Genomic DNA, 132,130 nt, shown 5'->3' on the forward strand with positions numbered 1-132,130 from the left:
GAAACTACAGGGGAAAGACAGATGACACAAGGGGGGAACAGACAGTAAGCTCATTCATTCATTTTCTACCGCTTATCTGAACTACCTTGGGTCACGGGGAGCCTGTGCCTATCTCAGGCGTCATCGGGCATCAAGGCAGGATACACCCTGGACGGAGTGCCAACCCATCGCAGGGCACACACACACACACACTCTCATTCACTCACACAATCACACACTACGGACAATTTTCCAGAGATGCCAATCAACCTACCATGCATGTCTTTGGACCGGGGGAGGAAACCGGAGTACCCGGAGGAAACCCCCGAGGCACGGGGAGAACATGCAAACTCCACACGCACAAGGCGGAGGCGGGAATCGAACCCCCAACCCTGGAGGTGTGAGGCAAACATGCTAACCACTAAGCCACCGTGCCCCCCACAGTAAGCTGTTTAATAATAATAATAATAATAATAATAATAATTGAGCAGAAATGATCTGGCAAATGCAGAGTATGTGGAAACGTTTTAAATATACATTTGATAGTAACTCAGTTTCCCAGGATCCATAATGCAAAATGGCCATCTTGGACTCCATTTCCCAGCAGCCACCACTATTCCCTGGTTAATCCAATTACGCACACCTGTTTTCAGTTTCCCCTTGATTAGTGCTGATGATCATGTGGCTTGTGGTTATTCTGTTCTTTTGGAACTAAAATACTAATTGAATGCTGAGATTTACTGCAGAATTGCTATTTGTAGTTTAAAACCTGCACATTAAACCCTCACATTCCTGTTTTTAGCTTACAGGAGTGGATCCCACTGTTGTCTTTGGTTGTTAAAGCCTTTACTCTAAAAGGTACTGTGCACTGACATACATTTCTGCTCTGCATGGTTGTATAGAGTGGTTGTTGAGTTACAGTTGCCTTCCTACCAGATTGAGCCAGTTTGGACATCCTCTTCTGTCCTTTGTTTGCATTTCTACTGCAAAGCTAGTGCTCACTGGATCATTTTGTTCATTTCTGGGTAATCTATTTAACTTTTGGAAAAAAATTCATTTCCAATATGCTCCTTCTAGCCTTTTTTGGCACCAGCAACCATGCCCCATTTTTCTGTTTGATGTAAACCTTCCCTTCAGTTTGTATCCTGTATCTGCCTACACGATTAGCTGACTTTTTAATCACTACTTTTTCTAAGCTAAAACCTTTTTAAAATCCACAAACTATACTTTTTCAGGATTGTGGATATCAAGATTTCTTGTTGGAAATCTTGCTTATTCTTTTTCTTGGATCAAATTGGTCTGGACATTTGACATCATAATGTGCATAGCATTTTTTTCTGACCTCTAATTGTCAATATTTGGCACTTTATTTGGAGATGAATGCCACCTAGTGGTGTTTTTTGTGGCAAATAAACCCATCAAATTATTCTCTCATGGTTCAATGTTCAAGCTAGGATGTGCCCCATTTAAAAATGAGGCCAGAGAACCTTTACTTCAAATCTGTTCACGCTTTCTGTCGTTATATAAATTAAATGATCTTGTGTCTTTCATTTTTTATTTTAAAGATGAAAAACGTTCCAGCTCCAACTGCTTGGTTCATCGTAATGAGATGACTTCAGGAGCGTCCTGTTTGCTCACTGTAAGGCCTTGTTCGTTTACTTACAGGGTGTGTTGTTGGTGTAGTACTGTAGTTCACTAGATAGTGAACAATAACACCGTTATCAGGTGGCAAAGGAGGACTTTATTCATTCATTCATTCATTCATTCATTTATTTTGAGTTGCACAAGGTGAAGAGTATAAGAAATCAAAGTGACTGGACTTTTACTCATTCATTCACAACATGGTAGAAAAAGCCTGATCTCCTTTTACAGCTTTTTTTTTTATTAAATAATATAAAAAAAGATAAAAGCTTTGCTCTTACATGTACACTTAACAAACTGATTTATTTTTTTTCTTCCAATACCAAATATTGCATCACTTGGGACCACTTGTACTTGGGTGATATGCAGTAAATAGGCCTTGTATAGTGCAATTCATATTTACTGATGTTACATATTATGCGTTAACTGATTTTTAAATATTAAATATGCATAATGTTTCAAAGCTTGACCAATTCTTTAGTGCCCCCCAACTCCCCAGTTTCCCCGGATTTCAATATGTGAATTTATTCTTAGACTTTTTTTTTCTTCAGACATATTTTGTCTTTTTTAAGCTACAACAGAAATGCTTTTCTTTTTATTTCAGAGACACTTCAACAGCAGAATTCACCAGAGGATATTTCACTGAAGTGAGGCAAGCATCTTTTAAAAACATCCAAGTTCATCTTCTTTTCTGTTTTCTCCAGCACACTATTAAAAGAATGAAATCCTTTATAAATGCTTAGAAAATATCAAAGAGATGGATGTACTGTACAGTGGTATGAAAGTGTTTGCTCCCTCCTGATTTTTTTTAAAAATTTTGCATGTTTGTCACATTTTTAATGTTTCAGATCCTCAAACAAATTACAATATTAGTCAAAGATAAAACAAATAAACCCAACATGCAGTTTTTAAATGAAGATTTTTATTATTAAGGGAAAATAAAATCCAAACTGGGGGGCACGGTGGCTTAGTGGTTAGCACGTTCGCCTCACACCTCCAGGGTTGGGGGTTCGATTCCCCCCTCCGCCTTGTGTGGAGTTTGCATGTTCTCCCCGTGCCTCGGGGGTTTCCTCCGGCTACTCCGGTTTCCTCCCCCGGTCCAAAGTCATGTATGGTAGGTTGATTGGCATCTCTGGAAAATTGTCCAAAGTGTGTGATTGCGTGAGTGAATGAGAGTGTGTGTGTGTGCCCTGTGATGGGTAGGCACTCTGTCCAGGGTGTATCCTGCCTTGATGCCCAATGACCCCTGAGATGGGCACAGGCTCCCCGTGACCAGAGATAGTTCAGATAAGCAGTAGAAAATGAATGAATGAAAATCCAAACCAACATGGCCCTGTGTGAAAAAGTTAAAACATAACTGTTGTTTATTACACCTGAGTTCAATTTCTCTATCCACTCCCAGGCCTGATTATTGTTACACCTGTTTGCAATCAAGAAATCACTTAAATAAGACCTGACTGACAAAGTAAAGTAGACCACAAGATCCTCAAAAGCTACACATCATGCCGAGATCCAAAGAAATTCAGGAACAAATGAGAAATAAAGTAATAGAGATCTATCAGTCTTGAAATGGTTATAAAGCTATTTCTAAAGCTTTGGGACTCCAGTGAACCACAGTGAGAACCATTATTCACAAATGGTGAAAACATGGAACAGTGGTGAACCTTCCCGGGAGTGACAAGCCGACCAAAATTACCCCAACAGCGCAGCGATGACTTTTCCAAGATGTCACAAAAGACCCAACAATAACATCCAAAGAATTGCAGGCCTTACTTACCTCAGTTATGGTCAGTGTTCATGACGCCACCATAAGACAGAGACTGGGCAAAAATGGCCTGCATGGCAGAGTTACGAGACAAAAACTGCTGCTGAACAAAAAAAAGAACATAAAGGCTCGTCTCAGATTTGTCTGAAACATCATCTTCCGAACATATTGATGATCCCTAAGACCTTTGGGAAAATACTCTATGGATTGACGAGACAAAAGTTGAAATTTTTTGGAAGGTGTGTTCCCCATTACATCTGGTATAAAAGTAACACTGAATTTTAGAAAGAAAAACATCATACCAACATTAAAATATGGTGGTGGTAGTGTGATGGTCTGGGGCTGTTTTGCTGCTTCAGGACCTGGAAGACTTGCTGTGATAAATGGAATCATGAATTCTGCTGTCTACCAAAAAATCCTGAAGGACGATGTGAGGCCATCTTTTTGTGACCAAGCTGAAGTGAACTTGGGTTCTGCAGCAGGACGATGATCCAAAACACACCAAAAAAGTCAACCTCTGAAGTCCTGACCTGAATCCTATTGAGACAATGTGGCATGACCTTAAAAAGGTGGTTCATGCTCAAAAACCCTCTACTGTGGCTGAGTTACAACAATTCTGCAAAGATGTATGTGAAAAATCCTCCACAGCGCGGTAACAGACTCATTGCAAGTTATCACAAACGTTTAATTCCAGTTCTTGCTGCTAAGGGTGGTGCAACCAGTTATTAGGTTTAGGGGGAGAACAATTTCACACAGGGCCATGTGGGTTTGGGTTTTGTTTTCCCTTAATAATAACCTTTATTTAAAAACTGCATGTTGTGTTTACTTGTTTATCTTTGACAAATATTTAAATTTGTTTGACCTGAAACATTAAAGTGTGACAAATGTGCAAAAAAAAATCAGAAAGGAGGCAAACACTTTTTCACACCACTGTATGTTTATGTAAATAAACAGGTTAAATACATGTACATTTATGCGGATACAGTCCTCTTCATGTATCTTACATATCCAGCAGATTCAAGGCAGGGTTGCCAGGTATCTCAAAATCTGCCCATAAAGACCTGGAACTATCCCTAAAACCTGAGACATTTTTCTTTGTCAGTAGGAAATAAGTTCGAGTGTGTGCAGACTATCAAACCATCCCTAATTTTCTGCCCCATTGTAGAAACGTTAAAGAAAAAGTTTCTATAGTTACACTTTGCTTTTGTTAGTCATAGTGAAAAAAGAAACTGTAGTGTGTTTCTTACATAGGAAAAGGAAGGAATAAGATGTTTGAGGATGTCAGATAATGTACATGTAAATTGTGGAGTCTGTGAGATCCTTTGTCCTGAAACTCAAGGTTCCAGAGCAATAAGTGGTCTAAAAACCAAGTCGTCCTTTTTTTTTTTAATACTTAAAATACTCCAAATGCACTGAGGTGAGTTTTACTTTCTCCCACAGGTGCAGTTTACTTTCTAAACCACTGATATGTCAGAGAAGCTACATGGGTGTTAATGTGTGACTGGAGACTTGACAGAGGAGTGGCGAGTGTGCATGAACACACACACACACCAAACACTCTGAGAACCACTAGACTCTAAGAGGAACAGAAGTACACATCTATCTGCAGTTCTTCTGAAAAAGATCTGTTCCAGGATGAAAGCGTCTAGAGACGCCACCATATTTATTGACCTGAGCTTTCTTTCTTCTGAGGAGGAAGCGGTTATTCACAAAGTGCTTCTCAGAGACGAGGATTTGAAAAAGCACGAGATTGGACGTGTAAGGTGAGCGGCTGTACTCAGCTCTGGTTTCAGTAGCAGGTTTAAAACAAAGGAATAAGGATTCGAGTTGTTTGTTTTGTTTTCTTTTTGCATACCTTTTTATGCTCGATCTGTCAGTATGGGAATTTTCCGCTTAAATGGCAACGTTCGTGTCATGACAGGAACCACAGGAACTTTGCCTGAATGCAGTTGAAATTGATTGAAGTCCAAAAATCAAGTGTGGAACAGAATATAGAACAAAACATGCCTAGATACGTTTTTGTTGTACTAATGTATACTAGCACATACCATTAATCTTATTCTATCTTTAATTTCTTTGTTTATCCAGTCTGTTATCTTCATTACGGCACTGTGCAATGTAAAAAATAACCATCAATCTTTGAATTGTATTTCATGGCTTTTATTGCTTGATACACTGAGTTAAATTAGGAACATATAAGGAAATAGATACTTACATAAATTTACTGTTTATCTTATTAGGAGTACCTGCACGTTCATGCAGTTATCTAATCAGCCAATCAGTTGGCAGTAGCTCAATGTATACAATTCTAAAGAAACAGGTCAAGAACTTCAGTTAATGTTCATACAGTATAGGAATAAAGAAAATGTCTGATCTCTGTGACTGTAACTGTGGCATCAGTGTTGGTGCAACATTTTACATTTGGGATTTTACACAGAATGGTGCAAAAAAACATAGTGTTAGTGGTAAGTCTGTAGGCTGAAACACTATTTGGTGATAGGGGTCAGATGAAAATGACCAGACTGGTCTGGGAGCTGACAGGAAGTCTATAGCAACTAAAATATACTCCATAGTGAGTAGATTGGCACAGATGAGATGGTACAGGCTGTTCCTAATAAAGTGGACAATAAGTGTATAAAATGTAGCACTGCTCCAATGTCGTAGTCACCTTCATCTTTCACGACCGCAATGAAATAAAGTTAATGTTTTTCCCTCTTAAACTTTAAGTAGGCTTTGTGACGCTGAATGCCGTTAATCCAGCTGAAGTTCTGTTTACACCAGGAAGCTGAGGGAGTTGGTCCCAGACCCCAAGCAGCTGAAGGTTTTATCAGGTGAATGGTTCGAAGAACTCAAGTCAAAGCGCTACGGACGCCAGCCGCACGTCTCGGCCGTAGTCCGCTCATCTATGAGATGGAAGAAATCAGCAGGTATTTGAGATTGTCTTCAAAAGATTTATGTTTGAAATGTCACACAGGCATTGATGCTTATGCTTAGAACAAGATACAGTAAAGCTCAGGGTTCTGAGCTTCAGCTTTTAAATGTCTCCTGGGATTTTACCCAGAATGGTGCAACAAGCATTGTGCTTTTAATTGTGTTCACGCTTAATATCAACAGATAAGTTGCCTTCAGTACTCTTTTTGTTAAGCCAAATGAACGCACACAAAAAAGTCACGCTATGTCTCCTGCTTGTCGTTCCAGACCATAAACCGAATCCCTTCCTGAAGGCTGTGCTCGAGGATAAAGATGATGAAAAGAACAAGACTCACCCAGAGTAAGGCGATATATATATATATATGTATATATATATATACGTATATATATATATATATGTATATGTGTAGTTATTTGACCTTGCACGCTGCAAAGCGAGACAGAGAAACATCGAAACACACCACCCACTGTAAACACACAGGGTGTGTGCTGTATTAATCATTAACACTGAAACTCAACACACAGACTACTAAGAGTTCTATACTATACAGATATCATTTAATAGTGATTAACTGATTGAATTCTAATGATAGAATTCCTGCTCTAATTTCTAATATAGTTGTATATACAACACACCACACACAGTGTATGTTATTATCTAGGCTAATATCTACACCCAGAGAAATTCCCTGGATGTCTCTGAATTTTTTTACTCATGGTTCCCGGGCCTGATTTGTTTACGTGGTATGTCAGGTAACTCAAGTGAATCTTAATGTGTTGGCTTAGTGTTGGTAAATTATTATTACAGCTCAACCTGGACCCTTAATCTCCGCCCACCTTTTCTTTTTCTTGACGCTAATTTGCATATTCCTTTTTCAGTAACACTGATTTTGTTCATATTCGTATTTATGCACATGCTGATAAATTCCAGAACAAATCGGACAGGTAGTTTACTCTTAGTTAGCTGACACTCACAAAGCTTCAAAAAAGCAAAACTCAGAGTTGAAACTGACAAAAGCGATTAAACGCAATGTACCTCGACGTGGTATGCAAAAAATTCCAGTAATGCAGCTCAGCCATTGCAGTGAGTCGTCCACAATAGACGCACAATAACACAGGTTCCGTTAAAAAATCTGTGTATGTAATTAAAATAAATTAGCAGTTTAAATGACCTTACATATAATATACATAATTATGTAACACATTTATAATTCAACATTAATAAACCATCTCCTTCATAATTATTACACGTTCAGCAATGAGGAGAACGTTAAAATTTGTATTGATTGCTAAACCCCATGCCAGAATGAATCAATGTTCAACGCATTTTAATTCATGTCTACAAAGAAGAATATTTAAGAACAACTTAATAAACATGTTCATGTAGTCATGGTTTGAGTAAACATTAGTCAGCGCAGGTGTATTTAGTTAACATTTAATCCAAGGCCAATTGTCTACTATTGCTCCTTTGTTAACATGGTACAGTTTATCGATGCTGAATTTCATAGTTTTTATCATTTCAAGCTGTTAGTGATACTCAGCATTATTATTTCCTGACTTCTCATAACCTACATCATCGCCTAAGTGTTTGACAGTCTTGGCTTCATCCACTATACTTACATTACAGGAAAAGAAGAGCATCAGTTATTAAAAATATATTTTAAAAAATGCATAAATGTAATTTTTTTCTTCCTTTCTTTCCTTCTTCCTTTATTTTTTCTTATTTTTTTCTTTCTCTTCCTTCCTTCTTTCCTCTCTCTCTCTCTCTCTCTCTCTCTCTCTCTTTCTTTCTTTCTTTCTTTCTCTTTCTCTCTCTCTCTGTCTCTCTCTCTCTCTCTCTCTCTCTCTCTCTCTCTCTCTCTTCCTTCCTTCTTTCTCTCTCTTCTGTCTGTTCTTTCTTTCTTTCTTTCTTTCTTTCTTTCTTTCTTTCTTTCTTTCTTTCTTTCTTTCTTTCTTTCTTTCTTTCTTTCTCTCTCTCTCTTCTGTCTGTTCTTTCTTTCTTTCTTTCTCTCTCTCTTCTGTCTGTTCTTTCTTTCGTTCTTTCTTTCTTTCGTTCTTTCGTTCTTTCTTTCGTTCTTTCTTTCTTTCGTTCTTTCTTTCTTTCGTTCTTTCTTTCTTTCTTTCTTTCTTTCTTTCTTTCGTTCTTTCTTTCGTTCTTTCTTTCTTTCTTTCTTTCTTTCTTTCGTTCTTTCTTTCTTTCTTTCTTTCTTTTTAGTGTATCTACTGACCCCCGATTGATCCACCCAGCTCTCAGTGTGCAGGTTTGTCACACTTCCTTTTATTTTCTTGCACAATATTTCTCAACATTCTCTCAGCAATTTTCCTTTCCCAACACCTTGACCGACGGCTACAGGTGCAGCAGGAAAACATAGATGAAGCCATCATTTTAGGTGAGTTTCTGCATTTATTCATTGATACAGAATAAAAGATATTTCTTGGGGTATTTGGATGTGCTCTTTACAAATTTCCTGACAATAAAATACCCATTAAGATTAAGCCTCTTTTTCTAGAATTGCAACCTACAAGCAAATTTCAAACATATTTAGCTATGAATATGTAAAATTTGTGAAATGTTTGTTTATTTTTAAGTAGACTTCTTTCTAATGACCAACTTTACATTTTATCGTTCTCATCTCTCGTATTGTTTCTTGAAGTTCGGAATGGAAAATAATCACGTTACTGAGAACACTTATGCATGATTGTTACAAAATGTTGACAATGGGGACTGCTTCCATAAATGTTCCATAAAAGTCATTATATGAATCATTATGGATGTCTGCTTCATTTATGTGGAACGTCTGCCATAGACATGACAGACATGACATACTATAGACATGACATTAGAATTAATTTTTGAGAATGAATCTCAAATCAGAACTGAGAATTCAGAGAATTGTTATAGTATAAAATGCAACATAATTTTGACTTTTATTTGTGTCTTCAACCGTTACTCTAATATTTTTCAGAGCCCCCTGGAGTTAAACTAAATAGTCCTGTCTTTAAAGTAATTGAAGCAGGATGTCAATCAGGACCACAAATTCAAGAACAAGCACCTCTTGTTGAACCTCCGAAACTAGAGTCTATGCAGGAGTTGAAGATAAAACCTGACATTACAAATAAAATCAATACAAATATCTCGGATACCGGAAAAACAACGCTGAACGAGGATTTGAGTGTGGAGACCAGTTTGGAGACCAGACCCAAACAGACAGATGAAAATACGGCTAGAAATTTCAATATACGGTCTTTTAGCAAAGCACAGGAAACCTCAAATTGGGAAATATGTCAATTTGGCAGTGATGCTGATGAGTTCAAAGAGCCTGAATCAAAAGTTGAGGTTGTCATAATCAACTCTATCAACAGTACAGAAACAAAAGCGAGCAACAAGCAGAACAATCCCAGACCCGAAATGGTGTTGAACTCTGGATTTGGATTCAAAGAAGAATTTCCATCTCCGATACCAAAGAGAAGATCTGGTAACAAAATCAGTGTCACGAACATCACCACAAAGCAAACAACTCCAGCAAGGAAAGAAGAGTTAAATATAGATTCAAACAGAAAGGACAATCCAGGTATACTAGAGAATTCAAAAATAGATCCAGTTTATAATGTAAACACGCTAGATTTTGTTAATTTGGAGCAGAGTGATCCAATGCAAGAAAAGAGACAGCCTGTCCAGGAAATCATAGTCACCGACTTTAGACGAAGATCTCCAACCAAGATGGAAAAGATAAGTATTGATTTAGATGTAGAAAAGAATCCAGATTTTCTTAAAGGCCCGGTTAATAATGCAAACACACCAAAATGTTCCATTTTGAATCAGAGTTTAGATCCAGTGCAGAAAGGAAATGAAAGAGTTGCTGAGGAAATCATTGTCACTGACTTTAAACAAAGCTCTCCAACAAAGATGATGGAATTAAATATCGATTTAGATGTGGAAAAGAATCCAGATTTTCTCGAAGGCCCGGTTAATAATGTGAACACACCACGTGTTAACTGGGACCAAAAGAGTTTATATCCAGTACAGAAAGGAAAGGAAAGGGCTGCTGAAGAAATTGTGACCGTTGGCTCCAAACAAAGATCTCCAACAAAGATGGAGGAATTAAGTATCGATTTAGATGTGGAAAAGAATCCAGATTTTCTCGAAGGCCCGGTTAATAATGTGAACACACCACGTGTTAACTGGGACCAAAAGAGTTTATATCCAGTACAGAAAGGAAAGGAAAGGGCTGCTGAAGAAATTGTGACTGTTGGCTCCAAACAAAGATCTCCAACAAAGATGGAGGAATTAAGTATTGATTTAAATATGGAAAAGAATGCAGATTTTCGTGAAGGCCCGGTTAATAATGTAAACACACCAAAATGTGTTAACTGGGACCAAAAGAGTTTAGAACCAGTACAGAAAGGAAAGGAAAGGTCTGTTGAAGAAATTGTGGCCATTGACTCCAAACAAAGATCTCCAACAAAGATGGAGGAATTAAGTATTGATTTAAATATGGAAAAGAATCCAGATTTTATTGAAGGCCCAATTAATGTAAACACACCAAATTTTGCCAATTTGGACCAGAGTTTATATCCAGTGCAGAAAGGAAATGAAAGAGTTGTTGAGGAAATCCTAGTCACCGACTTTAAAAAAAGATCTCCAACAAAGGAGGAATTAATTGTTGATTTAAACGTGGAAGCAAATACAGACTTTGTGGAGGATTTAAACACCGGGCCAGTTCACGAGGACGTCCGTAAAAATGTGAATAGGTTAAAGGACCCTGACAGAGATGAGCTCCAAGAATCAGTTGCTGGAGGAAAAAGAGTCTTTGATGTGGAATTGAGGAAGTCTGCAAACACTAATCAAAAGGATTCAGTGGAGATTAAAGAAATCGGTGAAACAGAACAAGAAGGTTGTTTTCTAGACAGGGAGGATGAATGTGGGATCTCTGAAAGCGATATTTTAGCCAGTGTTTATGCGCGCGCCATTAGGCCCAAATCAGGTGTGTCGAAAACAACTTTGGTACAAGAGCCAGTGCAAAAGTCTGCAGACGTGATTCCGACTATAGTGGTCATGCCGTCTGAATCTGAAGAGATGAAAGAAATGAGGCGTAAGTACATTATTTTAGAAGAAAATCCAGCAAATTCTCCATCTCTCTCTCTTCTTTTCTTGTATTGTTGTTAGCATACCGTTTCCCTCCCTCGCTCTATAAGAGCGCTCTTTCTTTTTATAGAATCACTATATCATGTTCCCCCCATTCACAAGCTAAAGCATTGAATTACTCTACACTATCTGACAATCCAGTAGAAGCCTCTCAGCTCTGACACACCTGCTATGACATTAGCCCCATTTTTCTCCTACTTTACCTCTTTTAAATGAACACCGTTAACGATATCATCTGTTTTCCTTTCAAAGCTGTAAAGAATGAGACGCCTGGCCCTGAAGCACTTGTTGAGGTTGGAAAACCTGGCACAGATACTTGGGAGGTTGGTTTTTATTTCCACATGACGTAGCATGGAAGTAATTAATGTCTTGCAACTTCTTATACTGTATGCATGAAATGTACTTAAATGGCTTAAGTATATTTACTTTTACAATATATAAATATTTAAAATATTTAAGAATATTTAGCTAAGTGTTCTTGATATTTTGGAAAACTTTGCCAATGACATTTCCCATTGTAACCCATCTTCAGGATGAAGGAGTGGATTCGGACGAAGACAGCAGCTCAGCGTCCAGCCACGACTCGGATTTGTCAGGAAAAAGGGGCCCGTTTTCTGCCAGTACACTTTCTGTTACAGAGGTGAGGCGCATACAGTACAGTCAAGTCCTGTAACAAGATTACACGACTTTTTAAAAATTCTTTTACTTCATTCTTTAAGAACATCTCATTTCGATGTACATATGTGAAGGTTATTAGATGTAGTGTAATTTAAGCCATTTTAAACAAACATGTTTAAGGGTTGGGTATTGTAAGTTGAGCATGTCGTACTGCCTTTGCTAGCGCACTGCCAGTTTGCTGAGCGTCTACAGCGATGCCGGAGACTTCGGGAGCGTAGCTGTGCAGGGATCGGTGGAGTTTGCTATAATGTACAGTCCTCTTGGAGAGCTTGTCATTATGGTGGAGCAGTGTCAGGATCTGGCCATCGCAAACCCACGCAAACAACGCACAGACCCGTGAGTCTAGCAAAGCAACTCTAACACGTTACCTTGGCAGTCAAACAACATTTAAATATTTATTTGTTTATTTTTTTCTCAAAGACTGAACCTTTTCAGCAACTCAATCACTACAACATAACAGCAGATGATCAGTCATTAGTAATTGATAGACAGTCTATAGAAATAATTAATGACAAATATTATGTCAATACTTGGGTGTACAGAATGTTCTGCGTATTCAGAGACGGGTTATGTGGCTGCTTAAGTTGATTTCTCAGTATTAAATATAGAAATATGACTATTTATTAATATTTTATGCTCTTACCTGTACCTGAAACTTAACTGAAGCTTATCCTTCAAATCATGGGCATGTTTACAGGAGAGCAACTTAACAAATCAGATTTATTTTATTCATTTGACTCAAAATAACAAAACTGTAGTCCCTAAAGCCTATGCTTGAATACAATTGACTTATTATTTTAATAAGACTTTTATTAAGCTTTTTATTTTAACTGATGATATTTCAATTAAAATATAATTAGCTAAGCAAAGTGACCAAAATATTAAAATATATCAAAATAATAGCATGTGCTGGATAGTGTGCTATTTTATAGGTTGCTGAATACTGAAGGAGGAAGCCGTATTGTCTTCCGTATTGTATTGTTACACACAGATAATGTTAATAATCCGAACCAGGAGCTTAGAAAATAAACTTAAGCTCATGAAAATGACAAAATATTTAAGTCTACAAATTTTGTAGGTTTCTTCAGCGTGATTCCATTTATAGCTTTCTAAAGCTACGTAAATTTAGTACTGATAGAAAAAGCTAACATTTTGTGTCTTTGCTGTAAATCTGCCAGATACGTAAAGACGTACCTCTATCCAGACAAGAGAAGCAAGAGGAAAACTTCCATCAAGAAGCATACACTGAATCCGGTCTATGTTGAATCGTTGAGAGTGCGTTCCTTTATTCCTCCGTTCAATTATGTGCCAGAATTTTCAGTTAATGTGTCGCTCTGCAGTTTAAGACTTATCCTATTCCTCTCTGTCTGATTTAATACATTACTTTCTTATACAAAGTTGCATTAATGCACCATTATTTATTTTTCTTCCTCTATACAGTATAAAGTAAAACGTGAAGAATTACACGGAAAAACTCTGAATTTATCTGTATGGCACAATGACTCCCGGGGCAGAAATGCCTTTTTGGGTCAGGTTGAGATCAATCTGAAGCACTGGGACTGGAAACATGAGGCGCTCACATGGTACAACCTCCAACCAAAGGTATGTGTATCAGAATCAGGGGTTTTACACCTTTATTTAACTTTTATTTAATTTTATTTTATTTAAACCCTCACACATCACACTGAAACGTCAATACAAATAAATATTCAACACGAATTCAACAAATCATTTCTATACTGCTATGCTTTGTTGTCCTACTCCTTTATTTTCTTCTTTTTTTTTTTAAAAGCTTTGCTTTTAACGGTTTTCTTTTATTAATGTTTTATTCATTTTGTTATTTATTACAGAATGTAGATAATCAGGAGTCGCAGGAATATCGAGGTGTTTTATGTGTCTCGCTGAAATACATGCCATCGGAAGCCACAGGTAATTTAAAATAAAAAACTATTGATCTTATATGAAATGTATTTTTTAAAACACACAAGAAATAGAATTTTTAACACCTTATATTCAGCAAAGTAGATTTATTCTGTTTCCCAATTTAATAAAAAATAAAATAAAAATAAATTCACTTTTATTTTCTATTCATTATAAATTTATAAATGTGTAATTATTATAATGTACTGATTTATTATAATATTTTCCTAACATTTCTATGCAAATTCTAAATATTTAGAATGTATCACACACGTGTATAATAAATAAATTCATTAATAGTTATTAATTCATTAATAGTATTATGAAGTATTGATTTAATATAAATATAAATATAATATATAATAATATATATAAATATTTAATATAAAATATAAATATAAAATATACTAAATAAATTTAAACTCTTGTTTTTTCCCTATTTATTATAAATTTATAAAAATAAAATTCTAAATAATATATCAGAAAATATTTAGTTAATAAGATAATTGTAAAACCAATGTTTGTTAACATTGGTATGTTCACAAACATTGGTTTTACAATTATCTTATTAACTAAATATTTTCTGATATATTAGTGAGGTATGTTTTAAATATTTTTATCTTATTAACTGAATATTTTATATTAGTGAGAGATTTATCCTCTTTCCTAATTTTAATAATATTAATGACTATAAAATATACGAAATAAATTTAAACTCTTTTTTCCCTATTTATTATAAATTTATAAAAATAAAATTCAAAATAATTGTATAAAATATTTATAAAATAAACTGATTTATTTAATATTTTTGACATTGTTTATGCAAAACTTTATCTTTAATATTTATATAACAATCTATGATAAATAATTAAGTTAATTCATAATTAAGTATTATAAAGTACTGATTTATTTTAATAATATATTAACATTTTAATGCAATTTTTTTAATTATCTTTTCTAATATATTAGTAAGGTAAGTTAATATTATTTTATTTTTTTTTTCTATCCATAACAAAATTAGGAATGTATATTTAAAAATGATAAAGCACTGATTTATTTTGGTATTAAATTAATCATTTGAACGTCTCACAGTAAAGAGCCAGTAATTGTAGTTTTGCAATGGCGTCTCTGTAGGTGGGTCTAAACACAGCCAGGCTATGGGAGAGATTCACATCTGGCTTCGTGAGGCGAGGCATCTGCGTCGCCTGAAGGCCCAAGGAGTCGACTCCTTCGTCAAGTGGTAAAGTTAAAGATTTCCATCTCCATTAAACAGCCGTGATTTAGGATCCAGCTTCAACGCATCATGTGTCACACGGGTGGCAGCCGGAAACTGAATATGGTGTTTGTTTAAAGGGCAAATGCAAACACTGACTTTAGCACTGAATGGAGTGGCCTGGTAGCCTGTTTGCACAGTGCTCTTATACTGTAATCCTTCACATTCCTGACAGCAAGAATCCAAGTAGAGCGTATTATGTGATAAATTACGCTGTGACAATATGATGTGAGAGACGTCTTTTCCGCATACATGAGCTCACAGGACCCAGCGATTGATTAGTGTCACTGGGATTGATAGAGAGAGTAAACCTACCATATCATTCTGAGAGCACGATCAGCTAGGCTCTTTGAAACAAAGCATCGTCAAGGAGAACGATCTCCAGATATGATACGGCAAACACATTTAAGTTTTGAGTTTTAACTTGAATGCTATTTTTCTATTTATATACATATATATATATATATATATATATATATATATATATATATAATACAGTATGTTTTACACAATATTATGTGTGTTTAATTTTTATAAAATAAATGGAGCTGAATCTTATTTTAGTAAAATTGTTTTTTTTTTATTTAAAATTTATTTATTTATTTATTTTAAATTTATTTATTTTAAACCCTGCATTTTCTCTCAATGGTGTTTATATAAATAATAATAATAATAATAATGATAATAATAATAATAATAATAATAATAATAATAAAAAGGATTTTGATATCACACACACACAGGTTAAGAATATTAGTTTGGTAACATTTTGCTAATCGATTTACAGATTTTTTTTCCTGGCTCCGATTTATAAAGCTATTTTGTTTTATTTAGCTACATGTTACCTGACACAAGTAAGAAGAGTCGCCAGAAGACCCGCGTGGTGAAGAAGACGCAAGACCCTGTGTATAACCACACCATGGTGTACGACGGCTTCAGAGCGGGCGAGGTGTGTGAGGCCTGCTGTGAGCTCACCGTGTGGGACAACAACAAACTCTCCAATCAGTTCCTCGGAGGAGTGCGGCTCAGCCTCGGCACAGGTTAACACACTCGCTTGCACTCTATTCCGCCTTTCTGTTTGATTAATATTACAGATTATACCCCAGCGTGCTGGACTTCTCAAATCTGATTGGAGGATTGATCAGCAGTAGCTTTGATCAAGTTTACATTTAGTTACCTGTTCTAATGCTTTAGTGTAAAGATTTTGTATAGAGATTTTATTTATTTATTTATTTATTTTATCTATTTAACCTTTATGGAATGATTTTTCGGTCTGAATGTAACTTTGTCATTCAGTAGGTTTTCCTCTATGATAGAAAGTCTACAAAAGTCTGGGAATGACTAAAATTCTGCTTTTCACGTGTTGATAATATGTCCAGCGATCAACGAATGTCTTTTCAAAACAAAAAGCCTTGCTTGCAATTTTGCTAATTCAAGTAGTTTTCCTGGAACAAAAAAATCCTAGAAAAAAATTCCAAGTTGCATCAAATCAAAATTTTTGCTGCAACAATCATAAAGTCCCTGAAATTTTTAAGGAACTGAAAAGATGTCAAACTTTATTTATTTTGTAACAGAAGCTAGATTTTTTTTTGTCTTAACGAGAGAAAAAACTTTCCCACAGCATAACATGCAACAATAAATGGATAAAAAAAGTGTCATTCTTTAATAAATTATTTTTGTAATTGTTGGCAAATTGCAGTGTTGTAAGTAGAATACAACATTTCAGGATATGCTTTGTGTAAAAAAACGTGCGTTCATTTTATTTGCGAAAGTGTTCTGTAACTCAACTGAGATGGGGGGGTGGGGTGGGTGAGAAAGCACTCCCCCTAGTGGAGACATGAAATATTTGTACATGAATGGCATCGCCGTTGAAAATTGGCTGTTACAGATGTTCTTGCATTTCTCTTTTCATCTTCAGGTCAAAGTTATGGGAAGAAAGTTGACTGGATGGATTCAGAGAATGACGAAGTGGAGATCTGGAAAAAAATGATGGCTAGTCCAAACAGCTGGGTTGAGGCAGAGCTTCCGCTCAGGTCTTCCATGACTCCCAGGAAGTGAGACTGACACTTAAGAACAGCAGCAACTGTGTGTGTGGATGTGAATATATACATATATATATATATATATATATATATATATATATATATATATATATAATATATATATGGATATTTTTTTTATATGTGGATATTTTTTTCCAGAAAGTTGATGATTAGATGCTAATTATCTTTGTACATTGTCTAATTCTTTAAAGAATAGAATTATCTGAGCAGATTTGAGTTGAAATCCAACACAAAGACATCACTGGGCAGATTCCATAAGCATCAGCAGCTGATATATACAGGAAGTGGATGTGGACAGATTTGTGTGTAAAATGATTAAATGTGGATGTGAAATACAAATTGCTGTAATGTTTTTCAATGAAGTTAGAATCCGATTCTATTCAAATAAAAGAATTGTTTAGGGATTTTTTTGTTTCCCCTCTGTAAAATTTTCTTGAATACAGTCATGAATAAATTGGTGTAAGGTGCACCTCTGTCCAGCTGAATGATTTAAGTGTTGTGTTGATCATTAACCAGGTGTGAGAAAGTCTCTCAGGCTGCTTCGCAAACGAAATCCAGATTTAATGTGTAGTGCTTTGGTCTTAATTGTTGTTTTTTTGTTGTTTTTTTTTTTAAATCAGAGTAATTTATCAGTGTTTGAAGCTACATTAAACTAATCAAGAGATGAATATTATTAGTGACAAACAACCACACAGTTCCTCACATTTCCTGACATTTATTTTGCTTTTATTTCTGAACATTTTTTTTATAAACACTTTTTTCTTTTTTTTTTCATTTTAAAGCCTTTATTTAAATTTAAATGATTTAAAAATACTTTTTTTTTTTTTACAAGAAAAAGAAACTTTTAATTCTCTTAATATACATTTTTATACTTTTTATTAGAAAGCTTCCAATGTCTTTTTTTCTTTAAGTTGCATTATTGTTTTCTTTAATGTTTCATTTTTTCTTTTTTGTTAAATTAGAAACTTGTTTCTTTCTCCTACCCTTTAAAAAAAATTAAATACTATTGTATTTTCTTTCTTTTTTTCTTTTCTTTGGTTTGTATTTTCATTTCCTTATGCTTCATTTTTTTGTCCTTTTTACATTTCCCCTTTTACATTTTGTTTTCAAATTCTATTATTACATTTCCTCTTCATTTCTCTCTTTGTTAAATTCTTCCTTTTCCTCTCTTCTGCTTTGTTGTGTCTCTTCTTGATCCTCCAGATGGTGCTCCTTTCTTATTTCTCAGACTTTTCTCAGAAGAAAAACCCTAAAAGCTCTGGCAGTCTGAACACACGTACAACTACCCGTTCGGTTAACGGAGCGTGTGTGTGTGTGTGTGTGTGTCAGATGACCACAAACTTTTTCCATTGCGCCTCAAATCTTCCGTATGGCTGGAAAGTGCCACATTTAGGCCTGCAGTGCATCAAAAAGCTTCGTCTAACACACTTTCCTTCACTCTCATCCCTCGGGCTCTGTTTTTAATCATGATTTGAAGACTTTTTTCTTTCACAGTCGTGGAAAGGAAGCTCAGGTAAGACTTCAAACCTTTCAGAGCTTTGTCTTTAAAGCCAGATGCATCAAAGATGTTGCAGTGTTTTATAAAGAATGTGGAAAAGTTCAGTTGAGGCAGAAAATATCTGATACTCTTTAATCTATTGGACTGAAGGAACTTTAGTTTGCTTTTGTCATTTAGATTTATTTTTCTATGAAATAGTTTGAAATGGATGTTCTGTTTTATTTTTAAAAAGAGGACTTTATTATTTAACAGGACAAAAAGGAAAAAGGGAAAATAATAAATCTTTTATTTTTTGTTTTTAACAAAACAAATACGTTGTTAGAACGGACAAGTTGATGACGTTGGGCTGATTTTAAAGGTTTAAATCATGGGTGACTGGAGCACCTTGGCGAAGTTGCTGGATAAGGTGCAGGTGTACTCTACGGCTGGAGGCAAGCTCTGGCTCTCTGTCCTCTTCATCTTCCGCATCCTGGTTTTGGGAACAGCCGTGGAGTCGGCGTGGGGTGACGAGCAATCTGCGTTTGAGTGTAACACACAGCAGCCTGGCTGTGAAAACGTCTGCTACGACAAATCCTTCCCCATCTCACACGTGCGCTTCTGGGTCCTGCAGATCATCTTCGTCTCCGTGCCGACACTCCTCTACCTCGGCCACGTGCTCTTCCTCATGCACAAGGATGAGAAGCTGAAAAAGAAGGAGGAGAGGCTGAGGAAAGCCGAAAGGGAAGGGAGCAACGTCCACGCTCGCCTTCACAAAATCCAAGTCAAGAAGTTCAAGTACGGCTTGGAGGAACCGGGAAAGATTAAAATGCGAGGAGCTTTGTTTTATACCTATATCGTAAGCGTGGTGTTGAAATCTGTATTCGAGGTGGCATTCTTGCTCATACAGTGGTACCTTTACGGATTCCATTTATCAGCCGTTTACACGTGCGAGAGGTTCCCTTGCCCACATAAAGTCGACTGCTTCCTGTCTCGTCCGACGGAGAAAACCGTCTTCATCATGTTCATGCTGGTTGTGTCCCTGATCTCACTGGCTCTTAATGTCTTTGAGTTTTTCTATGCCATCTTTAAGAGGATGAAGGATCACTTCAGAGAGGCGGAGAAGCTGCTGGACTTGGACAGCGCGATCAGGCCGTGTCCTGGAGAAGACCTGTCCAGCTATGGGTACCACTGTTCGGCTCCTGCGTCTAATTTGGGCTACAATTTGGACACGGTCGATAAATCTAACTCTTCGGACAATTTTGACAAACAAGCCAACGAGCAAAACTGGACTAACTACAGCACAGAGCAAAATCAGCTTGGCCAGAGAGATTATTGCCCGTCTCAGACGTTTGTGTATCCACAAAAAATGCCTCTGGGTAAAGACCTCATGCTTCTTAAACAGCTCGACCCTCGACCTCAGAGTCGCTCTAGCAGTCGTGCCCGACCAGATGATCTGGACATCTAGGAGCTTAGACTATTTTTTTCTTTTCTCTCTCGAAAAATGTTCTCATTGATGTGCTCTAAATACTGTGAGCTACAAAAGAAATACATTTGGGCAATTCCATGCAAACGTACTGTATTATTTTGACCACGTAAGCAATTTAACCTAAATGCTACATTTCATTTTTATTATGCGCATTATTACTCTATTCTTAATCCTTGATATTTTCAGTTGTTTTATACAACAGCTCTCTAATATTTACAGTCTGTAAAGAAGCTATAATGCCTTGTTTTCCTATTTAATTATGGGCCATAAACTAAGGAAATCAATCAAAGGCTTTTCTATTTTTGGGTATAATTGGGTTAGCAGTGATTAGTAGAACAACAGAATATGGATCCACATTATAATTTACTCTGAACGACAAAAAAAATAAAAAGCAGAATATTCTGGATTTTTGTGGAACCGAGCGCAACAGCACCACATCTGGTGCTGAGAAATATATACACAATAGTAAAAAGTAAAGTTCGAGGTGAAACTGTGGCTGATTTCTTTCTAGCCCAGACTGTAGTCATGCAGCAGTGATGGGTAATCTCTCAAAGCCCTAGATATTTTACATTTGAGTTGATATTTTCACATCAGAAACACTGCCAATGGTGTAATGGGCTCGGAGGTATCTTTTTGCCCTTTTTCATCAAGAATTTAGAAGACTAAGGACATAAAAATAAAATTACACAAAAGAACAGATGACTCCGGTGGTTTTGGGGTTCGAACGAAAGGGTTACAGCTGATTTCTAACGTATTTGGTATATAAAGGCAAATGGGAATGAACCTAGAGGAGCATCACTGATTCAAAGCGCTTACTTTGTGTATTTGTTTAATAGGAATAGCTTTCCCACATGATTCCTCTCATCCTATTGAGGAAATCTTGTGATCAGTATGCCTTACTCAACCCCAATCCTTTCACCGATGCAGGTTAGATTTCATCCATCGCTGTAGGATCATCACAGCTCTTCAAAATCTCATTTTTCTATGCGACGCTTTGCAAGGACACATGATGCTGCAATGCTGCTTAGAAAGTCTATAGTATGAGAGCTTTAATCTTCGCATCGATCTAATAACACTGGAATTGCCTAAAATTATGTTTATTATGAATTACAGTAGCAGGAGTTTTAAGACGTACTGTTAAAAGAAAATACTTTGCTTTAAAATACTTTATAATATACTATATAATACTTTAATTTTATTTAAAAAAATTTTGAAAACCCTCTACGCTGACATTTAGTTGACAAGAACAAACCATGACTTTCAATGTAAAGTCAAAGTATTTCCTTTATTTCTGATATTAAAAATAGAAAACAAATCCTGTTTTTAACTATTATACAGTAATGAACTATTACAGGTTCCTGTGTTTTCTATTAAATTTGAACTGCCCAAATTGCACTAGGAGTTATTGAGCTTGCTTGTTAAAATCTTCACAGTGGAAGTGATGATATTGCATAATCGCCGTTTGATTGTATTGTTGTGATTTTAACACAATTTATTTCTCCTATCAGAGATTTTTCAGTCCTTCAGGTTACTTTTTTTTTGTCTATTCTGAAATGAGTTTCACTTTGTTTGTGTTTGTCTTTTTTTTAAATGCAGTGTAAATATAATATTCCATTGAATAAGAAACAAGAAAATAAAAATGTTTTTAATTTAATGACAAATACTCCAAGAGCATGTTTGAAATCCTCTTTCGAAGCTTTCGGTTTTTAGTTTTAAAAGTAGTATTTAGTTGAAAAGTTATGTTTATCGTTTTGCTGATAAAGATAAGGATAAAACATTATAAAAATGGAAGATGTTTTATAAAATACAGAAAAACTATTTGCTTGTTTTAATCATTTTGAGCAATGTTTTAAAGATGGCCGTCTCGTTTATATGAAACATACGTAAACTGGGTGTATAATGTGTACTTTGTGTTAGCTTTGAAATTTGCCTTATTCTATTCTAAACGCTATAAGCTTTTTTTAAAATGTTTTTCCACTGAGGGAAAGCAGCCAGATTTTCCTCCCCAAAGCTAGTAAGTAAAAATGTCCACCCGTCTCTGTTCGCTCCTTTTCATTCGCAGTTCAGCGCCAGTGGCGTGTAATGCGAGTATCATAAGACCATTTCTGTGGTTCACTAATGTCTCTTCTCTGGTGTGAACATTTCTTAACCGACAAAAGGATCTCTTGTGAATCCAAAATAGAAATCTGAAATGAAAAGGTCAAAAAAGTTTTCCCAATACTCAGAGTTTCCTATTTATCCGTGCAGCTAAACAGAAACATGTGTGGAAACAAAGCTCTGTCAACCACATGGGGCAAAACAGGGGAAAAACAGGCATTTGAACTATGTGTTTAGAATTCATTGAGCAGTACATAAAATGTTCTAGAAAAATCTGTCAACAAATTGCATTAAGTACTTATGTGACATAAAGGAACCTGGTTCAAAAGTTAACTAAACTGCCAAACACTTCAGCTAGGACTAAGATACTTTAAAACAATCCTTCTTTGTAAAATATGTGAACCAAGTCATATCTGGAAAAGTGTTAACTGGTACAAAGTTAGCTGGCACAATTATATAGCCTTAATGATTAAAGCTAAGTCATTAGCTGACTGCTACTGTTAGTTACATAATAAGCTTTGTCTTAATTAAGGATGTGCTGCTATATGGAAAAATAATCAACAACAATTAGTGTGCAGTGCTAAAGCAGAATTGCAGAATTACTTAGCAACACTGACAATTGTATTATGTGGAACGTCTGCGTAAAGAACTTACTATAGCACTAATAGAGTTCACTGACTCACCAGTATTTCTTTTATCTTTGGGTACATCTTAACCAGCTCCCTAGTCCTCTACTCGGTGCGCCGATCCAGCGGATCGGCCATTTTAAGTTCTGTCTCAATTGCAAGAACGCTCCCTACAAAAGTCCCACATCAATGCGAACTCTGTTCCCTTACTGAAGCCGGTCAGCTTGAAAAAAGTGTCAGCTGAACTCATATGACAACGTCTACAATTGTGAGGAACTTTTGTGTTATCGTTGTCGCTCTCAAACGATTGCAAACTTTAACTCTGACATCATATAATCAGTTTGTTTGAACTTTTAAGCTAGAATACAATCCTGCTTGAAATAACACGATAAGTCATTTTTTATAAATGTCGATTGAATAACAGAAATATAGTAAATAATAATAAGAAAAATAAGTAGCTTGTTATTGTGATTGTATATATCAAATGATTACATACGTTAGAGATGTTTGTTTGGTTTTTTTTAGTCTTATGACTGTTTAATGTCACTGGGGATGATTGAGTAAATTGAGTTTTGAGTGTAAGCGTAGTGATGCCGTGTCGTGTATATGACATACTGATTCACTACCTTGGAAGCTACAGTATGGTGCTGATTGAGACACACCGTTTTTCTTGCCGTTAATAAGACAAAATAAAATGGTTGCAATCACAAAGCCATCTTTCCTGAAGCCTTTCCTTTGACAAAACAGTTAAAGTTACATCTTTTACTTGTAAGTTACGATATAAAATCTAAGAATGTCTGTAAAATGTGGTTTGTCTTAAGCTCAGTTGATAACATCTGATTAATCAGATTGGAGAATTCAATAATACTACACATATGTTGAAAATGTCTTTTTTTGTGATGACTTTCTTTCTTTCTTTCTTTTTAAGAAAGACAATCTCTCATGACTGATGTATAATTATTTCCTTTTGGCTTTTTTATTAAATAAGTGTGGGACCTTTGCTCTTTTTAAATCTCCTTTGAGATGAATTACATTGAAGAAGAAATCGGAGCTGCACTAAAACTGGCTTGAGGGAAAAAAAAAACAAACCAAAATTTCTTAGGAGAGATTTGTGTTGTGATGGAATGCTGCATTTGGACTCGGAGTTCAGAGAGATTTCTTGACTTCTTCATGAATGCAGCATTCAGGAATTTGAGTTCAAATGAGACGTGTGCAGATCACCAAAACTGATAGATGGACATTTCTTTGATAATCTGCTCAGAAATATTTAAGTTTTATAGAATTAATAACCGGGGGGCACGGTGGCTTAGTGGTTAGCACGTTCGCCTCACACCTCCAGGGTTGGGGGGTTCGATTCCCGCCTCCGCCTTGTGTGTGTGGAGTTTGCATGTTCTCCCCGTGCCTCGGGGGTTTCCTCCGGGTACTCCGGTTTCCTCCCCCGGTCCAAAGACATGCATGGTAGGTTGATTGGCATCTCTGGAAAATTGTCCGTAGTGTGTGATTGCATGAGTGAATGAGAGTGTGTGTGTGTGTGTGTGTGCCCTGCGATGGGTTGGCACTCCGTCCAGGGTGTATCCTGCCTTGATGCCCGATGACGCCTGAGATAGGCACAGGCTCCCCGTGACCCGAGGTAGTTCGGATAAGCGGTAGAAAATGAGAGAGAGAGAGAGAGAGAGAGAGAGAATTAATAACCATTTTAACAACAGCTAACAGCAGTATATCCATATTTTCTGATCTCTTAAAGAAATCTTCAGCCTAAAAAAAACAGTATATCCATTCAGTTTAACTCCTATTTTGGATTAATCACTAACTAAAGTCTGGAAGTTGTTTTTTCCCTCATTTCAGAAATTCAGATTAACACACAGATACTGCATTTAATAATCAACATTATAAATGGGGCATGTGTGTGTTTGTAGAATTGAAACAAAACTGTATCTAATGGCACTCAGAGAGAACTGATGGTGTAAAATACATTAGCCTCTTAACCAGACTGTGTATATGAGCAAATGTATGAGCTACTGCCTTTAGTGCAAGAGAAAAACTGAATGAAAAGAAAACAAATTGCCCTTTAAAAGCCCGCGCAAGGATTCACGAAATTCAAAAAAAGGCCTTTTTAAACAGATTAGTGGTGGCTGGAATAAATGGACTAGCAAGGCTAATAAGGCATTTATTGGCATCTCAATAGGCATCTCAATAAGGCATTTATTGAGAATTTAAGTAGAGTATGCTTACAAAGCAGCTGTTAAATGCTTGTCCTTGCATCCAAGCTGTGAAGGAGAAAGCACATTGAACCTTTATGGTTGAAGGGTCCAGACAAGTCATGTTATAGGCTGAAGTGGATTGTGGTGCAGACTGGGGTTTGACCATCAGATGTGAGCAGCTGCATTAAGCCAGTAGAGAAAATGCAGCAATGGTGTATTGTGGGAGAACTTTGAAAGGGTAGGATAACCTTAATATACTCTCACCTAGTTCTGGATTGGGAAATTAGTTTGAGCAAAGTAGACAGCTACAGTATGCGATAAGTGCCGCTAAATGCACTGCAAGTGAGAGGGATCCCAGAGTATTTGATAAGTGAGTCGGGGAGATTTCAGCATACAAGGTCAGACCTTCAATGTATAAGTTACAGCAGCCTAATCTTGAGTGTGGATGAAAATGGAACAGAACTTCCTGATATTGAGAAACCGAGCATTACTGAATCAGGTTTTTAACGCTAGGGTAAAAAGAATAGATGGCTGTCCAAGACCCCCAAAAATTGCTTGCAGTGACTGAATTGCTTGCAGTGCCATTTATGATGAGATGTCTACCAGACAGTTAGATATCGGGGGAAAAAACGAGATGATGAACTGAGTGTTATCAGCATAGCAGTGGTATGGAAATCTATTTGTTATGATCTCACTGATAGAGTGGGTATAGCCTTGTAGGGGAACAGTAGAGTATCTGCATGGAGCAGATCCCTTCTATGCCAACTGGTATGGTCAATCTTTCAGGTTCAATAAGAACAAACACAACACCACCTTACCACTAATCCAAGTACTCCTGAGAATGGCCAAAAGATTTTTGTGAGGAGTGATGGTTGATCTAGTAACCTTCTCAGTAACATACAACAGGGCTAGTTTCTGGTTAAGACAGGTTAGAATTTTGGAGGCCATTCTGAGTAAGATACTGCAGATACAGCTAAATGAATAGTTCATGTTTAATCATTTTTAAAAAGAAATGTGAGATGTCCTACTGGTTGGTCTGTAGTTGCTGATGCCTGGGGTATCCAGTTGTGTCTGTTTCGGGATGAGAATAACACTTGCTCTCTTTATGACCAGATATTATGGAGTCCTTAAAATGGCAATAATGAAGGGGAGAAGGTCTTAACAGATGGATCTGGGATCAATGTAGGAGGAAAGGAATCCAGCGAGCAGGTGGTAGGATTGTTGGGCAAGAGAATCTGCTGTAGAAACGTGTTGAGGAGATCAAAGGGGTGGAGTGGATCTGTGATGTAGGAAAAATTGGCAGGTTTTTGTTCTTAACAAGCTTTATGTTCTTAACAAGCAAGATGGCAAAGTCATCAACTATCAGGGAGGAGTTTGAAGGAAGATGGCAAGGGTTGAGATGGTTTGGATCAGATGCAGATGCTTTCAGCAATCACACAAAAGAACTGAAAAGAGAGAGCGTGGTATAAGACGTGATTAGCATCAAGCTTTAATTTCCTCCACTTTCTCTCTCAAAGCTGCTCTTAATTCTCGTTGATTCCTGGGTAGCATATGCAGAAAGGGCTAAACGTTTCTGTTTACCATGTTTGGTGTTCAAAAGAAGCACGGCACTAACCCAGAAAGACATAACAGGCTTGAAACATTTGAAACAAATTAGAAATCATGAATGCAGATGGCTGTTTGCCTTTACATGTGTGTGTTACAGTGTTACAGTACGCCCTGCATCGTTTTATTATGCCTGGGATGTCAGGAAGTTTTTTCTTATTTACATGAGCAGAGATTCAAGTCACAAAAGCCATATTTTTTAATGGTAAACGTTATTTCCAACCTGTAACATCGGCGCTTTAATCGTAGCCAGTGTCTTTGTCTTTTTCTTTTTGGCAGCGTGTAAATCACAGCCAGCCGGACATGCCATTCTGACTAGAAGCCTAATTGGAAACAGCACAGTCTGCTTCTGCGTGTGCATGCTTACACTTGCAGTGAACAAGCGCTTAAATAAGGGCGATTGGACTGTGTCAAACATAGCTAAATGGCTCATATGTAATCTTGGTCACATTAATCACCACATTGTTGTGTCTATAAATAACTACAGAATTGTAGTGTGAGTCTTGAATGAATTCTTACTGTACGTATATATGCGAAAGAAAATAAATGGGCTAAAATGTCATTCTAAAACATTAAATGCTTGCAGCTTGTATTGTAACCTGATTCGCAGATGTTTTTTTTTTTTTTTTGTCAACACTAATAAAAGCGCACTTACTCCGCAGCCTTGTGGCTTTTGGTTCTGAGGTTCAGCTCGGGACAACTCATTCCAGCATTTAGCAAAATCACATGACTCGGTTCAAAGCATGGAAGATGTTAGAGATGTGGATTATAGCATGGTTTATGTGAACTTAGCCTTACCCTTGATTTTTTATTTCACTTGTTCACTTTTTAAAGCTGCAATAGCCTTTTTTCTTGCTAGCACAAATAACGAAACAATATGAAAAAACAAAAACAAACGGAACTTAAGCAGTAGGATCAGCGTTTCAGTGTTTCATGTGGCTCAGAAAATATGTTTGTAACTTGTAACAGGACCAAGTTGAACTGCTTGTCTGTGTTTACATGAGGCAGTCTGGTAAATCTGGTAAGAGCCCAACACGGCTAGATACTTTCATTATGCACCAAAAACCTGTTGTGTGTGCAAAAGAACTTGTTGACAATAAAATGTAGTGAAATGAGAATAAACACTGGTTGCTCCTGGACATGTAGTGTTTGTAACACTCAAAAAGCCTCCTGTGGTAATGCTTGGTAGGTAGGTACAGTACTGTATGTAGGTCATGCTAGCTAAAGAAGCTGCTTAACTAACACTAGAAGTGATAGTCATTAATAAATAAATAAATAAAAAATCACAGTAAAGGAATTCCTTGATTAGTACCAACATGAGCCGAATTCCACGTTTTTATAGTATTATAGCATTAATTGAATTAAACACAGGTTGAGCTAAAATGCTAATGCTAACACGAGTTCTAATTGATTCTGAGTAGATTCTGGGATGGTGTTTTGTGTAAATGGGCAGAAATAGGGATAAGTCTTGAGTTCAAGGTGCAAAAAATGTTTTAGTTTACCTGCTTCACCTTCCGGACTTGATCAATCGTAACTTAAGCACCTTTAAAGAAAATGTACAGTTTTGCCTGATGTATTTCTTAACTTAAATACAGCTTATCCAGAGCGACATACATCTCATTTATCTAGTTTAGCAACTGAGGGTTAAGGGCCTTGCTCAGGGACCCAGGAGTGGCAGGTTGGTGGACATGGTGGAAATCCAGGTCGAATTTAAAGGCTTTACAGTATTACATTTAGGTGGAAGAGTGAGGCAGAATGAGAAGAGCGATGGACGATAGGGGGGATAGCTATTGAACCTACCCTGAAGTTGTTAAATGTCACATCCCAATTCTTTTATTTCCCCTCCCTCCATTTTTCCCTGCGTCAGAGAGAAATTGTGCTTCACTTAGACGTACCGCACTGTGTGTGCATAAGTTATGTGTCTTATCCTCTGTGACTCAGTGTAAGTTCAGCATGTTCTTCTTTATCAGTCTAAATACTGTTTTTTTTCTAACTGCATCTTCCACACCAAATTCCTCACCATATATGAGAAAAAACCTAAATCTACCCCAGATCTCGAAGTAAATCAAAGATCCACATCTGAGCTGTGAGTTTGCCAGCTCTGAGTGATCTTTTAGTCCACACATTTTTTTAATTCTTGAGATGATATCAAGCAAAATGTCCTGCATAATCTTTCTGAGATTAGACTGACATCTAGTGGCTGTTAGAGGCTATGCAATTTGGAAGAAAATTAAAAAGATTTTTATATTGTAAAATGAATAATAAATAAATAAATAAATAAATAAAAATCTTTTTCAATTTGTCTCTTATTTGGTTATCTTTCTTCTTTTTAAATCATCTTGATTATTGTAAATTGCACAATTGAGGACCATTTTACTTTTTTTATTTGTTTTTTATTTTTTTTGCATTTCAAATGTGCTGTACATATAACAAACATTGTGTAAAATTAGACTTATTAGGTAAAATTAGACTTAATAAATTTATTTATTTAATCTACTATACGTCCAGTGCACAGATCCAGTAAAAAAATACACACATTATGTCTTTTTACTGGGGGGCACGGTGGCTTAGTGGTTAGCACGTTCGCCTCACACCTCCAGGGTTGGGGGTTCGATTCCCGCCTCCGCCTTGTGTGTGTGGAGTTTGCATGTTCTCCCCGTGCCTCGGGGGTTTCCTCCGGGTACTCCGGTTTCCTCCCCCGGTCCAAAGACATGCATGGTAGGTTGATTGGTATCTCTGGAAAATTGTCCGTAGTGTGTGATTGTGTGAGTGAATGAGAGTGTGTGTGTGTGCCCTGCGATGGGTTGGCACTCCATCCAGGGTGTATCCTGCCTTGATGCTCGATGACGCCTGAGATAGTGACCCGTGACCCGAGGTAGTTCGGATAAGCGGTAGAAGATGAATGAATGAATGAATGAATGAATGAATGTCTTTTTACTTTGTACATATAAATAAAAAATTGACTGCTTTAATAAGTAAAACAAAAATGATGTTTAAAACGCCAAATGAAAAGGAAAAGTCGTCATTCTTTCCACACACATTACTCTAATATTATATAAATAATGATAATAAATAACACAAATTTATCATACAGTTACTAGGAGACTCAGCAATTAAACAAAGTGCAAATCAACAAAAAAGTGCAATAAACTCAATAAAGTGCAAGAAAATAAATATATTTTCTGAATTACAGAACAGTTTCAAAACTGAAGCCCTGGATTTCTTTGCAGCAAAATAATCAAATGATCATTTCTGAGAAACATCATCATCTAAATCAGTTTGAGCTTTGAATATTAATGTATAGGTGTAGGAGCGCATGATGGTCAACAGAGGGCGCACTTCCGGAAAATATGACAGTCTACAAATATGCCACTTCAGATCAGATCAATAATTCAGTTCAATTCATATTCATTTCTATTGCACTTTTAACAATGGATTTTGTCTCAAAGCAGCTTTGCAGTACATAATAAACACAGTACAGAAAGTTTAATAATAAAAAACCAAGATTAATATTATACAACAGCTCAAGATTAATATTAGATATATTAAATGCACGACATTGACCAATTATATCACGTTTATTAGACTGACATAATAATTGCTTGTTATTTTAAACTTAACTGTTAACTGATATTTCAGTGCTGCACATTTTGCCCTCTGCATGCACAAACTCTTTGTACCGCCAGGGGGCGACATTCACCTCTGTAATATACAGGACGTATATTCATTTAGATTAGAATTCAGAGACATTAATTTGGGTTGATTTGAAGCAGACGTGAAATAATTTAGTAGGTTAAAGCTTAACTTTACGTATAAATAAACATTTAATCTCATTCAAATAAAACACATTTTTGTGCTATATAATATAATATAATATAATATAATATAATATAATATAATATAATATAATATAATATAATATAATATATAATATGGGTGATGTGTGTTCAGTATTATGTATTATGTGTTACTGGGGATGTGGTAACCTAGTGGTTAAGGTGTTGGGCTACAAATCGGAAGGTTGTGAGTTCAATTCCCATGTCCACAAGTCTGCCACTACTGGGCCCCTGAGCAAGGCCCTTAACCCTCAATTGCTCAGTTGTATAAAATGAGATTTTAAAAAAAAGTAAGTCGCTCTGGACAAGGACGTCCACTGTAAATGTGTTAAATTTAATTCTAGTGCATTACATAAGGTGTAGGCTTCATCATTATTCACTTTATAGAATAGGGAGTTATTTAGGTGCGAAACCGTTTTAATTTTTTTATGGAACTAAATCAACATCTAATTCAAACAATTATTTTTTCCTTTTATATTTTTTTAAAATCCTGCAACAATTTAATTAATATGCAGTTAACCTTAAATGGGTTAACATACTGTGTGTGTTACACTTATTGGATTACTATCAATGCTGGTTCTCGCCATTTATCTGATCCAATCACTACTCAGGGAATTCCTAAATCCATCCAATCAGAAGCAGAGGGCTGTGGCTCCGCCTTCTTTGTAGTATTAATTACACTGGAGTTTTACAGTTTGTAGTCAGTCTCCTGTCTCTGAGCCTTTTTTTGTGTGCTGTTGGACTCACACTTGAACTTTCAACATGGTTGATGCTTTCTGTGCGACCTGGAAACTCATAGACAGCCAGAACTTTGATGAGTACATGAAAGCACTGGGTAAGTTTTTTGTTTCCTTTTAGAAGAAAATAACCCTAATCCAAATAACAGAAACTTTTTGACATTTTTTTAACACTAGTTTTGAACAAATGATAACCAAGATTGAGTAATAGCACGTAAAAGTGTACGTTTATGCGTACATTTATTAATAATACCCACAGTGCAACCTTAGGTTCTGCTCAAACCGCTGTGATGGATCACTGCTGTGTTCATTTCTAAATTTTTCCAGGTGTCGGCTTTGCAACAAGGCAAGTAGGAAATGTCACCAAACCCACAGTCGTCATCGGCCAAGAAGGAGACAAGGTCACCGTTAAAACTCTGAGCACTTTCAAGAACACTGAGATCTCCTTCAAACTGGAAGAGGAGTTTGACGAAACCACTGCAGATGACAGGAATGTAAAGGTTTGTGCATAGAAAGGCTCAGATTTTCAACTTATCCATTTATTTTAATCTTAAATATAATGTTATTGGTATTAAATTGTGATAAGTCCATGGATCATAGTGTTTTTACACGCCTATACTCTCAATGCAAGAATCCGATATTGCATGAAACACAAAATCCGAAATAAAATCATAACATTATCTTACATATTTGTTCATTTACTGTCAAATAAAGTAACCAGTAAATCACACCGTATACATTCATCTGCCCTAACAGTCCACAGTAAGCTTGGATGGAGACAAACTTGTGCATGTGCAGAAGTGGGATGGAAAAGAAACCAAGTTCGTCCGAGAAATCAAGGACGACAAGATGATCATGGTAAAGACAAAACTTCATTTCTCGTATTTCGGAAAAGTGGAAAAAAACATTTAAATTTTATATTTTATACAAATATCCCTGCCTTGATATCCCTCCATACTCTCCTGCTTATAAGATTATAATAAACATGCACAATATTAAATAATTTGCAGTGTTAGAGAGTTATATTTTGGCTGTTGGGATGGCAACTTGGTAATAAGTACAGAGTATTTACAGTGTGTAAGCATTATAAAGTAAAAAGTAAGTGAAATAAGTGACGTGACATACGGCTAAGTACGGTGACCCATACTCAGAATTTGTTCTCTGCATTTAACCCATCCAAAGTGCAAACACAGCAGTGAACACACACACACACCGTGAACACACACCCGGAGCAGTGAGCAGCCATTTATGCTGCGGCGCCCGGGGAGCAGTTGGGGGGGTGCGGTGCCTTGCTCAAGGGCACCTCAGTCGTGGTATTGCCAGCCCGAGACTCGAACCCACAACCTTAGGGTTAGGAGTCAAACCCTCTAACCATTAGGCCACGACTTCCCCAAACAAAAAGCTTAGTCACAAAAAAGTGACTACAAGTGTGTATGCTGTATAATGTATACAAAAAAAAAGTGACTACAAGTGTGTATACTGTATAATGTATGTTCAAATTGTAGATTATGTTCCATATGGGATTTAGTCTGTATTTGTATTTAGATTTAAACCCAAAGTGGGTGTGGCTTAATGATCCCTACACCTACACCCATGGAAGCACTTGAAAATAGTTGGAAGGAATTCCAGCAGGTAGAAATGTTAACACTGTGAGAACGGTGTGTGAAGTCGGACCCCAAAATGTAAAAAATACTCTCGGCCTTATCGGCAGTTACTAAGGCTGAATAAACCCAAGTATGTACATTACACGTACAAGGTCCTTTCTTCGTCTGCGTACTATTCAATTTCATGTCATTGTTCTTATTTGTTGTGTGTTATGAAGTGTTATTTATTACAACCACTTAATAACATCACTTGCTTTTCTTTTACCCTTCGCAGACTTTGACCTTTGAAGGTATCCAAGCTGTTCGCACCTATGAAAAGGCGTAAATGATCCGACTCAAGGATGCTTCAGTCTACTCCTGGCAACTTGACAATGTCCGAGCAGCATTAATTTTTTTTTTTTTTTTACAACCTAGACTGTTCCATTTTAAGTCATGGGACCTGTTCTTTTTTTAACTGCTTTTTATATGAAACATGTGAGTAATGGAGTTCTGATCACTGAACATTTGTGTAAAACTGACGCAAATACAAACTCAATAACATTCTGCGTTTCTGTGTCTTTCTTGTATTCACTAAACCTTTAACCTCGATCGTTAAAGTCTCCAGCACACGCTGACACGAGTCACACTGACAGTATAATAAACCATTGAATAGATAATTATTTCCATTTCTTTAATGTAGTTACTTATTAACACTGAGAGTGTGAAAGATACTAGATAGATAGATACGTAGATAGACAGATAGTCTAAAGTAGTCAGGTTTAATTACGTCTATAAAATGCATGCAATTTCAATATGATGTACAGGTTGGATCATATTTGAATATGATCCAACCTGTACATCATATTTAATGATGTACGATCTTCACGATTTAAATGGTAGCAAATAAATATTGTGTCATCTCACATACACACATAACAAACACATGTTATTAGAGATGCACTGATCAAGTAATGCTTGATACTGGATTAAGTCTATCAGAGGTGAATACATCTAATATCTCATACTCTAAATGTTATTTTCCATGAGTTGTGTATTGCAGTTTATAGAAATTTTACTTGTTTTTATATTTTCTGATGATCCTGGGAACAAGAAAAATAACCTATCTGGATGTTATTTTTCCCCCCAGAAGTTGCAAAGCACTACCTTATGGTGGGTCTTATACTTTTTAATGTTTCTAAGCATGAAAAGAAAGCTGAGTGAATGAAAGTGCAAACATTGTTAAAAAAAAGGAAATTTTTATGGCGCATCTGAGAGCTGGTGGGGATTTGAACGTTAAAATCAGACGCTCATGTGTAACTGAGCTTTTGGTATGAAATGGCCTTCATTGTTCTTATTTGTTACAGGTAAAGTAGTTTGTACACTAAGTAAAGTTTGTAAAGTAGAGATAAACAACACTATAAATAATGGCATGCAATAAGGTCTAATTATGTAAGTAAACTGGATAGAAAGAAACTTTGGTCTACTTTTAAAAGAAGGGTCTTATGATGGTGCATTCTTAACGTTATGCACAATCTCATTGTGTTATTATTATTATTATTATTATTATTATTATTATTATTATTATTATTATTATTATTATGTTCTTTATCAACCCAAAGACCCCATTCAAATCCCAACAGAAATTTGTGGGAATCGTAAAAGAAAAACATCAGATAATTATCAAAATGGTAAAAAGCAAACAAACAAACAAACAAAGAAAAAACACACAAACCGAAGACAATTACTAAGTCATTTTTATATGACTAGTTTAAGTGAGCCTTCTTTTTTCTTTTACAATCTCAGAACCACAGGTAGTCTTCTCCTGTTGTATCCCGTCCCTCTCAAATAATGACATTTTTTGCATGCTGAGATACTTTTCTGCTCACCACGGCTGTAAAGAGTGGGGCTCTGAGTTACTGTAGCCTTCCTGTCTACCAGACTGACATAAACTCCCTCATCAACAAGCAATTTCCTTCTGTAGAGCCATCTTTGTTGAGATGGTTTTTTTTGTTTGTTTGTTTGCTATTTTTCTGCACCATTTTGTATAAAACTCTACGGACTATTATGTCTGAAATGAGACCCCAGGAGATCAGCAACTTCTGATATTTTTTGTCCCGCCCATCTGGATCATCACATTTCCACCATTTGTATGTTTGATGTAAATATTGATGTGTATTTGTATGAATTTATCCACTTCTGCCGGCACATGATTGACTAAATTCGCAGGGGTACAACGTTAATTATATCATTATTTTTACAAGCTGTGTGCCGAACACAACTTTTAGTCTGTCTCTATATGCACTTTGGTATGCATGACTCTCTTTGGGTGATTTTTTCACTTTGTTTTTCTTTTTTTTGGCAGCTAAATTTGCATTTCTTTTCCAGGGCTTCAATCATGCTTTGAAAACAGCCTAAATTCTGGACCTAAGCTTTTGTTTTGCACATTGGCAACTAATTGAAAAGAAAAAATAAACCCTCCATGACCATTTGGTGTTAGCCAAATTTATCAACTATTGAGTGTGCTGAAAAAGGGCAGTCTGTGGGAAGACAATCTGGGCTCTGTTTAATGCGTCTTCACTTGACATCTGTGAATATAAACTGGGTTTGTGCTTATGGTGTGCACTCGGTTCAAGGGGAATGACCTGAAGTAACCTTTGCTTGGCATCAGGAGACTCATCTTGGCTTGGAGGTAATCACATAATCTCACTGGTCTCATTACTTATGAGTGTCGTTCGATTGATCTGACCAACACGGGTCAGACCCTGCCTACAAAATTCAAAATATGGAAGTGGATATTTAAGACAAGGTTAACGTAACGTTATTTGAAAAAAATCCTCAGTAAATATCATTTTAATCAGCTATAAGAATGAACATTTTCATGCATGCAGGCCATCTAAGTCTAGAGATTTTAGCTTTTCATTCTGAATATAGAACAAAAGAATAAAAAAATTCAGAAAAAAAATACAACGTATTTCCATCCTAGTGTTGTTCATAATGTTCTACAAAGTGACACCATAATAACAAATAACCTACAGTATGTACAGATAGAGGATATATAGCATATGTGACCTATAGCATAATTGTTCCAAGTGGGTGGAGCTTAGAGCTTTACTGTTTTAGATATTGCAGTACAATAAACATTATCTTCTTGAGGTTTTAACAGACATTTTCTATGTAAACTTGGCATTTCTACATGTAGCATTTTCCCTAGATAAAAAAAAAAGATACTGTGCTTACAAATATCTATATTTGTATGATCACGATCACGTGTGATACTGTTTTAACTCTTTCCCAAACCCTGTTACTCAATGCACTATGGAATGTTAATCATGTGTTGTTATCTCACAGCAGGCTGTTAATTTAGTCACAAAAGCACAGCAATTGGACTGGAAGCTAATCGGCTGTGGTTTTCAGTATTCAGACCGAATGTAGGCCGTCGATCGCAGTGGCTTACTACCCATAATAACACATTTTAAATGGTCCATCTGTTAACCTTAATATAAACTTGTCAGTAGGATTAGCGAAGAGATGATTGGTTTTAACACGGTGGCATGCTTTTGAAGTGCCGCCAAATGAGCGCTCATGTCATCGTTATTATTTGGATTGACTGCTAGTGGACTGATGTGGGATGAATGAACGTCAGCTTGACTCCAAAAACTGTGATTTTTGTCTCTCAGCATGCTAACGCTCAGTAGGAAGTGCTTTATCCTGTCTTTTGTGAAAATTCATTCACCAAAGTATGTGTAGAGAAAGAAAGCTTCAAGAACCAAAAATGCACAAGCAAATAAGAAAGTGGAGCAACCACACAACCAAGTAAAACAGAAAAAATGTCTTTTTCCGTCTGTTTTGTTTGACTTCCGTTATTATCATGAAGAGTGTTTTTTACTTTAGAATAATCTTAATGTAAGATTGCAACTTTCTCCTGCTTATATTAATAGAATTTGGATGAAATCTTCCTTTCCTTTTTATTTCTCAGAGATAACCAGATGTTAAAATTGAACATAGACATACTTTATATTGGAACTGAGATATTTTCCAAAGATGTGCCACTATAACCAATCCGTTATTATCAAACATCTACTGAACTCTCTCCATGGTTTTTGTGGCACCATTAGAATTGCTGGCCTTGATCTTTTTTCACTCTCTTTGCATCCCGCTGCTCTAACTTTAAGCCGATTTTGCGTCCTCTCTATGGACTGAGAGTAGCCCGTTCTCTTTTAGCCAATAAGCTTTAAGAATGGACGTGACATCACTGTCAGATGATGCTCTCGCCAAGTGGCATGAAAGGAACGAGCCCCTTTTATTCTATCTGAAAAGAAAAGAGTCAGTGGAGGTCTGGGAAAAGCCTAGAGCTGCTCGGAGTTTGCCATGGGAACTACTAACATGGAAGGAAAGCTATTTTTCAACTGACAATGGATAGATTGTAGTCGGTCTGTCGTTCCAGCACCAGAATGTGTGTGTCTGCAATGGGAAAGTCTTTAGTGTAGTGGCACTTATTATCACCCCCAAGCCTACAGTGATTGATGAGACTGATAATGAGGTTAGAGACAAGATATTACAGCACATAGCTACTGATATGAGCAATCTTTAATAAAATCACTGATGTTTACAAGCAATAACAACAACAAAAAAGCTAAAGAAAGCAAGATTTGAAGACATTTTACTTCAGGCATTTTTTTTTGATAGAAACATGCAGGCCTGGAAGCTGTCTGGTGTTAACTGTAGAAAATCTCTTCAGGCAAAATGGGCCTACAGTATTCATTCATTCATCTTCTACCGCTTATCCGAACTACCTCGGGTCACGGGGAGCCTGTGCCTATCTCAGGCGTCATCGGGCATCAAGGCAGGATACACCCTGGACGGAGTGCCAACCCATCGCAGGGCACACACACACTCATTCACTCACGCAATCACACACTACGGACAATTTTCCAGAGATGCCAATCAACCTACCATGCATGACTTTGGACCAGGGGAGGAAACCGGAGTACCCGGAGGAAACCCCCGAGGCACGGGGAGAACATGCAAACTCCACACACACAAGGCGGAGGCGGGAATCGAACCCCCAACCCTGGAGGTGTGAGGCAAACGTGCTAACCACTAAGCCACCGTGCCCCCGGCCTACAGTATACCTTGTGTAATTTTCAAGACTGGCTACTTTATTAGGAATACCTCCAGGAACATAACAGGTACAGACTCACACACAGCTAAAGATCACTCTTTAACCAATCACCAAATGTTTAGTTTTGGTGAGCCTGTGTCCCAGATACTTGTTCATAGCTGACAGAGATGTTAGCACATCTTTCCACTCACTTTAAACCACTTCTCTGTTTATATCTTTCATCGCTGATGTATTTTTTTTACACCATATTGTATGAGATTGTTGTGTACGACAATCCAAAGATATTAGAAATTTCTGAAATAGTCAATCTAGCACACCTGGCATCAGCAACGATGTCATTGTCAAAGTTCAAATTAAAATTTATTTCTATAGCTCTTTTAACAATGGACATTTCTCCTCATTCTGATGTTTTATGTGAACATTAAGTGAAGCATTGCTAATAAAGTGGCCAACAGGTATATCTCCTGTAGGCTGAGCATCTAAGCAGCTGTTTGGTATATGTTATGATGCACCATCCGGCACACATGAGAACATTTCATTTAGACTACGATACATTTGATAAAACAAAATGGCGGCCAACAACGCAAAAGAGAAGTCAGTGTTTTTAAATACAGAAACATAATTAAAATTTTTTTTTAAACGTGTATAAAACTATAAAAAGCTACACACCAAATCAAGGGACAGTTTCAGTCAGGTATTGCTACTGCCAGAGCTTTTATTTAAGATGTGTGGAAGTGCTTAGCATGCTAATCCTTCTTCTCATGAAGCATCCTGTAATGCATACCAAGTAACTGGATCAAATACTTCAGTGTGCAGTAGTTTTTTTTTTCACCTACTATAACAGTATCCTTTTTATTGCTTTTATTTTATTTTAAGAAATAAATACATTTTTTATTGCTGTAATTCTTCTTCTTCTTCTTTTTTTTTTTTTTTTACAGTTTTATGCAACGTTTTGTGCATATATTTAAATGTTGTGTAATGTCGCCACCTGGTGGTGAAACGAGTTTATTACAAGTTGGTCTGTAAATAGAACAGAAACTACAGCAACGTTTACAAATGTGTAATTTAAAAATACATGCAAAATATCAGTAAAAATGACGTCATTAAAAATACTTCAATATAAATGAGTTATGAGTAAAAGTGTTTATTACATTGTATTTTACATTGCTTTTACACAAATCACCTGCATGTACTTCACACCTCCAAAGTTGCCGGAATTTCAGAAATAAATGCATAATTATGGGGCTTTTTAGAAAAAAAAAAAACAAAAAAAAAAGAGTAAGTAGTCTGAATTTAAACACAAACTTTCCTTTAAACCTGAAAGTAAAGGAAAAATCATATGGATAGAAAATGTGGCCATTTGTCTTTGCTGTCAAACGTTACACAATTTAACATGAATGTTGAAGAGTAAAAAGAAAGAAGAAGGCAGACATTGGTATAAACATATACACCCATAGACCATTTGATTAGGGACACCTGGAAACCTGCACATTCAACTAAGCATCCAATCAGCCAATCTTTGGCATGGTTGATGCTGGATTTGAGTGGATTGGAGTTTTATACACACCTCTATGGTTCACAAAGAACCTGTGGAAAAAACAACAGCAAAAACATCAGTTGAACCCAAATTCACCAAATGACATGTGATGGGAGAGGTGAAGGGAGAAAGACCAGACTGATTAATAACTGAAAATCATCTCAGAATGCTCAACACATAAAACCTCAGATCTGGGCTACAGCAGAAGACCACAGATTTCACTTATTTCTCTTAAGAACAGGATTTTACAGCTGCAGTGGACTTTCATCTTTATTCTGTGTGTGTAATGTGGGACTTTCTGTATCTTAACTTCCTTAAAGAATACCAGATAAGAAAGCAGTTGTACAAGTTGTGCTTCTTTAGTGAAAGGTGAAAGAGAAAGAATTAACATAGAACACAGTTCTGGCAGTGAAAGATAAGGTATGTACTGCAAATTAAATGTCTAATTTGTTATTTTAGATGTTGTTATGGTGTGAACTGATGAAAAAGTGAGTTGGAAAGTGATTCTAATATAATATTAAATTAAGCATCAAACTATGTCAAATATTTCCTTGTTATTTTGATGCATTGGCAGATATTTAGTAAGAGTCATGCTTATTGAAAAAGCTCACTGCCTTAAATTGAACTGAATATTTCAAATAGTGAGCAAAATCTCAAACTAGGAATATTATTACATAGTAAATATTAGTATTTGTATTACGAGTAAATATTACAATTCATATTAGATTATATTTTATGATTTTATATCATTTTTAGGACATTAATAATTAACGAATACTATTATCCCTTTAATGAAAAGTACAAAAACAGGAGAACTGCATCAAGTGCTATTTTACAAGCTGCTGAATACACTGCATTCTTAATTTCATTGAACCAAATTTGTAGTTATAATTTTGATGATAACAATTACAATTGATGGTTTACTTCGCAATTTCCAATCTATATTATATAATACACCCACTTGCTTTAACTGTCAATTTTATCATTTTGTTTATTGATTATTTTATGGAATTTTGTGATTTCTTTCTGTACAAGTTGAAAAGAGGTAGCAGGAGGAAAGCCCCAACCAAGAAAAGGCAGAAGAAACAGAATGGCATATTCAGTTTACTGTAAGTTTCAGAGTGTTTACAGAAACAGATTTCTCTGGAGTTCCACACTGTAGTTTCTAAACTAGCGTAATTAATGTTCGGTCAATACACGGAAAGGCTGATTTCACCACCGTATGCTGTATATTTACCAGTGTAGTGTATTAAAACTGTTTATTCTCATTACTGGTTGGAGTTGTAAAGTTTATTTACTATTTTTTAAACCAAAACTAATTTTTAACTAATGGGACTATTTTGTTGTTTATCCAGTTAAACCAGTTAACTGCTGTGTAATGCAATTGTCATGATAGACATGCAGGTGAATCAGCTTTAATGACACATTAACAAACAATCCAAACCAAAAAGGCACAGTTAAAGCGATCAACAAACATAACAAACTGGGCTAGGATAGGAAACAGAAAACGAAGTACAAATACAGGGTCAAACTCATAAGAGACATGTGGCATGCTTGTGAACATCTCTTCATAAAGGTTAGACTTTAAGTGCATGGTGATTAGGACTGTAAATGAGTGTACTGTACATTTACCCTCCTGTTTTCCTTTGTTTTGTCTGAGCTAACACAAAGCTAATATAAAGCTAGAACACAAATTCATGTAGCATGAATTTTCTGGCTTTTTTTCATCTTCCCAGTCTCCAAGAGTACTGAAAGAGAATTCAGGTTGCATTGGCGTTCATAAAACTGCTTTATTATCAGACTAATAGCGAGACAGCAGCTTAGCTTAGTTCACATACTACATTCACCATTTCACCAATTAAACACTTCCATGGAGAAAACCTTTCATCATTTCAAAATGGTAAGCAGCAAATAAACATTCTTCTTACTAAAAAACATAAAATACATAACATAATTTAATGCAATCAACACAGAGATAGAAATTCAAAGCTTTTGAAGAAACCTAGTTATTTAATACATCATTAAAAAAAAGTAGGGTTGCATTAGCACAAAGTTACTGTTACACAGATACTGTAGATTCAAAACTTGACATGTACAAGGTGAGAAAAATGAAAAGGAAATGTTATATCAGTGTAGTCACCACTATTTAGCGTTAAAAAACATAGCATTCAACTAAGAATGTTCAAAGGGTTTCAAGGGGTGAATTAAAACCATTGATTTCAAGTGCATAATAATGACTGAAATAATGTTTCTTTCATTATTTTATTCTGAAATATCAAACAGATACACATGACTCCAAGAAACTCCTGTATCAAGCGTCGTTGTTGTGTTCAACCTGTCTGGAGGTCTTCACTGATCCAGTCACGACTCCATGTGGACACAATTTCTGCAAGAGCTGCCTTACACAATTCTGGAACAAATGTCAAGTCTGCTGTTGTCCATCATGCAAAGAGGAATTCACCAAAAGACCGGAAGTCAAGATTAACACATCTCTAAGTGAAATTATCGAGCACTTTAAGAAGAAAAATACCCTTAGTGAAACTGATGTTCTGTGTGACATTTGCAATGTAAATAAGCAGAAGGCTCTAAAATCCTGCCTGGATTGTGGTATGACTTTTTGTACATCTCATCTAGAGCCTCATAGTCATGTTGGAAAACTTCTAAAACACAAATTAATAAACCCTTTGAAGAACTTGGCAGACTACATTTGCCAAAAGCATCAGAGACCGCTGGAGATGTTCTGTAAAGACGATCAGATGTTCTTGTGCGAGTTCTGCGTTGAAGTGGATCACAGGAATCACACAGTCAGTAATATAGAGGACGAGACGGGACAGAGGAAGGTGAGAGATGCTAAAAATAAATGGTTTGTTATTTAATGATTTTTAAAGATTTGTTTTAGAAGAGGTTAAAGATTTGTTTTAGAAGAGGTTTAATTAAACGTAATAGAAGGAGTCTTCAGTTTCAGCTGGGGAACAGTCAGTAAGTTTGGTTCAACACTTAGGACTTTGCAATTTCTCATTAATCTTCTATTTGGTCTCATAGATTTTCCAAAACATTTTAAATAAATGTATGTTTGCACAAAGATTAAAGATGAATATAGCCATTAGGATTTCCAGATAGAACTAAATGATTCATCAACCTCAAAGAATATGAAAGCAAGTGTGAAATTTGCAAAATAACCTGAACAGAAAGACAGCAGCTTCTGGAGATCTGGTGTATTCTTAAATAAATCTTTATCAAACTTGGATGGAGCGGATGGTAGGTTGTTTTTGTGGACAAAGACAGGAGAATTCCAACCAAAGGCTAAAATACTATAAAGTTCACTGATATTGGTGCCACTGTATTTATTTATTTATTTATTTTTAAATCTAAAATCAGATTTTTTTTTTTTGGATTTCAGACTCAGCTGGAAAACTCAAGAAAAGAAGTGCAGCACATGATCCGGGACCGACTGGAGAAGATTCAAGAAATCAAGAACAGAGTAGAACGTTGCAGAGTGGGTGAATCATACAGCGAATGATTGAGTGATATAAAACTTTGAATCCATGTTGGTGAAACTTTTCTCTCATATAATAAGTTTAATATGATGGCTTGTGATAAAAGTGATGCATTCTTTTAGATAAACACAGTGACCGAGAACAAAGACAACATCGAAGTCTTTTCTGCACTGGTTGGTTACATACATACAAGTCAATCTGTGCTGTTCGGACTATCAGAGAAGAAGCAAAAATTAGTGGAAAATCAGGCTGAAGAACTCATTAAAGACCTGCAGCAGGAAATCACAGTGCTAAAGAGGAGAGCTAGTGAACTGGAGCAGATCTTAAACAATGAGGATCATCTCCATCTCCTAAAGGTCACTGATTCACTCTCTCTCCAATCTCAGTGCAAAACTCCACAGACCTACAGTTCCATGCTGAAACGTTCCTCTTCTGTCTTCTTCCTCTATATAGATTTACTCATCTGTGCACAGACCTCCATCAACCAAAGACTGGACACACATCAGTCTAAACACTGGTCTAAGTGTGAGTAGTATGTGGAATGCTCTGACTAACCTCTGGGAAACTCTGTCTAAGTCACTTGGAGACATAGGTAAGAATCGGAGAGTGTTAATGACCATTTACAGCTACTATCACCACCTATCACACCTACTATCACCATAACAAGAAGAGCTTGTCTTTTGGACGTTTCATGACAATTCTATTGCTGAGGAATAAATAACTTCAGATTCAGAAATAAACAGATTTTCTGTACCATTGTTGTATGAACATTTAAATACAAGTTATTCTGGCATTATTCATGGAATTTATTTTGTAATCCATGTCCACAGATCTGAGGAGGATTCAGCTGTATGCAGGTATTGTGCAGATTTTTTCCCCCACTCGTATTAAAATTTAAAGGGTGGTAGATACTTAGATAGATAGATAGATAGATAGATAGATAGATAGATAGATAGATAGATAGATAGATAGATAGATACTGTAGATAGATAGATAGATAGATAGATAGAAATAAACCTTGCCCTTCTCATAATGATGAGAAGTTATATTACAGCATTTTTCCAATGATTTAGAAAGTTTTCAAATATACACCCATCTAAATAAAAGATTATATATCGTTTCTACATAATGTTAAGTTCTACATAATTTTAATGTCATTGAAATAATGTGCCAATGGATGGATGTAGCCAAAGAAAACTCGGATCTGGTCTATCAGTCATAATTATCTTTGCTCTATTAGCTTTATTTGTTTATTTAGCCAGATCTTTGCAAGCTCTACATTTCCTTCTGGAAATACACAATGCATCTAAAATAAATATAAAAGTCTACACACCCCTGGTAAAATTGCAGGTTTCTGCGATGAAGTCAGTGAAGATAAATTATGTCAGTTTTCCTTTATCAACAAATGGAGATCACTGTGACGTTTCAAACAACAAGATTTCTTTTAAAGATTACTAGCAAGAACTGGTCATTCCTGACAATGTTGGGCTGGCAATTTGTTGGGCTGGCTCGATAGAAATATACAACATTCAAGCTCACCTACATTTTTCAAGATAGAACATTTTTGTATTTAATTATAAAATATGTTTGGTGCAACAAGAAGAGAGTTTGAACACAAAGAACACAATACAAATAGTGAAGCATGGTGGTGGGAAGCATTGTGAAAAGGGGCTGCATCTGGGACTCTAGCCAAGATAGAGGGAATCATAGACAGCTCAAAATACCAGTTAAAATCTGCAGGATTTAAACAGCTGAATATGGAGAACAAATCTTTACAAATAAGCAATACAATACTTTTTAAACAAAGTATTAGATAAGAGGTGGTCACACGTATGCAGCCCACTTATTGCACATTTCATTTTCTTTATTTAGTAACCTGCAGTATTTACAGGATTGTGTAGACCTTTTATATCTATTGTAATTTACTTCAGTGTACTAACTAATGATTCAGCAGATCCCTGCATTCTTCTTTCACTCACTATGTGTTTCTTTTAGTGGATATAACTCTGGATCCTGATACAGCTCATCCCAATCTCATCCTGTCTTGTGATCAAAAGCAAGTGAGATATGGAGACACAAAACAAAATCTCCCTGACAATCCCCAAAGGTTTACTTATTTCTACATGGTCCTGGGAAAGCAGGGATTCTCTTCAGGAAGATTTTACTTTGAGGTGCAGGTCAGTAGGAAGACTAGGTGGACTTTAGGAGTGGTCAGTGAGTCCGCTAATAGGAAGGTGGACCTAATGATGGCACCTGAAAATGGGTTCTGGACTATGGCTGTGAGGAATGGGAATGAGTGCTATGTTTTTGAAGGTACTAAGATCCTGATCTCACAAGGAAAGACACCACAGAAGGTGGGAGTGTTTGTTGATTATGAGGAGGGTCTGGTTTCATTTCATGATGTAGAGGCCAGGTGTCATATATTCTCTTTCACTGGTCAGTTGTTTACTGGCAAACTCTATCCCTTCATCAATCCTGGGTTAGATGACAATGGAAACAATTCAGCACCACTGGTCATCTCTAGTGTACTATAAATTAAATCATTTTTTACATGTAATTATGTAGCTTTGTAGAAGCCAACATTCTGTTTTCCTATTTAAGCTTAGACAAAAATTTATCAAGAGTAACTCCTCTAGGGCTTTTGAGCCACATGCACCAAATTCGGATATGTCGTAGACACTGGTCTGAAATTTGTTGCTATTACTTTTATAAGCGATCCGAGTACCGGTACTTCCGATACCGGGTCTCAAAGTGGCCTTTTTTCCCATAGACTCCCATTATAAACTTTGGAGGTTTATAACTCGGCAAGCTTTTGAAGTATCTACACCAAACTCAGCCAGCTCCTTTAGGGTGATACTCTTTAGGGAGAACAAAGTTTTAAATTGGTGTACCGACTGGCCTTCCGGTTGTGCCGCAGCCCCGCCCCAAAATATGCAAAATCAAAAAACTTTTTACAACATGAACATGTGACATATCAAAACACTCAGAACAATGAGGGGAACTTCCTCATGTGTATTCTGATGATGTCACGTGACAAAAAGAAACACTGACCCTTATGTCCACTCGCCTCCAAAACGCACCGCCCTTTGCGAATACTTGCATCGTCAAAGCCATCATCAAAGTTTGTCGCGACGAACTTTACAAATCTAGTTACTGTATGCTTTTTCATTCTCAATAATTTTTAGTTGTTAGGTGTTGGTTAATTTTCTATAACAGCAGTGGTTCTGGTTGTGATTTATATCAAATAGAAAAAAAATCAGGTGAAACTGTTTTCAAGAAAGGAAACATTCTCTGTAATATGAAAAAATGCAATTTGTGGCTTATTAACTGGGGAGGGAGTGACTGATAAAGAGCTAACTAGATTAACAGCTTTGTAAGAGGAATAAATGCTTCAGGATGTGATGTTATTGGAAAATAATCAACTTTGAAGTGGTGACAGTAAATCTGCTTCACATCAGGTGGCATTACACCAACCCATTGTTGATTATTTTCCGTATACGATTGGTATAAAAATTACTTTGTTCTATAATTATCTTTTCAATACCCAGAAATAAGTATGTAAGTATTATTACATTATGCTACATCATGACTGTATATTAAAAATTATCTATTAATATAATCAGATGCTGGTTGGATCTTGGTTTTAATCACATCTTCCTTGTATGAGTTTTATGATTCACTGTTAATTGTAGAATGTGCTTCAAGTTCCTTTGACACTTTTTAACCTAACATAAAAGCTAGTTCATCCAGAGTCCATTTTAGTTCCGGATTTTAACAATCCAAGGTGGAAAATCAAATTATTTGCTTTACTACTACTTCATAAAGCATACATTGAAGCACTGTGTATCATGTTGCATTTACAGTAAATGACTCAATACATATCAGAGTATTCATAAACATTTATTCAAAGTAGATTTGTGAATTGCAGAATTGTGAATTTTCTACGCCCCCTCGAGGTCCCCGGATGTCACTTTGACAACCGCTGGGGTAAAACCAAACAACCAACCAACAAACAAACAAACAAACAAACAACAAAAAAAAAACCTCACTCACATACTTGTTCATTTTATCAGCCAGGATTTTAGATGAGTTTTTACTCTAACTGCAGTTTTACACAAAGCAGAAAACACACCTCATGCATTTTGGCTGAGAATCTGAACAAAAAAGAAATAGAAATACAGATGCCAATTGTTATGCAGTATACAGCATTTGTAGACAATTTGAACAATTTAAACCAAGCTGGTGTGAGGAGCACCGTGCCTTAAAACATGCGCTGTATTTCTTCTATATACAACACCATTGTCGCCTTCCTTAGAGTTCTCATCAACATCTCAGAAAACATCTAACAGCTTTCAAAACAAGCATTTTATATAATGAGCTTGTTTTATTGAACACAAAATTTGTGTATGAAGCTGTTTAAAAAAAACTATGCAGCAAAAATTATCTTTTAAGTCATGATATGTGACAGATTTTCTCAAGTAAATAATAAACGAATGAAAAAGTCTCAGTAAACATGAGGTTTGATTCAGTTTAAAAATTCATCTGAATCAAGCACAGTTTACCTTAAAGTAGATAAGACTGACATGTTTATTAAAATGTGCTGGCAAGATCTTTTTTTTTTTAAACTAAATATGTATCTTTACGAGATTTTCGGATTTGCCATTTATAAAACATTTAATAATGATCTAATCAGTCATTATTCATATTCTGCAAAATTCTCGGCTCTTCTTAGACTTAACTCTCAACCGTTTTTTTTTACTCTAGAGTAAAATCTGTGAGTTGTAATGATAGAAGAGTCCGATTTGTTATAATCAGCCTGTGATCGTGCTAGAATATTAAATATTACATAAATAAATAATGTACGCAGTTAAAGGAACATTTCTCAAAAGATTATTATTAGACTATGTTTAAAATACATGGACTCATTCCAAGCTGAATATCATCTTTATGTTCAATTTGGACCAAAGTATTATCAAAAATATTGGTTTTAAAGCACCAATATTCATCAAAACAAGATACCTGGAACTGTTGGCCCAAAATTCTCAAAACTGTCAATGCAATTGCATCAATAATAATCATCTTTGGTCAGTTAAACTGATGTAAGTTGTTCTTTTGAGTAATATCATGCAAATACAAAAGGCTTATTCTTGTAAGCATCAAACTCAGTTCATATCTACGATGTAAACTACAGATATGTCTGTAGATATTCTTGGAAATAGTGAATTAGCAAAGATTTACAAGACGTACTCAATGCACCAGCCAGGACAAGCCAGGACTGTGTTTCAAAACACAAAATTGAGTCATGGTTGGAGTTGAGATTGTACGTTCCACCACAGCGCTGTTGAATTCTCAGTTCCGATTGGTCAGAAGGTGTTGATTTATTTTTTATAACAGCAGTCAGTCCTGACTATATTTCTGGCTTTTAGTCACGTTTATATCGACACGTTCGTTTTAATACGTTAATATTTCTGTAGTAACAAATTGCAACTTTAAGTTTTCCATCACAAGAAAGTCCTTAGGTCCTCAAGACCTTTTTAGTTTATCAGTAAAATGTCAATCCTTGTTACAGAAAATTTAACCAGATGTTTACAGCTGATTTAATGTAACAAACTAACTGACTAACTAGCTGGCATTAAATGTAAATATAAACAATTAAAAAGTACTACATCCTGTTATGAGATCATTTTAAAAATGTATTCGTTGACAATTTGTTTTTCGTATAAAACAAATAAAACTTTCAGGATCGTGTCGTGACTGTGCTTCATGTTGGGCTGCTTCACACCAACACATCATCCATTAAATTGCAATAACAGCATGTTGTGTCAGGTTTTATTCCTTAATCTATTTCTTAATGTTTACACATTTCTAACTTGACATATTTCTAACGTATCATATTTTAATAATCATGTAAACACTAGTTTCTATGCCCTTCCTCTAATCACAGTTTAGTGATTAAATAAATAATGATGGCATTGGATGACCTCATAAATGCATTATCTTTCCTTAAAGGATGAAGGAATAATTTAACATCAAGGTCCCATAATCGCATGCCTTTGGGAGTTTCCACAGGATGATGGAATTAGTGCTTGTAGCTTTGGTTACTTAAATATTATGAAATCCAGCTACAAATATTAGTTTGGAAAAGTCATTCAGCATTTGCAGATATAAAAGACTGAAAAGCATAGAATGAGAAATATATACAGCAAACTTCACAGTCCACAAATCCATCCTTTAAGATACTGCATACCTTCACAGTGTTCCTTTAGTGGCTGCATAAACTTCGATTTCTGTGAAGTTTTTTGTTACATCGTGATAGGAAATCTATTTCATCCATCATTTTGATTAACCGTAAGTAGAATGCGTTGAATCAGCACTCTATCAAAATGAGGCACAAGTACCATTGCATATTCAGGTGTAGGTTTAAAACCTCGTCTCTTAACACGCTTAAAACGTTTACAAACATTTTCTGTGATCGGACGAGTGCTTCTTTCCTTCGTCGCCTGTCAGAGCTTTCACAGACACACATTTCTGCCATTCCTTATTAGATTTACATTCAGTGTACAAAACACGAAAAAGAAAGTACAAACCTGAACTGCTTCTATACTATCTGAAATACTAAATACTAATACTAGACTAAACAAATCTACAGTAGCATAAACATATCTAGAACGAGACACACGTAGACAGTAAATGGAATTGCTTGTATTGTCCCGGTTTTGAAAGCTCATTAACAGTAATTGTCCCCGACTTCCTTGATTTCGACGTTGAGGACCAATAGTGTATCAGTAACCTTTGAAGGTTAATGTATGTATCGTAGATGTCAACATTTCACACAACCAGATGCTGGTGACCTTCATAAGAAAGGTGGTGAAAATGGGAAGAAGGGATACTGGATGTCATATTCGTCCACGTAGAAACACTGAAAGTATGGGACTTCTTCTGCAGAAAAAGTGATAAGTATGTTGAGAAAATATTGAGCATTTTCCTAATGAAAGTGTATTAAAAATGTTCAGCCAGGACCAGAAAAATCAGTAGTAGCCCTGGAAAAAACTATATGTTAAATAAAAAAAGGGACTATGGCTACATTTTCCTTCCCTCCATGTACTCATTCATTTCCCTTAGTCTGTATTAATCAGTCACTCAGGACTTCACTTTTTTGTGTGATCGTTGCTTACGAAAAATTCATTCCATTAATTATTTTTTTTTCTTTATTTTGGAAAACTATTTTTCAATGGCAAAAATGATGTCACTCAACACATCTTGGCCCAAAACTGTGGAAAATATGTGCCAATTTTGAAAATAATCCCAAATATTTTGGAATTTGCTTTAATTTCTGCAATTGCAAATAATGTGATTTCCTGGAGGAACTGGTCAGTGTACTTAGTTAGCACTTACAGTAGTTAGCTTAACTAGCGCACCACATTATAATCAGTTTAAAGGCAATGAAAATACAGAACTGAGAAGGACACTACAGCTCTTATCTACAGTACCTAGAGGACTAGATAAATTCATGATTTGCCCACCAGGTGTAGGTTTCAGATCCCAAAAACAAATAAAAAAGATATTACCCTCTTCTGCTGGTTCAGGAGCTTTGGTCACCACAGGCTCATCTAATTAAAAAATGGTGAATGCAACAATTTAGTGACTAATATTAACCTTAAAAATATCAGTAATAAAAGAATTGCTCAATAAATGGAGCATGAATCCTTGAGGTGATTTACCTTTTGTTTCTTTCTCTTCAGGAAATGTGATCTCAGGGGCTTTTTCTACAATAAAAAAGACAAACTGTACTGATGATATGTGAAACATTTTTTGAGCTAATGTATAATAGCACCAAAATTATAAGAAATATTTCATGAGGAATATTTACGGATTTACGTTAATATAAATGCACATATATTCCAAATCAAAAACCGTTAGAATTTGCGAGAATAAGGATGAAAGAAATGTACCTTTCTTTTTATGTTGAAGCCCGTCCTTTTGGACAATTTCTTTTGGAGCTTGTTCTTGTAGAGCAAAAACAGTTAATGACAGGTGTGTTGATATAAACAAACATAAAGAATGTTTTAAATCTAGTAGTTTAATTTGGTACAAAAAACTCAGACAAGGTCTATAATATATGACATTTTTGCTAGATTAAATAGTTATCAGTGCTTAGTGGTTATCATGTTGGCTTCCCAACTCCAATGTTGGGGGTTTGACTCCTGCCCCTGCCTTTCATGCACAGAGATTGTATGTTCTCCCTGTTCTTTGAGGGTTTCCTCTGGGTACTCTGGTACTCTACACAAGTCCAAAGATGTGTGAATGGGTGAGTTATGATTGTGTGATTGTGCCATGAGATGGGTTGGCATGCGGTCCAGGGTGTCCCTCGCCTTGTGCCACAAGTCCCCGGGATAGACTCCAGAGGATGAATTTGTGGATGTACAGTAAAATATTAATACCTACCCTTTTGATCTACACACAGTCAGCATTCCTCAAGTGACGTTTCTATCCTGCTAATCAGCTGCATATGTAATCGAATTCAAAGATGAGAGCCTAATAGTAAGAAAACTCAAAATGTAGAGTAAACAAAAGTGCAGCCTAATCTAAATAAAGAAAGTGAACACGCCAAAGATTAGTGCATTAAATCTATCTATTACTTATTGTACATCTCTAAAATTCCCTTAGTGTATAAGAAACACAGCTATAGTACCTTTCTTTCCAAACACCGCTCTAGTGATGTTCTTCAGCACACGCTCTGTAAGGAAAGAAAGGTCTGATCATTTCATTTTTTTGTTACAGTTCACCAGGATCTCATTAATCTCACTTTATTATCCATACCTTTCTTCACACTGGCTGCTTTAGTGATGTTTTTTAGAGTTTCCCTTCCTGAAAGAACCAAATCAAAAATCATGATCAATTTATAAAGTACAATGGAAAAATAAACTCAGTGTTTTATTCTGAATATCCTCTTGAGTTTAGAGAGTACCTTTAATCACAGTTGATATTTTAGGCTTCGCTCTCAAGGTACCTGTAAAATGTAGATTAAATAGATATGAAAGAATGCAAGGATCTTAGCAGCAGGCTAATATTAATATTAAAGAAAACAAACCTTTTCTTTTTAATACACATATAGTCATGAAAAACAAGCCAATCCGCAGAAAATATATTTTGGACACATTTCAAAGGGATAATTATGCTATGTATTGGCAGGATAGTATGTTACACATCAGTATTCATTTTCCTGCTCTTATCTTTTAACGCAGTTATAGGAAACTAATGAACAAAACAGCACAGCACGGCTGATATATACTTTTTGCACAATAACAATTTGGCAGTTTATTCGTTAATAGATCAGGAATGACATATGATACTTTTATCCGTTTATAGTAACATTGAACACAATCTTCTCTATTCTAAAGACAGACAACATTAAGGAACAGCGTTACTTTTGTTCCAGAGATGTTCCACAACATTCTTTAACATACAGTACATATATCTGTAAATGTAGAAAAAATCATTTGTTATTCTTTCCCTAATGATGAAATCTAATTGGTTAATTTCTGACATATAAAAAGAGCAAAACTCTGCTTTATATAACGTATTTAGAAAATATTATTTCTGTTGTTCATTAGTTTTAAATAACACCATTCTATTTTTTTCTTGTCCATCTCTGGTGTGTCAGTGTTGTAATACAAACCTTTCTTCATCACTGCGGGTTTTACTTTTTCCTTGAATTCCTTGGGTGCTGTAACAATTAAATAATTTATATTTTAGCAAAAAAAAAAAAAAAAAAAATATATATATATATATATATATATATATATATATATATATATATATATATATATATATATATATATTTCTGTACTTATAAAGCTACTCTTCTTAGCCATTTTATTACATGCACCTACATTGAAATACAAGTTACATGTGTAGAGTAGACTTATTTTATAGACAATTTGTCTAATCCAGGGTTGTATCTTATCCACAAAGGGCCACAACTGATTCCACTTGTTTAATGAGCTGATCTTGACATTCAGTAGATTCAAGTACCTTCTGCTTCGATGGAATTAAAACCTGCACCCAAAGCAGCCCTTTTCGGATAAGACTGGATATCTGTTTTCTAATCCATATATAAAGGACATAAAGGCCACCACTGCTCAGATAGTAATCGTAATAGATAAAAACCTTATTGTCACTGCAAGTTTGAGAAAACAATATTGAGAATATTATAAAATAAAACCTTTGAGTGTTCGATTGTCCATCCTCAATTGATCGATATGGCTTTGCGTGACCTCCAGATCAGTTCTTATTTCACCAATGTCTTTTCTCAGTATATCTAGAATGGACAGCTTTTGGTTGATGGCTTTAAGAAGCTCTACTTCCACAGCAATATCTGTGTGCATAGACAAGATATTTGAACAAATTCAATAAATCTCTTCAGTGAATGTTTCTTTCATGCTCATATGTGTCCGAAATCTTATCTGAATATTTGAACTCCACAGCTGGTGTGGTGCTTAAGCTACAATAGCTACAGGATCTGAATTCTCAGCATCTTAGAGGGCTAAAAAGTAATGTAATAAACTAATAAATGATGCTGAGAAAATTCAAACTACACAAGGGTACCTTTGGCACTGGGATACACCACAGGGATCTGTGTTTCTTTAGCGGCTTCCGGCTCTGTCAGAGAGGAAATGTTCAGTCTTAACTTCTTATTATAGTAATTATATGTTAAATATATGGTCTTATTTAATAATACTTACTAAAACATGAACTATTGATTATCTAAGGCAAACTGATGAAGAGCTATGATCCAAGTCTTATGAATTCATGTGAGAATAACAAACACCTAAAGTATATGATGTAAAGGCTTCTTAATATATTGTCACTGTCAGGCGGAATCCTCGTATCTCCAAAACCGTTATTTTTCAGGAAATTAAAAAAACGCCGTACCTTATCTGCAGTGCACAGGGTTTAGTCCGCGTTGCAGTGGATTGTCTTGCGCTAAATTCCTGTCCTCAGACGAGCACCAGAACTAGCGGGGGTCAAGATTTTTTTTTCTTTGAGCCCAGTGTTTTGAAGACATTTACCTCAGAAGACGTGTTGATTCGTTGCGACTCTTATTAAGGAGAAATATGCCACGAAGCTCTCCCGCGGAGTGAGGAAGAGGTGGACAGTTGAAGTGTCCAATGGAGTTATGAGATTTGCGCTCAAACTATTTTCGAGACTTTAGATTGGTTAATAACTTGTAAAAATAACAGACCCACGTGGGGACTGACCAATAGCATCGATATGTGAAAAAATATGAAATTGACCAAATTTGGACATACGAGGTTTCTGCCCGACAGCGACGATATGGTCATACCTTTCTTCACTGTGATTGGTATAGCCTTTTTGGCAACTTCAGGCTCTGAAAAAACAAATAAATCATGTCTTTCTTTGGTGCAAGTTTTGCTCTTTCTTTGGCATTATAAAATAATTGAGTTTTAACAAATCAAGAATATACATAAATAACATATTCATTGACACAGAACTTAAAAGTGATATATCAATGATACCTTTCTTTATTGGGACCTCCTCTTTGGCCAATTCAGCCCCTGAAACATTAAAAGAACATTTCAGAATGGACCATTTTGTAACGCTAAGCACAAGGACTATGAGCAGGTGTCTTAATCCCACACCAGTCAAGGATAGAAGATTATTCAGGCATAAAGCTAAGCACAAGGTCCAACCACTGATCACCTTGCCAGTTCTAACAAGATGCCATAGCTGGGCTCTTCAGCAAAACTATTAACTCTTAACTGATCAGCTCTATCCTATATCGGGAACCACATTAAAGCCTCATTGAAATGGTTTTGGGTTGTGCACGATATATTTGCTGAGTACTGCTGAGACACATATTAAGGAACAAAACAAGGATCAATAGATAAAATACAATTATAAAGTATACGTCTGAAAAGAAAATCTATGGAAATTAATAAATATTTAAAGTTAGAGTTCATTTGGTTGCTAATATGTTTTTAATGAATTTATCAAAACACATTTAAACTCAGTAAGAAAAATCAGAAATTCCTTCCTTATGGGATCGTCCAGATTTTATTTGTGATGTCTATTGCTAACTAGCGGTTCTAATAGGTAAACTTGGTGGTTAACAAAAAAGACTAGCATAGAAAACCAAAAATACCTTTCCTATGAAAAGGTATGGGTTTGGCCTTCTCTTCTGAAACAGGTTCTGCTTTTGCCTTTTCTTTTGGAGCAGGTACATGTTTTGCAATCTCCTTCTGAGCAGGAATAGGTTTTGTTTTCTCTTTTGGAACAGGTTCGGGTTTAGCCTTCTCCTTTGGAGCAGGTACAGGTTTTGTTTTCTCTTTTGGAACAGGTTCGGGTTTAGCCTTCTCCTTTGGAGCAGGTACAGGTTTTGTTTTCTCTTTTGGAACAGGTTCGGGTTTAGCCTTCTCCTTTGGAACAGTTTCGGATTTTGCCTTCAATTTTGGAACATGTTCAGGTGTTGCCTTCTCTTTTAGTAAATGATCAGGTTTTGTCTTCTCTTTAGGAAGATGTTCGTGTTTTGTCTTCTCTTTTGTAGTAGATACATGTTTTACCTTTTCTTTTGAAACAGGCTCTGGTTTAACCTTTTCTTTTACAACAGTTGGAACATGTTCTGGTGTTGCCTTCTCTTTTTGAACATGTTCTGGTTTTGCCTTCTCTTTTGGAGGAGGTTCAGGTTTTGCCTTCTCTTTTGGAGGAGGTTCAGGTTTTGCCTTCTCTTTTGGAGCTGGTTCAGTTTTTACCTTCTCCTTTGCAGCAGATAAAGGTTTTGCCATCTCTTTTGGAACAAGTTCTGGTTTTGCCTTTTCTTTTGGTGGAGCTTCAGGTTTTGCCTTCTCTTTTGGAACATGTTCTGGTTTTGCCTTTTCTTTTGGCACACGATCAGGTTTTGCCTTTTCTTTTGAAACAGGTCTAGGTGTTACCTTCTCTTTTGGAACAACTTCAGGTTTTGACTTTTCTTTTGGAACATGTTCTGGTGTTGCCTTCTCTTTTTGAACATGTTCTGGTTTTGCCTTCTCTTTTGGAGGAGGTTCTGGTTTTGCCTTCACTTTTGCAACAGGTTCAGGTTTAGATTTCTCCTTTGGAGCAATTACAGGCTTTGCCTTCGGTTTTGGAGCAATTACAGGCTTTACCTTTTCTTTTGGAGCAGATTCTGGTTTTGCCTTTTCTTTAGGGACAGGTTCAGGTTTTGCCTTCTCTTTTGAAACAGATTCTGGTTTTGCCTTTTCTTTTGAAACAGATTCTGGTTTTACCTTCTCCTTTGGAACAGGTTCTGGTTTTTCCTTATGTTTTGGAACAGGTTCTGGTTTTGCCTTCTCTTTTTGAGGAGGTTCAGGTTTTACCCTCTCTTTTGGAGCAGGTTCTGATTTTGCCTTCTCTTTTGGAATATGTTCCGGTTTTGCCTTGTCTTTTTGAGCAGGCTCTGGTTTTGCCTTTTCTATTGGAGCAGGCTCTGGTTTTGCCTTTTCTATTGGAGCAGGTTCAAGTTTAGTCTTCTCTTTTAAAACAGGCTCTGTTTTTGCCTTCTTTTCTGAAGCAGGTTCAGGCTTTGCCTTCTCTTTTGGAGCAATTACAGGCTTTACCTTGTCTTTTGGAACAGTTTCAGGTTTTGCCTTCTCCTTTGAAACAGTTTCTGGTTTTGCCTTATCTTCTGCAAGAGTTAAAGGCTTTGACCTTTCTTTTGAAACAGTTTCTGGTTTTACCTTTTCCTTTGGAACATGTTCCGGTCTTGCCTGCTCTTTTGGAACTGCTTCAGGTTTTGCCTTATCTATTGGAACAAGTTCTGGTTTTGCCTTTTGGTCTGGAGCAGCTTTAGGTTTTACCTTCTCTTTTGGAACAGATTCAGGTTTTCTCTTCTCTTTTGCAACAGGTTCAGGTTTTGCCTTCTCTTTATGAACATGTTCTGGTTTTGCCTTCTCTTCTGGAACAGCTTCAGGTCTTTCTTTCTCTTTCGGAACAGGTTCAAGTTTTGCCTTATGTTTTGGAACAGGTTCAGGTTTTCTCTTCTCTTTTGGAGGAGGTTCAGGTTTTGCCTTCTCTTTATGAACATGTTCTGGTGTTGCCTTCTCTTTTTGAACATGTTCTGGTTTTGCTTTCTCTTTTTGAACATGTTCTGGTTTTGCCTTCTCTTTTTGAACATGTTCTGGTTTTGCCTTCTCTTTTGGAACAGGTTCCGGTTTTCCCTTCTCTTTTGCAACAGGTTCAGGTTTTGCCTTCTCTTTTTGAACATGTTCTGGTTTTGCCTTCTCTTTTGGAGGAGCTTCAGGTTTTCCCTTCTCTTTATGAACATGTTCTGGTGTTGCCTTCTCTTTTTGAACATGTTCTGGTTTTGCCTTCTCTTTTGGAGGAGGTTCAGGTTTTGCCTTCTCTTTTGGAGCTGGTTCAGTTTTTACCTTCTCCTTTGCAGCAGATAAAGGTTTTGCCATCTCTTTTGGAACAAGTTCTGGTTTTGCCTTCTCTTTTGGAGCTTGTTCAGGTTTTGCCTTCTCTTTTGGTGGATCTTCAAGTTTTGCCTTCTCTTTTGGAACATGTTCTGGTTTTGCCTTTTCTTTTGGCACACGATCAGGTTTTGCCTTTTCTTTTGAAACAGGTCTAGGTGTTACCTTCTCTTTTGGAACAACTTCAGGTTTTGACTTTTCTTTTGGAACATGTTCTGTTTTTGCCTTCTCTTTCAGAACAGGTTCAGGTTTTACCTTCTCTTTTGGAACATGTTCTGGTTTGGCCTTTTCTTTTGGTACAGGTTCAGTTTCTCCTTTTTCCTTTGGAACAGGTTCTGTTTTTGCCTTTTCTTTTGGACCATGTTCTGGTTTTGCCTTCTCTTTCAGAACAGCTTCAGGTTTTGCCTTCTCTTTTTGAACATGTTCAGGTTTTGACTTCTCTTTTGGAGGAGTTTCAGGTTTTTCCTTCTCTTTTGGAACAGGTTCTGGTTTTGCTATTTCTTTTGGGTCAGGTACAGATTTTGCCGTCTCTTTTAGAACAGTTTCTGGTTTTGCTATCTCTTTTGGAACAGGTTCAGGTTTTGCCTTTTCCTTTGGAACATGTTCTGGTTTTTCCTTTTCCTTTGGAACATGTTCTGGTTTTCCCTTCTCTTTTGGAGCTGGTTCAGGTTTTGCCATATCTTTTGGAGAAGATTCAGGTTTTGACTTTTCTTTTGGAACAGCTTCGGCTTTTGCCTTCTCTTTTTGAACATGTTCTGGTTTTGCCTTCTCTTTTGGAGGAGGTTCAGATTTTGCCTTCTCTTTTGGAACAGGTTCATGTTTTGCCTTCACTTTTGGAACAGTTTCTGGTTTTGCTATTTCTTTTGGAACAGGTTCAGGTTTTGCCTTTTCCTTTGGAACATGTTCTGGTTTTGCTTTCCCTTTTGCAGCTGGTTTAAGTTTTGCCTTCTCTTTTGGAGCTGGTTCAGGTTTTGCCTTCTCCTTTGTAGCAGATACAGGTTTTGCCTTCTCTTTTGAAACAGCTTCAGGTTTTGCCTTCTCTTTTGGAACAGTTTTAGGTTTTGCCTTCTCTTTTGAAACAGACTCAGGTTTTGTTTTCTCTTTTGTAGTAGGTACATGTTTTACCTTTTCTTTTGAAACAGGTTCTGGTTTAGCCTTTTCTTTTACAACAGGTTCTGGTTTTGCCTTTTCTTTTACAACATGTTCTGGTTTTGCCTTTTCTTTTGCAACAGGTTCTGGTTTTGCCTTTTGTTCTGGAACAGTTTCAGGTTTTGGCTTCTCTTTTGGAACAGGTTCAGGTTTTCCCTTTGCTTTTGCAACAGGTTCAGGTTTTTCCTTCTCTTTTGGAACAGTTTCTGGTTTTGCTATCTCTTTTGGAACAGGTTCAGGTTTTGCCTTCTCTTTTGCAGCTGGTTCAAGTTTTGCCTTCTCCTTTGCAGCAGATACAGGTTTTGCCTTCTCTTTTGGAGCTGGTTCAGGTTTTGCCTTCTCCTTTGCAGCAGATACAGGTTTTACCTTCTCTTTTGCAGCTGGTTCAAGTTTTGCCTTCTCCTTTGCAGCAGATACAGGTTTTGCCTTCTCTTTTGGAGCTGGTTCAAGTTTTGCCTTCTCCTTTGCAGCAGATACAGGTTTTGCCTTCTCTTTTGCAGCTGGTTCAGGTTTTGCCTTTTCTTTTGGAACAGGTTCTGGTTTTGCTTTCTCTTTTGAAACATGTTTCAGGAAAGATTCATCTTTTATTTTCTGTTTTTGAGCCTCTTCTGGTTTGGCTTTTTCTTTCAGAGTAGGTTTGCTTTTGACGTCTTCTTTTACCTTTTCTTTTGAAACAGGTTCAAGTTTTGACTTCTTTTGTAGAGCAGGTTCTGTCCTTGTCTGCTCTTTTGAGGCATGTACATGTTTTGTCTTTTCTTTGGAAACAGGTTTAAGCTTTGCCTTCTCTTTTAGTGTAGGTTTTGGTTTGGCCTCTTCTTTTGGAGCAGCTTCCCGTTCTGTAAAAACAATATGCTATTAAAGCCGTCATTTAACATCATTCATTAGCTTCTCTGTTATTATCTATTTCCTAAAAATGAAAATATCAACTTTTAAAAAATAAAAAAACTTTTAAAATAAAACTTCTTTCATTAGATGGGTAGAATCTAATGACAGATGCCAAAGAGAAAGAAAGGAAATTTTGGATTCTGCTTAAGGCTTCTGCTCGTATTTTTAACATGATTTGTTAACTTGTGTGCCTGGTATTGCTCTCACATATGAGAGAATATTATCGAAAAAACTTTCAGGCTTTGCTTTTAATAAAACTGGTTCATGTGATATTAAAATTAAAGGTAGTGTTTTACGATTTTGATTTGACCTTCAAGGTCTTGGTGGTTGAATCACGTTATAAATATGTAATTCTTGATATGGTAAACAGGTATAATGAGAAGATTTTTATATGGAAGGAGTCTCCAGTGTGTTTTACTGGTCTTCCAGTTTTACAATGTGGAAAAGTATTCATTATAGAGGAGTGATTGTACAAGATGTAAAGTTTTGTTCAGGTTTATAGTTTAGAGAAAGTCCTAGCTGAGAACTTTGCATCTACTCTTTTTACTGCACCTTGCGATTTCCAATTAACAATAAAAAACCTTTTATTAACTGCACATTTTATATGGATTAAAAATAGATAATACCTCTCTTTATAACAAGTGGCACAATTTTCTCCATGGTGACATTTACAGCTGCAACACATAAAAGAGGGGAAAAAAGTTTCAGCGCATTTCATAACAAACAACGACATTGAAAGATTTGTTGACAGTCAATAATATTTCACAAGGAAACCTAAAAAAATGCAAGTGTGTTAATACCTTTAACTGTAACGTTAACCGTCTCATCATAGTCTTCAGGCTCTGTAGGAAAGGAGAACACAGTATGTGAGAAATTTTCAGGAATTACTACTTTCCTGAAGTGGAAATTTTATGATGAATTAACAAGATATTTTCAGCTCATTAAGTATGAGACTTTATGTAACTTTGTGCTTCTTTGTGAAGAGGTCCACCAGTTTATCACTGGTAGACCAGTGGTATCACTGGTTTACCAGTGGATCAATGGTAAATTTAGTCCATTTGATCCAGTCTATAATTCAAATGATTAGATTAAGAAACAGGCACCTAAATATCATTCTATTGAATTGATAGAGTCACATTCTTTTACAATTGCGCTCCAGTGGGCTGGAAAGAGGGTTTTTTTTCTTTCTGTATCAACTAGCCATTTTAGAACATCCTATACGTTACACAGATATGTTGACTGTTTTTATCAATACCAAAATTTTATGCATTCATGGAAAATAGTGGATTTTAGAGTAAAAACAATAATTTAACATAAGATATTTTAGGTAACATAACACCTTATTATTGATTCATTTTCCTTAACAGAATACATATCAATTGTCTTGTTTCCCATTTAATAAAAGCTAAAGTGTGGACTAATGTTTCCCATAATACTCCCTTTTGTATAGTATATTGATCTGATTGAGACTGACTTGAATTAATGTGCCATATATTATTGCAAATCTGTTTCTCAGACAAATCTGTTTCCTCAGTGTGTCTCTGTGTGTGTGGTTGTGTGTGTGTGTGTGCGTGTAAAAATTAGTTCAATTTTGTGACCTTCTTTGGACATGTCTACTTACTGTACTTTATACACTAGGTGTATAAATCTAACACAACTGTTAACATAACTGTTGAGATTTAATATTCATCATTGTGACTCTCACCTTTGAGTTCTGCAATCTTGCTTACGTTCTCTTCACGCTTTTCTTTTAGTTTCACCATTTCTTTTATCTTCTCTTTTTCTATATCAAATTTCCTTTCTGTTTCTTCTGCTGCCTTTTTAGCACGCATATCTGGAAGAATGCACAAATCACAGACCTCTTAACATGCAGAATCGTTGCATTTGATATCAGAACTTGCAAAAAGTAAGCATGCAAAAAGTAAACATGCAATAAATAAAAGTGAAAGAATCACCCTGAATGGCTTTGTATACTTCCTCCTGAGCTTTTTTCTCATTGGCAATTCTTTCTTGCTCCAGAACTAAAATTCACACATGTAGGTTACATGAGAAAGACATTTTTATATGCATAGAGTATAAACTGACACAAACCTGGAAAGGTTTGTAAAGTTGACAGATAGCATAGCATGTTCATTCATTCATTCATTCATTCATTTTCTACCGCTTATCCGAACTACCTCGGGTCACGGGGAGCTTGTGCCTATCTCAGGCGTCATCGGGCATCAAGGCAGGATACACCCTGGACGGAGTGCCAACCCATCGCAGGGCACACACACTCTCATTCACTCACGCACTCACACACTCACACACTACGGATAATTTTCCAGAGATGCCAATCAACCTATCATGCATGTCTTTGGACCGGGGGAGGAAACCGGAGTACCCGGAGGAAACCCCCGAGGCACGGGGAGAACATGCAAACTCCACACACACAAGGCGGAGGCGGGAATCGAACCCCGACCCTGGAGGTGTGAGGCGAACGTGCTAACCACTAAGCCACCGTGCCCCCCTATAGCATGTTCAAGATAACAAAAATAGACAAAAGTTGCAAAAGTAAAAATCAAGTCTGTACTGTGACAAAAAAAAAAAATGTCCTAGAAATTGATACTTGATATAACAAAAACATGAAAACAATGAAGAGTGAGATAATGACGGATACAGATAACTGAAATAACATAAAAATGAACTGAAGAAACAACAACAGCAATAATAATAATAATAATAATAATAATAATAATAATAATAATAATAATACAAAAAATATATTATAAAAATAAAACATTTTCAATATATATATTTTAAAATATACAAATAAAAAAACTGATTATACTACTACTACTACTACTACTACTACTACTACTAATAATAATAATAATAATAATAATAATAAAAATAACACAATTAATTACTAAAAAAATACTAACATATCTCCCAAGTATGATATTTAATTAATGGCATCTTATTAGTTCTAGTAAAGATGTAAATTCTAGTAATAATAATCCAGCTTTATCATTTACATATTAGGGGTTTGTTTTTATTTGTTATGGATATACGTATTCAGCCAGGTGGATTTTCTAAAATTAAAAAGAAAAGATGACTTTTAGGTTTTTGGTATAAAAACTGAATCAAATGCATGTGAACTCAATCAGTGTCAAAAGTAGTCCTTTTATTTCTGACAAACATGAGAAAAAAATGGCACTGATTCAGAAACGAAGCCGTTCAGGTCAATAATCTTGTATTATCACATTGCTTGTGTTGCACACTGGATTTGTCTCATATTTGGCCAATTCTGATTTAGACCAATAGAGACACCCATACCTTTTCATCAAGGAGTTAATTATTGCACTTTCTGAAACATTTCTGAGGAATTATTACAGTCACAAATCTTCCATATAATATGGAAATAACTCCATACTCTTACTTATACCCCATACAGTTGCATTGCATTAATATATCGTCACTGTCAGACGGAATCCTCGTATCTCCAAAACCGTTATTTTTCAGGAAATTAAAAAAATCTGCAGTACACAGGGTTTAGTCCGCGTTGCAGTGGATTGTCTTGCGCTAAATTCCTGTCCTCAGACGAGCACCAGATCTAGCGGGTGTCAAGATTTTTTTTTTCTTTGAGCCCAGTGTTTTGAAGACATTTACCTCAGAAGACGTGTTGATTCGTTGCGACTCTTCTTGAGGAGAAATATGCCGCGAAGCTCTCCCGTGGAGTGAGGAAGAGGTGGACAGTTGAAGTGTCCAATGGAGTTATGAGATTTGCGCTCAAGCTATTTTCAAGACTTTAGATTGGTTAATAACTTGTAAAAATAACAGACCCACGTGAGGACTGACCAATAGCATCGATATGTGAAAAAATATGAAATTGACCAAATTTGGACATACGAGGTTTCCACCCGACAGCGACAATATCCAAGAAAATATCTGCTAATGGTGCAAGAAAACCTGAAAACCAATGAGCAATATTTGGAAATATTGAAATACAGTATCTTTGTTGGTCAGTATCCTGACCACCATTCTAATCTGGCAAATAGCAACCAAGTTGATGCTAAAAAAATCAATTCACAATTCAAATAATTTTATTATTTAAAAATAAATTAAGCTTAGTGAATAATGAATGGATCCCTTCAATCCGAAGGTTCTGCAGAAACACACTGCAGATCATTTCAATAATCAATGTTAAAGACAAGGAGTAACATCCATCTAAACATAGTTATGAAATAAACATTTCATGTTATACCTTTTTCATTCTCTTCATGAAGCTTGTCTTCTTGATCACCGGTTTCCTTGGTCATTGCTCCATGCTTTACGTCAACTCTGTTAACCACATGTCTCTTTTTATCATTGTTGTTATTATTTTCATCGTCACTCTGAATACCATCGTCTCCTGTATGAATCTGAGCATGGACCACGTCATCGTTTGATTCTACTTCTTGGGAATCTTCACCATTATCTTTCTCCTTTACTTCCTTAATCTCATCTACCTTTAATTTATGTTCCACGTTATATTTGACTCCATTTTGAGCACCAAGAGATGATTTGCTGGTTGCTAACTCCTGAAGAACCGTATCTATATAAGTATCTGTTTTAATTTCTTCTTTGTCAGTGTCTTTTGGAGGAACTTGTGTTGAGTTTATTGGTTTCTCTTCATCAACAACAAAAGAAACATCAACTGATTCCATTTCAAACATGGTCTCATAGAAAGGTACGTTTGTCTCGGCTTGGTCTTCATCAGTGCTTTTGGTTGCAGGTGGTTTTAATTCTTCAACATTGGAAGCAAAAGATTCCTCCTTAGTTGTGGTTTCTGAAAATGTATCACCAGTTTTAGTTTGATCTTCATCACTCTCATTTATTACAGCATCAGGTATTTTTTCTGGTTCTTCTTCACCACAGACACCAGAAACAACTGGTTCTTTCTTCATGGAAGGTTTTAAAGTATTATCCTCAGAATTTGAATCTGTGAAATCAACAGATTCCTCCTCAATAGTGGCCTCTAAGAAAGTGTTACCAGCTTTAGTTTGGTCTTCATCTATCTTGTTGATTGCATTATGAGGTAATTGTGCTGGTTCCTCATCACCGGTGACATCAGAAACCTCAGCATTTTCAACTGGTTTCTCTTCACTAAGATCCTCTGAGTGAGTGTCTACATTGGTTTGGTCTTCGTCATCCATTGTTGCCATAGATTTTATTGTCTGAACCTCATCACCAACATTATAAATATAAACTGTCTTCTCAAATGCAACCTCTGAAGATGTGTCATCTGTTTGAGGTTGGTGTTCATCTGACTTCTCATTTTCTCCTCCTTCATCAGTGAGAGAATCCTTGGTAGTCTTAACTGGGTTTTCAAGTGCAATCTCATGAATTACCTCCATTACCACTTCACTGTGCTCAATGACTTCACCCAATACAGCTTCAGGTGAGTCAGTTTCCTGATGTTCTTCCTTTAGTCCAGATGCTTCCTTGTCATCCAGGATGTAAGCAACATCTTCCATACCTTCTCCTGGATCCTTATCGCTCTGTTTATCCAGTAATTCTGCCAAGATGACATCATCATCTTCCTCCGCTTCAGATCCCTTTCTTTGGTCCTTGATCTCTGTAGCCTCAACGTCGCTCATGTCCCATTTAGCAATTTCCGCCTTCAAAAGCTTGCTTTTCAGACTATGATAGGCTGCATCCTTTTTCCTGACCAGCATCTCTGCAACTGTTTCATGCACCATTTTGTGTGGTTACAAACTTGATGAGGTATAAAATTCCAACCAAGTCTCATGCAAAAGTTGTAGGATGTTCAACAAGCAAGGGCACATAGTGTTGAAAAGAATTCAGACTAAATAAAGTTGTAAAAAGCACCACCACTCATGTTAATCTTTCCATAATGCTTGTGTAAATGTGAGTCATGATATCGTAAAGGTAAAATGACAGATCGTTTCGGGAGAAAATAAAATGAATTATACCACAGTGCTGGTGAAATATCTGAAGCTGAGTAAACAAGTGAATTACGGGAAACGAACATGTTTCACATACGTTCCACAGCATTAACACGAAGAAATGTACGAGTCTTGAATGAAAAATGTTAGTGCTGGAAGATTGTTGTGGTATAAAAGCCACAAAACACCTCAGAACATGCTGTTATTGAGTGGTAACTGTAACTCTGACTCAGTAATCCACTCATTGACTATTTTCCTATAATGACACACCTCCAAAATTGTTTTTTTTCTTACTTAACATGCAGGGAAAGACAAACAGTTGAATTGCAACACAATGATGACCTTATTGCATTGTACACGGTGTAAATATTAATCAGTTCAACTTAAACTGAAATGCTTTCAGTGCCACGAATACTGTAACTATAATACACAATATAATGCAAAGGTGTATTTTTATACAATTCAATAGCTAATCTACATTTCTACATTCAACGATATTAAAAGGTACAATACACACATTCTAGAAGTAACTAGATGTAATATATGTTTTTATTTCCATAGCAACCAAATTACACGCATACTTAGTGATACAGTGAAGCTTTCTAATAGGAGATTGTGTGATTTTCTCCAGTGTCAGCACTTTGTAATAGTTAAGGGAACATGTTATTTTAAGTCTTCTGATTAAAGACAGAAGCCTTTTTGCCTTATTTCACCTTTTAGTAAGACAGAGAAAAATCTTGTTTTAACTTATTTTATCTTGTGGACATTCCACAACATGAAATGTAAGTGTAAATGGATAAAAAATATATATGTTGTTGTTAGCATTAGCAAATTGCTCTGGTATACGACTGTGGAATAAAAGGATTAAAGCGGTGCTGTTTTACTGACTTAAAGGTGAAGTGCACGATGTTTAAAAGCCAATGTTGACATATGAAATCACCAAAACAAACACGCCCCTAACACAAATGGGTGTCACCCCTGTATTGATAGCTCCGCCCCACACATACATACACAACCCAGGCAACTATTATGGCGGCACCTGCTGGGGCGGCTGGCCGAGGGGATATTTTCATCAATAAATGAACACAATGAGTAATACTATGGTAATACAAATGTGTTTTTGTAGTACTGTGTGTTGTACCGTGAAAGTTTTAACTCCGTTTCACGCGGAAGACAACGTTCAACACCTAGAACCTGAGGCAGAGGTAACGGCAGGTATCCGCCATGTCAATTTTTCAATCGCTTTCTGCTAACGTCAGACATGCGCAATAAACACTCTCTCCGCCGCATATTGACAAGACACGCCCCTTTCTGGTCATTGGCTACACGTTTGTTTTGTTTGTCGGCCTGACTCAGTTTGTTTTGTTTGTCGGCCTGACTCAAAAAAAAAGAAAATTTATAGCTAATTCTTTTAAATGTTTGAATTTTAGCTAAATCTGACTCATGAAATTTGGATTGTGGTAATTTTGTCTTTAGCGGATAAAGAATAGTGTAAATCAGAAAAGGAAATCAGAGGGCAAGACATTTCACATGGAAATGTTTATTTTTTATCTGGGATTTCTTTTTTCATGCACAATCATTCCAGATAAATATTAGACAAGATCAGAAGGTTTCACACGTATGACATGAAACTTACATGAATTGTTTTTTTCAAAATACTGTATATAAAGCACAGAAAAGGTTGAATGACAATGCAGAGATGAAATCACAGTCAAAACAGAACACACTGTTAATGCAGGAACGATTTCAGGTTTTTTTTCATGCACCATTAGGATTCATGATTTAAAATAAATTATAGTTGTTGTTTTTTTGTTTGTTTTGTTTTTTATGGCTTTAATTTCATTTATTCTGTCCCAGGAAGTAGCACAATAGGTCCATAGACAGAAACTATCTTTTTTTTTTAATCATGGATTTTAATACAATTTTAGTCATGCACCTGTTACTCTTTCATGCTACTTTTTTTCATCAGTGCAGTCCAAGTGTCACCATTTTCACAAACATTTAATCCGTTTCTCCAATTTCGGTTGATTTTTAAGAAAAAATGTAATTTGTATTTAAATTTTACTGACCTTTTTCCTTAGGTGGCAGAAATTCTCCTGTGGATATTACATATAGAAATATGGCATTAGAAAATGTAATATAAATAACAAAAGGAAATATAAATAAGATTATAACCTAGGAAATTGTTTATATATTTAATTCTTTAAAGACTGTGAAAGTGAATTATTATTTATCTAATGCATTTCAATTTCTGTTTTTTGTTTTTTTTTTTGTTTTTTTTTTAGAATTTCTTTGAACTAAGGTCATTTTCACTATTGTATATCTAAAACCGTTTAATTTATACAAACCTTTTCTCCTGATCACATGCGGTGTGTCGTCTAAAGGCAAAAGCAGCAAATCAACAACACACAAAACTCTGATGTCTCATTGAAAGGTAAATTAAATTGTACAGTATGGTCCCTAAGCCCGGGTACATACCTTTATCCGCCATCAAGATATTAGAGAGATATGCTAAAAACATGTCCCTACGGTCAGAGAATTCCTCAACGGTGTCTGTGACAACTTTCATAGGATCAAAGTTAAGGTCTGAAACAACACCTGGGATAAAAAAAAAAAAGAAGAAAGAAATCAATGAAAATGTTTATTAGCTGTCTTATATATTATAAACTTAATGCTTTGTTTTCCACGTCGTACCTTCATCACCAGCAAAAATGGAAACAATGTTGTTTTTGAGGTTTTGTGCTCCTTCAAGAACATCGCTGGCTATTTCCATAGGACTTGTGCTGGTTTTAGGAATCCAAACTAAGAACGAAAAGCTCAGTTCACTTTCACAAACAATGAGTGTTGTTGCTGTTGTATTGAAGTTTTATGGCTGCCAAATGTAAGATAATGTAGCATAAAAGCAAGACACCATTTATAATGAAAGATAAAATAAGCTCTAATATGATGGCATATAAACTAGAAGATACATAAAAAACATTCAAATAAAATATATCACCAGAATATTACTGAATAAATAGTTGTACTTGTAATGATCACATTTATCACTCTATCACTCTCTAATATGTTAAAAAAAATTAGATGCCAAAATCATTTTATAGCATGAATATACATTGGGCTGTATGTTAAAATTGGTGGAAAAATATATGTTTATTATAACATATGTTTATTATGTTTATTTGTTTACTGTTATTTTATTATTTATTACTTGTTTGAATTTGTATAGTGACCTTGAGTGACTTGAAAGGTGCCTATAAATAAAATGTATTATTATTATTATTATTATTATTATTATTATTATTATTATTATTATTATTATATGAAGTGTGTTTATCTTGACAGTTTAAGCTAGTAATAAGCTTTGACATAGATTACCAATCTATAGCTAAAATAGGGTTGCAAAGGGGCGGAAAGTTTCCAGTAAATTTCTGGTAAATTTCCGGAAACTTTCCACGGGAACTTAATCTGGGGAATTTGGGAATATTCCAAATTGGAAACTTTACGGGAAGTTATGGAAATTTACGGGAATTTATGGGAATTTACGGGAATTTATGCCAATAAATAGCCAATATTCTATTAATATTCATGATGATAAGCAACTATTTAAATGACCCTAAAATAAAGTGTTACTGTACATGTTATGGAAGAATGCAAGTACATGCAGGGGGTTTGGCCTCAATGGCCCTCCAGTAAGCAGTGTGCTGTGTGCAAGTGACAGAGGAACGCAGGGTACAAATTCAACTTAAATTGCATTAAATCTTGTTCTTTTAAACAAAATTATGCTGCAAGATTTTTTTAACTACATTTAAGTTCCTTGTTATAGGCAACTCTGAATTTTTTTTAAATTCCCAGTTTATTCCCATATATTCCATGTATTACATTAATTTCCATGTATTCCCTTTAATTCCCATGGAAAGTTTCCAGCCTTGAAATTCCCGGAATTTTGCAACCCTAAGCTAAAATCACTTAATGGGGTTTGATTGATTCTGTGATTCACTGATTCATTGGTTGATTCACTGATGGAGTTTGATTGATTCTGTGATTTACTGATTCATTGGTTGATTCACTGATGGATTGTTTCATGTGTGTTTCCTAATTAAATTTCAAACAAAACACGACTGTGTGTATTTACGTACCTTCGGCACTCTTAAACATTCCTGTGAAAGACCTCAAGACGACCTTGACTATGTCTAAAATCTTTGCGACTGCTCCAGCAACCATTTCCAGAGGATTGAAAATCACCACTTCCAACAGATCTAAGCATAACAAAGAGTGAAGATATATTTGGAAGAAACGCATACAGCTGAACAAAAGTTTGTCAGTTTATTAGGTACACTGATTGAGTACCTAATAAGCTTCCAGCTCTGTTTCAGTTTACTGCTCTGTTACAATTCTGGATTATTTGTAATGATAAATTACCTTCAAACATGTGGAATAAATATACAACCAGGCTTCTAACCCAGTCGTTCATTTCATTTAATACATCACTGCCGGGTTTAAGATATGAAGTGACTCCTTTTGTCTCTGAATTAAAGAGAAGAAATCATTGTCATCATCATCATAAAGTGGTGGCACATATACAAATTCTTTGGAAAAATAAATCATTAAAAAATTGAAACCCCAAGTACGTCACCATGTAAGAGAAACGACGTCGAGGCATCAGCCCACTGATTAATGGCACCCATTGGATTGGTGATTACAGTATCAACGTAGTCTGTGGGTCAGAATAAAATGTAATCATTTTAAATTTGTTGATTCACACCTATAAAATCTGCATGTGATGTGTTAAAACTTACCATGTGCATTACTAAAAATGTCATTTAAGTTGCTCATTTTGCCTGTAAAGCCCTCGACAGCTTCGTTCACAGCTGCCATGGGATCTGAACTTATGTGCTGTAGATCTATAAATATAAACCATGTGAACGCATGATTTCTCACATCCTACATAGTAATTACTACAAAAATAATTCATCATTTTGATTAAATCACATACTTGTCAGCTGGTCATCAGAGACAAAGTCAAACATAAATATTCCAGCTGCAGACCAGGAGATTAGAAGCGTAATGATGATCATCCACTGCACAGGACGTTTGAAGACCCCCACAAAGCCGTGGTTCATCACCCGAGGAGGTGTCAAGTTTATGACTTCCCGATTTCGGACTTCCATATTGATGGGCCCTGCTCCAGATGCTACAGTAAAATACAGTAGGATAGGTTTTTCATTTCTTTTACACTATCCTGTCATACCATCATTGGATTATTCCACCTCCCTGCCAGCAGAGGTCTCCCTCCCCTGTGCTCTACCTTAACACTTCTAGGTTACTTCCTGTTTATAGAGTATATAAGGCCCAACAATCTAACTGATGCCTTGTTTCTAGCTGATAAACATTTCTCCTAGATTTTAAAAGGTGTGATCTTTAAGAATCCTTAAAAACTGCTTGGACAATTTAAGGACCAAGAAGATACAAAGCTTTTGAATCAAGAGCTCACAAGGTACTTAATACACAGAAGTATTTTATAATATTAAAACATATCATCATATAGTTATAGTCTAAATGCCCACACTATGCCTTATTCCTCTTAAAATTATAATTAATGATGCCACAAATCCAAAAATAATTCATTTCCATGAAATACAATGAGTACAAATAAAATCCTTAGATAGATGAAAGTCAATAAATATGCATTGATTTGAAAGCAGAGAATTTCAGGCGACGAGTAGAAGACTGTTTAGACTGATGTATCAATATTTAAGTGTGTGACTTACACAAGCAATGATGATTAAATTGTTTACTTCAGTCAATTTAAGTGGAGCTTGCAGGTGGAAGTTTCCAGATTATGTATACTCCAGATTATATATACTCCAGATTATGTATACTTTTCAGATTATATTCTCACCACAGCTGTGTGCAATCGACATAAAAACAAAAACGTGTGTGTTGTTTACTGTTTAGCTTTCGTGATTAGTATTTATTTATTTATTTATTTATTTATTTACTTACCAAAATGAACTATTTGGTAGTATTTTCGATCACAGGTTTCAACTCGGCTGTTAAAGAGCCTAAGGAAGGTCTCAGAAGTTTAAACTAGAAACTCAGAAGTTTAAACTAGCAATTAGGATAGCAAAGCTGTTACAGGCTTTTGGTAGTAATGGGATTAGACAGAGAAGTTTGCTCATTTGATAGATATTTCGGTCAGAACCCTGAGTTTGGTGGCTGTATAAAGCGTTAAAGGCTGAACAACCTATAGGTCAAAATTCAGAGAGAGCCTCACTAAGTCTTTCACAAACTAATCCATTATACAGTGCATTCTGTAGAAACATCCTAATATCGTTTGTCAGTGGTGAACGCAGTTAAATCTGATGCAGTCTGTTTGAACAGACTCTGTTGATTAATCTTCTGTAATAGCAGCTCTGGCAGCGGTGCAGCTCTAATTTATACCCCAGGTTTAGATTAATGCGCTTGTTTTAAAGTCATCTTTAAAGACTATAGACTCTAAATTGAAAGAAACTGCACCGAAACCTGCACCTAAGTATAATCTGATTTTAAAAAAAAAAAAAAAGCTTATTGCTATTTAACAAAGAATATTTTGTATTATTGAAATTGCCGTCCGGCTGCATTTATTAGGGCCTGTATTGATGGAAGGAGTCTTTAGTGTCAGCATTTTATAACAGGAAAGGGGTGAAAAAAGAGAAGGGTGATGAGGGAACAAGCAATAACAGGAACTAATGACTTTCCTGAAGCTCCACAAGATTTTATTTGTTTGCATTAAGGGACCACCTTAAAACATACCACCTTAAATGCCAAGCTACTTATTCTTAAATTGACTCATCAGAAATTCTCTTTCCTACATGTACTAGTCTATTTATTTCAAATGAATATTTCTATTAATATTTATTATTATTTTAATCTAATAATATTAATATTTATTTCTCTCTCTCTCTCTCTCTCTCTCGCGCTCTCTCTCTCGCGCGCGCTCTCTCTCTCTGCCAAATATTTCACACTTCTCATCTGTGCAGTGCAGAAGCTATCTTTGGTGTGGTACATATCAGGATATCTCAAGCTTTATAAATGTCAGTGTATTTAGCATGTCATTATTTGTGCTAAGATTTTAATGAGAAAAACCGACCCTGCAAACTGCACTGAGCTCCTTTTTGAACAGTGGGTCAAAACAGTAATTTGATATGATACACCAAGGCTGTAAATGAGCGTTATATTACACGAATGTGATTTTTCTGTGCATGTGGAACAACCTTTAGAGTTAAAACGTCATTTAGTGCTTAACGTCATTACATAAGCACTAGAAATTCTATAGAATTAGAAGCTTAAGCTTATGTTCATTGGTAACATCATTGGGCTACAGGTTATGAGTTCAAATCCCAGCACCACCAAGATCCTTAACCCTCAGCTGTATCTTGAGTTAATTTGGTAAAAAAAAGAAAAAGAAAAATCTGAACACAGAAAAATTAGTTATTTGTCAACAATTTGCTGATAATTAACATGTAAACATGTTTTTCATTATCTGCACAAAACTTTTTAACCATCCACTCGTGAAGACTTTCTTGGGGCAATTAAAGTTCTCATTTAAGGCTCTGATACTGGAGACTCCTTCCAAAAAAAAACCCTGTTAAATCCACCTCTGCTTCTAGAAGAAATGATGGGGATATAAGCCTTGTATTCAAATCTGGATCAAGCAGATCATTGTGTAGGTTTGAAGATATATATATTTTTTTGCCAAAGGTTTATTCCAGTTAGATAATCAGAGGAACTTTAAAACAGTGCTGCCATATGCCGTACAGTGCAATCGAATCTACTAAATACATCATAAAAAACCACATTACTAGAGCTAAATGATAAACGCTGTAAATAAATAATGCAATACCTTCAGTTTTATTAGTCATAGTGTGACTGCTTGTGGAAGCCTCAGCTGACCTCGTCCTGTCCCGTTGTGCTGGTTCCACCTGGTTGATGTTAATGCTGCCCGGTTTGTTAACCCCCCCATACAATCCTCAGGTGGAACCTTGTTAATCGAGTGCAAAAAAATCTAATTGTCCAAAGTAGATTCCGTGAGCATGGTGAAGGCCAGTGTGTTAAGATGGTGAGGGGGTAAACTCCAAAAAGGCACTGAGTCACTAGAGTTGAACAGGAGAGGCAGCAAACACACTTGCTAATAATTTCAGCGGCGTAATTGGCGCCTCACATGGCCATGGGGCACGAAAACACGCAGAAGAGATTCAAGGTAACCTTATACCACCACAGCCACTGGTTATTCTTAGCTTGTGTTCTTTCCACCAGCTGCTCACAGCCTTGCCTTTTTAGGCTGGAGGGGGGACGAGGGGTCTGATTTCGTCAGCCATAATGATGTGTTAATGTGCACGATAATGATCATTCATTTTCCCATCATCATCATATGTGTATATATATATTCTTCTTCTTCTTATGTGATTTTCTTTCTTTTCTTTTTTAATAGAACTGATCTACTTATTTTAAACTAGTAAACTAGAAGCAGAGATCGGAGCAATAGCCCTCATTGACTCTGTTTACTAAAAAAACATTCCAATAAAAAAAGAAAGATATGGATTGAAAGTGTTGCACATGAAGGCCATTCTGATTGTATATACAGCTCTCCTTTGGCAATGGACTGTACTATTAAAGATACTGAAAACTTACAAAATAAAGGATTACACTAAAAGACATCCTGTTCCTGTTAAAGCTAATATGCTGGTGTGTTTGTCCAGGTTAGATAGAATGGTTTATATCTAGACGGATTATTGGAAATTCAATGGAAATTCAAATGTTGTCATGTCACACTCCACAGTGGTGGTTAATATGAATCTCTAATGGAAGTAGACACTCTGGGATTTAAGAATTTGTTTTTCCCTAGCCTACTATTCATAGAAAAAAAAATTTCCACACACATATTCCTATCTTCATAGTAAATGTTGATATCGAACTCATTTCTGCTCTGAGACACAGCAAGTATTCGCTCAGCTCAGATTTGAAGCCGGCGTCATCCTCTTAAATAATATGAATAAATGTAGATCAGATCTGCGCCATTATATGATTCGTTTGTTTATAATGATGTCCTATAAGTCACTTTTCACTCCGCCGGCATGAAGAAAACCGAGGACGATTAAACAGGAAATGAAGAACTTCTCCACTTACCATATTAGTATAAATATTGACACAAACATCAGGTTTATTCCTGATTGGACGTCAGTCGTTGCATTGAGTTAAATAGACTAGTGATTGTGAGAGTGATACGTTTGTCAATCAAAAAATATAAAGCTTTAAACAAAAACGAAACCAACTTAAGAAAAAATAAAAACACTAAACGCACTTTTATATGAAAAAACCAACAAGGATGAAGGGACGTGTCCAGGAAGTGGATTATTTTCCAATTACGGCATGTCTTAGATTCTTATTCCTCTTATACCACAGTGATTTACTCATTAAAATTTTAAAATGTAAAAAAAAAAAAAAAAAAAAAAGAGATGGAGACAGAGATACCCACAATGTAATTTTTGTCCATTTATGGTTGCATTTAATATGTTTGAAACAAGTTTGCTCACGTTATCACTAACGTTCTAGCAGCTATAAATACTTTCATCACTAGCCTTGTCTTAATATTAATTCGTGAGGGGGGAAAAAAATCCAAAAAGTGTAAAAACCTGTGTGGGAAAACTTCCTGAAACTGTTTACTCCCTTCTATAAATGTTACATTGTCCTTAACAGCAAACTTCACCATCATTAACAACGATGTTTAATCAACAACCAATCAGATTCGAGAATCCAAGTGCTGTGGTATAAGAAAGACAGACACATAAGATTACAACTTAATTACAACTTAATAAGAAGTAAAATCAAAAATAACTAAATGGGCTTGGGTACGAGTCTTTATTCTACAAATGTTTGTGCATAAATGAAACAAACTAAAGAGAACAATTAAATAAAAACACAATATCTATGAATTAATCCAAATGGATGACTTAAAAAAAAAAAAAAAAAAAAAGAGGAAAAAACGGGTAAAAATCATGAGGTCGTTGCCCGTGTTTCATACGGCTTACTATAGCGCGCACTATTCTATAGAAAAACCTTCACTAGATATTCAAGTGAAAGCTGGAATGGAGACGAGGTGAAAACGGCCCTGCTAAGTCTGCCTGAAAGACGAGGGCTGTGACGTTTTAACGTACTGCTTGAGGTTAAATGCGGTCCAGACGTGACCTTTTAATATCGTTTGATATCAAGGACAGAACTCAGGGCCAGAAAGAAGCTAGACAAGCTCAGTGATTTATTAATATAAATATCCCCCCCCCCCCTAGTTTATTTAGTTATGTTAAAATTATAGCACATTGAAATGCATTTAAACGCTTTGCTTTTAAGCCTCTTACAAACAGTGATGTTAGCCATTAATTTTATTTGATCATCTTTGCTAGAGAGAGATGCAGGTATAGTCAAGCATTAATGCCCACACAGCCTGATTACTATATCGATGCATAATTCTTCTATCGTTAATTCAATGTGACTAAATAGAAAATGCACTAGCAAGAAAAAAATTAAAAATAAAAATATGGAGACACTGAGCTTTTGCTAAAAGTGGGAGCTAAAAAAAAAAAAAAAGCTGAGTAGAGTCACCTGTGTGCACACAACCGTTTTTCCTAGTGAAAAAGTCGCAATGTTTAGTGTCAGGAGAGCTAGCTAGTGCGACATGATCTCTCAAAAAAAAAAAAAAAAAATAGGGAACGTCATTACTGGAATAAATATGAAAAGAGTCCTGGATGTTTTTTGTTTTTTTTTGTTCGTTTTTTTTTTTGTAAAGAGGCCGGAGTTTGTCGTCTTGTTTCAGCCTCGACGTTCATGCTGTTTCTCTGAGCAATGACAATCAAAAATTTAAACCAAATCAAATAAAAAGCATTATAAAAAGTAATAAAGCCTAAAACGGGGGTAAGTAACCACATCATATTTACACTACATACAAACAGGCCATCCGTTATCCTTCGTTCTTTTTTTTTTTTTTTTTTTTTAAACACTCGCATGACGTCCCCAAAAAATATGGTTCGGCTTTTAAAGAACACATTTAATGTGGCACGTCCTTTTAATGGAAGATGAGTAACGAGTCGAATACTGGATTGAAATGGCAAAGAATTCTGGAAGCTTTAATCGTCGTACGTGCATCGGATCTTGTTCAGGTCAGTTTGTGTTGTATCGTAGCGATGCGTTTTCCCCTGGCTCACGAGTTCTACGGAGGTTTTTCAGTCGTCCAGGTGATTTTTTTTTTTTTTTTTTTTTTATTTGATTTTCTTTAAGCATTTATTTTTCTAATAGTATTTATAAGTCAAAGTGACTGGACTTGTGTTCTAATCTAATCTGCAAGATTAAAGCACAAATCCAGTCGCTTTAGCTGTTGAGCCTCTTGTTTGTTTCATCTTAGAGGTTGTCTCCCGGTTGGTACTGGGGCTCCGTGGCAGTGAAGTAGTCCTCCAAAAACGCCTGCAGGTACTCGAACGTTGGTCTCTCCTCAGGATCTCGCTTCCAGCACTGCAGCATGAGCTCATGCAGAGAGATCGGACAGTCCTGAGGGCACGGCATCCTGTATCCACGCTCCACTTGCTCTAACACCTCCCGATTATTCATCCCTAACAAAATAAATCAAAAGATCAATCACTAATACAGTCACGATCACCTACTCGTCTTGGACAAGAGTCATTCTTCAGACTCTTTCTGTAAGTGCCATCATCTCACCTGGATATGGCACACGTCCTTTGGTCACCAACTCTGTCAGCAGTATTCCGAATGACCACACGTCGGATTTAATGGTAAACCGTCCGTAAAGCGCGGCTTCGGGGGCCGTCCATTTAATCGGGAACTTGGCACCTAAATAAGGATGCAGGTGTACAAGTCTGACTGTCAGGCTGGAGAATAATATTACAATCCATGACCAAGAATATATTACTGCAAGCTAAGTGTTTGTGTTCATATGAAGATGAATTTCCTGTTTAGAACAAATCCTATATTAATTTAACCACAGCGACATGCGGTGAGTGGGTTTTCCAAGAGCACCAGACCCACAAATAACACAAAACGTGTTGTCTCTTAATGGCTAACAGCTGATACTGACTCAGAACAGTTACTACTACACAGCGCTACTGCTACGACGCCACTATCCAGAGCGACTTACGTGAGTTTATCTCACTTATACAGCTGAGCAATTGATGGTTAAGGGGCATAATTGTTCAAGCACCCAGAGGTGGCAGCTTGGTGCTCCTTAAACATAACCCTAAACATAGTCCAGGTTCTCCTCCATTCTCTCACCTTGTCTAGCTGTGTATTCGTTATCCTCTATCAGTCTGGCAAGGCCAAAGTCCGCGATCTTGCATACTAAACTGTCGCCCACGAGGATGTTGGCTGATCTCAGATCTCTGTGGATGTAGTTCATTCTCTCGATGTACGCCATGCCTGCAGCCACCTGAAAGACACCGCACATGCTTGATTTCCAAAACTGCTGATTACTTTTTTAGCATGTTTGCTCCATAATAGTGTTACGGATTTTCTTACCTGGGCTGCCATGTCTACGAGGTTTGGCAATTTAAGGCTCCGTCCTTCACCGTCCTTCAAAAAGTCCAGCAAGCTCCCTGAACATGGAACGGATGGATGAGAAATCTATTCTAATACATTCCATGTGTTCTTTAGACTGCTAGCAAGTAACAGCCAGAATTTAACCACGACATGCTATTAGAGAAAAATAATCAACATGAAGGAATTATTGTTACCTTCCTGAAAGCTGATCCATTTCCATTAATGCCAATAAGGGATTCTGAAGTGTTTTATTCCTCTTATATCACCAGGCTAACAATTTGCTTTTTACTAAGGAAGGATGACATACGATTTATCCATTTATATATTTACATTTATTGGTCTGGAACGTCGACATAAACACCTACAGTACAGCAGCTACAAACCTGCTGTTTTTCTCTTCAGCCTCAATTTTTCTCTTTATTGAAATTAAGAAGTCAAAAGCTGACACCGGAGACTCCTTCCAAAAATTCCATATACATCTCCTTATAGAAAACCGCCAGTATCGCCATTTCGAAAATTATTAAACACGATCATAATACAAAAAAAAAACGCATATTTTTCAAATAAATAATGCTAAATAACAATAAATTCAAATAAATGCTTACAATAACAATTTAAAACAAAAAAGTATTATTATTATTATTATTACTTTTTCTCAAATGCATCGTATCGTCCAGAGAAATATGGTAAAGCGCTTCAGAGTTGAAAAGACGCTTTCATATCCATCAAGTAAATCTAAAGCAACTGTTAGAATTGTTTTATATTTATAACTAATACAATAGGTCCTAGTTTTTCCTTTCTTACCTTTGCCCATATACTCTGTGACGATGTAAATAGGCTCTTCAGAGACGACAGCGTATAGCTGCACTAGCTTGTCATGTCTCAGTTTCTTCATTATCTGAGCTTCCTCCAGGAAAGACTCAGGGGACATGGTGCCTGGTTTCAAGGTCTTCACAGCCACTTTCGTGGTGCCATTCCATGTACCTACAATTTATCGGGGAAGATTGAAGAATCTGAGGATCAATCCACTGTCTAACACACAGGGGTTAAAAATTCTCTTCTGGCCTGATACATTATTAACATGGCTGTGAATAAATCAACTGTAATTCACATCAACGGTATTTAAATGGACAGAACATTAAGCCGAATCCTGGATTAAACCACTCAGGACAGATTATCCGCTGATGGATCTTTCTCAGCCTGGCTTGAACCTGCCGAATTTAATGAATTAATACGTACCCATCCAGACCTCTCCGAACTGGCCGTTCCCCAAGCGCTTGATGAGCTGAAGCGACTCTCGGGGGATTTCCCACACGTCTTTGGTTTTGACGGACAGATCGGCAAGGCGAGGCATGCCTTTGTGGCAGGGGACTATCAATCGACAGCACAACCCCGCAGCCCTCGCTGTGCGAACAAATACAAACAAAACAATGGTGTGCTGTTAGAAACCGCTCTAAGTTACAGACGGTAAAGGCTGCTCTGTCTGTAACTGGATTTCTCTCACACTATTTATTCAGCCATAGATAATTAAATATTTGTGTATGGTCAGTTGACTCAGATTTACCAGAATAATGGTGAACAAGCTGCTGCAAAGTCTCAAACTGAGCACGGGTTGTGATGTAGTAGCCCCCGTTGTCAAGTTTACGGATCTTATAGTGTTTCACGTGATCACCTTTAACATCATCCCAGTCTTGTATGGATAAGGAATATGCTCCTGAAAGGGGGAGTTGACGGAACATGTCATTATATTAGACAGGATGGAGAAATAATGTCTAGACAATGTTATCCGTTTTATTGAGGGCTTTGTATGGATCTCTGCTGCTAGCTAAGGCTTTGAGCTCCTGACAAGAAGTTTGTGTTCAAATCCCAGCACAGCCAGCAAAGCTGCAATGATTGGCTCTTTGAGCAAGACCCTTGATGCTTAACTGCTCAGTTGTAGGTCTCGGATAAAAGCGTGAGCCAGATAAGCAACTGTGAACAAGAACTTCCAAAACCAGTTTAGTTGAACGCATTGAATCTTCAAGGCTGGGCCCAACCCCCACTACGGCTACCTAAACCGGCGTCTGTTATGCTAATTCCGTAACACAGACCACTGCTAAAAACGTGCTAAACCGGTTCTACAATTGATGGGAACCTAGCCTGAAGGCACTGTTTTGAGCACACCAACCAGGAACATGTTCAGGAAAGCTGCTATCCTGTGACTCCACTAACGTAGAGGAGTAAACAATAACACGTCACAAACAATTGAGGTTAAATATGCTTCTAAAAACCACTGAGATCAGATGACAAGGCAATCTTCAAGACTGTATGTTCTATCCTGTCCCAGGTCAGCAATGAATCAAAGCACTCGTACAGACACAATGTCCACGACTCCATCCTGAACTTCCTAAATATGTTTAAGCCAGTCCTAATAAACAGTACCTCCAGTACTACCCCCTTAACACTAGCACCCCTCAGGGCTGTTTGTTCAGTCCACATCTGTCACTCTGCTGACTCATGAATGTACTGCAAAGCAGCACCCGAAATACATCATCAATTATTTTGACATTTCAGTTATGGCCTCCTGAGTAACAACACAATTCAGTATCCAAAGGGAAGGTAGAGCAGTTCAAGGATCCGTGTCTTAATTTGGATCTGGCAAAAGATCATTTTCTGTGGAGGCCGGGAGAGGAAAACATCTCCTTCAAGAGATTCAACCGGGGGAATATAACAAATATCCTAAGCATTTGTCTTACTGATATAGGAACTGCATGATTCAACAGTGGAACGTTGAAAATAACTAAGAACCTTAGCAAGGTCATTTTCCCATCTAGGATCCTTACTATACTCTCCTTATCATAGCACCTTTACCATAAACGCCTTACAATAGGGCCCTAATCATAAACTCCTGACCATATGGCCCAACTCCTTAACACAGAACCCTTACTATACGGCCCTTATCATAAGCTCCTACCATAAACCTGGCCATATAATATCCTAATCTCCAACTCCTCATCATAGGGTTCTTACCATAACCTCCTTATCAAAGGACCATTATCATAAGGCCCTTACTAACTCCTTACCACAAGAATATAAGGACCAGTATATCTTGTAAAACTTAATCTGGCTGTAATTCCCAGACTCGACACAGTCTTCTTCCTACGGTACCTTTCACCATCGCCTTTATTCGCCCCTTAGCGTATGTAGTTCTATATCCAATACCAGTCAAAATTCTCAGGCTAGTTACCTTTAGTGGTTTCACTTTCCCTGATGAGAAAAGTCCCCCGAGGGTTTCCGTTAGACAGCAGCTGCCTCTCTGCATCCTTACGGCCGAGTTTTCCAAAGTACCAGCTGTGGGGGGGGGAAAGTACACAGTCGGATGACTTTTAACGAAGAAGTAGTAATGTCAACGGAACAGACCATTACACTACATTGAGAAAATTCATAAACATTTATACAGGTTTTAAGATTTATCCATAGCATGGTCTGAAACGACACCCAGTTTGCTATACAGGTTACATGTCACATTGCACAGTGCATTATGGGTACCCATTGTACCCATTCTGGGATGCAAATGGACAGCACTGTGTATTCCTAGGAAAAAGGCAGATTCTTAAAATAGTGCACCATATTGTGAACGTGTGTGTGTGTGTTTTTTTTTTGTTTTTTTTTTGTTAGAATGCCAAAACTAAAACTCACTCTTCGGCCTGGATTGAATCTACTGGAGCCACGTAATTGCTGGGTATGTATCCTGTTCCACCTGTAGTGAGGGAGCGAGCCTCCCACCAGTCTCCTTCCCTGTAGGACAGCAATAGAAATACAAAATACAGTAGAAATAAACTGGATTTCCAACAAAACAATAGGGTACACAGCCCAGAGACAATCATGAGACTAGGTCGGCTAAGATCTGCCGACCAAGAGAAACCGCTTTTGTTAAGGGTGTGTCTTTGCCACGTAATCTATGCTAGCTATCTTTCTGACAGGATTCCTAGGATATCTAGTAGTTCAAACCGAAGAGTTATTACATGATTAAAGTCTAACACTTGCTAAGAGATTGTCGTTCACATGATTTTGTACTCACGTGCTGTTGAGAATTTGGAATTTCTCTCCTTTCCTAAAACTGAGATCATCCTCCGTCCTTGCCTCGTAATCGTAAAGTGCTACAAAGAGTGTAACTCCTGCGGACGTCAACAAGAGAAGGCGTGATTAAAACGTGCATTGTATGATGAGAGAACATTTTTGCTGAACGAAGCTGTCGACTAAGTTTCTGTAACGGAAGCTTTAAGACAAGCCGAGGTTTACTTTATCAAGGATTATAGAGAGGATTAATGTATTAAAGTGAGGTTTAGCTGTTATATGTAGATGTTTATTCAACATGTACCAAATGAGTCTGCAGTTTTTAAAAACAACAACATCTCAGGATACGAATCTGATCCGGCGTCAACTGACGAGCTGTCTTATAAGAATATTGAATCTATTTCAGAACCTTTCAATAGCACAATGTGCTATAAAGGTCCTTTATTTCAAGGACTTATTAGCATAAATCCTCAACAACAACAACAACAACATCATTTAGGATAATATGCATATGATGAAATGACAGGCAACTATTATGGCATGAATCTTTAACACTGCCACATGTCCACCTGTACCTCAGATACGAAACCAGACTCAGAAATCTTATATTAATAATAATAGATAAGAGGATTAGAGTAAACTTCACCTGTTCCACCACGTGATCGCAGAGTTCCCGAGTGTGACGAGCTGTTCACTCCTCCGAATACCGCCACAGTCCCTTGACTGACCGGCGCGTGGAAGTTGTTGTAGTTAGGGATGGCGGTGACCCCAAAGCTGGGGTAGTGTTGGGGTGTCGGGTTGGCCCCATAGCGGTACCCAGCATGCTGGGAAACACTCGTCTCTCTCTCATCTGTCAGTTTGGTTGCTTCTTTGTCCTTACATTGTACACAGCCCATTATCTAGATTCTGATTAATGGAGAGCAAAATTAGAACAGAGAACCATAATTTATCCCAGAGCTTAAAGTGATGACACACAAAATAAAGCTGCATTTATATACACAGTGCTATGCGTCAAAATAATTTAATCGAAATTAGCATTTTTCTTTTGATCTTCTCAAAATCTACCAACATGCCACATATGATTTTTTTTTTTTTATGCCAAATTAGAATGCATTTGGAATTTTGGGGTGTTTAATTATTATTCTGCTTTCAAAATCTAAAATAAGATAAGCTAAAATGAAACGCAAACAATCGGAAATTCAAGATTACCATTAATCGTATGGGAGTAAGGATTGCAAACTGAATTTCTATGGAACCAAAAACCTTTGGCTGCCTTAAATTCAGATTGAATTGGTTTCTTTTTTTTTATAATAAGAATCACTACAGTATAGAATATCCATCCACAACAGTGACCTCCTTCACGATAATAATAATAACAGCCTGTTCTCTGTAAGTTATGCTAAGTTATGCTAAACCTCACAGGCATAATGGCAGAATGCTTTTAGACAATTTATCTCTGTGGACTGGAGTGTGGAGAAAACCGGAACAATACATCAGCTACAGAGCTTGGTTTGGTTTCGGTGTTGAGATTCCGCGATATGAGGGAAAGAGTATTATTGTTTTAACTGTAAATGTAACGGCAGTCTTTTTCCAGCCTCGATTTGTTTTGTTAGCAAACAAAATAAATGGTTGTACTGTTCTACTTTTGGTTCCAGTTATGCATAAACCACATGGGCGAGGTTGGCGAGTCCATCACGCAGTCACGTTCAGAAAAAATCCAAGTTATGAATTTAGCACACAGTAGCAGGCTATGCCACGCCTCTCTTGTGACTATTGTACTACTGCGTTGAACTCAAAGGCATCGCCGCTGCTCAGTAGCGGCCCTGATGCACCGGAGGCTAGAAAAGTGACACATATATACACATACAGAGTAAGAAAATGCAAACAGATGTCTATTAGACATACCGCGGCGAGCACTGGGGCACCACAGCCGAGTATTTGCATTCCATTCAATTAAAGATGGAGTAAGAACATCTACGATTGGCTCGTCTGTAAACCAGGCCTGAGAGGGAAAATAAGAGTGGGCAAATTTACTCTTTACCTACATGATTGCAATAGGGCAAAAATACTTCTTCTTAATATACAGACATTTACATTTAACAGATTTTTTTTGTAGGAACATTTTAGTTTTGACAGCAACATTTCAATGATTATTGAAATAAAGAATCGCATTGTAAAAAAAACTAAACATTTTGTCTAACTACAGTGTGACATAAACATACCAATGACACTGAAGATATTTATATTAAAGCGTTATTGTAATAATCAAAACGTATCGTAATAGTATCTGACTAAGCCAAAGAGCTGTGATGCTCCTGTGATGATTCTGAGAAAAAAAAAGCCAGACACAATATTTGTATTTTTAGCCACCGTCCAGACATAATGTTTTTTTTTTTCTCTCTCAAGAAAACAACATTTTGAAAACACGGAAAAAACAGAAATCGGACATGAGAAAAGGATGTTTTTGAAATCGCTGACGATTACGGGTCTACGAGCGTGCTCGAACTCCGTTTATCATGGCTGCTGATCAGGTTTTGACACCGTGGTCTGTAATTTCACACTTGACAAAGTTTTTGAAGATTAATTCTTGTTTTATTCTTTTGTTTTATGGCTACGTGCTCACGTGTTGGAGCCTCCTGCTACAAATGCGACGCACTGAGAACGTACATTTTGTGCACGAGACCTCGGTAAGTCATTTATATTCAAGTGTAAACCTCAACATCATTCCTGTGTTAGCTATTTTTTTTAAATACATTTAAACACATTTTTCCATTTCTATTCTTTTTATAGCTCAGTATTTTTTCTATTACTGTTATTTCTGATGAGTTTTTGCCATACTGTATATTAACGTTTCCTCAGATTTCCGACGTTTTGGCATTTTCATGTGGCCGACAAATATTTCGACGATCGTGAGGTAAATAGTGTGTTTTAACGTTTAATAAATTCTAGTTTAATGGTTATTTACAATAATAGTAGTTGTTGTAGTAGTAAACCTGTATGGTTAGTAAGTATTTTCAATGATAATCGCAAAATATCATGCTTTGTGACCGTTTTATAAAAATTGTGATTGTATTTTAACAGATTTGTTTTAAAAAAAAAAAACAATCTACAAACGAACAACAAATTTTAGTGATCTTTGAACTATATGGTGACAGATAACTGCATAAAATGTTACATGAAATATTGAATACATTTTTTTTTTTTAGGACCATTTACACATTTTCTTAAAAAAATTGTATGTTAAAGGATTTTCCCCCATTTTCTACAACCATTTCAGCTATTTTTAAATGTCCTACAACTATAAAAAAAAAAAAAAAAAAAAAAAAAAAATACTTAAGATTCCTATTCGAAAGAATTTTCAGTTCAGTTCAATCTTTGTTTCCTCAGATGTCAATTAATTTTTCTGTATTACATTAAGAATTATTTCTAAAGTAAACTTGACATTTTTTTAACAGTTATTGTCAAGGGAAAGTAGTCTACGTACATATTTCTATTTTATCGATTATTAAAACAATTTAAAAATATAATCATTAAAATACTTCAGAAATCTTTTTACATTTTAAGTAAACAAAAACAATAAAAACAGGCATTTCCATTTTTCCACTTTTTGTCAGCCGTCTGATATAATTAAGAGTCTGAACTAGTAGATTTTGTGCTTCTTTTAAATGAGAAGCCAAAAATAGTTTATGGTTCATGAGGTTAGGTAGGAATAACGAGGGGACTAAATTTAAAGCTCTCGCTGTACGGTATAACGGCACAGGCCGTGATGCGAGTACGAGACGTTCTCTGTGCTTGGATTTGATCTCACCAAATTACAGCATGTAAATCAAAACTTTAATTTGCACTCTGCAGGACTAAATAACCGTCTCTCGGGCGTGTTTTTTCATCTAAAAAAAGCGGACTTTTTAATTTGGCTGTTAAAAAAAAAAACAGTCACAAGCTTTTTCTTTTCTTGTGTATAGGATTGCTGTTGAGTTCATCATCCTTATGAGTGAACTCCTAAACACTCTCAGAATGAAGGATAATAAACTGTACCATTCCTTCTCGTTAAACCTCTTAAAGCTTTAAATCGGTTTCACACTGTGTGATTAATTTCAAGATTATTACTCTCCTGACTGTGCGTTAATGTTCATGATGTCCGTGATCCTCTAATGACAGACCTGGGATTCAAATGTTTACGTTCTTCTCACGTCATCCATCAGCGTGATCTGGGCTTGTGGTAATAAGGATCTCTTTTCTGTCTTTTCGTTTATATTTGGTCTGTCCCTTGAGGTTCGCCCAATTTTATGAGATCCTCTTTTTGGTGGGTTTTAGATGAGGATCGTAACTCACAAGGTTGAGACTTTATTCAAGATTTTATACACTTTCGGAAACTTTGGTCAACTCCTTTTGGTCATAATGATAGTATTTAGTATCACACTGGCACTAAATAGAGTCACTGATACTGAATAGACACATTGACCATAAACAGTGTCACATTGTCAATAAATATTGTCACATTGGTACTAAATAGCATCACGTGGGGATCAACACTGGCACTAAACAGTGTAACATTAGGACTAAATATCATATTAGTACTTCAATAGTGTCACGTTTGCACTAAACACCATACTTAGACTAAGCGTCTCAACTCACAGGCAAGAAATATTTGTTTTTATATGCTTTAAATCATTTTTAAGTTATACTACATTAAAGGTGGTGACATTAAAATTTTTAACACATCATTTTCTTTTTTAAATTAACATTTATTTACAAACTGACTCGTTAACGTGTTTTCCCCCTTCCAGTGTTTTTCTTTTTAAAAAAATTCCATTATTCAACTATCTTTCTGAAACCCTCCAGAATTGCTAGCAGTTTTGTGTGCAAACCTATGCGTCATATCATGGTACATATCGTGCATCGTGCAAACGCGTTCGAGGATCGCGATAGAAAGTTTCGGTTGTATCGGCCGCCCTTACGCCTCGGTACGCTGTTCTCTCTGTGTGTTATCCAGACTAATATCTGGACAGAAGAAATGAGCAGGGGAAAAGAATTCATATCTAACCCTAACCACCAGTAACTAGGCCTTTCAGTTATGCAACACAACACAGTCAACATCACAACATACCCTAAAGCGAAGAAAAGTGTAAGACAAAACATAAAAATGATATATTAAACATAAGGGCTGTATTGTTGTACTGTCCTGTCCTGTTTCTTATACAGGGCCACTTATAAGCACAGGGGTTTTACCATGTAGACATCAAGTAACCTGTCCATCATCATCATCATCATCATGAACTGTACTGTTTCTTATACAGGGCCACTTATAAGCACAGGGTTTTACCATGTAGACATCAAGTAACCTGTCCATCATCATCATCATCATCATCATCATCATGTACTGTACTGTTTCTTATACGGGGCCACTTATAAGCACAGGGGTTTTACCATGTAGACATCAAGTAACCTGTCCATCATCATCATCATCATCATGAACTGTACTGTTTCTTATACAGGGCCACTTATAAGCACAGGGTTTTACCATGTAGACACCAAGTAACCTGTCCATCATCATCATCATCATCATCATCATCATCATCATCATGTACTGTACTGTTTCTTATACAGGGCCACTTATAAGCACAGGGGTTTTACCATGTAGACATCAAGTAACCTGTCCATCATCATCATCATGTACTGTACTGTTTCTTATACAGGGCCACTTATAAGCACAGGGGTTTTTCCATGTAAACACCAAGTAACCTGTCCACCATCATCATCATCATCATCATCATGTACTGTACTGTTTCTTATACAGGGCCACTTATAAGCACAGGGGTTTTACCATGTAAACACCAAGTAACCTGTCCATCATCATCATCATCATCATGTACTGTACTGTTTCTTATACAGGGCCACTTATAAGCACAGGGGTTTTACCATGTAAACACCAAGTAACCTGTCCATCATCATCATCATCATCATCATCATGTACTGTACTGTTTCTTATACAGGGCCACTTATAAGCACAGGGGTTTTACCATGTAAACACCAAGTAACCTATCCATCATCATCATCATCATCATGTACTGTACTGTTTCTTATACAGGGCCACTTATAAGCACAGGGTTTTACCATGTAAACACCAAGTAACCTGTCCATCATCATCATCATCATCATCATCATCATGTACTGTACTGTTTCTTATACAGGGCCACTTATAAACACAGGGGTTTTACCATGTAGATACTGAGTAACCTGTCCATCATCATCATCATCATCATCATCACACGCGCGCACACACACACACAAAGCAGTGCATGTAACATAGAGATGTTTTTGTGTATATAAGGCACGCACTGGTGGACAAATACACAGATGTGTGGATGTCTAAAGCTTTTGTGAGCCCAAGCAGACGATCAGTGCCATGCAGTCAGACACAGAGGCCTTTTTCTTCTCGATTGTCTGACACATCATGAGGCCATTTGTGCTGCGCATCAAATCCGTGCTGCAGGAGGATCCGAGCATCTCTACCGACCACCATTCTGTACGTCTGAGCGCAATCTAACGCGATCAAACCCTGAAAAAAAAAACCGGATCCCTAAAAAAAATCTCCATCACGATGCGGGTTTTAACTCCGGATTCCCTGCAGCCTGTAGTGTAAGGAACACACACTTACCCCACGGCGATCTCGCGTTGTCCTGCGTACAATCAACAACACTAGAAGATTTTTTTGTTGTTGCTTTAAATTTCCATTGGTGAAAAAAACAACAACAACAACAACAAACAGCAGCTTAAACGCTTTGGGCTGCTCCCGTCGCTGAAATGGAACAGACGTCGGCGAGGCAACCGGGCTGTGATTGACACGCGGAGCAGCCAATCAGATCACGAGTTTGCTTGCTCCGAGTTTAGTCTCCACCCCTTTGTTCCTCCCACGTTGCCTGCCATTACGCATGCTAACGACGAAGTGTGTGGTAGAAAGAAAAAAGAACACACGACGTCGTCGTTAACAGATAAACAAGACAAGCTCGACCGTTCTGAGCCGCTTCACACGATTCCGTGGTGGTGCTGTTAAAGATAAATCATCTCGAATCTCTCTTTGGTTCTGTATAAAAGAATCTCAAAATAGAAAGCAGCCATTGGTCGCCATGGATACGATGGATTCCTCCATCCTCACTCGTTAAAGCACTTCAATAATGTCAGAGTAGTGTTTGATGATGAAGGTTGATGGGTTTTGGATGACGTTATACGGAGAAAGAGATTCAGATGTAAATGAAGATATTCAGATGTAAACGTGAGGATGGTCTCACGGTCACATTTAAAAAGGTTTTGGGACCAGGAGACGTGATGGATTAGTAGGTACTGTAGATGTTTGCGTCACAGGGTTTAGGGTTTGCGGGATGGATTCCTGCCTCCATCCATCCGGGCAGAGTTTGCGTGGTTTTTGACGCTTCTGAGGTTTTCTCAGTGTCCACTGGTTTCATCCCCCGGTACAAAGACGCGGGCTGATTAGCATCTCTAAATTGTACGTGTGTGTGCGATTGTACCTGCGATGGGTTGTTACCTATGACTGTGTGGACCCTTTTTACAGTACACCCCCCAAAATATGCAGCTTTAATATCAAGTACACCTGAACACCTTTGACAATTGTTTTTGCTAAGTAAAATAATTTTGTGTGTGTGTGTAAGTGTGTGTGTGTGGTAAAATTGTTATACCTCAGTTCTACTCTAATGTTTTCTAACTGTAATCCGAAATTCTGAATAATCAAAAGTTGACTAGATTATTCGTTTTTTATTATACACCAATATGGTTGAATGCACAAATCTGATTGGTCAAAAGGATTAAAAAAACATGTTAAACAAAGCAATTGTATCATCACTGAACAGAGAGAGAGAGACAGAGAGAGAATGAGACAGACAGAGAGAGAGACAGAAAGAGAGACAAAAAGAGAAATTTTAAGTAAATCACTCACTCACTCACTCACTCACTCACTTTCTACCGCTTATCCGAACTACCTCGGGTCACGGGGAGCCTGTGCCTATCTCAGGCGTCATCGGGCATCAAGGCAGGATACACCCTGGACGGAGTGCCAACCCATCGCAGGGCACACACACTCTCATTCACTCACGCAATCACACACTAGGGACAATTTTCCAGATATGCCAATCAACCTACCATGCATGTCTTTGGACCGGGGGAGGAAACCGGAGTACCTGGAGGAAACACCCGAGGCATGGGGAGAACATGCAAATTCCACACACACAAGGCGGAGGTGGGAATCGAACCCCCAACCCTGGAGGTGTGAGGCGAACGTGCTAACCACTAAGCCACCGTGCCCCCTTAAGTAAATCAGTACAGTCTTAATGTCCCCATGTCATTAGCATGGTTAATCCAATCAACTCTATTACATGAGAATACATGATTATAAGAAAAAGAAAAGCATTTCAGAATTTTCTTTAACATTCTGAAAATAAAACATAATAACACATAATGCATTATAGACTTCTTTTCTTTTGGAATCTTCCCTTTTGGTACAGCGTCTGATCCCTCGGTGTCTTCTTCTAAACACTCATATTCAAATCTTTCAACTCTTCAACCAATTCTTCAACTTTTTGTATTTTTACATCAATCTTTCTTTGTTTATTCACCTTACGTTTCTCTTTTCTTTCCCTATTTCTCCTTCTCTTTGTATTATCTATGTCCGTCTGTCTACTGACGGATAAGTTAATAATTGGTTGCGGTGTACCTTTATATTTGTTATTATTTATTTGCTGAGAACCAGTATTAAGAAAACCAGTATCAGATATGTAGAGTCCTGTAACTCCATCCCATACATGCCAGTGTCTGATAACTTCTTGTGCATGCCACTGGCTCTCAACAATGGATGCTGGTCAAAAAGGAATATGACAGATTGCAATCATGAAATCACTTGGTTATTTCATCACATTAATCTGTTGTCACCATCCTCAGGGTTTTATGTCTTTTTTTCCTCCAGAATGAGCCCTTGGCTACAAATAGTTAAAAAAACCCTTACTTTAAGTTACATAAAGCAGAATCATGTGTCAAATCCTTAGATACAAGTCTTAAGGTATATTTATCTTGTATTGTTGTGCAGGTACTGTGTTGTCAGTCGACATCACCCACTTTTGCACCATTCACTAAGCGGTATTAGAAAAAAATTAAAATATTAGAAATTTGAGGCACATTATAGCTAAATGGATAGCACAGGATCGACTGTGAATTGTCTTTGAATTGTCTTTATATGCTGTAAATACGTGGAACATAACAGGGGTACCATTTTATGAATGGTTAAGATAAAAAAATTGGATAGATTGACCAAAAAGTCCTTGAACGAAAGACCAATTGAAATTGGTTTTGGTCAACAGATTTAGGATTCCGGGTCCTTCTTGGTAAAGATATTTTAACAAAATTTATATACTATAAGTTTACATTTATCTCATTTGGTAGAAGCCCATTTTATACAACTGAGCATTTGAGGGTTAAGGGCCTTCCCCTTGGCACAACATTGGCAGCTTGGTGAACCTGGGATTTGAACTCACAACCTTCCGATCAGTAGTATAACTATTATAATAATATTTATAATAAAACTTTGATCCATCTAATTTTATGTGCTCACTCACTGGTAAGGATCGCAGTGGATTCAGAGTCTATCTCAGAAATGCCAAGCATGAGGCAGGAATACGCAATGGATGGATCTGTTCTGTCCATCACTGGGCACAATGCACATACAGTACATTCACACATAGAGACAATACATCACTGCAAATCCGAATCCAGACAACCCAGAAGTGACATCGGGAAAACATGGATAGAAAGTCAAGAGTCGAGAAGCTTTTATTGTCATTTCAACCATATATAGCTGTTGCAGTACACAGTGAAATGAGACAACGTTTCTCAAGGACCATGGTGAATGTAAAGGGTGGTGTAATACAGCAATCAATCAACTGAAATGTCAGACAGAATGTACAAAGAGCAAAAAAGTGTGCAAAAAACAGCATGTAAACAGGTTGATGGATGTAAACAGCATGTAAACAGGTTGGTGGATGTAAACAGCATGTAAACAGGTTGGTGGATGTAAACAGCATGTAAACAGGTTGGTGGATGTAAACAGCATGTAAACAGGTTGGTGGATGTAAACAGCATGTAAACAGGTTGATGGATGTAAACAGCATGTAAACAGGTTGGTGGATGTAAACAGCATGTAAACAGCATGTAAACAGGTTGATGGATGTAAACAGCATGTAAACAGGTTGGTGGATGTAAACAGCATGTAAACAGGTTGGTGGATGAAAACAACATGTAAACAGGTTGATGGATGTAAACAGCATGTAAACAGGTTGATGGATGTAAACAGCATGTAAACAGGTTGATGGATGTAAACAGCATGTAAACAGGTTGGTGGATGTAAACAGCATGTAAACAGGTTGATGGATGTAAACAGCATGTAAACAGGTTGATGGATGTAAACAGCATGTAAACAGGTTGGTGGATGTAAACAGCATGTAAACAGGTTGGTGGATGTAAACAGCATGTAAACAGGTTGATGGATGTAAACAGCATGTAAACAGGTTGGTGGATGTAAACAGCATGTAAACAGGTTGGTGGATGTAAACAGCATGTAAACAGGTTGGTGGATGTAAACAGCATGTGAACAGGTTGGTGGATGTAAACAGCATGTAAACAGGTTGGTGGATGTAAACAGCATGTAAACGGGTTGGTGGATGTAAACAGCATGTATACGGGTTGGTGGATGTAAACAGCATGTATACGGGTTGGTGGATGTAAACAGCATGTAAACGGGTTGGTGGATGTAAACAGCATGTAAACGGGTTGGTGGATGTAAACAGCATGTATACAGGTTGGTGGATGTAAACAGCATGTATACAGGTTGGTGGATGTAAACAGCACGTAAACGGGTTGGTGGATGTAAACAGCACGTAAACAGGTTGGTGGATGTAAACAGCACGTAAACAGGTTGGTGGATGTAAACAGCACGTAAACAGGTTGGTGGATGTAAACAGCACGTAAACAGGTTGATGGATGTAAACAGCATGTAAACAGGTTGATGGATGTAAACAGCATGTAAACGGGTTGGTGTATGTAAACAGCATGTAAACGGGTTGATGGATGTAAACAGCATGTAAACAGGTTGATGGATGTAAACAGCATGTAAACAGGTTGGTGGATGTAAACAGCATGTAAACAGGTTGGTGGATGTAAACAGCATGTAAACAGGTTGATGGATGTAAACAGCATGTAAATAGGTTGGTGGATGTAAACAGCATGTAAACAGGTTGATGGATGTAAACAGCATGTGAACAGGTTGGTGGATGTAAACAGCATGTAAACAGGTTGGTGGATGTAAACAGCATGTAAACAGGTTGGTGGATGTAAACAGCATGTAAACAGGTTGGTGGATGTAAACAGCATGTATACAGGTTGGTGGATGTAAACAGCATGTAAACAGGTTGGTGGATGTAAACAGCATGTATACGGGTTGGTGGATGTAAACAGCATGTAAACGGGTTGGTGGATGTAAACAGCATGTAAACGGGTTGGTGGATGTAAACAGCATGTATACAGGTTGGTGGATGTAAACAGCACGTAAACGGGTTGGTGGATGTAAACAGCATGTAAACAGGTTGGTGGATGTAAACAGCATGTATACAGGTTGATGGATGTAAACAGGTTGGTGGATGTAAACAGCATGTAAACAGGTTGGTGGATATATATAGGAAATGTGTGTATTTAGTGTAAATCTGTGCAGTCCATACAGTTGATGTGTGTGTGTGTGTGTGTGTTGTACTCCTGAGTATCAAGTCTAGACCATGTGAAATGGTGACACTAATTGCTGCACCAGTGTTATATGACTTATTTAATGTAAATATTACATAATAATAATAATTAATTACATTATCGACATTATATATACATTATATATTTGTCTATCTACTGTATATTTTTCCGTACATTAAAATCTAATTTGTTTTATTTTTGTCCAATTATTTGAATTTGAATATAATCCAGATTAGAAACCAGATTAAATAAACCTATCACTAGTTGCTGATCCTGCCCGGGCCCCGCCCACTTCAGTCTCAAACCCCGCCCTCTTTTTTAAACACGACTTTTGATTGGTCGCGATCGCTTTTCTTGGCGATGACGAAATTTCGGGCGTTGTACACGGCATCTCATTAACAAAAGAAGCAAATTCATTAGCTTTTATTTTTTATATCCCTAAATCTCGTGCGTAATTATTTCCGAAAATATTAATCCGCGCGTGTGTGAACTTTAAGGCCGTGTTTTCGTCGTATATTCGGTGTTTTTTTTTGCGGTGAAGCAGCAGCAGCAGAAGAAAAGGCGCTCGTGCGCTCCGTCGCTCTTTGTTCATTCATTCATTCGGGTTTCTTTGTTGCGCGTGAATTTTGGTGAAAGCATGGGAGCTCAAGTGGCTAAAAACGGTGCAAAAGAGGAAACCTCTGCAGAAAAAGCAAACGGACAGGTAATAATCAGCCAGAAAAAAAAAACAGACTAATATGTGTCTTAATATGTGGCTCTTAAAGCTGTGTGGGCGATGGGAGGGAAGCAGCATCCCTTAAAGACAAGAACAATGAAAGAACATAACGATATGATGTGAAACAGAAAGAAATTTAAATTATGCATTGGTTGTTTTTCGCTTTTCTTTTATTTTTCTTTTGCTTTTCAAGAAAATGCCACGCGCGTGCATGCGGTTTTTTTTTAGGGTATCTTGTAAAATCCAACTTGCATTGTTGTAGCCTGTTTTTTTTTTGTAATTCATCTCACGTGCACAAATGTTGCGTGTGCAATCGAATCATGCATCATTTCTATTTTGGATGAAACAAACACTAGTTAGAAGATTTGGTTGAAATTTTTTTTTTTTTTTTTTTTTTTTTTTTTTGTAGAGAAAAAAGCAAACACACATGCACAAAAAAAAAAAATCACAAGGAGCAGCTCGGTTGCTTTTGTTAAGGCTGTTTGGCGACGCACGAGCAAAGCCATGAAAGCACCACGCCTTGATTTAATTTAGGAATGAACCTCATGTGCAAAATGAAAGGGCGCTTAAATATCATCCTTGGAGGGGGGAAAAAAGTATTTTTTTTTTATCCTGTTTATGCTACAGGTTTATGCAAAAATCTGCGACTCGAATGATTCCAGCACAATGAATGTTGAAAGTGGCGTTGCTGTGATTTTTAACCCTCCATCTTGCATTTCCAACCCAGACAGCAGGAGCTTCCATCCAGACACTGTGCATCACCCACGTGGAGAGTAAATCCATTGCAAACCACTTGGGATCAGACTCAATTTAGGGAAAATGTGCTAAAATTCTTTGTGGCACTAGAAGTCTACTGAATGCAGGAATCGTTATCGGATGATTGGGTACAGAAGAGTGAGCTGGTGTGTGGCTCATCTCCTGTGTCTCCTCAGTTTGAGACTGTTTCAACATGGAGGGTCTTTTGGGGGTGGGTTGTTATTATAATTCAGCAACCATTTGTCTTGCGACGTGACTACTGGTGGAGAGATCTTTCAAGAATCTTGTTTATTAGGCTGAAAAACAATGGAAATGTGACAGAATTTTGGCTTTATGAAATGGTTTTCTATCATTTTAATACCAAGTCTAATTTACACAGCAAGATTGATGAATACATTCATCACCTCTACTGCTTCTGAGCAAGCTGAATTCTTTCTTTTCTTTTCTTTTCTTTTTTTTTTTTTTTTTTTAATAAAAATGTGATTTTATAGTTTATTAATCATTTGTGGATCAATACAGTTCCTGGTGAAACCTTAGGGGCTCCAAAGGAGGATCATTTCAAAGAATTTGTTAGATTTTTTGTTTCAGGAAAAAAAATTCTATATATTTTACATGGAAAGCCACTTGTACATCCAAAATTCTCTGCGATGTAGGAAGTGCACTGAATGCATTCATTATTCTTTCAGTACAGCAAAACAAGTGTTTGTCTCCCTCTGCCTGTATTTATTAAAAAAAATGTTTTTGGTGAGAGTTAACTTTGGGTGTACAATCGTTTTATGTCGCAGTTAATGGAGGAGTTTTGGCAGCTCCATAGGAACAACGTTCTGAAAATTTGCCTAAAATTCTTGTCCTCATTATTATTATTATTAGAGAATGCACAGCACAAAAGTGTACTGAATCTTGAATGTGTGAACACAAATGAGCTTCCAATTATGTTTATAGTCCCCCAACTGTATAATGTGAAAACATCTTATGGACCTCTCCCTTCCTTTCTAGGAAAACGGGCACGCTAAAACAAACGGCAATGCCTCCCCCACAGCAGATGGAGCCGCAGAGGAGGTCCAGGCCAACGGTAAACACGCCGCCGACGGTGAGGTGAAGGCCGAAGACGGGGCAGCCGAGAAGCCGACAGAGGAAGGCGCTGCTGAAAGTGCTCCAGTAGCCAACGGCGAGGACTCCAGCAAACCAGAAGAAAATGGCGGAGCATCAGGAAGCAGTGAGCCTGCCAAGCAGAAGAAGCGCTTCTCCTTTAAAAAACCGTTTAAACTCAGCGGCTTCTCCTTTAAGAAGAGCGCCAAGAAGGAAGCCGAGGCAGAAGAGGCGGCCGCTCCAGCCGAGGAAGGCAAAGATAATGCCGAATCCGAGGAAGCCAAGCCAGAGGCGTCTGGAGGAGAAGAGAAGGAGAAAGAGGAAGCAGCAGAGGCGACCACAGCTGATCAACCGAGCGCAGACGAGGAGAAAAAGACAAGCGAGGAGCAAAAGCCCGAGACACCAGCAGAAGAGAAACCGGCCGAAGCCGCAGCTGAAGAGCCAGCGGCAGCAGCCCCGGCACCCGCCGAGAGCTCAGATGCTCAACCCGCCGCCGCCGCCGCTGCTGAAGAGTAACACGGTTCACCAGATGATCACGGCTTTTTAATGAAGTAATAAGGAGCTGAACCGCGGAGGCTTTTTGTACAAAAAAAAAACATCCAATGACCTTTCAAAGTTGTCTTAATCCAGTCATAATTTGTCCATTTCTCCTTCATCCGATGTGTCTCTGTGGTGCTCCAAAGAAGGATCTCCAATTGTAGCATGAAGGGCACCGTGCTTCAATTCCTACAACTGTGTTTGTTACAGTATTGCGTGTGTGTATGTATGTACGTACGTGTGTGTGAGATGTGTGCTTATGTGTGATGCAGTGTTTTTTTTTTTTTTTTTTTTTTTTATTTTTCCCTTTTTTTTTTTTTTTTTTCTTTCAACTTTCATACCTGTAAACCTTTTTAGGAAACTGCAGTTAGTTGAAGTATTTGGTGCCAAATGATTTAGTTTAGTTTTTTTTTTCTTTTCTTTGTCTTTTCCCAGTGCATGCTTGGAAAGCGGTGCTACCAAAAAAAGCAAGCAAGGCATGTAGAACAGGTGGTCAGATGTTACACCAGCTGCACCGCTCTACTTCCGGCAGCACTGCGTGCTTGTATAGGCTCCGTCACGTCTTTAATCTTTTTAAAACATGTTTCAGTCCTGTAGGTAAAAGTCTGAACCTCTTCTAACCCTGCTGTAGATCCAACCTGTTGACCTGTGATGACTAATACAGTTAGAACTTTTTTGTTTTTTTTCTTCTGATGCTGTGCAAGTATATATAAAAGTTGCCAGTGCAATCAAATAGATTACAGTTTGCTGTAAATACTCAAGGTCTGACACTACCTGGTTTTTAAACGGAATGTAACTTTGCGTACAGAAGTATGAATTCAACTTCAACGGGCACAAAAAAACACAAATAAAGGATTAAAAAGAATAAAGTGTCTGTGTGGATTAAACTAGTTCTTTTTTGTGTGTGTGTGTGGGGGGTGTTTTAACTTTTGTGGGGTTTTTTCTTATTTGTTTTATGCATGGAAGTGGAACCATACAAAATCTTTCTTAATTTTAAAGAATAATGCTTAATTGACTAGTACTGTTTTTAAAGATTTATTTAAAAAAAAAAAAAAGGCATATTTCAAAAATTTCTAACTTAAATCATGCCTGCGAAAAAAAAAAAAATACATTCCTGATATTTTATAATATTTATGGCTTTAATAATAAGATAAACCAACATTCTGCATTTATTTATTTATTTTTTAATCTTTATTTTAAATAGGTTTTCTGTTGATTTTTTTAAGGCTTACCACTTTCCAAGACCTCGTAACCAATCCTTACTGTATCTTCCTCAGTCTCCACCAATCATTATTCGAGAGAATTCCAGTCGTTCAGCAACAGGTTTGTGAGCATCATCGGTCTTATCTGTGCTGACAAAAATGCTGGAACGGTGGCATTTTGTAAACCGTTATACCCAGGTATCAAAAATAGCCATGAAATGAAACGAACATTTCTCATTTCCTCCAATTTTCCACCTCTCCGATCATCTGCCTGGGTGGATTTCTAAATAGTAAGCAGGTGTTGTGGGGTTTGGCGTGTAGTATTGGTAGGTTGGGAGCATAACTGGGTGACGGATGTGGCCGAGTAAAGGGCTAGATACGTTGAAATGGGTTAAAAAGCTAGTCCTGGATTTAACACAGGTACCAGCTTTTAATCTGGTCAAGTTTCAACTGTTCAACTGACCACAAAGTACCTTTTCTGTTAAGAAATAGTAAGAGCGTTACATGGAAATTATGACTAATGAAGGTGTTTTATTTTCTATAGCAGCAGCTCTGACATAAATCCACAAGTTTATCACCATTAATGAGCTCATTCTAATACATTATTATTTCTATAGGAACAACTCAGGTACATGGATGTGCATGGTGAATGCTCAGTAATCATAATAAATGGGAAAAAGTTATAATTTTAACTTTTGCTCTATGGGGAAATCTAGAAAATGAGGATGTTTGATTTTTTTGGTAATTAAAATAAAAATTAAGGGAGACTGATAAGGAACTTGTATTAAATGTAACTATAAATGGATAAAAAGAACCTTAAATAAAAATGTAATCATTGGCAAATTTCTGTACCACATCACACCGTCCTTTCACCATTATATTTTCCTATAACAGCACATCCAGAAGTGGTTTATTCTTCACACGGACACGGTTTCCTTCCCACAACCACAACTTTATACGTGTTTTAACCACAACTTTATATGTGTTTGATTTAATTTAGGTTACACACAAACCTTGGACTATTTATAAATATAATTTGGATATCTAACGATTATATGCACTGCAGCGCCACCATGTGTCCACACGGTTAATCTGAGCATTGAGACAGATTCAGATCTTGGATTAAAATCCAGCACCTTATTTCTATTAGCCAGATATTTAAATGTCTATAAACTGAATATATATATATATATATATATATATATATATATATATATATATATATATATATATATATATATATATAAAAGATGTTAATCACAATAAAAAAGAAACAAATAAAGAGAATGATGGCCATTAACAAACATTTCCATGGCTATTTTTTTATTTTGTGGCTGCTTGTGTCTAGAAGAGCTGTTAAATAAGCTGAAGAAATGAAACTTGAGGGTCAGAGTATTCATTCATTCATTCATTCATCTTCTACCGCTTATCTGAACTACCTCGGGTCACGGGGAGCCTGTGCCTATCTCAGGCGTCATCGGACATCAGGGCAGGATACACCCTGGACGGAGTGCCAACCCATCGCAGGGCACACACACACACTCTCATTCACTCACACAATCACACACTACGGACAATTTTCCAGAGATGGCAATCAACCTACCATGCATGTCTTTGGACCGGGGGAGGAAACCGGAGTACCCGAAGGAAACCCCCGAGGCAGGGGGAGAACATGCAAACTCCACACACACAAGGCAGAGGCGAGGGTCAGAGTAAACCTCTATAAATAACTATGAGCATCATGAAGTCGTGGAAGGGGAAGTCGTGGCCTAATGGTTAGAGAGTTTGACTCCCCTACCCCTACCCCTCCCCCTACCCCTCCCCCCAAACTGCTCCCTGGGCGCCGCAGCATAAATGGCTGCCCACTGCTCCGTGTGTGTGTTCACGGTTTGTGTGTGTGTGCACTTTGGATGGGTTAAATGCAGAGAACGAATTCTGAGTATGGGTCACCGTATGTCACTTCACCTCATCACCTCATGAGATATCCTGCATGAGTTCATCCTGTACACATGAAGAAGCTTCTTCTTTTAAGGTTAATCTCCACTGTTTAATATGTTTATGCTGAAAACTTCAGCAACTGAGTGACTCTAGTGTGAAAGTTGATGCTGTATTTCATCTGTTGCCAAAGGAGGACCTTGTAAGTGAAGATACTGTACAAAGAAGCTCAATAGGAGAAAAAATGTCCAACACGTTAACCGTCAACAGCTTCTTTTCTCACCTCACTCACCATTTCCCATTGACGTTAGTCCCAGAATGCATTGCAGCTACACGATGAGAGAGATTTGGTTCTCAAGTGTCCAGTAATAGAGCTGGACACACCAAAGGACTGAATAGCTGCTGTCACTGAATCAGTCTTTAGGTAGAGATAAAGTAAAGGCTAAATCCCTCTGGGTGCCAGAATCAGCAGATCATGACTGGCATCGTGGGTGATGTAGGAAACCCTTTAACCAAAGTGAGCATGGACCATCATGTTGATGAAAGATGTTTAATCTAAAAATAAATGTATTATTTAAGGAGACTCCTTCCATCCATAAAGGTTAAATAGACATCTCTGTACAGATGGTTCACAACATTGACAATGACATGTTCTTTGTTAATAACAAGGTTTCGTGTGTGTGTGTGTGTGTGTTTTGAATCCCTTTATAATTTAGATGAACCCATGGTTTGCAGCTGCTGTTATAGGAAATGCTTTCACTAATATTATACGTATATTTTTGTAATATTTCTATATTTTTTTAACATCAATAAATATTTGAATGTTCTGACTATTCGAGTGTTCGGAAATGATAACCCTGGATGTTACAGTCTTTTATTGTTTAGAGATTTCCTTTGCATTAACACACCCAGTTCAACTTTATTATTAATGATTTTTTTTTGCCCGTATTTTCCTGAAGAAAAACAAAATCCTGCACAGTCAAGTTTGTGACCCCGGTCAGTCTTTGAGTCTGCGTTTGTGAGTCCATAAAACAAACATTTTAGCCATAATTCAAACGGATGTGCTGATCTGTCACCGGAATAGTATTTTCCTACACAAAACCTACATCTTAACCCAAGTTCTTTCTAAGTATAACTGTGATGACAACAGACACCACTCTGATGTTTTTAGTCTTCCCACAGTAGTAAAAGACATTTTTATACCATGCCATTTTTACACTCCCAGATTAACCCCTCATCTTAGACGGAGACCACAAGTAGGGTGTGTTTTCACCCAATATTCCTGTTCCGAGTGCCTTCTGGATACTAACCTAAGGTCATCTCCAGCTTGTGGCTTTCACTTTGGTTGGCTGGTTCTCTCACAAGGATGAAAATGAACATCTTTGGTTGCCCCAGATTAGATCACCTCTACCTTTAACTTCCTCACACCCCCAGCATCCATCCACTAGGCCACATGATGGTAATGCCTTAAGGTTCCTGTGGCTTGTGGTTTCCACTTACTTGGTTAAACTCCACCCTGCAGCTTCTATTTGACTGTCTGACTGACCAATATACCTTTTTTTAAATTGCTTACCAAGGGACACTCCCCACATCTCCCCAAATATTTACATACACTCAACCCAGAGCAGGAAATAGACTCTGACCTACACCTACAGACACTTAACTTTGACCAGGAATTTGAGTTCTAAAAGGTTCTGGTTAATGTTAACAGCTAAAACGTTGGAAAACATTGGATTATGCATGAAATAAGATTAAAGAGATAACTTGGCAATTGTGACCCCTGGACAGGAACTCTGGACATGAGCCACGAATACACCCCAAATAGGTCACTATTTCCTCAAAGGGCACCATGCACACACAGCTTCACACATAGGAACAAATTATAGAAGCCAATCAACCTACTGGGTTACCAGAGGAACCCAGAAGAAAACCACATGGACCCATGAAGCAGCAAAGTGCTACTTCACCTAAGTATTTTAAAGATTTAGGTATTGCACCATGCTGCCAGCATCATTTAAAATTTAACAAACTATAAATATGTGCTGCTTTGTTACTGTTGTTGCTGCTGTTGTTGTTGTTGTTTTTACAATAGAATAGAATAGAATAGAATAAATTCTTAGTACTATGTGCTGCACAAAGCCAAATCACAAACACACAAACAAAACCCCAAATATGTTTAAGACAGTTTATTCTCATCATTATAGTTTACAAAGTACAGTTACATTTTAATGATTAACAATTGAAATTGTTTTGGGTGTCTTGTACATTTTTAATAATCTGCATGATGAGTTCACAATGTTTAAGTTACAAACAAACATCAGGAACATCATTCTTTGTGTGTAATTGATAAGGAAACATTAGTCAAAACAAGTTTTAAAAAAAAAAAAAAAAAAGCAAAAATTTAAATCACCCGTTCAAAATATAAAAAAAAAGGAAAAAAAAATTTGTCAGGACATGTAATCATTATTAAACTTCAAATGCTTTGTCCAATCAAATCAAATAAAGATGACTGTTTATGCATTTAACTGCCTTTATGTCCCTGATAGCCTGTTACATAAAATATGTCCTTCTTTTTGGCACCCACTGTTAGGGATTTTCAAGTCAAGATACTTCTATTTCTCAGAACCAAAGAACAACCTGCTTTGACATTTTTGTTGCTTGAGAAATAGTAAGAATGTTTAGAAGTTATGGTATTTTTGGATGAATGCATCACGTAGAAGCAATCAGGAAACCACTGAAGGAGCAGTGGACATTATCAGCAGCAAAGACACCGTTTGCCTCATCATCAGGGATCTGGACATAAACGGTGTCCTGCTCGTTAAGCTGAAGGACAGTACTACCAGACATTTGGTCCAGGAAGCCTTTGTTGTACTCATCATAAGTGAACATAATTGGCTCTTCATTTTTGTACAGAGCCACCAGAGCATTAGCTCCATTCACATGCATGCTGTATGAGAAGAAATACACTCCAGGAACCTGGCAAGTAAACATACCTGTCTCAGGATCATAGTGATTCTCAGCATTATAGACAACTTGTTCAAACTTAACAGGGCTACCAGCCGGAGGATAAGGTGTTGTAGTTAAGGCACTAAAAGCAGACATTGGGGATTTGACAAAAGGTTCCTTGACAAAAGTGCCCTTAGTTTCTGCAATAATAACTTCACCAGGTGGACCAGGTGGGCCAGGAGGGCCAGCTGGTCCAGTTTCACCAGGGGCACCATCTGATCCAGGAAGTCCTGGTGGACCTTGTGGTCCAGGAATTCCTTTAGCAGCAATACCTGCAGGGCCAGGTGAACCAGGAAGACCAGGGTGACCTTTAGCTCCTGGTGCACCTGGTTGACCAGAAGGACCAGCAGGTCCTCTTGACCCTGGGGCACCTGCAGGCCCTGTTTCACCAGCTGGTCCAGAATTTCCTGTATGCCCCTTAGGTCCAACAGGACCAGGTGCTCCTGGAGCACCGGTTGCGCCTGCCTCACCAGTCTCTCCTTTGCTACCTGGAGCACCTGTGGCTCCCCTTGCGCCTTGTGGGCCTGTTGCACCTGGGTAGCCCGATTTTCCCTCAGGTCCCTGTGACCCCTGATCTCCCTTATGTCCCTTAAAGCCTTGAGGCCCCATTGGACCTGTTTCACCTTTTTCACCTGTAGCTCCCTTCTCACCTGGGAAACCTCTTGGACCCTGAGAACCAGCTGGTCCCATTGGGCCAGTTGCACCTGTGTATCCTGTTGCTCCCCTTGCACCTGCCTCACCTTTCTGACCTGTTGCACCAGGGCTACCTACAGGACCTGTATCACCTTTAAAACCAGGAGCACCTGGCTTACCATAGCCTGGACTACCTGGAGCACCAGGGGCACCTGTTGCTCCCTGAGGACCTTTAGGGCCTGAAGGGCCTGGCAATCCTGGAGCACCATTTTCACCTGGTTTACCTGCCATTCCAATTCCAGGAGCTCCAGTGTGGCCTTTTGGTCCAGTTGGTCCCATAGGACCAGGTGCCCCATCAAGACCAGATGAACCTGGCTTACCTGGCTCACCTGGGTAGCCAGGATTACCAGGTTTACCAACACCAGGCTGACCTGGTGCGCCTACAGGTCCCATAGGTCCAGTTGAACCAGTCTCACCTGGTGGCCCTTGAATGCCTATACCTCTGTCTCCTTTTTGTCCAGGTGCACCAGGAATACCAGGATGTCCCTTAGGACCTGTCTCTCCTCTTGGTCCCATTGATCCAGGCGAACCAGCTGCTCCAGGTTTGCCAGGGGAAGACAGACCAGCAGGCCCAGGGATACCAGAAGGTCCAGGAGCACCCCTTGGTCCCTGAGGACCAGGTGAACCAGTATCTCCTTTAGGTCCAGGTGCACCATTTGCACCTGGTTTGCCGGGTCCACCTGGAGTGCCTGGCTTTCCAGGTGCTGAGTATCCAGAAGGTCCAGGTGGGCCAGGTGGTCCCTGGGGCCCTGGCAGTCCAACAGCATTCTCGCCAGGATATCCAGGAGGTCCAGGAGGTCCAGGTTCACCAGGCTCACCTGGGGCACCTGGTTCTCCAGCTACAGAAACCACTGAAAGAAAAATAAAAGCATTTCAGTGTGTTTCAAATTGACTTTCCAAACAGTTTATTACTTAGTACAACAGTCCCAGTCATTTCAACAGTTTTGGAGAAGAAATACCTGCGCAATAAATTGGTATACTGTAGTGTTTGAACCATTGCACAAGTTAATATGATAGTCCACAAGTTTCCAGCCATGGTACTGGAGTACCCCCTGTCCTGCACATATTATATTTACATTATTTTCCCTGCTTCTAATACAATGATTCAATTAACCGGCTAATTTGATTCAGGGTGCATTGAAAACACTAAAACGTGCAGGGACAGGGGGTACTCCAGGACCCAGCGGGAATCTGTGGATGTGGAAAGGATAAGTAAGGCTTTGATTAATGTTTTAAGCACTAGCATTTCTTTAGAAAACCACTATGACTAGGAACATGACTAGGACCTTGCTTTGACCAGCAGTGTTTAAGGAGACCTTTATCTCTCTAAGAGAAATTAGACAGGAGGGTCCCTGGACCATGCTAAGCTTGGGTTTGTATTGTATTTGAGAAGACAATGCATGCTTCAACAATTTCTAAAATGTATTAATTATGTATTATCAGGCTTAAAATCATTGAAAAATGTATAGAAAGGTTTCCTCTCCAGTAGCTTGAGAAGAACTTTGCTTGCACAGCTGATAAAGGGCATTTTTTTTACAAAATCCTGCTTCTCTGGAAACATCCTTTTATATATCATTTTAATTATGTTTTCCCATCACTGTAAATAGTAAAGTTCTAAAATATATTGCTGTTCTATCATTTCAAAGCTTCAAGCATCACTATTATTTAATGTCTATATCTAGCACCAGTAGCATCTCACACTGGATATTCAAACATTTTACAATGACTTTTCCATACACTGAGCAATAATTCCAGGATACATCAGATTCACTGAAATATATTAGACTGTATTTATATTACAGGATGATGAAATAGTGGGCTTATGTTTTGAAGGCGCCTTGATGTGGTCAAATCCACTGCTGTGTAAACTGCATCAGTCCTTGTGTCATTCTGACTAAAACAGCTGTGTGAGGTCTCGCCTGTGACACACCCTGTCAAATCACTTTTCAACATGTTCATGCTATTCATATAGCCTTAACGTTACACTTTGGTGCTAAAACACTGCAGTGACTTCCTAACACACCATTTGCAATTCGATTCAAATCCAACACCCCAGCATCTAATTTCCAGTTGGAAATTTAATGCAGTTAGCTTGTTCCTACCGTTCAGATCCAACCTGAGTGAATGCAATACACCTGCTTCAGGTTATTAGTCTAGTTATTGGTTCAGCTTCATTATATTTACAGTTTACATATACTTAGGAAGGTAGATCTGCAGGAACATGTGCAGGTTGGTGATCACACTTGCAAATGCATTTATTTATTTTATTTATTTATTTGTTCAGCAAACTATATTCAATGCATGTCAAATATTTTGTGATTCCTGTTGCAAAGCCAGTTAAGTGTCTAAGAGAGAATATGCAAAAAATAAATAAATAAATAAATAAATAAATAATGTATATATTTATGTATATATATATACGTATATATTTATACGTATATATATATATATATATATATATATATATATATATATATATATATATATATATATATATAATTTCATTTAATTTTAATTTTAATTTAATTTAATTTAATTTAATTTAATTTTATTTTATTTAATTTTATTTCATTTAATTCTGTCCATTTAAATGCAACTGTTAGAGCACAAAAAAAACTACAAAACTGTGCACTGTGCAGAGATGGATAGAACAGATAGAATATTATAGAACAGATTCTGAATGGTATTTCGTTTAAATATACAATATAAGTTTTTTTGAAAAAATATATTTAATTTGAAGATTAATTTGTTTTATCGATTACAATTCAATGCAGTTGTCAGAAATAAAGTATGAGGTAATGCTTAGTATATTAAGCCTGTGCCAATATTATGACCAGGAGGCGAGACGCCTCTCGTCATTGGATAAATTAGCGCTTCTCAGTAACCAATCACTGCAACGAACACATAAGCATGTTGAACTCCATGTTTGTTTTTTTTAGTTAACTGTATCAGGTTATGTTTTAAAAAAAGCTTAGAATCTAGAAAAAGGAACTTACCATGACCTTTCACGGCATAAGGAGCCTTCATCACTTTCTTTACCATGTATCTCTCGCCATGGCCGGCAACCAGGGCCACCAGGAAAAGAAGAATGCTTGCTACTCGTTGGTCCATTTTCTGAGGTTAAATCTGTGTGTTGACAGAGTAGAGATGAGTTAGATGTAGATGATAAATGACAGTAAAATTCTTCTAAGAAAAAAAAAAAAACAATATTATTTTGGATATTTTGAAATCCTCCAAGAAGTTTTCAAACTATTTTCAAAGTATAGACTGATATAAAGGTTTTATCTAAAATCTGCCTTCATTTGGTTAAAGTAAAGTTGGTAAAGACTCAGTTAAGCAATAAAGAGAAAGAGAGAGAGAGAGAGAGAGAGAAAGAGAGAGAGAGAGATCCAGGATACATACTGGCATGCTTGGGTTCCAAATAAATAGTCAGCACCACTGCAGCTCCTACTGCTGTATATCCTCTTGGTTTGAGCACCTTAGAGCATCTGCTGATCTCCTGCACAATGATCAGGGTTTTTATACTGTATGTGGCCCATGTCTCATTAAAAAGCACCCACCACACCGGTCCCTCCTCCTCTCAGCTCCACTGTAATTAACAGACAGATCTGCCCAATCTCGGCATGGCACTTCACTATGCCTGTTTGCTTCTAAGACCCATGATTAGTTTCCACTCATTACTAAAATGGACTCGAGTCAGAAATATCTTTCAAGAAGAATACATAGTGTGTGTAAAGTTCATATAATCTGTATTTAATGTTGATCAATTATTCTTCATTATTTGAAATTCAATGTCAATTATTTTTTCAGAATTAAGAAGAGTAAGTAAGTACGTACGTAAGCGACAGGTATAAAGAAGACAATTACATGTAAAGATGTTTCACAACCACCAAAAATTATTTTAGTGCCTATGACTGTGTGCATTCATGCATTTTTTGCAGATACTCTGAACTTTCTAAATCTATACCTATAATTTTCATGGTTTTTAGTGAATATAAATATATCTTTTTGCTTATTACCACAAATACACATCCATACCATACATGCATAATACACGATCCCAACATTTCCAATTTCATCCTCTTTTAAATAAACCTTACGCTTCTTTCTTCTATTGACCGTCTGGTCCACTTCACCTCCTACCACACACACACAAGAAGCCAAATAAAAACATGAAGGTTTTAAGGTGGCAGAAGCGGTGTGTGTCTTTTCCTTTCAATTCCCTTTGCAACAATCACGATTAAATCTAATAAACTCTCTGACCATCAGTCAACACACACCGCTTTCTTTCCTTCCCCGTCTTGGACGACACTTTGCTTGGTTTTTGTGGATGGGGTATAGTGAGGCCTTCATTAAATCAGCTATTTTAGGCCTGGTAGTTTATAGTGCCGTACTTGTGTATTTTTAAAAGTGTTTCTCCCAAGAAGCAGCTAGTAAAAGATATAAACAGGTTGTCTGGAACATACATCTGTCTTTGACTGCGGTGAGAGCACGTTGTATCACAGACATCCACCAGGGGGCAGGATATTCATGGTCACTGGTTTGTTGAAGGGATTTTTTTTATTGTGCTTTATGCCATATATCACAAATCAGTCATATTTTAGCACCTTTCAAACCCACACTTGACTTATTGCATGCCTTTACATTTTTTTTTAACCTGTAAATCCTGTCACATCTAATGACACCTGTGAAGCTGTCTGAGGTTGAAACTTTATCTGCATCTATAATATAGTGTCCTGGGTGATGAAGCGGAACGATCTTCCACAGGGTGTGTGGAAGTTCCCTGTTCTTCAGATGATGAAGAATTTCTGTCACACAGAGTATTATTAACCAACCCCTAGACATGAATCTCGTTTCAGCATCCACAATTTTCAGAATTAGGCTCAATCAAGTGTAATTTTCCAAATGCCGTATCAACATACTGTGTAGTTATGTAACATAAATAGACTCATAAGTATTGTTCGAGCATGCTCTGCCTGAGCTCACAGACTTTATTTTGCACACTGTAGTATCAATGAGACAGGGTATTTTATGGGATTAAATTGTGCAAAAGTCTAAAATAGCAGCTGCATCAAGTGCATGATTACAATTCTCACTGTCAGTTCCTTATTTCCAATATTCTGCCATTTTTTTTCCCACTTTCCTCTCGCGTGTGGATCTTTTGTGCATTGCTTGTGCCATCTCTGCCTGCAAACCTGCTTCTTTTCAACTATCTTTGTGTTTACAACCCACAATGGAGGTTTGAGACTCAAAATGCTACTAACATTTAGTTTAATGATAGAGCAGAACCGGGTGGAGTCGGGCTTTTTTTTTTTTTTTTTTTAATGTTTGTTGCTTCATTTTTGTCTTTTTTTTTGTATAAAAGCTGTGAAAAGAAAACAGAAGTAAACAGCTTGTTTTCCTGTGAGCAAAAATAATGAACGTACTTTCTCTGGATGGGAGACGTGGAGCAGCATTTTATTTTATTTTTTATTTAGTAAGCATGCTATATATTTTTTGTTATTAAAAGCCACACATTTAGATTTGGTGAAAAAAGTAAGTAGATATTTTGAGCGCTTGCTTTGCAGTTTAACGCTAGATGCATAAATAAGCAAAATGTGCAGTTAGGAGTGGATGTGGATGTGCTGAAGTCATTACTGCTCTCGAGCCCTTTGTTGTGGTTGTTGTCCTCTTTTATGCAAACTATTAGAGGTCACAGTAATTGTCAGCATGGATGTGTGAGTTTACTGCATGCTATCTGAAGTTATCTCATCAGGGCCATAAATTTGAGTCAGACACCAGTATGAAGTAACATTGCATGTATTTACAAAATGTCTGAGTTAAAAAATGCCCTAATGCTGCAGTTCAGAACAAGGAGGATACAGTATACTGCTATGAGTTATCATGATCAAGAACCCAGACAGCAAATGAGTGCTGGTTTATTACCAGCCCACATACCGCCATGAAATGACAGCAATGAGCTTAACCTTGTTGAGACCATATTTCCAGCATGTTACGGACCAAAATTTGCAGTTGGTCTAAAATGAAAATGCTGCCGAATCATTAGACACGGTTGATCGCATTCGGGAGCTGTTTGGCTTGAATTACAAATTCCACAGGAACTTTGAATCTGCTGGATTACAATAAACTTGGTATTGAGACAACTGACACTAACGCGCTCAAGAATTTCTACTTGTCGGTCCGAGGGAACACTTCAAATTTGCATGTAAAGTGTTTCCCTACCAGGAAGGGTTCACCTAGTGAAACATTCACAAAACAGGTGAAGGTTCTAGATTTGTATAAACAAACATACAGGCACCTAATGTGGTAATATCAAGCGTATTCTGGGCTAAAAGTGGTCAGATTTATGTTTTTTTGTTCTGGAATTTTTTACCTGAACCCAAAAAATGACAACTAACAATTTTTCTTTTACACCATTTTAAATTTTAGTCCATAAACCGCTTAAAATACTTTCTCATTAAAGTCTACAAAGTATTAACTCAAATATCTCTAATGTATATTAAACCTCAAGTCTGGCCACTCTGTGAACCTAGAAAACCATAAAGGATGTTCTGGTTTGACTCTCTAAGAAATCTCTTAAAGCTTGTAGATTCACGGAAACTAAATAAACAGTTCCAGCAACACTAAACGGTTTTTTTTTTGGATATCTAACTAAGCAAAAAGACCAACCATTAGGATGGGTTCTCCCCAAAAGACAACCAGAAAACTATTACATCGGTAAAACCTTTAGATTATGGGTCAGTGGTGGCAATTTCAAAAGTGGCCAAGTTTAAGATTTCTGTCAAAGTTGTTTAAAATGCAACCAAAATGATCTAATGCTTCTACAGTATATCAGTTGAACACAACAGTCAATTTTGGCACGTAAAATGCCTGAGATACCTTTCATCAAGGTCAATAAACCACTTACCAACACAACCCTTATGTACTGGTTACTTTTCTTAAAAGCCTTAAATCTGGTTACTTTTCACCAACAATACATTTGATTACATTACCACAACTGGCCAAAACCCGGTTTTCTGGCTGTCTATTAAAGAAAGCTCTTGAAGGTTATATGTAGAACCCTATAACAATGATTCAGTTAAATGGTTAAGGTTTCTAGGCTGGACCCATGACTGTCATTTGCGGTAACCCCAAATTCAGGTTTTCCAAATTTCTGAATAGGAAATTTTTACTCCCCTTAATTCTACATAACCAAATAACTTAATACTTGCAAGCCAAAGTCAGATAAATGGCTAGTATTTCCAAGACCTCGTTTGGTCGATGATTCATTCCTAGAATTTTTACTGCTAGTTTGTGCAATAAGTCTGTCCATTCTAATACGGTAGGAATTGAATTAAATCCCTGTAATACAGCTCAAAATAACCTTAAATTAAAGACTTGTTTAAGGGTATTTTGCTGTGTAAGCTACTTTAAAAATGTAATTAGGTAAGCTACAATTAAAGCTTCATTAAACTTAATCTTCACAGAAGCTACACAATGAAAAGTAGTTTTACAGCGAAGCTAGATGAAGGGAAGACCCCAAAGTCTAAGCCTAAACAAAGTCTAAACAGTGTCTCTCCTGTCTATAGAAGGCTCTCAATCATCTCCATTCATTCCACAGAATCTTGAAAATACTAATTAATACTAGAGCCAAGGTTTCTTTCTTTTCTCGTAGAAGGTGGACTAGCATTAGCACTAGCATCCATGCTCCAAGCAACAAGAATGGGGTAACAGTGTACATGCTTGCACCAAACCTCTACTGACCGGACCAATTATTCAGTTATTTAAGGGATTACTGGGTCCGAACCACTTGTCAAATCATGTTAACACTATATATTTAAACTTGGGGGGAACACTTTACAGAAATGGTGTATTTCTTGCCTGACCAATGTATGATTTGAGCTATGCCTGGAAAACCAGATCACTCATGCTAATTTTGTATTTCAGACCCAAGCATAGATATTTCTGTTTTTTGTCTGCCGGTAAGCAGTGATCTCCCTTACCCAAGAAGAGAACAAGTTGTAATTGCTGGTTAATGCAAGATGCAGCAGGCGCAGAGAGTTTGCGCTAAAGATATCTCATCTAGATTGGGAAACAAATTTAAGCTTTCAATAAACTCACTCCACCACTAAAAGCCGGTTTGAGTTTTATGAATGGAAGGGTGTATGGGCCCCTCTCACAGTGATTGTTGGTGAAATTACAGGGTCATATCTACAAATGTATCCGGAAGTGAAGCTGTCTCAGGGGTGGGATTCATAAGCAGAGGATGTGTAACCCCTAATGTACCCCTCATTATATTTAGTCATGAATCATGGTTAAATTGATAGCCATGGAACGTACGGTGCAGTCGGGCTGTGTACTAACTCACACACTAAATGTGCATGTAGTCGTTTACTCGGTAATGACTGTTTGGTTGAAAGCTGAAGAGCCAAAACACAGGGGCAATCAGAAAAAAATGAGAATTGCTGAGCAAACAGACAGACTGATGTTAATGAGGCAAATGTGAAAAGTAAGATTATCTTAAAACCTTCTAAACCAAGCTGTGCCCAGATATGATACCTTGCATGATTTATACTGTCCTGGATAACCGGACCACTTTGATTATAGGCCATAATGAACAAAAAAATTGCTGAGCAAAGAACAGACTGAAGTTAATGAGGCAATTGTGAAAAGTATCACTTTAAATCCTTCTATAAACAAAGGAAAGCCCAGAAATAACACATTACGATTCTTTAAGTGTTGACCATTAAAATGCCATGTGTTGGTTCTTGAGTCCTTTTTGCCTTATTTCCGCCATCAGAGTCATAGAAAGATGACAAACCACTTTAATAGAAACTAAATAAACTTATGAAATCATTTGAAGGATTTCTACCCAACTGTGGGGGAATGGAAAAGAATTTAAGTCACATATACATTAGAGTAAAATTGTTTTCTATGGAAGTAGGGATCAGAGCTCAGGGTCACCCCTTAAGGACTTTGCTTAAGGGCCCAACAGTGGTAACAACTTGAAGACCAACCTTCTGATCACCAAACTAGAGTCTTAACCATTTATAAACCACTGCACCTCTCAAACCAACAATCCCTGGCTTGGGATAATAACCCTCCTCCTCAGAGGTGTTTACCTCTACTGTAAAGAGAAGAATAGGTTCTGGATGTTTAAAGATAGGCACCATGGTAAAGGTTTGTTTCAGGTCTGCAAAGGACTGATCCATATCGGTTTCTTAGGTTGTCAATGATTTTATGCATTAAAATAAATATCATTTTCCACTCAGCTCCTTCAAGTTTCAGGTTGTGAAGGTCAAATTACTGAAAATGTGGTTTCTCCAAGTTTCTCCAAGGCTGGAGGCACCAGGTCACAATACTACTGAACTGTAAACCATCAGTTATTTAATTACTTTATGTGAGGAATTACTGGGTCCAGTCAACTGACAATTCATGTTATTGAATATATATATATCCAGGCCACTATTTATTTACTTAACACTTTATATACATGGTGTAGTTCTTTTCTGATCAGTGTATGATTTGAGCAGATCATTTGTGCTAAGAAAAAACATCAGCTTTTGGAGCTGGTTATTAAGTGTGACGGAATGGTGGAGAGTTACTAATATTGTCTGCTAACTACATGACATTCTGACAAGCCCAATGAGCTTGTCCCGGGATGGATGTATGTATGTATGGATGGATGGATGGATGGATGGATAGATAGATAGATAGATAGATAGATAGATAGATAGATAGATAGATAGATAGATAGATAGATAGATACATAGACAGATAGAGTAGGTCAGCTCAGTAGGTCAGTTGGTATAATAATATCCACATGTGTGTAAAACACAATCTGGCAACCCGTGTAAAATGCATGCCTTTAATTGAGCTGAGTGGAGTGTTTAACAGTGCAGTATGCAACATTTTTAAACTTCAGTAAAAGGAAAGCAAATACTTTGTGGCTTCAAAACATCTGTGGACTTTGTTTTAAAAGACAAAAGCAGCTATGTCAATGAGCTTGACCCGGGAAGGATGGATGGATGGATGGATGGATGGATGGATGGATGGATAGATAGATAGATAGATAGATAGATAGATAGATAGATAGATAGATAGATAGATTGATAGACAACCTCCACTGAATCTACATTTGAACAAACACCAAAACAAATGTGCCTAAACCCCAGAGAACTTTCCAGACAGATGTCCACAGTCATCGGTTGCCCCATTATACAAATTGTGTTTCTCTTCAGAAACCACAATTGCCTCTCCAGAAGTCTGACTTCCCCTGACAGGTTGTTGGAATATGTAGCGGGTTAATTCTGAGAGGCAATAAGACGGTCATAGACTGTGCTAATCTTGACATAGACTCTTCGAAACTGAGCTTGACATTATACAACCCAATGAAAAAGCCTTTTGGAGTTTTGATTTATCGCTGTAATTTCACATTGTGCTAGTGTGGCACTTCAGTAACCACAGCTGAATATGTGTTCGCCATTTCAGATCCACAATTAAGACTTTCCCTTTCTCGGCGCATGATAATTAGAACGTCATTTCTGAGCTTGTCTTCTATAGCAGTGATAGCAGTTATGGTTTTGGGTAATCTCAACAACCCATTTTTGGATTTGACCTTAGATTTGATATACTACTGCATGCATCTATTTTAGCGCTAGATGGTTTTAAGTATCATAACAGGAGTCTCAGCAGTTTTAGATCTTAAGGTCAAGAGAAATTGGGGATTTCCATTAAAAGGGGTTGTTTCAATAAGATTTTTTAGTTCTTGCTATGGCGCTTCCAAGGCTCTCTCTCTCTCTCATTTTCTACCGCTTATCCGAATTACCTTGGGTCACGGGGAGCCTGTGCCTATCTCAGGCGTCATTGGGCATCAAGGCAGGATACACCCTGGACGGAGTGCCAACCCATCGCAGGGCACACACACTTATTCACTTACGCAATCACATACTATGGACAATTTTCCAGAGATGCCAATTAACCTACCATGCATGTCTTTGGACCGGGGGAGGAAACCAGAGTACCCGGAGGAAACCCCCGAGGCACGGGGAGAACATGCAAACTCCACACACACAAGCTGGAGGCGGGAATCGAACCCCCAACCCTGGAGGTGTGAGGCGAACGTGCTAACCACTAAGCCACCGTGCCCCCGCTTCCAAGGCTAAATGACAGATTTTGTACAAACATGGTCACAGCCTCAGGGGAGTCCAAGAATTAAGTCATAATTGGGTGTCAATCAGAGGAATGCTCTGTCTGCTGGTTTATTTCAGCTGCCCGGTGAGAAATTTGATATATTAGGTCAATCTGATCTGCAGTAGCCAGAGTCTTTTTGTATAGAATCATAATATACAATCCCAAGTTCAACACTTAAAGGCAGGGTCTCCGATTTTTGAGAAATGCTTCAGAAAACTGCATTGGGCCGAAAACAAAACAAAAATCAAAACAAACGTGTAGCCAATGAGCAGAAAGGGGCGGGTCTTGTCAATGTGCGGAGAGAGTGTTCAGTGCGCATGTGTGACATTAGCAGAAAGCGGTTTTAACATTGACATGGAGGATAAAAACAAAGAAAGAAAGCGAAGAAAGGCTTACGATAAGGCAAGAAGTAGGACCGATAAGTTCAATCAATCAATCAATCAACTTTTATTTATAGAGCACCTTACAACAGCCAAAAGGAGCACAAGGTGCTTTCCAGAGAAACAGCAATAAAAACAATAAAAATCAATAAGAACACAAAGAACATAAAATAGCAGTTGAAACAGGGTCTACATGTTAAAGTTGGCGCATATTCACAGATTGGAGTTTCCCGAGTCAATAACTCCTGAGCTAAACGCTGTTACTACACAAATAACACCTCTTTTCTATCGTAGTAATGTAGAGACGCAGCTACAACCGTGTTTTGTGTAGTAACAGTGTTTAGCTCAGGAGTTATTGACTCGGGAAACTCCAATCTGTGAATATGTGACCAACTTTACTTAAGACGCCGAGGCGCTTTTTTCCTTCTCGATAGGTGAGTAACGTTGGTTTTGCTTTGTTACACAGAACTAATATATGCCTTTGTCCTTTACATGATTATGCTTGTGTGTCATTTTTGCTTGTTTGTTGATCTGCAATCGTATTGTTCTTCACTTCAGCTATGATAAAGACACGTTTCTTTCCATTAGTTGCCTGGGTTACGTATGTATGTGTGGGCGGAGCTATCGATACAGGGGTGGGACCCGTTTGTGTTAGGGGCGTGTTTGTTTTGGTGATTTTAGATGTCAACATTGGCTTTCAAACATCAAAGACCCCACCTTTAAGTGAAGACCAGAAGAAATACACGGTGATTTTTATTTATTTAATTTTGATAGTCACCTGTTCAGTTTGGGTGAATGTACATTATGATCTGTGTCTTTAAACAATGATCTTATTTTTGTGTTGTCATTCTGTGTGTGTGAGTCAGACATCAGAAGCATCTTAGGGTTTTGGCGGTGCTTCAGCTATTTGTACCGATGTGTTTATAAATTCAAAGGAGGCCATTTTGTGGCCATATGGAGGGGTTTGTGGGTAAATGTGGGTAAATAAGGAAACTCAAACTATTTACTAGGATATTCTTCCAAGCAGTTTTGGCCCCCTGCCTTTTTTTTTAGTTATGTTTGGAAGGTGTTCAACAATTGGTGGTAGAAATAAAAACTCCAGACTTACTGTGCTACGCACGTTCCGAGTGAAAACAGACAATTGCAGTCAAATCGCCTTTAAAACATTTTCTCACTCTGTTTCATTTTCGGCATCTCAAAGCATTCGGGCCCAAAATACATCCTCGCACTAACAGAGAATTCTTTGTGTTTATCCGTTCACAGACCAAACCAATAGGCTCCATTCCAAACACAGTTTAGATTTCTGTCTCCCTCATGACCACTTGAGAGAATTAAACCGCTCTTGTGTTTAAGTTACTTTCAAAACACGTCATGATATGGATTTTTGTGTATCAGCGCTGGGATCTTCAGTTGGTGTGCGCTATCATAAACGTGTTATGCTATGAATAGATCTTGTGGCTTTCTCTGTGGGAAAATCCAAGGAAAACACATCATTTGGATTCTTTTTTTTAATCTAAGGTAAGGGATAAGAATATGATATGAGATTAAGATCTGATGTTTGATGGTATACTGAGATGAGATCATCTCCATTTAATTCCAAAAGGAGAATAACTGAAGCCTGTGTTTATGGTATTTGAGGACAAAGCAATCACATCTTTGTAAATTTGCTTTGCTTCAGTCTTTAGGAAGTCGTGACCTAATGGTTAGAGAGTCTGACTCCTAACGCTAAGGTTGTGGGTTCGAGTCTCGGGCCTGCCACGACTGAGGTGCCCTTGAGCAAGTCTGCTCCCCGGGCACTGCAGCATACATGGCCGCCCACTGCTCCAGGTGTGTGTGTTCACTGCTGTGTGTGTGCACTTTGGATGGGTTAAATGCAGAGAACAAATTCTGAGTATGTGTCACCGTACTTAGCCGTATGTCACGTCACTGTCACTGAAAATAAACTACTTCGGGCCATTAAGGAAAGAATCCAGATATACAGAGACAGCTGCTTTTTATATTACATTGTAAAGCTAAAAAATCTCCTACCTATCAGTAACAGGGCGTGTGGTGTTGGGCTACCAATCAGAAGGTTGTGAGTTCGATCCCAGGTCCACCAAGCTGCCACTGTTGGGCCCTCTGGTTAAGTCGCTCTGGGTAAGGGCATCTGCCAAATGCTGGAAATGTAAATGTAAAAGTAACATGGCATTCATTTTACAAACCCGTTATGGTTGAGCCTTTTAACAGAGTCTTCCTTTTAACAAAGGCAGAACATCATCATGCATACACACAGGAATACACTCAAGTCCATTGTTTCAACAAATAAGACCATTTTGACCTAATGTAGGGATTATCCCTTCTAAAACATTTAAAAATACCATATAATGCCCAAATAAGGTAAATTAGACTTATATTTGTTGTGCTTCCAGACTGTAACGATGTTGAAATGTTTATCCTCATTCGTTTTCTCTGGAGACAAGCTAATAATATGTGTAGAGGATTGTGGGAGTGAGAGCAGTGCAATTGCTAAATTTCCTAACTATCCCCTAAAGCAAATCCAGACTGGTGCAGCATCGTAATGACAGTGAGGCAACTTTATAGCAGGTACTTCCCCGAAAGTCCTGAAAATTACCTGCAGAAGAAGATTCAAACTCAGTACTCTAATGCACATCAAGAAAGAGATCAATATACCACTTCTGCTAGGTCTGATGGTGTCGATTCTTTTTCTATAACAGCAGCTCTGTCCGTACTTCGAACCTTTTTATTTATTATTGATAAAAGGAGACTCCGGTGTCAAATCAGGAAGCTTTCCTTCACTGGAAAGTCTTCAGGGCAGAAGAGTTTTTCACTTCTGTTTCATCTTTTATAGAGAGAAAAAAAAGGGAATAATTGTTTAAAGCTTTAAGACCCTAAGTGAGAACAAGGAAGAACTTTGTGGAGGCACCAACATTGATTATTTTCCTAGAACAGCATGTTCTGTCGTGTATTTTATTCTGTGTTTATCTCTTATTAGGGGGGCACGGTGGCTTAGTTGTTAGCACGTTCGCCTCACACCTCCAGGGTTGGGGGTTCGATTCCCGCCTCCACCTTGTGTGTGTGGAGCTTGCATGTTCTCCCGTGCCTCGGGGTTTCCTCCGGGTACTCCGGTTTCCTCCCCCCGGTCCAAAGACATGCATGGTAGGTTCATTGGTATCTCTGGAAAATTGTCCGTATTGTGTGAGTGAATGAGAGTGTGTGTGTGTGTGCCCTGCGATGGGTTGGCACTCCGTCCAGGGTGTATCCTGCCTTGATGCCCAATGACGCCTGAGATAGGCACAGGCTCCCCGTGACCCGAGGTAGTTCGGATAAGCGGTAGAAAATGAGTGAGAGAGAGTGAGTATCTCTTATTATTTGTTTGAGATATAAATTCTATATAGTAGTATTTTTTAAGCCAGCCCTCCATTTTTAAAGAACAATTAAAGAAAAGATCTATTGCTCTAATGGTCGATTGCAAATACGCATGAAAAACGAAGGAGAAAAGACGTCTAATGAAGCCATACACGGAAGGACAAATTGTATCTAGTTCTTTGAGTGAGTGATTTAAAACGAACTAAAACATTGCGCCCTTTCTGACATTTTCATCCCAGCCATACTGTAGATATATAATTTTTTTTAACTTAGACTTAGGGTTTGCAGTTTAGCAAATTATAATGAAATTAACCAAATTATATTCTTTTTATTTGGAAACCTGCTGTGAGCTATACATTCACCCTCCATTATCTTTGAGGCTCCATGACATTTGTGTAAAACACCCTTTTTCCTAATTAAAGGCCAGAAATGTGCCGGAGTCTGAGATTACGAGCAGTGTGTGTGTGTATGTGTGTGTGCATGTGTGTGTTTTAAGACTGACATCCACCCAGTCTTCTTGGACCATCCACACATGAGCTCACTGGCCTGGAGATCAACGTCATACTCGGCACGTGAGCTTCTTTCCACTCAGATGTTCCTGAAACACAGTCAGCTGGTGGAATAAGACACAAAAAATATAGCTACATGTTCAGAAACAAGTCTAAATCTGTTGATGGGAGATACCTGGATTTATAAAGCTTATAAATTAATATCTGTATGGCAATTTCATATCTACAGTATATGGCAAATGTTTATCCATTTACAGTTACTCCAATAATTCTTCCTTTTGCTAGGATGTCTTTAACCTGGACTGAGCACAAGCACCTCTTCCCAAGACGGTTTGAAATCTAGTCAACTAATTTAGGTTTAGATATGCTCTTGAGCCACTGTTAGGAACTTTTGGGCATGTGTGGTGTGATTTGGTCTAATGAATTATTTTCCTATAAGGCCATCCTTAAAAGTATTTTGGTTTGCAGTAACAGTAAGAAAAAATAAAATAAAAAAAAGGGTCGGTAAGTAGGTCTATATTTTTTTTTTCAAGTTTCAATGTAAAACAAAAAAGTACAATTTTGGTGATGGTGATTACGTAGGTATGACTTTAAACAAATTAGCATATCGTGACGTCACTGACGTCTTAACGCAAATTTACAACCGGCAAGTCGGTCGGACTTAAAGCAAAAAAAAATAAAAAATTTGAGACAGTCCTAAATTGACAGGGTCGGTCGGGTTACGGCAAACAAGAATATTTTTAAGGATGGCCTAAGTGTTTTATTGCTCTTACTAAAGCAATTTCCCAGTGCTAACATCCATCCATCCATCTGTACTGATTATCCTACAAAGGTTCATGAAGAACCTGGAGAACAAGTACACAAAGTAGAGGATACCCTGGATGGAGTGCAACCAATCACAAGGCCCAATCAAACACAATTTAGAAATGCCACTTAGCCAATCGTGTCTTTGGACTGTTTATGGAAACTGGAGAACCCAGAGGAAACTCCCAAAGCACAGGTAGAACATCCAAAATCTATGCAAACAAAGGGTCAGAGACAGGAATCAAACCCCCCAATACCAGAGGTGTTAAGCAATAAAGAATAAATATGTACGGTGTTAAATAGTCATTGCTTCAACAACCTCTCTTGTTTAATTTGATAAGACAAGAAAAGAAAATACAGCTAGTCATGAGAAATCCTGAAAATCTTGGAGACTCCACTGAGACCAAAAACGCATTAAAAGCATCTCTTCTCAGAAAACTGCACCATATCAACAACACTTTTGTGGTCTTTAAAACAGTAAACATTTGAAATGGTATTAAATATTTAATCTGTGAACAGCGGAACAAATGTCAGATCTTCTGTTACATAGAATCAATCAACAAACTTCTGACCAATCAGAAATAAACAGCATTTTGTTTTATAGTGATCGAACAGAAAGCGCAAGTCTGGCTGATCGAACTGTCTCTTGTGTAACACCTCAAACAGTGAAAGTGCTTTTGTTTTCTCTTAAGCTGTAATGATTTGGAGCTTGGGAAATTGTTTTTCTGCAATTTAGGAGATTTCGTTTCATTTGATTTCACAATCTAGAAACTTTCAAAGCCTGGATAAAATCCTCTCCTATTATGGAGTCTGAGTTTATACTGATTTCGTCTGAAACACAAATTGTCTCTTATAATAGTTGCTGAGGAACAATTCAAGCCTGGATACATAAAGAGGGTTGCATCAGGAAGGGCCTCTGGCCTAAAACAAGCAACTTTTACCAGAGTGACTTAGGGTTAAGGGCCTGGCTCAGGGGCCCAGCAGTGGAAGCTCGGTAGACCTGGGATTAGAACTCATGACCATCTGATCAGTAATCCGACACCTTAACCACTAGGCTAACACATCCCGTTTTTAAACGTGTGAATCATCAGCTGACAGGAGTGTTGTGTCAGCAAGAATCAAAGGAAATGTATGGGTTAGAGACTGTAGCAGTGAGAAAAAGACATGAGGCAGAGTTGGAGGTAGCAGAGATGAGGATGTTTGAGGTTCTCTTCAGGAGTGACGAGGATGGACAGGATTAGGAACGAAAGGCTAGATTGAGATTGACATGTACAGAGGAGGGAGATGGTTATACTGGTAGAAGGATGCTGGAGATGGAGCTGCCAGGTAAGAGGTCAAGAGGAAGGCCAAAGAGGAGATATACTGTATGGATGTGTTAAATAAGGACATAGTAGCGGAAGATACAAGAAGATAGTAGAGGATAGAGTTAGGTGGAAACAGATGATTCGCTGTGGTGACCCCAAATGGGAAAATGTAACTACAGTATAAGCAAATATTAAGCGAGTAACTAAATTCCCCTTTAAATATAAGCATCCTTTAAGCCATGACCTCGAGTGTAAAACAAACGGTGTATGAATATAAATCTAAATATCGACTCTAACTTTCACAGCTCCTTCAGCCTTAAATGAAGCCCGTCTTTAGTGACGCCGACAGAAGACTTTCCTAGTTTAACACATGCACGTGTGGAGTTTGGCAGCGTCGACTGTCTAATTTACGGCATGTGTGACGTTAGCTTTGTAAGAACTTGATTGTAACTCAGACGGCGTTAAGTCTGTAATCATGAACGCTACATTCCAGATGGCTTTAATCCTCATATTTACTGCCGTGCGGCTAACGTTGACTAAATGACTAGCATTAAGTGAGTAAAGGCACATCAAACACAGTTAGCTTCAGCTCGTAACACTGGAGTTTTTTTTTTTTTCAGAAAGATACTGTTATTCTGACTTTGTGAGAGTTTTAAGGGTTTAAGCAAAGATTCAACTTAAACGGCTGAAACAAATCTGTTTGTTTAAGCATTTGTTTAAAGTGAAATCGGGAGCATTTGAAGTATCTAAAAGACCTGCACTTGCTGCTTACGAGCTTCCCCCCGGTCTCAAACAGACACACCTCCGAAAGAACCGCAAAGTGCCTGTAATAGAGCAGAACTAAAGCTGCAGTGTGGACTTTGCAAGCCTCATGAGTCAGCAGCAAAGCTTGGAGTCGATCCCGGAACGAGGAATGAACCATAGTAAAGGAGAGTTTGTACAGTATAATACGCTCGGGTCCACGAGTTCTCAGGATATCTAGATTGAAATCGTATAAATGCAGCGTGTTTTTTTTTTTTTGTTTTTTTTTCAGCGAAGCCTCAATTAATCGACTGAACGTCATGTGAGCCGGGTAGAGGGAGAAGGTGGCTAATTAAAGCTATTTTGGACATCAATTAAACCTTGTACGGTCTCTGCCTCTGAAACAGTTCATTAAGTTAATAACTCTTTGGTATCAGAAAAACATCTAGTTCTAGATGACTTGAAGTCAAGCGCAGAACTGCGGCCTGTTTGTACAGCTAAATTTACCTGTTCCTTAAGGATGTATATATGGATCCAGACACGGTTAGCTCAAAATATTCATCAGAGCCTTCCTGAGAGCCACATACATTTTTGGGGTGTTTTTTTTTCCCCATCTTGCCTTTAGAGAGGCCTGGAAATAGCATGCAACCTATTGACCTAAGATGTTCAATGTAGTTACTGTGTCCTCTACATTTATTCAGGTTTATTTCATTGTCTTATGTAATGTGTGTCATTGTAAAATTACACACTGTCTGGGTGGCTGCTTGGGGAAAATCCCTCACATGGGGATATTTCGACTATTTCTATATCTTTCTGGAAACTTCTGAACTATGGAGATGTTTCTCTCGAGCATGAATCTCAACCACAAGTAAATTCAAATAGTATATTTAAATCTAAATACGTCAAAAGTGCCATGAAAATTTTCAAATTTCAAGCCTCACACCAATTGTGTTTGCGTTTAATTTTATAGGTAAATATTCAAATTAGGAGTAAATATGAGTATGGCAATGAGCATAAATGTGCTTCTATTAAAGTGTCCTCCAAATGGAGCTCCGTCAAGCACCTCCGATGTTGATAGGTGTCTCTAAATTGCCTCAGTAACTATAGAATGCCTCGTTAATATGAAACCGTTAATACAGAGGTGTTGAAAAGTTTTGGAACAAATTTCAACACTCACGATTTTTCAACACTCACGATTCACAACACTCAGTGGGCGGAGCTTCGGAGGCTGAGAGTATGCAGAAACATTTAAGCACTTCATATACACGACCAGCATTAAACATCACAGCCATGAGTCAGAGGAAAAAAAAACTTTTACTGCGACAGATTAAATGGGAAATACTGTATATGCTCGCTTTGAGCAGCTACACGGTCAGCAATAAAACCATAGAACTGTTGTCTCCGATGACGTATTTGTCTCTGTGCTGTGACAGATGGTAAAGTGCATCGTTCCATCTCTTCAAGAATTAGTGAACACCCACATCTTATTACGTGTGGCTTTTAAGACAAGGAAAACTGCTGGCTGGATGTTTGGTGATTCCTTGGCTCCGTACAAACACTGTTGGAAAATTTCAGACAGTAATATGGTTGCCGTAGTGTGAAGAAATACAGCTAAATTTCTACTGGGACTGGAAGCATGTTATATTTAATATCATTGTAATAATATAATACAGTGATACCTCGAGATACGAGTTTAATTCGTTCCGTGACCTTTCTCGTATCTCAAATTGCTCGTATCTCAAAACAATTTTCCCCATTTAAATGAATTGAAATCTATTTAATCCGTTCCAGCTCGCAAAATTCCACTCCAGTTGTTTTGTTTGTGTTTTGAATATGAAAAATGTACAGTACCTGTATTTATAAATGACAAATATTGTATAAAAACATACAGTAATAAAAGAGAATGTTAAAAAAATAAACTGGTTTTACTATAAAGTGTATTATTTACCTTGGAGATCAGACGACTTGAGCTAACGGAAGATGCGCACGGAAGTTGAAGGAGGAGTAAACAGGCGGAGGAGTTAGGAGGAATTACACTTTCACTTTCGTTCACTTACACGCTACTGTACACTCTTAATGCTACTTTACACTTAAATGGAACTTAACTAAACTTCACTAAATTAATGAACTTCTTCTTCACAGCACTGTCCTTTACACGCGCTTTCTTAGGACCCATGGTTTTAAATGCGATAAAGTTGTACTGAACGCAAAATAAAAGCACAAAATACGAGCACAGCTTTACACAAGTGTTAACAAAGCGAGCTACACAAACACTAACCGAGTGAGAGGCGGGAAGCTGAGGCGGGGGAAACAGAGCACACGTTGTTGTTGGTCTTTGTTCGGCGGCGGCGGCTCGGATGCTCGTATCTAAAAAATTTGTTCGTATCTCAAGGCAAAAATTTGGTCGAATCACAGCTCGTATCTCAAAAAATCCGTATGTCAAAGCACTCGTATCTCGAGGTATCACTGTACTTTCTTCTCAGACTCCCATCGATTAGCTGCATCGATTCTCCCTACCTAGTAACACTAGAACAGACGACTGTTTCCGGGTTGATTAATTTCCTTAATAAACATCACATTGTGTTATTTAACCATTTAAAGTTATGCTTAATTTTTGTAAAACTTTTTACTGTGCGTTCACGTACGTCCTACTGGTAAGTTCGTACTTACGAGCTGGGAAAGTTGTAATTACAGCTTCAGGTGTCATGGAGCAAGATGGAGGTGTGTGATCTCTTAATTATTCTAGAAACTTCTAGAAAATGACTGAAACCACCTTCTGAGATGAGTAAACCTTCAACTGCAACAATTTATTCCTAACTCCATACGTCCACCATGTTTTTCTTACTGACACGCTACCAAGCGCGGAAACTCTGAGCTTAACGAAAATCCAAAGATTCCCACTCGTAATTGAGACTCTTTAGTAGCATTCGTGTGCGTTTAACTCCTAAATACAATCTTTCCATGACTTGAATGCATCATAGCTGCAGATATCACTTATATAGCAGATATAAACAGTTGCTCGGCTCAGCTTAACTAAAGAAATTAGTTGACACTGGAGACTCCTTCCTTACGGAAAACGTCACTGTATCAAAGATTGATTATCAATTTATTAAACACTTTATAAAAATTATACATTATATATAGCTTTCAAACTTTCTCACTCACTCACTCACTCACTCACTCATTTTCTACCGCTTATCCGAACTACCTCGGGTCACGGGGAGCCTGTGCCTATCTCAGGCATCATTGGGCATCAAGGCAGGATACACCCTGGACGGAGTGCCAACCCATCGCAGGGCACACACACACACACACACACACTCTCATTCACTCACACAATCACACACTACGGACAATTTTACAGAGATACCAATCAACCTACCATGCATGTCTTTGGACCGGGGGAGGAAACCGGAGTACCCGGAGGAAACCCCCGAGACACGGGGAGAACATGCAAACTCCACACACAAGGCGGAGGCGGGAATCGAACACCCAACCCTGGAGGTGTGAGGCGAACGTGCTAACCACTAAGCCACCATTAAATATTAAATATTATTTTTTTAAAGCTTCATAAGTGGAAAGTGCCATAAAAAATTTAGGAGTAAATATGAGTATAAACCATATGTCTAGCTACATGATTGGCTAATTGCATGAATAAACACAAAGGTGTTTCTATTAAAGTGTCCTCCAAATGGAGCTCCTCCAAGCACCTTACAAGCTCGTGCCAGTAGGTACAACCACCTGCCACACAAGTCCCCTGTGTAATTTCTTACTTAATGAACAAAAGCTCGTTAGAACGAATATAAACCACCGATTCGGTTTGGTTATTCTCAGAGCTGAAGTTATAGGGAATTAATCGCCACATTCGGAACATATTGAGAGGAAACGTCTCATTCCTGCTGTTGTGAATGGAAGGGTGACACTGCTCACACTGTTCAGGAAGCAGGCAGGCCAGCTGTGTGTGTGTGTGTGTTGTGTGTTGTGTGTGTGTGTTTGGTGAGTAAGTGTGTCCGCACTGTGGCTTTTCTCCACACGCTATTCTGCAGGAGCCTGTGGTCTCGTCCCACCCCCCTCGTGTCTGCCGTGGTTTGAGCTCTTACACTCCCCTGGTGGTGTGTTTTCCCCAAACCGAATGTAAAGAAAGCTGTGGAAATGACAGCGTTGCTTCGAGCAAAAAATAGACGTTTTGATCATTCTCACAGCTATTTGTGCACGTGTTTATTCCTTTCCATCTATAGAATTAGTCGCTTTAGGGGTAAGCAGAAATTAAAGTAGGTTCTGTCTTTAAAGCTTACCATTATCGCAAGCCAAGGGTCATAAATTAAGAGTGCCCTCGTGACTGTGTGACCAAAAAATGCGTCACGGGAGACACTCTGCAATCAGATGTGGCCTGTTTGTTAAAAAAGGACGGGATGCGTTTCATCTCATACAGCGGTTCCCATGAACATCTTTATATAGTGATATGATTGATATGGTGCCAGTGTTTGTCTTACAGCCCACACTGTCTTTGGTTTACACACACACATGCTTCCATCGAGTGTTCTTGTCATGTCTTATATACTGTAACAAGGGTGCATTAATGTGAATTTTATATAAGTGCAAGTTCTAAAATGTTGCTCATTTTCACGTTTAGCTAACGAACCTGCTCCAAAATGGTGGTTAAGGTAATGTAGCTACAACAGATTTAATAGACTAAAAGAATTGATTTACGATTATTATCCCTTTCTGATCAAAAAGTCAGTAAACCCTGGAAGCACAGAGAGTGCTGCTTGTTGTTTTTGTTTTTTTTAGCTCATTCCATGTGCCTGTGTTTGTCTATTTACACCCTACTGTGTCTGCCTTTCTGAGCGAAACCTTGTCATTAAGTCCAAGCCTTGTGCTGTGGTTTTGGGGTTTCTGTTTTTAAACTTTTTCCGTTTTCAGAATCATAGTAATGATTAATTATTAATTATGCAGCGGATTATTTACAGAAATGACTCAACCCCAAGCTCAACAATCACAAGTGAAGTGAAGTTTAATCATCATAGTGAAATAAATATTAAAGCTTTAACAACTGTTCTCAGACCAGTTCTTAATAGTGGATTCATCGCCTTCAGTGTTGTATAAAGTACTAGAAAGCAATACTTGAGTAAAAGTACAAGTATCGTACTAGAAAAAGACTTCGGTAGAAGTGAAAGTTAGAATATTACTCAAGTAAAAGTCTTAAAGTATCTGATATTTACTGTACTTAAGTATCAAAAGTCATTTTCTGATATTTAATGTACTTAAGTATTTGAAGTAAAAGTAAAAAGTAAAATTTCAGTGATTTTTGGTAGGTATAAGATCAGGGGCGGTTCTAGGATTTCATCTTTAGGGGGTTTTAGCCCTCAGTGAGAATTTAAAACAAGAAGAGTTTTATATTATATATTATATGACTATGTAGTAAGCCAAAAGTTATGGTATTATTTAAAATGGCAAAAGTGGACACCAAAATTTTATGCATGATGTAATGATGCCAGTCTCGAATCAAATCAGTTCATGTGTGTGTGCGTTCTCTACAAACAGTGTGTCCAATGAATGCAGTCATTCATTCATTCATTCATTTTCTACCGCTTATCCGAACTACCTCGGGTCACGGGGAGCTCAGGCGTCATCGGGCATCAAGGCAGGATACACCCTGGACGGAGTGCCAACCCATCGCAGGGCACACACACACACTCATTCACTCACGCAATCACACACTAGGGACAATTTTCCAGAGATGCCAATCAACCTACCATGCATGTCTTTGGACCGGGGGAGGAAACCGGAGTACCCGGAGGAAATCCCCGAGGCACAGGGAGAACATGCAAACTCCACACACACAAGGTGGAGGCGGGAATCGAACCCCGAACCTGGAGGTGTGAGGCGAACGTGCTAACCACTAAGCCACCGTGCCCCCCCTATGAATGCAGTCATTAATAAAAAAATATTCACAAGACAAAGACCAAATCAATAAATTTTTATTTAGTATTGAATGGATTGTTTGCATTAATATTTTGTTTGTGCTACAACTCTGGTAATAAGAATAGTGACATTTCACTGCTTTTGGTTGCCGTCTGTGCGGCTTTCCGCCGATTAACGTTATAGATAAACGCCTCCAGCTCTGACTGCACGTGCACGCTGAGCGTCCCTGTGCTTCTCCGTAGAGCGTGCGGACGTGCGTAATGCAATCTAGGAGCAGTGATTCGCCAAACATCCCTTATTGCAGTCGCACACATTTCTTCTGATTTTATTTTGTAGTAACGAGTAACAAAGACGCTTAGTGGAAATATAACGGAGTAAAAGTTTACATTTTATCTAGGAACTGTAGTGGAGTAAAACTGAAAGTTGACATAAATTTAAATAGCGAAGTAAAGTACAGATACGTGACATTTCTACTTAAGTACGGTAACGAAGTATTTGTACTCCTTTACATTACAACACTGATCGCCTTAAGGTGACTGATCCTGACTAAACCATCCGAACCTTCACATAGAAACGACGCTTCAGACACTCAATAACATTAAAAAAAAAAAAAAAAAAAAAAAAAAGCTCAAATTCGTTATTCAAACTTTATTTAAAGTTTGGGGTTTGAATTTTCAGGTTTCAGAACTAACTCCACTGAACCCCAAGAGCTAACCAGCGTGTATGAAAACCTTCTGGACAACCTTTAAATAAAATCACTATAATGATTTGCAAAAATGACTTAAAAATAAAAAGGTTTATTTCTTTATTTCTTTCTCTGCTTGTCAAACATTTTCTTACGAATAAAGTAACCACTAGATTACTTTAGAAATTTTTCCCTGATTCATCAAATTGTCAAATTTTGTAATAATATAATATTATAATATTTCCTGAATTTTCTACCTATAAATTTTGTTCGATTAACAATCATGCATCCGTCACCAAATTTTCTGTAAATGTTACTTTCAGAATCGCAGACTCTCTCTCCACACACACACACACACACACACACACACACACACAGGTCTCAGTAATACACACACTCACATACACAAATACTAATCTCCGCCTGTTTGTACTGCACCTCACTGCCTTCCGCAAACACGAGCGTTTCCATCTCAGCACCCTTTTCGTCTCGTGTTAAAATAAATCTGAAACAAGTTTAGGAGTAAACACTTTACAATTCCTCTGCTTTTTATATTTAGCAAAGAGAATGTTCTTGTTTTTCCATTGCTTCTGTCTGTGGCTTAGATATTTATAAAGATGCTGTCTGCTTCTCTACCTCTGCTCTTTCCTGCTTCCTGAAGAGTAAAATGACCATCTGCGCTGAAGCATTTAAAGATTCAGAGAAACGGTTTAATCGACATCGACTCTTATTACTCTGAGGTAATAATGAGAGCAGATTTGCAGGTCACACCAGGAAAAGAGGTTTAGTCATGAGCCTACAATCAGCCGTGAACAAGAACATTTCAGACTTTTTTTTTTCCTGTGGCTCGTTTAATCTCTCAGCCTTATATAAAAGTATATCAGTTTCACATTGGGAGAAAATAAGAGAAAGTATTTCATCGATCTCGAGCATAAGGTTTTTCTGTTTGTTGCAGTTGTGCTGATTTACAGCATTTCAGCTAGTCAGGAACCTACAAGATGACAAGACGAGCGCACTGATACTGATGGTATTAGCGTGTAGGCTGAAGCTTTAGAATTGGAAACTGTCATTGTCTTTCACGTATGGATTATAAACACCAATGTGCAATTTGTTCACATTCGATTTTTCCTTCAAAACCGCAGATCCTCCGGCCGCAATATAAACAATGTATGACAGAAATGTCACCGTCATGTGAGCACAGTGGTGGATCTCCCAAACAAAAACACAGTGGCTTTTAATTTTCTCAATGTGCTGGAAGTGCTTCCTGGCTTCTGAAGGCAGTGATGCGTTCCCTGTGTGACTCAGAGAGAGCAAAGATACACGAGAGGACGACAAGAAGCCTGGAGAAGAGCCTGCTGGCCATGATGGACAACCTCAGACAGAGACACGCCTGGGAAAAAGAACATTAAAAGGTTGGATTGAAAAAATAAAATTTTTCCAGTTTGTTTTTGTGTGCTCGATTACGTAAGACATGTCCAGTGTCCAGTGTCCAGTGTCCAGTGCAGCTCAGCCACTACATTACATCTACCGTAGACTCTGTGTAACTCTTTTTTTTATCTGATATATAGTGTTGAGTTCCTAAACATAGTGTTAAACAGTTCCTAGCCAGATCACTAGAGGGTGCTAACAGGTGTATCATGGTAGCCTGCTTTTTTCCTTTTGTTCTGTCTTCCCATCATGTCATCTGTTCTTCATTTATCCTAATGTTTTACCCTATATATCAGTCCTGATGTATTTGTTTTTGTCAGTCATTGTTTCATATTTGTACGGCATATTTGATTGAATGTGTTTTTAGATTTCCATGTTTTTGTTTAGTAAATCATGTTATTTGTCCCGTGTTTGGTGTAAGTCTTTTTGTCCTGCATTTGGGTCTGATTCTCAGCACATGGGTAGATAAGGAAGATAAGGAAAGAAGTGCCAGAACAGAGAAGAGTCTTGTAGTATACTTGCCTCTTACCCTGAGAGATGGTGGAACCAGTCGAGCAGTGTTGGTAGATCGGAGGGTGCGGGGTGCAGTGCGAGGAGTGATGAGGGCTTTGAGGTAAGAGGGAGCTGGTCCGTTTTTGGCTTTGTAGGCCAGCATCAGTGTTTTGAATCTGATGTTCTGGTGGAATCTGGAATCTGGTGTTTTGCAGCTACCGGAAGCCAGCGGAGGGATCGCAGCAGCGGGGTGGTGTGTGAGAACTTTGGCAGGTTGAAAACAAGCTGTGCAGCTGCATTTTGGATCATTGCAGAGAACGGATTGCGTTCATATAGTAGGTAGACCTGCCAGCAGTGCGTTGCAGTAATCCAGTCTAGAAATGACAAGAGACTGAACAAGTACCTGAGCAGCCTGCGTGGACAAAAATGGCCGAATCCTTCTAATGTTGTAGAGAAGAAACCGTCATGAGCGAGTCACATTAGCAACATGAGAGGAAAAGGACAGTTGATTGTCCATGGTTACCCCAAGGTTGCAAGCTGTGGCTGAAGGGGAGATCAGATCGTTGTGCAAGGATACAGCAAGATCATGACCTGGGGATGAATCACCTGGAATGAACAGCAGTTCAGTTTTGCTAGTTTCTCCAGGCCTCTAGTCATCCTATTGTGTATCTCTGAGTCACACAGGGAACTCATCACTGCCTGCAGCAGCCAGGAAGCACTTCCAGCACGTTCAGGAATCAGCATGACCCCAGCTACTGTAGATCAGTATGTAGCCTTACACATACATGCACACAAACAAACACACATCATATACTGTGAAAACAAACCCAAAATGAACTCGGAATGGCACGAATCTGAAAGATAATCAACAAACATTCCTCTATCTTGTAATTGACCTTAGCTGCCGAGCTGTGCGAGAACGGGATACGGTAAACAAGCGAAAGTTTGTCACTCCAGTTGGCAAAATAAACTGTGTTTTAGTTTATTTAGGGCTTCAATATACTGCTGCAGATGATACACAATAAAATCAAAACAGTAGGGTTGGAATAAAACCGCCAGTTTATGCTGATATTTGTGTGCACTTAGGGCTGTTGCGTAATTATTCAATCCGCGCGGTCAGTGAAAAAAATTCCTGGACGGAGGAGTTTGACGGATTTATAAATAATATACAGAAAAGCAAGGCTCGGGAATGTAGACAATGTCGCAGATGTGGTTTTCTGTAATTGTTCAAGAGAAAACAAAAAAACTTTAACATTGCCGTGGTTCTATGTAACACATCACTGTAAACCAGCACATTACTATGGGATATTTATTTCTGAGTCACGTGACCG

General features: G+C 37.4%; 8 protein-coding genes across 12 annotated transcripts; 5 read left to right on the forward strand and 3 right to left on the reverse strand.

Annotated features, from left to right (window-relative positions):
- The first annotated feature begins 4,912 nt into the window (after positions 1-4,912).
- si:ch211-266g18.6 (uncharacterized) lies at positions 4,913-17,888 on the forward strand. The gene is made up of 15 exons (XM_060880449.1): positions 4,913-5,148; positions 6,167-6,312; positions 6,584-6,656; positions 8,532-8,577; positions 8,670-8,706; positions 9,283-11,409; positions 11,715-11,785; positions 11,995-12,102; positions 12,304-12,476; positions 13,319-13,415; positions 13,581-13,742; positions 13,991-14,069; positions 15,195-15,300; positions 16,168-16,373; positions 17,252-17,888. The coding sequence occupies exons 1-15, from the start codon at positions 5,021-5,023 to the stop codon at positions 17,389-17,391; spliced, it is 3,699 nt and encodes a 1,232-aa protein (XP_060736432.1). The 5' UTR covers positions 4,913-5,020; the 3' UTR covers positions 17,392-17,888.
- Positions 17,889-18,645: 757 nt separating this feature from the next.
- Positions 18,646-21,877, forward strand: gja1a (gap junction protein alpha 1a). Its single transcript, XM_060880450.1, has 2 exons — positions 18,646-18,909; positions 19,253-21,877. The coding sequence occupies exon 2, from the start codon at positions 19,262-19,264 to the stop codon at positions 20,336-20,338; it is 1,077 nt and encodes a 358-aa protein (XP_060736433.1). The 5' UTR covers positions 18,646-18,909; positions 19,253-19,261; the 3' UTR covers positions 20,339-21,877.
- A 9,521-nt stretch (positions 21,878-31,398) lies between these two features.
- Positions 31,399-33,605, forward strand: fabp7a (fatty acid binding protein 7, brain, a). Its single transcript, XM_060880451.1, has 4 exons — positions 31,399-31,559; positions 31,789-31,961; positions 32,218-32,319; positions 33,340-33,605. The coding sequence occupies exons 1-4, from the start codon at positions 31,487-31,489 to the stop codon at positions 33,388-33,390; spliced, it is 399 nt and encodes a 132-aa protein (XP_060736434.1). The 5' UTR covers positions 31,399-31,486; the 3' UTR covers positions 33,391-33,605.
- Positions 33,606-40,007: 6,402 nt separating this feature from the next.
- LOC132852928 (zinc-binding protein A33-like) lies at positions 40,008-46,819 on the forward strand. The gene is made up of 8 exons (XM_060880458.1): positions 40,008-40,123; positions 40,739-40,812; positions 41,987-42,543; positions 43,104-43,199; positions 43,323-43,556; positions 43,654-43,792; positions 44,031-44,057; positions 45,196-46,819. Exons 2-8 carry the CDS (start codon positions 40,794-40,796, stop codon positions 45,732-45,734), a joined length of 1,611 nt encoding a protein of 536 aa, XP_060736441.1. The 5' UTR covers positions 40,008-40,123; positions 40,739-40,793; the 3' UTR covers positions 45,735-46,819.
- Positions 46,820-47,071: 252 nt separating this feature from the next.
- si:ch211-266g18.10 (titin) lies at positions 47,072-73,805 on the reverse strand. Of its 5 annotated transcripts, none has more exons than XM_060880453.1 (29): positions 73,515-73,805; positions 70,626-70,823; positions 70,429-70,533; positions 70,266-70,346; positions 70,052-70,156; positions 69,769-69,888; positions 68,327-68,434; positions 68,111-68,230; positions 67,981-68,010; positions 67,702-67,728; positions 63,949-65,409; positions 61,658-61,723; positions 61,408-61,536; positions 60,503-60,544; positions 60,329-60,376; positions 56,057-59,653; positions 55,367-56,026; positions 54,741-54,779; positions 54,548-54,592; positions 53,809-53,862; positions 53,426-53,578; positions 52,880-52,927; positions 52,169-52,210; positions 52,021-52,068; positions 51,893-51,937; positions 51,153-51,206; positions 50,922-50,966; positions 50,769-50,810; positions 47,072-50,139 (listed from the first exon to the last, which is right to left on the reverse strand). In XM_060880453.1, exons 1-29 carry the CDS (start codon positions 73,531-73,533, stop codon positions 50,054-50,056), a joined length of 7,617 nt encoding a protein of 2,538 aa, XP_060736436.1. In that variant the 5' UTR covers positions 73,534-73,805; the 3' UTR covers positions 47,072-50,053. The 5 variants fall into 5 exon arrangements, with proteins under 5 accessions (XP_060736436.1, XP_060736438.1, XP_060736435.1 ...); XM_060880455.1 differs by having other exon boundaries at positions 47,073-50,139; positions 55,367-58,576; positions 59,057-59,653; XM_060880452.1 differs by having other exon boundaries at positions 47,073-50,139; positions 55,367-59,653.
- Positions 73,806-75,510: 1,705 nt separating this feature from the next.
- Positions 75,511-89,090, reverse strand: fyna (FYN proto-oncogene, Src family tyrosine kinase a). Its single transcript, XM_060880459.1, has 13 exons — positions 88,923-89,090; positions 84,170-84,266; positions 82,911-83,170; positions 82,269-82,365; positions 81,887-81,985; positions 81,435-81,538; positions 79,773-79,922; positions 79,448-79,612; positions 79,013-79,192; positions 78,188-78,264; positions 77,945-78,098; positions 77,375-77,506; positions 75,511-77,268 (listed from the first exon to the last, which is right to left on the reverse strand). The coding sequence occupies exons 3-13, from the start codon at positions 83,158-83,160 to the stop codon at positions 77,060-77,062; spliced, it is 1,617 nt and encodes a 538-aa protein (XP_060736442.1). The 5' UTR covers positions 83,161-83,170; positions 84,170-84,266; positions 88,923-89,090; the 3' UTR covers positions 75,511-77,059.
- Positions 89,091-94,424: 5,334 nt separating this feature from the next.
- marcksb (myristoylated alanine-rich protein kinase C substrate b) lies at positions 94,425-98,027 on the forward strand. Its single transcript, XM_060879128.1, has 2 exons — positions 94,425-94,763; positions 96,528-98,027. Exons 1-2 carry the CDS (start codon positions 94,698-94,700, stop codon positions 97,134-97,136), a joined length of 675 nt encoding a protein of 224 aa, XP_060735111.1. The 5' UTR covers positions 94,425-94,697; the 3' UTR covers positions 97,137-98,027.
- A 4,438-nt stretch (positions 98,028-102,465) lies between these two features.
- col10a1a (collagen, type X, alpha 1a) lies at positions 102,466-107,502 on the reverse strand. The gene is made up of 3 exons (XM_060880460.1): positions 107,396-107,502; positions 106,990-107,119; positions 102,466-104,844 (listed from the first exon to the last, which is right to left on the reverse strand). The coding sequence occupies exons 2-3, from the start codon at positions 107,102-107,104 to the stop codon at positions 103,004-103,006; spliced, it is 1,956 nt and encodes a 651-aa protein (XP_060736443.1). The 5' UTR covers positions 107,105-107,119; positions 107,396-107,502; the 3' UTR covers positions 102,466-103,003.
- Between the last annotated feature and the right edge of the window lie 24,628 nt (positions 107,503-132,130).

Source organism: Tachysurus vachellii, chromosome 10, assembly GCF_030014155.1.
Source record: "Tachysurus vachellii isolate PV-2020 chromosome 10, HZAU_Pvac_v1, whole genome shotgun sequence".
Taxonomy (NCBI): Eukaryota; Metazoa; Chordata; class Actinopteri; order Siluriformes; family Bagridae; genus Tachysurus; species Tachysurus vachellii.

Coding starts and splice junctions, on each gene's coding strand:
- fyna (XM_060880459.1), bottom strand. CDS start 83,160: ATGGGCTGTGTACAATGTAAGGACAAAGAAGCAACCAAACTGACAGAT. Junction 82,366..82,910: donor GCGATCACGTGGTGGAACAG/GTGAAGTTTACT, acceptor TGACGTCCGCAG/GAGTTACACTCTTTGTAGCA. Junction 81,539..81,886: donor GATTCAATCCAGGCCGAAGA/GTGAGTTTTAGT, acceptor CCCCCCCCACAG/CTGGTACTTTGGAAAACTCG.
- fabp7a (XM_060880451.1), top strand. CDS start 31,487: ATGGTTGATGCTTTCTGTGCGACCTGGAAACTCATAGACAGCCAGAAC. Junction 31,560..31,788: donor TGAGTACATGAAAGCACTGG/GTAAGTTTTTTG, acceptor AAATTTTTCCAG/GTGTCGGCTTTGCAACAAGG. Junction 32,320..33,339: donor AGGACGACAAGATGATCATG/GTAAAGACAAAA, acceptor TACCCTTCGCAG/ACTTTGACCTTTGAAGGTAT.
- si:ch211-266g18.6 (XM_060880449.1), top strand. CDS start 5,021: ATGAAAGCGTCTAGAGACGCCACCATATTTATTGACCTGAGCTTTCTT. Junction 11,786..11,994: donor CTGGCACAGATACTTGGGAG/GTTGGTTTTTAT, acceptor ACCCATCTTCAG/GATGAAGGAGTGGATTCGGA. Junction 12,103..12,303: donor GTACACTTTCTGTTACAGAG/GTGAGGCGCATA, acceptor TGCCTTTGCTAG/CGCACTGCCAGTTTGCTGAG.
- col10a1a (XM_060880460.1), bottom strand. CDS start 107,104: ATGGACCAACGAGTAGCAAGCATTCTTCTTTTCCTGGTGGCCCTGGTT. Junction 104,845..106,989: donor TTATGCCGTGAAAGGTCATG/GTAAGTTCCTTT, acceptor TTTTTCTTTCAG/TGGTTTCTGTAGCTGGAGAA.
- marcksb (XM_060879128.1), top strand. CDS start 94,698: ATGGGAGCTCAAGTGGCTAAAAACGGTGCAAAAGAGGAAACCTCTGCA. Junction 94,764..96,527: donor CAGAAAAAGCAAACGGACAG/GTAATAATCAGC, acceptor CTTCCTTTCTAG/GAAAACGGGCACGCTAAAAC.
- LOC132852928 (XM_060880458.1), top strand. Junction 42,544..43,103: donor ACGAGACGGGACAGAGGAAG/GTGAGAGATGCT, acceptor TTTGGATTTCAG/ACTCAGCTGGAAAACTCAAG. Junction 43,793..44,030: donor TAAGTCACTTGGAGACATAG/GTAAGAATCGGA, acceptor CCATGTCCACAG/ATCTGAGGAGGATTCAGCTG.
- si:ch211-266g18.10 (XM_060880452.1), bottom strand. Junction 52,211..52,879: donor ACCCGCAGTGATGAAGAAAG/GTTTGTATTACA, acceptor TACATTTTACAG/GTACCTTGAGAGCGAAGCCT. Junction 51,938..52,020: donor AGCAGCCAGTGTGAAGAAAG/GTATGGATAATA, acceptor CTTTCCTTACAG/AGCGTGTGCTGAAGAACATC.
- gja1a (XM_060880450.1), top strand. CDS start 19,262: ATGGGTGACTGGAGCACCTTGGCGAAGTTGCTGGATAAGGTGCAGGTG.